The sequence below is a fragment of the Microtus pennsylvanicus genome, chromosome 12 (assembly GCF_037038515.1).
Source record: "Microtus pennsylvanicus isolate mMicPen1 chromosome 12, mMicPen1.hap1, whole genome shotgun sequence".
Lineage (NCBI taxonomy): Eukaryota > Metazoa > Chordata > Mammalia > Rodentia > Cricetidae > Microtus > Microtus pennsylvanicus.
In genome coordinates, this window is record NC_134590.1 from 98,668,821 (window position 1) to 98,812,999 (window position 144,179).

Consider the following 144,179-nt stretch of genomic DNA (forward strand, 5'->3'; position numbering starts at 1 on the left):
CAGAGACGAGATGATGTGAAACCTCCCCCACACAAATCTTGAGGACATCTGGACTTTAATAACCGCTGCAGTACCAAGAGTGGACTCAGTTGGCTTTGGACTACCCTGGGTTAGAGACAGGGCTATGGACTAGACAGTGAACACACAAGCTTCCTCAAGGCCCTTTTCACGCAGACCCTCAAATTCTCTGATGACTCCAACTACTGCAGCCCTCTTCATCTCTACCCTCATGGCACTTAGTTCCGTTCCCTTAAACTCATATTTGTGGACATCGAAAGGATGACGACCTGTCTGTGACACTGCAAGACCATGAGGAAATTGTCATCTCTCAAGACTTTTCAGAGCATGTTTTGTTTAACGAGTGGCAAGGTGGGCAGGAGAAGACTCTTAACATGATAAGAGAATTTACAACCACAGGGAAATGCTGAGGGAAGTAACAAGGTAGGTGTGTATGCTCCAAGCACATGACCAAACCAAATCCGTTATCTTTTACAGCTAAGTTAAGAAAACTTAACATAAAGAAATAAACCAATGTACAAAATGTTAAAGATGAATTGTAGAGAATAATAGAAAATGATTGATAATAAAATAAACTGCAGGACAGGCACTAACTAAATCTAAACCACATTGTAGTAATAGGGAGCGGCGGGGCTGCGTTCCCAACACCCCAGCCCGGCCTGCCCGGCTCGGCTTCGGCTAGCTTATGCCCCAAATAATTACACAGACACTGTATTCTTTTAAACACTGCTCTGGCCCATTTCTAATCATCTGTGTAGCGCCCCTAGGTGCGCTTACCGGGAAGATTCTAGCCTAAGTCCATCCTGGGTTGGAGCTTCATAGCGTGCGTCTTCCCTGGAGCAGGTAGCATGGCGTGTCTCTCTGAGGTGTCTGCTCCCGAGAGAAGAGAAGCAGAGTCTGACCTCACTTCCTCTTCCTCCCAGCCTTCCCTTCTGTTTACTCCACCCACCTAAGGGTGGGCCTATCAAATGGGCCTAGCAGTTTCTTTATTGCTTAAACAATGAAATCAACAGATTGATATATGACACTCCCACATCACTTCCCCTTTTTCTGTTTAAACAAAAAAAAAGGAAGGCTTTAACCTTAACATAGCAAAATTACATATAACAAAACAGTTATCAAGTAAAAGTTACATCAGAAACATTTATACATATAACAAAATTGACCGTAAATCTCTATCAATAAAGCAAAATCTATACTAATGCAAATTATTCATGTCTATATCATATCCCCCTTTAAATGTAAAAGAACATTTATAAACCATATTTGGGAACATGGGCGCAGTTTTTTCTCTCCAAACTGCTTCCTGCTGAATGGGGGCGTCGTTAATCAGATTATTTAGGGTGTAACCTGTGTGCCAGGTTTATCTCAGTTGGCAGTTGAGCAAAGCAATTTTCTGAAGATGTTCACAGCAACTCTTCAGGAGGACGTGGTCCATCATACCAAATTGGAATAGAAGAAATGAACAGGGTCTCATCCTCTGTGAAAACAAAAGAAGACTCTCTCCAAAGCATCATATCCTTAGACCCAAATTCTGAAGTCATACCCTCATGATATCCGTTCTGGTTCCACTTGGCAGCCCATATAATGAAATGTCTCTCTGTACTTAGCTCCTTCACAGTCAAAAATTTTAAAGAAAACACAATGTACATAATCCAGACTCTCTGTGAATTTTCCATCTTTACGCGGCTTATTTTTATTTATATCTATAACTATCTGTACTCTGTCTCTTTAAAGACTTTACTTTTACTTTTTTCTTTTTAAACCATTAACTTTATTCTCTATATTCTTTTTCTTCTCTCTCCCAAGCCAACGTACATTCATCCAAAAGTGTGACTCATTTAGTGGTCTGAATCTGTCCTATTGTGAATCTGCAATTTTTTACTATCCAGGAGCACTTTTGATTTGTGCCTTTAAATCACTAGGCGCTTAAGAATCTAAGATGTGACATTCCTAGGTTAACTTTTGCTTTTTGAGCGTACATCTGTAGACCAGGCTGTCTTTGAACTCTCAGAGATCCGCCTGTCTCTGCCTCCCAGGCATTGGGATTAAAGGCGTACACTACTACACCTTGAACTCACAGAGATCTGTTCGTCTCTGCCTTCTAGGCACTGGGATTAAAGGCGTGTGCTACCACACCTTGAAGTCACAGAGGTCTATCTCCCTCTGCCTCTCAAGTGTTGGGATTAAAGGTGTGTACACACAACAACTCTTCCTTTTTTTGTTTTTTGCTTTAAGAACTTCAACTTTCAGCTTGCATATATTTTTAACACACTTTAAACCATTCAGAAGTTTTCTCTGTCTTTGAATCTCTCTTTACTGTATATCTCTCTTTTTCTGACCACGTGAGTCTTTAATTTACCAAGCAATATCAGTAGGACTAAAGGCGTGGCTTTGCCAGCTAGATCCAGTCCATTCCTTAGCTTTTCAGCCTCATGGCGGAAATACAGGCTGCAGCCATGTTTATAGCATTTCAAGGTCCCTGCCAGCCAGCGAACTACAACAGACAACACTCAAGTCCTCTCTCTGTAGCCGGCCCTCCTGCCTCAAACAGTCAGAGTTTGCCCTGGCAGGATGGCCCAGAAAGCCGGCATTTTTAAACGGCACAGCTTTTTTCCTGCTACGGCTGAAAACCGAAAAGCATGTGTTCAGCTTTTCATCAACACTGTTTAAGTGTTTTGTGGCAGGACCTCTTAATGAGCCGCAGAGTTTTGCAGCTAAAGCTGAGTCAGGAAGCCTCTTGAGGCTACCAGGTAGGAGCGGCACTCAGCACTTTAATTCTGAGACTGAGCGTGCAGCACAGAAATTCTTTTCATCCAAGTAACATCCAAATCTGACAGGCAGAGCACTGCGCAGTCTGAAAACACGTCCCTGTATGGCGGCAGGAATCCGCCATGCTCTTCCGCCTGCCTAAGCCTGATTCTGCCTTCTGCCCAGGAGCAGGCGGGGAGCTCTGAGTCATCGTCAAGGTCTCAGAGCACTCTCCTTCCGATCCCAAGCGGGAACACAAACATAAAGCCAGAGTTTGCACTGGCGGCAAAGCCCCAGGAATCCACACTTTAAAATAACGCAGCTTTTTTTTCTGCTGCTGTTGCTGAATCAGGAAATCTCTCTACAGCACGCCACCAACAAACAGCAAAAATCTGTGTTAAACTCTCTCTCCCTTATTTTTAAGCCTTCTCAGGTTTTTTAAGTGGGTTTAGTTAGCCACACGTCTGGGCGTCATTTGTAGTAATAGGGAGCGGCGGGGCTGCGTTCCCAACACCCCAGCCCGGCCTGCCCGGCTCGGCTTCGGCTAGCTTATGCCCCAAATAATTACACGGACACTGTATTCTTTTAAACACTGCTCTGGCCCATTTCTAATCATCTGTGTAGCGCCCCTAGGTGCGCTTACCGGGAAGATTCTAGCCTAAGTCCATCCTGGGTTGGAGCTTCATAGCGTGCGTCTTCCCTGGAGCAGGTAGCATGGCGTGTCTCTCTGAGGTGTCTGCTCCCGAGAGAAGAGAAGCAGAGTCTGACCTCACTTCCTCTTCCTCCCAGCCTTCCCTTCTGTTTACTCCACCCACCTAAGGGTGGGCCTATCAAATGGGCCTAGCAGTTTCTTTATTGCTTAAACAATGAAATCAACAGATTGATATATGACACTCCCACATCACCACATCAGTCAAAATTCAGGTACAAACCAGACCCCACTGGGAAGCACACTCACAATGTCCAGGTCAGCGGTGATCACAGATATTTAGTTCCAAAAACAGACATAAATATCAAAGTCTCTCAAGACCTAAGTCTTTAGTCAAGTCCTCTGCAGCCAACCAACAGCTTCACTGTATTCTAAGGACAAGATCTAGGCCTAGCTGGTGACTAATATGGGTGGACCTCTCTCATTTATCACAATGGTTCCTTGTGAGGTCACAGAGCCATGGACCAATCACAGTTGACCAGAAGCCATCTCTTTGGAGTTCTTCTCCCATGGCTCCTCCCACATTGATGCCAAGACTCAGTGTAAGAGAGGTAGAGGTTAATTTTGGCTCAGGCTTTCTGAGGATCAGAACAGCATGGTGGTGGCTCAGCTGGTGGCACTAGCAGCAAGGCCTCAGGCAACTGCTCTCACTGATAGGTATCTCCTCACACTCAAGCCTGTTTAAAAATCCTTGCTATCATGGCCACTTCTGAAATTCTTTTCAGTTTCAAAACCAAAAATCACAATTTGTCCTGGGTCAAAATTCCTAAAAGCTTATGGTACTCCTTAGACTGCTGAGGGTAACAGTGTAAAACTAGGTCTTGTCCATCAGAGGAATCTAAAATGGCTGAAAGACGCTTAAGGAAACGTTCAACACCCTTAGTCATCAGAGAAATGAAAACCAAAACAACTCTGAGATTCCATCTTACACCTTTAAGAATGGACAAGATCAAAATCACCGATGACAACTTATGCTGGAGAGGTTGTGGGGAAAAGGAAACCCTCCTGCATTGCTGGTGAGAATACAAGCTGGTACAGCCCCTTTGGATGTCAGTGTGGCAACTTCTCAGAAAATTAGGAAACAACCTTCTTCAAGACACAGTAATACCACTTTGAGGTATATATACAAAGGATGCTCAATCGTGCCACAAGGACATGTGCTCAACTATGTTCATAGCAGCTCTGTTTGTCATAGCCAGAACCTGGAAACAACCTAAATGCCCCTCGACTGAAGAATGAATGAGGAAAATGTGGTACATTTACACAATGGAGTACTACATAGCAGAAAAAAATAAGGACAGCTTGAATTTTGCAGGAAAATGCATGGAGCTAAGAAACATTATTTTGAGTGAGGTAACCCAGACACAGAAAGACAATTATCACATGTACTCACTCATAAGTGGTTTATAAATATAAAGCAAAGAAAGCCAGCTTACAAACCACAATCTCAGAGAACTTAGATAACAATGCGGACACTAAGAGAGACTTACATAGATATAATCTACATGGGAAGTAGAAAGTATAAAAAGACAAGATCTCCTGAGTAAATTGGGAAAGAGGAGACCTTGGGGAGAGTTGAAGGGGGAAGGGAGAGGCAGGGAGGGGAACAGAGAAAAATGTAAAGCTCAGTAAATATCAATAAAAATGTATGTAAAAAACTAGGTCTTGTCACCTCAATGGCTGACCTTTCTGGGGGCTTATGCCAAGATCCATCTCTAACCATTGGTGCTGAGTTGCCCTGACTGTCATGGACTGATATATCATGTGAGTGTGGGCTACAGAACAAGTTCCAGGACAGCCAGGACTATTCTACAGAGAAACCCTCTCTTGAAAAACAAAACAAAAAACAAAGAAAGGAAGGAAGGAAGGAAGATTAACTGCCTGACAAGAGAATAGAATGTCTGTGTAGTGTCCAAATATCCCAGGTGGACAGTGTCAGCATGGCCACGGGGTCACCCTAGAAAGAAGTGTTCCCTTAAGCCATGCTAGAGGTCAAATGATTTTACCTTTAATAAATGCTGCACTGTCCCATCTCAGAACCCCACTGTCTAGCACAGCATCTTACCATGTGCAGCCATGCTGGTTCATATGCCTGCCGACTTTCCTGAAATACTCAGAACTTGTCACTTTTCTTTTCTTTCTCTTTCTGATCTAAACACTTCCCCATCACCTGCTTACTCCTTTAAGTTCTCCTTTCTGCAATGCAGATGTCTGTCTGTCCTGTGTCTGACCTCCATGGAGAATAGGAATGTGCTCCCCACCCCCAGTCTCCATTTCCTTCCATGAGGTGCTTTTCCATTAAGTTGGAACAAAATTTTCCTTGAATAATAAAAAAGACTACACTCTCGTCCACGTTGCATTTGGGGATCAGATGGAACAAAAATGAATTTTTCAAGGGGCATCATCATAATAGCCGATCCCTCAGATACACGGTGCATGACCCAGGAATCTAGACTGTTAATTGTTTTTTCATTTTCTTACAAAACCTGTGCCCACTTAAAATTTTCATTCATTTTTAGTACAATGAAATATTTTTAATATTTATTACATATTGGTATGACAAAATCAAATGCATGTGTGCATATTTAAATGTGATTAATGCTACTTAAGAGGCCTGGGGACTGCTGATGAGAGGGCTTATACAGTGGTTCTCAACCTTCCTGATGTTGTGACCCTTTAATACAGTTTGTCATGTTGTGGGGACCCCAACCATACAATTATTCTTATTGTTACCTCATAGCTGTAATTTTGCTACTGTTATGAATCATAAACACCTGACTGCTCTGAAGGTCTTGGCTGACCCCTGTGGAAACGTTTCTCTTCCCAGGGTCCATGATGCACAAGGCTAAAATCCCTGGCTTGCTGGGTAGAGAGGCTTGATGCTGAGCTGCTAAACAATGTCTTGTAGCCTGAGTTTGGCCTTTGGTGCAGGAGGGCTGAGGAGCCGGGCCTATGCCTTGCGCACGTCCCTGGGCAGCTCACCCTGCTTTGCCAGTTTCTTTTGCCTGAGCTTCGTAGCATTGGGGACCTGGTGTGTGAGGATGTCTTTGGGAGCAGAGATCTTAGACTGAAAGAAGGAGCTATGGGAGAAACTGAACTTGGGTCTCTGCAAGAGCGGCACCTGTTCCTAACTCCTGAACCATCTGTCTATCTTTTCTCTTTTGACTTATAAATACATGTTTTGTTTTGTCTTGTCTTTTTGACAGCTCTGTCAGATCCACACAGGCACTTCAAATATATTTCTGCCTGAGAGGCTCAGTCTACCCCTGTGCAAGTTTGAATGAAGAATCTTTGCCACAGGCTCACCTGTTTGTACTCTTGCTCATATTGGGGAGGTTATGGAGGATTTAGGAGGGGCAGTCTTCTGGAAGAGGTGCATGTCACTGGGGGTGTGTTTTGACAATGTGTTTCCCACCTCACTTCCGTTTTCTCTCTGTGTTTTCTGCATGTGGTTGAGATGCAACTGCTCAGTGTTCTGTTTCAGCTGCCCCACCATTATTAACCTTCCTTTGGAGACGCAAGCCAGAATGAACTCTTCCTTCCACAAGGTACTTTTGATCATGATGTTTTATCCCAACAGTGGAAAAGTAACTGCCATTGCACACGCTCAGACAGACTTCCTCCTTCAGTCCCCATATGGCATGGTGGTTTCATCAAAGTGTTTTCCAACAAATGAGACTTGTTCCTGTTCTCTGGCACCAGTACCAGTCTAATCACTCATCTTTGTTTGTTTGAGATCTTCTGCACCCAAGGATGACTTTGAATGTTGATCTTCCTGCCTGCACCTTCCACACACTGACTTACAGACATGCACTACCACACAGGGCTAATCACAGAGTCTGAAAGCTTTTGCCTCAAAATGTTCCTGGTCCTGGCCATTTGTCTCCATGTGCAGCCCCAGTGGTAAACTGATGCAGCCAGGCCCACGTCCAGTCTGTCCTCTACACCCTACGACTGCAAGGTTAGAGTCCAGCAGCTGCTCAGGCTGCAGCACTACCCTTCAGGTCTCAGATACACTACTGAGACACTGTGACTCTCCAGCTGACATACTTCCATCCAGGCCTAGGGTTTCTCAGCTGGGGAGTGACTTATGTCAGAGGGCATTAGTGGCCACACATCCTGCTCCCTTTCCTCCCTCCTTCCTGGTTTAGGCTTGTGCAGTAAAACCACCACTATTCTCAGAAGGATGCTATGTTGGCGGGGCCTGAAATCTTATAGCCCCAGTGCCATGCTGACATGCCACTACCTTTCTGACTGTCTGTGGCATTGGTAACTCTTAGTAAACACCTTTCTCCCCAGTAACCAGTCTCAGTGACACTCTTAAACCCTATCTGAGAACTTTCACACATGCTGATGTCATCATAGCAGGGTGCTGAGGTGGCCACTTCATTTGCCAGTGGTATCAGAGGCTTGGGGACTTGACTTACAAGGTTCCCTCTTGTCATCTCCTGTCGCCTTCGCCAGCACCATACTACTCAAGAGTTCCTGACATGGATTCCCTTTCCTGGAAGGCCAGAGAGAGTCCTACATGACTTCCAGCACTTTCTTGGCTATTCTGTGGAAGGGAGAGAGTTTGAGATAAATTCTCATGTAGTCAAGATTCTCCTGCCTCCACTTCCCAGGTGTACAGACTGAGGTGTGGATCACAGTGGCTGTCATTGTTTTAATTTTTAATTGTATTATATTTATTTATTCACCATATGTGTGAGTGTGCACAGGCCATGGTGTGTGTGTGTCAGAGAACAACATACAAGAGTCAGTTCTTTCCTTTGGTCCTGTGTGTTCTAGCATTTCCAGTGTCTTGACCTCCTGAGCCATCTCACTGCATTTCGCTGTCATTATTTATTCTTTGACATTGTACGCAATTTTTCTTTCTCTGAGAGCTCCCCTACCCACTTGTCTCTGCTCTGACTGTGTCTGTCAACACCACAGCTCTCTCTGAAATGAACAGTCAATCTTTGGGATGCCTCCCCCATCACCCACAGTTACTGTGAAGCTGGAAATTCATCTACTTGGAATTCTCCAGTTTCAAGTCAAACTTTGGGAAGTAGAGCAATACTTCTGAGCTGAGGGTACTTCCGGTCCCTTCTGTTTTTCCCTCCCCTGGCTTTCTCCTAGGCAGGCCCCTTCTCCTCTATAAAAGGGGTGGACTGATGATGAAATGACTGAGTCAACAGAGAAGAACTGAGCTGTGACTGGACTGTGTGCTTCACAGACTGAACCCTCAGAGGTCTCACTTGGGGAACCGGCTTAGAGCAAATTTCCAGTGGGGTTAGCAGTGCACTACTCCAGCAAAACTAAACTGAAACATCAGCAACAAAAGACCCCAGCTACTCTAAGCGGAAGCCTCAGAACCTGACTCTGGACTCTAGAGGAGGCCATCAGGGATCTGCCTTGGGGAGGCCGAATGCCACCCTTAGCTATTACTACTCAAAAGCTGTCCACCTTGTTGTTTTTAAAGGCAGAATCTCTTACTAGGACCTGGGGCTCAACAATTAGGCTAGTATGAGTAGCCATCAGCCTCGGGGGTGATCTTGTCTCCTCCTGCTCAGCACTGGGATTACAAGGATTGTGGTGATAGATAAGCAAGCTTGCATGGCAAGCACTTTACTGACTGAGCCATTACCGGAGTCCTAGGATCTGTGCTGTCAGCAATCCCCTTCGATGACTCTGATGTAGATTTTCCTGTGAAAACACATGAGGAAGTGTGCTGGGATGCAGTCTTGGACCACTTACTGTTCCTCCTCTTCCACCTGAGGAACACCAGCAATCCCAAAACCCCATCCAGGAGTACAGCAGCAGCCACTGCCAACCCAACTCTGGTTCCCAGATTCAGGATGTAATTGTCTTCACTCATCTGACCTTCTGTGGCCATGAGAGCATTTTTGCTGCATACAGAAGTTGTAGGATGGGGCTTGGAGAGGTGGACCTGGGGTCTAGGAAGAGATAAAGGAAGTCAGCATAGAACTTTCCCAGTAGGAATGAAGATATTCTAAAGATGCTTCTCAGAATCTTTGCCATCAGATACTGAAGCAATGGATTCCAAGGAACTGGCATCACCAAAGAATTCTGAAGAAGCTGGGAGAAGGAAAAGGCAAAGCTTGGAGCCAGTCAGTGAAAGAACTGATCTCCCAGAGAGTTCACACAGTTCTGATAACCCCTCAGATCAACTTGCAGGAGAGACTGGAGACAGAGGATGATGGCTCGCAGTGGGTGGAGCTACACCAGACCTGAGATTGCTTAGCTATGCATATGTCTTGCCTTCTATTTAAGCCTAAACCTCATGTCAGATGTGTCAAATCCCAAATATGGTTTTGGGGGGTTGTCACTGGACCTCCTTGTTCCTCTTCCCAATCTGGCCAAGCTGAGTGCTGCAAGCTGCTACATTACATAGAACTGCCCAGTCATCTTTTCATGAGCGACTTATCAGAACCAAGGGATCCATTAAAGGCTAAGCCCAAAGGCAAGGCTTTTGGTGTTCTTGTTTTGTGAATAAAGTGGCTGTCCTTTGCTGTAGATTTTTCGCTATAGCTGGCTTCCCTTCTGTTACATATTTGGGAGTTAATTCCCTAGTTCAGAACAGTTTCCCACAGCCAGGATTTTTTCCTCTCTCCAAGGTAAGCAGAGAGCTCTACTTTCCTGCAATTATCTTTATCAGCAGGCATTTGGTCAGTGCTTAGGGTCCAGGCATAGAGCATTACCTGCCCACGCTGCTGCTCTGCTTTTATCCCACTTCAAAGATTCTTAACTCCTTTTGCTCACCTCCACCTCAGTTCACTGATGACTTTAGTTCAGGACCCTCAAGGACAGCAGAAGAAATAATTTTCTGCAATCCAGAGAAAGACCCACAACACCCACAATCACAACAACTGATAACAGCATAGCCCAGAAGCGTTAATTTAGAGGCCTGGCTGTCTTCTTGGTTTAGAGCACTAAGTCTAACTCCTGACCTAGACTATAAAGACTGCAATGTCTGGTGTGTGTGCTATCTGATCAAGGGTCATCAGCTTCTCCCTGACTGTTTATGTAGGTTACCTGGTAGCCTCTATGCATGCTGGGAAGTGGTAGTCTGATTTAAACAATATGTGCCCTGTTCATAATTTTACTGAAAATAAACCTTTTAGCTCTTTCTACCACCTAAAAATGTAGTGTAGTACACTAACCTTCCCGATAGAATTCTCTGATTTAATTCTCTTAACCAACTTTCCCCATTAAGGAGTTCATATACAGACTCTCTCTCTCTCTTTCTCTCTCTCTCTCTCTCTCTCTCTCTCTCTCTCTCTCTCTCTCTCTCTCTGTGTGTGTGTGTGTGTGTGTGTGAAAACCTTTATCTGACTTTCTATGGGGCAAAAGAATCTGGCCCTGGAACCTGCCAGGGCTGAGGAATTGCTGGTTTTAAGGATATATATGTTTGGGAACATTTGTAACAGGTAGAACTGAGAACAACATAGAACAAGGAACAAGGGAGAACAAGAGGAACCATGAGAAATAATGGATTGAAGAATAAAAAATTATGGATAAACAGAACCTGTTAGGAGTAGACTTCTTTCCCCTAGATCTTTACCCTCGGATTTTTAGGCCCCCTTTAGCTCATCCTGGCATCTTTAATTGAAGCCTGAATGGAGAAATCTTAAAGGCAAGAACTTTAAGGCTCCTGTAAGCTGAGAAAGCCTCTTTCCTCTGTTTTTCACTGTGATCTGCCTCTCTAATTGTCCTGTTGAGGACAAGTGGCCAAGACTGGATTGTTAGAGCTGCCATGGCTCAGGCTGGGATCCTACACTCAAGTAACAAGTGGGTTCTTGTCGGATTGGGGGAATGGACAGAAGGGCATGGGTATCTTTTCTCTTTTGGGGGATGCAGGATGAGGAATAGCTCTTTGAACCTCACACAGAAAGAAGGGAACAGATGCTGATGCTGAGAACTGGGTGAACAATGACAACTTTACTTCCTGGTAGGAATGTCCTCAGACGCTCATGTCATCCCTTACAAAGAGCAATCTCTAAGTCACACAGATCTAAACAGTCATTTTCTAGTAACAGTCCTTGTTAGAACAGAAGTAGCCTGCCAGGGTGGACAAAGATGCTCCTTGGATGTGAGTTATTGAATCAAAATCTCAGTGCCAGAAATGGCTTGCCTCCCTATGCCTTATTGGTGAGCGTGGCTCAGAGCCCCCAATACCACACAAACTATTGCCATTGCTCTTGGTTCCCTACATAACTAGATGTTAAGAACCTATTGCTGAAGATGCTGCTCGCTTTTGGTGTAGATACAATGAAAATACATTGTAAAATGTGTGAAATAATCAAATACTACTAAAAATCTTTTAGCCATTTCTTTTATGTATGTCTGTAGTATGTGTCTGCTGAGTGTACATACACGCAAACAAGCAATGAGCATACACACACACACACACACACACACACACACACACACACACACAGAGGATAGAGTTGAGCACCTGAATATGATTTTGGGGACAGAAGAGGCTTGTGAGTCCTCTTGTAACATTCTCTATCTTTTCCTCAGGAGCAGCATCTCTCTGTGATATGGGGGCTCAAGTATCAGCTAGACTGAAAGCCAACAAACTCTGCAATCCTCCTGCCTCCACCTCCTTAGTGTCACAGCATATGCAGGGACACCTAGCTTCCTCCATGGGTGATGGGATTTGAACTTTGGTCCTCACAATCACAAAGCCAGTGCTCTTAACATTTATTTAAAGTTGAAGTCCATGCAGCCCAGACTGGTGTTGAACTTGCTGTGTAGCTAATGACCATAGACTCCTGATCTCTTTGCCTCTACCTTCCACTGGGATCACAGGTTTGCACCACCCAACTTAAAAATCACTTTAAAATTGACTGTGGTGGAGCACACCTGTAACCCCAGCATTCGAGAGGCAGAGACAGGCAGATCTCTGTGAGTTCAAGGTTCATCTAGTCTACATAGCAGGTTCTGAGCCAGCTAGGGCTACATAGTAAGACCCTGTCTCAGGTATAAATGGATGTAACATACGATATATCATTTGAACTCTGCAATATGTGGTCCAGTGGCTTACAGCACATTCATTTTGCCAAGCAGGCACCATTACTATTCATTTCCAGACATTTCTTATATAACGAATTTCTTTGTTGTCCCAATCTTAACAGGGAGTGTAGCCAAACATATATATGTATGTGTGTGTGCGAATGTAGGTGCATATATCTATACGTATATTTCACCTTCTTTCCCAGAATGTCTCAAAAGAACAAAACAAAAAAATAAAGTTGTTGGAAGCATAGTGGTTGAGTAATGACTGAGAAGGAAAGAGTCACTTCAGCCACTGTCATGGATAGGGTTAGAGTCACTAAGAAAGTGTAGTCCTGAGAGGAGAAAAGGCAGGTCAGCTACTGAGGGGATGGCGCAGTCCAGAAAGCACTTGCCTTGTTAGTTATTTTGTCAATTTGACAAAGCTGTAGGTATCTGAGAAGGGGAACCTCAACTGAGAAAATGCATCCATCAGATTGCTCATAGGCAAGTCTGTAGAACATTTTCTTAATTTGATTGATGTGGGAGAACACAGCTCACTGTGGGTGCTACCATGTCTGGGCTGGTGGTCCTGGATGCTATGATCAAAGCAGGCTGAGAAAGCCACAAAAAGCAAGCCAGTAAGTAGCCCTTCTCTATGGCTTCTGCTTCAGTTCCTCTTCCAGGTTCCTGCCTAGAATTGCTGCCCTGAGCTCCATTGATGATGGATTGTGATTGGGATGTGTAAGTGAAATAAGCCTTTTCCTCCCTGAGTGCTTTGGTCATAGTGTTTATCATAGCAATAGGAACTCCATCCAGGACACCTTTTAAGCACAAAGGCCTGAGTCACATCTGGAGGGACTGGTGCCTGTCGCCATGCACTTGTAATTCCAGCACTGCAGAGGGAACATGGGCAAATCCCTGGGCTCACTGCCAGCTGGTTTGGCCTACTTGGTGAGTTCCAGGACAGAGAAAGACCACAGAAAAAAAGAAAGAAAGAAAGAGAGAGAGAGAGAGAGAGAGAGAGAGAGAGAGAGAGAGAGAGAGAGAGAAAGAAAGAAGAAAAGGCATAAAGGGTCCAGGGAAAGGTTTCTAAGGTTGTTACCTGGCCTCCGCATGTATGTCCACACAGACACTTGCTTCTAAATATGTAACCAGACTGACAATAACATACACATAAATTAAAAATTAATAAAAAAATTAACCAGAGTTACTTGATAAAACATCTTCTGTGAGGTTTGATCCCTCAGAACCAACATAAAAAGCCAGATGTCATGAGCATCTGCAACTGCAGCACTGCTTTGGGGAGACAGGAGGCAGAGGTGGGAGAATCACAGGGAGGCTGTCTCAGCAGCCATCTTGCACTCTGTGGTGAGGAGGCACAACAGGGGGAGACCCTGCTTCAAAGCAAGTTGGAAGGAAAGAATTCAACTCCAAAAGTCCTCTGGGCATCCCATTGAGACACCCATGCCCACATGCCTGTGCACACATAAACAGTAAGTATAACTAAAAATGAAGACAGTGGAGCAGGATGGGATAGACAGGCCAGAAATGCATGCTGTTCTACAAGAGTATCTAAAACCAGATCTGGATTTGCACCTAAGTATACGTTATGGCTGCTAGTTTGGTGTTTATGGGGGACTCCTACAGTAGGAGTGGTGTGTCTCTGGCTCTTTAACTTGCTTATGGGACTCTTCCTCCTACTGGGTTGTCTTGTCTAGCCTATCACAATAGAAGGGCTTTTGCCTTGTCTTATTGCGTCTCACTTTGTTCTGTTTGGCTGTGGTTTCTTGGAGGTCTGCTCTTTTCAGAAAACCAAATGGGAGTGGAGTGGGGTGGATCTGATGGAAAGGAAAGATGGACAATGTCGGGGGGGGGGAGAAGAATCTATTTTCATTGAGAGAAAGAGAAAGGGGCGTGTCATCAGGGGTCTTTTTGCTTAGACATAAAAGAGAAAAATTTGCAAAGGAACGTATTATTGAATTTGACTACAAAAATAAAATTATGTGAAAAATAATAAACCAACTGAAGGATTCTTTCTCAATACTTGTTGCAAATATTTTTCTGGTTGTGACTTCTTTACACTAAATGTGGGAATTTTGATCAGATAAACACATTTCTTTTGGGGGTCTTTGGCTGTAGCTCAGTTGGTAGAGTGCTTGCCTATCATGCATGAGGCTCTGAGTCCCATCTTAAGCACTGCACACAGGAGTGGAGACACACCCTTGTGATCTCAGCACTTGCGAAGTGGAGGCTGGAGAATTAGGAGTTCAAGATCATCCTCAGCTACAGAGCAAGTTTGAGGCCAGCCTGGGCTATATGAGACTCATCTTTAAAAATGGAAAAAAAAATGTCTTTTTATCATTGATTTTAACATTTTAAAAACAATGGGCGGGAATATTCAGGTAATGAATTGATTTTAAAAATATAATGGAAAGAAAATGTCTTTTTATCATTTATTTTAACACTTTAAAAACAATGGGCAGGAATATTCAGTTAATGAATTAATTTAAAAAATACTGATGGAAGAACCCATGGTGACCATGAGGTATAACTCAATGACAGAGCCCTGGTCTCACATGCATGTGGCCTTGGGGACCATCTGAAGTCCTTCTAAAGAAGAACAACATGGTGTGTCTGACTGAAGCACAGACAGGCACGACTGCTTTAAATTGGTCGTTCTGTCAAGCACCTAACAGGTTATCTCAAGGTCCAGGAGAAATTAGGAAAGAAGGAAGAGGGAGAAGGCTGAGAAGAACAGAAATCTCAGAAAAGTTCACTTAGGGAAATGTGTTGGGGCACAGGAAACACAGATGTAAGGTGGCCTGGCCAGTTCTGGCTGTGGACTTTATCCTGAACCAGCACAGGGGTTAAGATGAGGAGTGGTGGCCAGGGAGAGGCAGGTGGGCCCAACTTGGAGGGCATAAACCCGTTTATCGCTGGCACCCTGAGAATTGACAATGCAATTAATGATAATTGATTATTATTTGGTTCTTAATTTTATATTTTATTTTCTAAATGTTTATTTTTATTAAATTTTTGCAAACACATAGTGGTATGTGCATGTGTATCTGTGTGTGTCACAGATTAACCTTAGTTGTTCCTTCCTCAGATATCATACACCTCACTTGTAAGACAGCATGCACCAGATGCTCAGGTACCCATATTGGATTGTCAGCATCCTGTGGGAAAACACAAACAGCCCCTCTTCCCCACACCAGTACAGGATCTGGACCATACCAGGTGCTGTCTGCTAGATTCTTCCATTTGACATGAGGCATCCTGGAAGAGTCTGGCCACCAATGCCAGTCAGCAGCTGTATGAGATTGAGCATCAACAGTCCAAAAATTTAAAATGTATAAAATAAAAGACAAATGGTCCTGGGATTGGAACCATATTCCTCCTTTTTGTTTTATGCAAATAAGCTTTGAGCGTACAATGCACTCGCTCCACTATAGCTTGTCCTTGAAGATTATAGGGTATTTTTGCCTTATGATAAATGGAGAACTCAGAGCAAAATTTAGCAAAGCCTGTTTTGGTGTAGGCTGGCCCATTATTAGTTTTTACAGTTTTTGGAACTCCTGTGTATGCAAAAGCCTGGAGACAGTGACTTCTAACATCCCGTAATTTTTTTCTGTATGAGCTGAGGCAAAAATAAGATGAGAATATGTATCCACAGTTACGTGAACATATTGTATGTGCCCAAAAGAAGGAACATGGGTAACATCCATTTGTCATAAATGATTAGGAGCAAGCCCATGAGGATTAACTCCCAAATGGGGAACAGTTAAAAGTTCTGTATACAGAGAGCATTTTTTAAACAATATCAGTGGCCTTCTCTCAAGATATCTTAAAATGAAGTCTTAAACACCCAGCATTGAGATGAAAATGATAATGAGTTTTTTCTGCAGCTTCATAAGATTCTTGACTAACTGCACAAATTTGGTGAGTAAACTGATTAGACAATGCATTCCCCTTGCTCAAGGGACCAGGGAGGTCAGTATGAGCCTGCAAATGTCCTATGTAAATGGGAACAGATTGGGCCCAAAGCAAAGTTTGAATAGTCAATAACTGCATTTGGACTCAAGATACAGAGGCAATGTAAGCTGCAGTTTCCAAAGGTGCAAGAATTTTGCTTATATACTGACTGTTAGTAAAAAGGTTAAATGGAATATCAGGATATTTCTCTAGGGCCATCTGGACAGCAACCAATTCAGCCACCTGAGCCGATTTAACATTAACAGGCTGAATATCAAAATCAGGAGGGGATGATTTTTGAAAAAGGTGACCAACTTATAAACACAAGGTCCAGTTTTTAGCAAAATTCTGTAGCCAAGTTATTTCTGCCTGGGTATATGGTATAATAACCTTATCAGGTAACATTTTAAAGTTGGTAAACTAAGTTTATACCCTTTCTGAATAACACGTAGCACAGCTCATGGATATGAGATAACAATTTTTACAGGTGACACATGTTCATGTACCCATAGGATGGGATCTTTCTGCCAAAAAACTCCAGTAGGACTATGCTGAGAGGGAAAAATTATCAACAGCAGCGGCTGACTAAAGTCAATATAATGAATATGAGCAGAGGCAAGCTTTTCTTCAATTAAAGTAATGCATTGGATTGCCTGAGGCATCAACTCTTAAAAGGAGGTTGGGTCTGGATTCCCCTGCAGAATGTCCATACAACCATTTACTGCTCTAAGATCTCACAGCAACTTCCATTTATGAGACTTTTTTAAATAACAAAGATAGGAGTATTCCAAGGAGAAGTGGATGCCACTATGCATCCTGTTTTTAGCTGTTCTAGGAGCTCACTCTGTAGACCAGGCTGGCCTTGAACTCAGTTTTGCCAGTCTCTGTCTCCAGAGCTGGGATAAAGGTGTGCACCATCACATCTGGCTTTTTTTCTGGGCTGATTAACCTGCAGGGCAGTTTTTTATGCATCCTGACCTTTGCATTGAAAACAATTTCTTGATCTAGCTCCACCTTGACCCCCCCAAGGGCAGAAACAATTACCTGACACATCACATGTGTAACTGGATAAAGTCATTTAAATTTCCATTTCTATGGGGGTGTAAAACCTCTTGCCAAAATCTGTTAGTATTTTTAATAGGCCAATTGCTTTATGATTGGCATAGCTGAGTCCACATCCCCAAAAATGTGACTTCCCATCGGGTCAACAAACTCAGAATAAGGTTCTTGAAGGCCCTTGAAGGTTCTTAGAAAGCTGTTCTCCTGCCCCTTGGTTACATAAAGCTTTCCAGGGTTTACTGCAGCTGAGTGTAAACAGCAGGATCATAAGTGATCTGTGCTGCTAAACCAGCATACTGTCCTGCACCAGTTAACATGTCAAGGCATTACAATCCTCCTGCATTTTACCTTCCATGACAATCTCCTCCCAAAAGACAGGCTCTGTAAAGCTGCCTTTCTTCTTTTACTAAATTTTTTAACAGTGCAATCTTTTTTTAAAAAGGTTTTTCTTTCTCTTTTATATTTCTCAGTACTCTTAAACTTCCTGCTCCTCAAAACTCTTAATAGAACTCACAGATTCTGCATCCTGAATCTCCTCAAAGGTTTTGTTCAAATTCTCTAACTGCTCTTTTACTTTATATCATCACTGAGAAGAGCATCTCTGACTAAATGCCACAGTGAAAATATCACTATGGAAAATCCTTCTGGCACTCACACTTTTAATACTTTTACCGTTACCTGCTCCCAGTTAGTAATATTAAAGCCCCCTGCGTGTAGAAACCAGGGACTAAACTCTCTCAAAAAATTGGCAACAAACTACCTTACACAAAAGAAAATTGTCTTAAGGAACTCTTGTGCTATCTTATTTTAATACCGGTGCCTTCCTTGCCTTGCTTCTCTAAAAGCACTATCAATTGGCCCTTTAGTCAGCCATCAATACCAAAACAGAATTACTTGCACCCATTACCAATACACCCTCACCACTCAATTTCTTACCTGCTGGCCAGCCTTCTGAGGGCGACCTCTCAGGGATCCCTACTTCCCGATCTCACAGATGGGTCTCCGACTGCAGTTGCTGATGATCCCAGAGGGACCTCCAATTGTAACACCCAATTCTGTGTTACCCCCTCTTTACAGTTCTCGCACCACTGTACCGTATGCGAGTTGGGCAAGGGCCTGGAGATTGAAAGAACACACATGGAGACCTGGGTCATTTGAAAGGAGATCAGCCGAATGCCATTTATTTAACCTTGGGGAAATCCTTATATACCTCGCTGCTGCACAAGGATTTCCACCCAGGCAGGTGGGAAATTACCACACCAAAGATGGAGTCAGCAATGCCCTACAGCCAATCACCAGGCAGGGCAGAGGGAGCACAGAAACAAATAGAATGTTTTAGCTGGGTGACCAGAGACTGTCCTCAAGATGAATCCCAAGAACAAGGGTAGATCCGGGCCCTACACCCCTCAGAAAACCACTGCCCTGTGGACACTTTAGCCCTGAATGCTTGCTGCTGCTGAGTCTGTAACCTCTCTGGGCTTCTTGGGTGATCGTTTCCCTCACCTCAACAGTGACTTCATAGCTACTCCAGTTTCTGAAGGACCCTTTCTGACTCCCACCAACCTTAACAGACACTCTGAAGAGGAAACCAAGTATCAGAGATGCCCTGGCACATGTCACGTGACTGGCACATGGCAGGTAACTGCATTTCAGTAATATCGAGTTTTTTTATTCCTCCACTCCACACTGACTTCTGGCTGCCTGCTTGGTGCAGCCTCTGAACTCTCCTCAAAGGCTATGGATCTGCTGCTGGCCCCCTGGGAAGCTGTTCCCACAAAACACTTGAGTGGTTTCTTCTAGCTGTGCCTGTTTTAGAGCCTTCTTGGGATGAAGTGGGCAAAAAAGGCTCACAACAGCAATGTGTCTCTCATGACATATTGCCTGGGACATCTCTGAGAGTGGACACAACTGAGTAGGTTCATGAGAGATGGAGCGGTGGCTGTGGTGGCCTAAGGGCTGGTTCTGTAGGAGGGTCATCCCTACCCTTTTCCTTGACAAGGTGCCATCAGTTCCCTGAAAGGCAGGAAAATGTGATTGTACCGGAGGAAGTGGCATCATTCTCTCTGAGTGACAAGGGCAGAGGTGGCTTCCCATTCCCTTAGATTTCCTGGCATTGATTGTCTTCTCCATGCTTCTCTGCAAGTGGCTATTCAGACTGCCCTCTGTCATATCTGCTTTCTCTGGCTTTCTCACAATTTCCATGGTCCTCATATCCCATGACCTGAGCTCTCTTGGTCATGGACTCATTCTCATGGCCTCACTGCCAACTGCACATGGACACACTTCTATGTCCATCCACCCTGTCCTGGATGCAGAGCATAGAAACTCTGGGATGATTTAGGCCCAAATATTCCATCAGTCAGGAGAGGGGACAGGGCCTATTGTACCTTTCAGAAAGTCCCACTTTATTGGATGTGGTCTCATGTAGCCCAGGCTGGGCCTTGAAATTGTTATGTAGCAAAGGATGACTTTGAATTCCTACAGATCCTCCTCTTCCCTCCCATGTGCTAGGTGACAGGTGCACCCCATCCTGCCCCTTTGTCCCCTGCTGGAAATAGAACCTAGGGTTCTGTGCGTGTCAGGCTGGTAAGCATGCCACCAGATGAGCCTTGTCTTTAGTCTTAGTGGAACTGAGAGGGGGCCCTCTTGGTCATGAGTATTCACCTCTGGGTTTCACCTGGCCTTGCTTTACAGTCTAGGATCTGTAGGAAAGGTTACTTGTTGGCTAAGTTTCTCAAGAAGGGGCTGCCCCCCCATGACCTGTATTATGTCAGTTGTTGGTCTCCAGCATTTTTATACAGCAGGCTCTGGTTGGTTCTTCAGGAACCCAGCTTTGCCTTGTGTTCAGCCTCACTGCTGCCACCTGCTGGCCCCTCAGTCCCAAGTCATGGGCTCTGTTCAGTTTCAAGACCTGGACTCAACTGGATGCTCATAGGGACACTGCTATGGGATGTGATTTCTGTCCAGGATGCTATAATCAGACTCTTGCAGTTAGAACCCAGTCTCCTCTAGTAGCAATGAACAGGCCATGCAGCCATGATGCTTTCACAGGGGAGGGGTACTTTTTTTGGAAGAGCATCCTGGGGCTGTAGTGTGCACAGATGGGGCTTTTACATACATGTAAAAATGGGAAGTATCAGACTGCAGTGTTAGAACCTGGATGTTGCTCAGGCTATACCAAAAGTGTGCCCTGAACCCACAGAATAAATAAGCATAATTTTAAAAGTTAAAACAAAGTGAGCTAGGCATGGTTGTGCATGCCTTTCATTCCTTTGGGGAGGCAGAGGCAGAGTCAGAGGCAAACATGAGTAGATCTTAGTGAGTTAAAGGCTAGCCTAGTCTATATATCCAGCTCCAGGCCGGCAATGGCTATACAGATCTTGTCTCAAAAAAATAAACCAACCAAACAAACAAATCCAAGTGAAATGTGTCCTGAGTAGTAACACCTAAGGTTGTCCACTGACCTCCACATTGGTGTGCACATGCTTGCACACATATGCTCCTGAATACAGACACAGACATATGCAAGGAGACATCCATAGCTGATGTGCCACCACATGTTTACCCAGTCCTCATCCTGAGTAAGCATGGCCTCCCGAGGCCAGTCTCTGTGACTCTTCAGACTTCAGTTCCTGATGGTATCCCCAACATCCAGACTCTGATTTTATACCCAGCTGTGTTTTCCCATGACAATGGTGGCAGAGAACAGGCACAACCCTTCCTATTTCTCTCTGACCCATCCAACTCCAAAAACTTCCCTCAAATAACACACAGTGAAGGGCAGATGGGCCCTAACCCAGCAGATAACTCATAGATGCAAACTGCCCATCTGTCCACTAATCTGTCCCACCACCTACTCTCCCACTCCTTCAATTCTTTTCCCCAGTGACAACTAAGACAGCCCAGAAGGAATCCAGAGTAGCTGCCCAGAGTGGGTCCTGAAGAGAGGTGAGGAGATGCTAGGGTGGGAGAAAGGATGGAGGCTGGTGGTGTAGACTGGATACTTAGGCTGCAATTAGAACTTCACAATAGTATAGTTGCCCTGGACCCATCTGAACCCTTCTCTCTCCCTTAGGATGACACAATCATCTTCATCTCTGTCATCTGCTGCTCAATCTCAGCAGGAGCACCTTTCTCCATCCCTGTAGAGGAAAGCCACCAGAAGAGACTCTCTACTATGTCCTAAAGTCCAGTGAGTGGCAGGGTAACGAGGGCTGTCACCTACTCCTGTGATATGAAATCCCCCAGATTCTGCAGGTAGCCAAGGTAGAGGAAGGAAATCATATGTCATTGAGTTTGAGGTCACAGAAACTGAGAAACTCTCAATCTCCTCTTCAACTTTATATACTGCTTAAATGAAACTATTAGTAGTCACAAAATTTGTTTCAGTGATCTAAAGAAAAACTGGTTACATCTTCAAGTTCTCTAAGTGAACTAGTGGATGACCTGCCTCCATGACCTCTCTACTGTTTGGAGTTTTGGTTAGCTTTGGTTTGTTGGTCTCAAGACAGAGTCTCATGGAGCCCAGGTTGGCTTCATACTCTACAGGTACCAATGATAGCTTCCAATTCATAATCTTGCTATCTCTACCTGTCAGTCCTTAGGATTACAGGCTTGTGGCACCATGCCCGGAATCCTGGCTGGGGAACACAAATCCTAGAGAGTGGCAGCCCGGCTAGACCCCATGTCTGCTCCCATTCAAACAGCCATGTTCCCTTCATCCTGAGGGAATTTGACCTAAATGTTGTTGAGAATGTTGGTTTTGTTCAATGCTTTGTTATAGGCCCCTTTGTTGTTCCTCCCTTTTGAATAATGGAAACTTGTATGACAAGTCACATGACTGTTGGAGTACCATCCATGAGGCCTCTTCTCTGTTCCCAGCTACCTAGATGGAGGAAATGGTGAATGGACCTTTCTTCAGATGACTGGACAGACAGTCATCATGGTAGTCTGCTTGTATGAACACTTCATGGGTGCTCAGAGGAGTCACTACCCCAGCTACCAAGGTTACTGTGACCACAGCTGATGCTAAGTTCAGCCTCAGAGGGTTGGATCTAGTTACACCACAGCAGACATCTTGCAGCTGCCCCAGAAGACTCTACTTTAGTCAGGAGAAGCCTTGGTGACTTCTCCATCTCTTCTATCTTCAGCTAGTCTGATCAGGAGGGGACAATTTTCCACTGACTCAGCAAAGAACCCAAATTGATATAAATTAGAGGCTTGTCATTGAGGGAATAAAAGCTCCAACTATGCAGGGCTGTGATTGTTGAATCTGAATCCTGCATGTCTGTCTTAGGGTTTCTATTGCTGCCAAGAGACACCATGAGCATGGCAACTCTTAAAAAGGAAATAATTAATTTGGGGTTGCTTACAGTTTCATAGATTTAGTCCATGGTGGAACATGGTTGCATTGAGGCAGACATGGAGCCAGAGCAGGAGCTGAGTGTCATCCATCTGGATCCACAGGCATCAGGAAGTGAACTTCATCTACCATAAGTGTAGCCTGAGCATAAGAGACCTAAAAACAACCCCCATGATGACTCACTTCCTCCAACAAGGCCACACCTATTCCAACAAAGCTATGCCTCCTAAGAGTGCCACTCCCTACGGGCACATGGGGGCCAACTACAGCCACACTGCCACATACCCATGCACCACCTCTGGCTGTCCTTATTGGTCAGTATGGATGCTGTCCTTATGTCCCAGTGGGCCCTTTGGTAGAAACTGACTATTAAATGTTAAGGCAGACTGGACTTGGGAAGGAAGTCTTGTCCTAGAGGAGACCCCAGATATCAGAATATCATCATGGCAGGAAATAAGGAAAGAGAGTGTTTGTAGATGGGCCTGTGAGGAAAGAAAGCTGAATATGAACTCAAGCAAGCCATGGTCTGTCACCTGATAAGGAGCATGGAGGACTTGGGGCCTGTAGCTGAGATGACGCTGTCTGTGGAGTAAGGGAGGAACCAGAATTTTCAGTCAGTGGTTCTCACTGTGGTCCATGGTCCCTGCTACTCTCAGTGTTCCTGCTTCTGGACACAGTCTGATATTCTCTAAGATTTCATGTGGGGTACTAAGAGAGACATGAGATGCATTGTTGGGAGGAAGACATTTGTTAAAAAGTGTTATTAACTCCATGGACAGAGAGGAAACAGCAGAGTTGGGATCTCAGGACCAGACACAGACAGATTGACCTGGGTTCTGAGGAGAGGAAATCAGAGTTCACATGGCTGATGTGGGGGCTTTCCCCTTGTACCTGTCCAAGGATGTGTGTCTCACAGCGCAGGCCTACAGCCCAGCTCTCTGATCCTGAGGCAGGAAACAAGGAAGCTGGTGAGATGCCTGATGTGTAGCAAGCCCCATTTTGATCTCTCACTCACTACCCTGGTGAGAGATCCTGGCTCCTGGAGTTCTGTTAGCTGGGGACTCACAGACAGTGCTGTGCTTAAGAAGGAGAGGACTGTTTTCCATAGTCTGTTTTCTACTTCCACAATTTGGGTCCCCAAAATGAACTCACATCATTGGGCTTGGCTGCAGACACCTTTTCCCACGGAGCTATCCCTCTGCTCCCCACTCTTCTTTTATCCCTTAATATGTTATTTTCAAATGCTTTATTCAAAATGAACTTGGAAAATACCATATCCATGATTTATGCCCTTGAAGAATCTACATTATTTTTTAAGACATGGTCTCTTATTGGCCTGGAACTCAGCAATAATGCTATTCTAGCTGGACAGACATCACCATGACTCTGAATGTCACTTATTTGTCCAGAACTGGGACTACAAATTTATAATGTGTGTGCTCCCAATTAAACTCAAGTCCTCCTGCCCATGTACAAGGGCTTTCTAACTCAACTGTCTCTTTAGCTCCTTTGCATGCCTCTTATAACAAACTTCTCCTTGCCTGCTCCATGGGATGACAGTCGCTGACCTAGCTGGGGTTTGGGCTTCATTCTGTTGGCTTGTAGGAGAAGAAACACTGTCAGTGCAGCAGTCATGCTGATCTTCTATCTGCCTCTCAGCTGTTCTCTGTGCTCAGAAACATTAGGGGCCCAGGGCAGCTCTGCAGCAGACATTCAGGCACAGGTCTGCGAGTCACCAGGATCTGAGGCTAGTTCTCAGCTGTCCTTCTCCAAAACACAACCCATCAGAGGAACACTCCCCAGCTCCATGGTCCCTCATCCATGCCCTTCTTCCTTTACTTCCTTCTGCTGCATTGAACTCATGTCCCTCCCCTGCTCTCCATGCTTTGCACTCACAATGCCTCTATTGTCCCCCTGGAAACGGGCTCTCTGACTTTCCCTGTGAGTACAAGCTGTTGAACCCTGCAGATTCAATCTAAGGTTTAGAATTCCAGTCAGACTTCTGCTGCCTCCCAGTCTGTTGCTCTCCAGCCCTCAGCTGTTCTTACCTATTGAAGGGCTGAGCCCTTCTGAAAACCAGGGCCTGCAGGATCAAGTCTGTGTTTCTGTGCTTTCCACTGCACTCCACTATCTGCTCATCTATGCTCCTATGCTGTACTCTTCTGCTTACTATGGATTTAAGTCTGTTCCTAATCCAGTCCACACTTTGCTTTTGTTTTATGTGTGTCCAAGGTCTTGTGGAAGCCAGGGTGATCTTCAATTTTCCATGTAACTTCAGTTGACCTTGTACTCTTAGTTCCCCCTGAGCACTTCCCAATGTTGGTATTAGGGTGTCACCTACTGTGTCCCCATATTTGTTTCTTATAATCCTTTTGATTTTAGAAGTCAAACCATTTATCTTTACAAAAAAGCATTTGGGATTTGTATAGGATTGCATTGAACTTTGAGACTGTTTTGCATTGTAAGGAGTCATTGTATAACATTTACCATTATACAAATATCCTTACATATTTCAGTATTTTTCTACTTTTCAAAAATTTATTTTCATGCAGCATGTATATGTATGTGACTCTAGAGAACCCTGACTAATACATTTACCCATCTCCATGTCCCACAACTGTGAAAACTCAGAGGGATAGCTTAGGTGAGGCCCTCTCCTGGGCCATTTACCTTTGTTTCCACCAGAGGAAGATTATCAGCACAGAGACTGGTGTTATGAACACAGCTGCGGCCACTGTGGTTCTCGGGTTCACATGTGAAGGATTCCTCTGGTCCTCTAGTCCAGCTGTGGTGACTGCGGAGGTGACAATGGAGGGGCTATGCATGGTGGCTGACTGCTGGAAAGAGATGAGGAGTGAGTATATCCTCTCTGGAGGAGGAGGAATGGGGAACGAAGTTTACACAGAGAAGGGAACAAATGCTGAAGGCTGAGACCCTAGGAGAGCAAGCTCAATGTATGCTTTCCACCTGTCCTGGCTGAGTGTCCTTAGATTTACATTGTTCACAGATAATTAAACCATTGAAATAGAGTTGTTTTAGTCATAAGTGTATGGAACAAGCATGTCTCGGTCCATATTGTGTTTGCTATTGGGTACTTGTATTCTGAGCTTGATCCCTAGTATCCATATGGAGAGCCTGGTGAACTGGGCATGGCCTTTAATATTAGCCTTAGAGGCAGATGCAGCCAGATCAAACAGAGCTGAGTGAATTGTGTCCCAGTAAAAGGAGGCTGAGACAGTTATGTCCCTGCGGCTCAGAGTGGTTAGCCAGCCCAGTTTACTTAGCAAACCTGTCTCAAAAAATAAGGGAATGGCTCCTCAATTTGTACTCTAGCCTCTGCATGCATATGAAGAAATGTCAGCATTTGCACACATACATATACACAGAGAGACACATATACACACACCTGAATTAACAGACCTTCGTGACCACACACACACAAAATACATAACAGAAAATATATAACTTTGATCATAAGTGTCCAGCCCAGTACAGGGAAACACACATTCATCTGGTCTTCAAACATCACCAAGGTCACTTTCCACATTTACCTATTTGGAGACACTAGACCAACAGGTTTCAACCTGGGGTTTGCTACCCCCACGGGGGTAGATTATAAGATAACATGCAGTCAGATATTTACAGTACAATTCATAACAGTAGCAAAATTACAGTTATGAAACATCAATGAAAATAATTTTATGGTGGGAGGAATCACCACAACATGAGAAACTGTATTGAAGAGTCTCTGCATTAGGAAGGTTGAGAATCACTGCTCTAGATCCAAGAAACAGCTCCTTTCTCTCCTTTCCCTGAGCACTGGCAGCTGCAGTTAGACATTACATCAGGTCAATATGGCAGCTGTAGAGAACTGTGCTGTGGGCGTCCTCCCAGAGGTTGGCTTTAATCCAGTCAAAAGTCACTGTTGGATGTGGTGGCACTTGGGAGACAGAGCTAGGCAGATTTCTCTGAGTTCTAGAAGAACCAGCACTAAAAGGTGAGATCCTGTCTTATAAAAGCCAATATAGCACATGCCACAGAACAAGGTTTTCGTCACCAATGAAGCCTACAGAGATCACAGCTTCTGCTGGATCATTTATGTTTTCCTTTTTTAATTTTTATTGAGTCCTACATTTTTCTCTGCTCCCCACCCTGTCTCTCTGCTCCCCTTCAACCATCCCACATTGTCCCCATGCTCCCAATTTACTCAGGAGGTCTTGTCTTTTTCTACTTCCTATGTAAATTAGATCTATGTATGTCTCTCTTAGGGTCCTCATTATTGTCTGGCTTCTATGGCACTATGATTTGTGTGCTGGCTTTCTTTGCTTTATGTCTAAAAACTACTTATGAGTGAGTACATGCGATAATTGTCTTTCTGTATCTGAGTTACCTCACTCAAAATAATGTTTTCTAGCTCCAACCATTTGCCTGCAAGATCAAGATGTCATTATCTTTTTCTTCTGTGTAGTACTCCATTGTGTAAATGTACCACATCTTCCTTATCCATTCTTCGGTCGAGGGGCATTTAGGTTGTTTCCAGGTTCTGGCTATGACAAACAATGCTGCTCTGAACACAGTTGAGCACATGTCTTTGTGGCATGATTGAGCATCCTTTGGATATATACCCAAAAGTGGTATTACTGGGTCTTGAGGAATGGTGTTTCCTAATTTTCTGAGAAATCACCACACTGACATCCAAAGGGGCTGTGCCAGCTTGCATTCCCACAGTCAATGCAGGAGTGCTCTCTTTACCCCAAAACCTCTCCAGCATTAGTTGTCATCCATGTTTTTGACCTTGGCCATTCTTACAGGTGAAAATGGAATCTCAGAGTTGTTTTGATTTGCATTTCTCTGATGACTAAGGGTGTTGAACATTTCCTTAAGTGTCTTTCAGCCATTTTAGATTCCTCTGTTGAGAGTTCTCTATTTAGGTATCTACTCCATTTTTTATTGGATTAATTGATTAGCAATTTCTTGAGTGCTTTGTATATTTTGGAGATAAGACCTCTGTCTGATGTGGGGTTAGTGAAGATCTTTTCCCATTCTGTAACCTGTTGTTTTGTCTTGTTGACCGTGTCCTTTGCTTTATAGAAACTTTTCAGTTTCAGGAGGTCCCATTTATTAATTGTTTCTCTCAGTGTCTGTGCTGCAGGGGTTCTATTTAGAAAGTGGCCTCTTGTGCCAATGCGTTCAAGTTCACCTCCCACTTTCTTTTCTATAAGGTTCAGTGTGGCTGGATTTATGTTGAGATCTTTCATCCATTTGGACCAGAGTGTTGTGCACGGTGATAGATAAAGGTCTATTTTCATTCTTCTACATGTTGATATCCAGTTATGCCAGCATCCTTTGTTAAATATGCTTTCTATTTCCCCATTTGATATCTTTTGCTTCTTTGTCAAAAATCAGGTGTTCAAAGGTGTGTGGATTAATATCCGGGTCTTTGATTTGGTTCCATTGATCCTCCTGTCTATTTTTGTATCAGTACCAGACTGTTTTCAGTACTGTAGCTCTGTAGTAGAGTTTGAAGTCAGGGATTATGATGCCTCCAGAAGCTCTTTTATCATACAAGATTGTTTTGGCTATCCTGGGTTTTTTGCTTTTCCTTGTGAAGATAAGTACTATTCTTTCAAGGTCTGTGAAGAATTTGCTGAGATTTTGATAGGCATTGCATTGAATCTGTAGATTGCTTTTGGTAAGATTGCCATTTTACTATGTTAATTCTACTGACCAAAGAGCAAGGGAGATTGTTGTATCTTCTGATGTCTTATTCAATTTCTTTCTTCAAAGATTTAAAGTTCTTGCCATACAAGTCTTCCACTTGTTTGGTTAGAGTTATTCTGAGCTATTTTATGCTATTTGTGGCTCTTGTGAAGGGTAATTTTTCTCTCCCTTTTTTAAACCCCATTTATCATCTCTGTACAGGAAGGCTGTAGTAAGAGCTGCGGGCCTCTTTTCATAGCCTGACTCCTGGCTGCCTGGCTAGCTTATGCCCCGAAACAACAACACACAAATCATATTCTTTTAAACACTGCCTGGCCCATTATCTCTAGCCCCCACCGGCCAATTCTCACACCTGGACCAGTCCATTTCTAATAATGTGTGTAGCACCCCAAGATGGGCTTACCAGGAAGATTCTAGCCTATGTCCATCCTAGGTTGGAGTTTCATCACATCTGCCCTGGAGAGGGGAGCATGGTGTTTGAGCTCACTTCCTCTTCCTCCCAGCATTTTGTTCTGTTTACTCTGCCTATCTAAATTTTAACCTATCAGGGCCAAGGCAGTTTATTTAACCAATGACCTTTCTCCATCAGAGGGCTACTAATGTTTTTGAGTTTATCTTGTATCCTGCTACATTACTGAAAATGTTTATGATTTGTAGAAGTTCCATGGTAGAATTTTTTGGGTTGCTTATGTAAACTGTCATATCATCAGCCAATAATGAGAGTTTGACTTCTTTTCCGATTTGTATCCCCTTGATCTCCTTTTGGTGTCTTATTGCTCTAGCTAAGACCTCAAGAACTATATATCATAGATATGGAGAAGGTTATGGACAACCTTGTCTTGTTCTTAGTTTCAGTGGGTTAGCTGTGAGTTTCACTTCATTTAGTTTGAGTTTGCCTGTTGGCTTGCTGTATATTGCTTTTATTATGGTTAGGTATGCTCCTTGTATCTCTGTTCTCTCCAAGACATTTATTATGAAGGGATGTTGTTTTTTGTTGAAAGCTTTTTTGGTAACCAAAATTCAAATTCAGACCATGGATGAGTATATACTATACTATTAAGCACTGTATAACACCTTCTTTACTAGTCCAAGTAGCATTTTGAATTGTTCCAAAATAATGATGTCCAGTATCCTATGACTAAACCATCTCTGTAGCACCAAGAAATGAAGCCCGAGGAAGGAAAGAGATGTTTTAACTCACATCTGATGAAGATGGGATTGAGACCAGATCTTCTCATTCCAAATATTATGGTTTTAATTTAGCATTAGGATAATAGGAACATTTCTCTTTCAAAGACAAAGAAAATCCTTCTGTCTACATGGAGATTTCCTTAATTCTTTTTTTATTCAGAAATTGTGTTAGCTGAGTCAGCCACCCGTGTCTCATTTCCAGCCTCCTATTATATGAGACCATGCGGTGTCAAAGTCTTGTTACTACTCATAATTCCTCACTGAGGATCCTCATCATATGAACAGGTGTCCAAAGCTCAGACCTGTCAATAACTTTCTATGATTACATAGCAAGTAAGTGTGAGGACCCAAATGATTACTGAAGGGATCTTAGAGAAGACGGGCTTACAGTGATCTTTACTACTTTAAAGGAGATCTTTATTTACTCAAAGAGATTTTCTTGAAAAGACTTGCATTGACAAGTGTCACAAATATGGATATGCGAAATCAAATCTGTGTCACCGTCTTTTCCTTTCAAAGACACCTCTTATATCTGCTCTAATGGATATATCAGAGATGCCAAACAAATGGAAAATTTCCTTCTGTGAGCTCTGGGTATTCTCCACCTAAAATACACCAGCCAGACAAGATGACATCATTCAGATTGCACACGTCCTCAGGGAATGATTAACATGCTCACTGTGAGTGAATCACCTTCCTTTGGATGTCAGAATCAGGCAGGATCAAATCTAATAAACATTGATAGGCCGGAAAGGATGCTAATGTGTTCAAGGAGGTCAAACAAGTCCACTGCCTGAAGCAGAGGCAGTAGAAACTCAGTTTTGTTTCTCCTCTGAATAACCTTGAAACTTCACCTTTTACTTTTAATGTATTTTGAGATATTCAGGAAATAGAAAAAATAAATAATAACACAGAGAAGTAAATATATCTCTGGATGAAACTGAAATGATTTCATCGTTTCTTCCTCTACTCAGTCTTAAGAATTGTAAAGAACCACCACTGTGTACCAGATACATGCCACTGGGGAGCGTGGTGCCAAACATGAAATCATTTCGAGAGTCACACCAGTTCTAGGAACTTGATTTGTGGCTTAAATGGTGGCTCTGTGGTTGCAATGCTCCCTTACAAAAGGTAGCATTTCTGAAGAAAAACTGTTTCCTTTGTTTACTGTGTTTGTTTTGCTCATAAGAATATAGAACATTTATAGTTACCAGGTCTATAAATCTTCATGGAGTCTAAAATATCTGGTTTGGTCTATCTTTCCCCTTCTAGCTAGAAGTATCAGCATCTGCATTCTACTGTTCAGTCCTAGGAATGCATCCCTTTTTCCTTTTGAAACTTTTGTTTTCTTTTTCTTTATTTTCCCATTATATATTACATCCTGATTGTAGTTTCACCTCCCTTCTCTCCTCACCGTTTCTCATTGCCACCTCCTTTCTTCCTCAAACCCATGCCTCCTTTCCCTTCAGAAAGGGCAGGCCTCCCAGGAATATCAACCAAACATGGCATATCAAGTTACAAGACTAGGTATTATCCCCTCATATTAAGGCTGGGTGAGGCAATCCAATAGGAGGAAAAGGGTCCAAAAAAAGCAGGCAAAGGAGTCAGAGGCACCTGCTCCCACTGTGAGCAGTTCCACAAGAACATCAAGCTACACAACCCTAACATATATGCAGAAGACCTAGCTCAAACTTTTCCAGGCTCCTTGATTGTCACTTCAGTCTCTGTGAGCCCCTATGAGCCCTGCTAAGTTGGTTCTGTGAACCATTTTCTTGTGATATCCTTGAACCCTCTGGTGCTCTGATTTTTCTCCCTCATCTGTAAAATTCCTAGAGCTCCACCTAGTGTTTGGCTGTAGTCTCTGCATTTGCTCCCATAAATTGCTGGGTGAAGCCTCTCTGATGACAATTATGAGGGACTCTAAGGCTCCAATCTACGAGATAGCAGGGTGTCATTAGGGATTATTTCATTGATCTCTCTCTCTCTCTCTCTCTCTCTCTCTCTTTTTCCCCCTCCCCTTTGTCCCTCCCCCCTCCCCCTCTCCCTCTCTCTCTCTTGTTTGGTTCTATCCTAGGTCTTTGGGATACCCAGACTCTGTTTCCTGGCTATCCAGGCAGTGCATGGGCTCCCTCTCGTGGCATGGGTCTCAAGTCGCACCACTCATTGGCTGGCTACTCCCACAAATTCTGTACCACCTTTATCACAGCATAACTTGCAGGCAGGACAAAATGTAGCTCAAAGGTTTTGTGGCTGGGTTGGTGTCCTAATCCTTCCACTGGAATCTTTGCCTGGTTACAGAAGACGTCTTGTTCGGGCTCTGTATCCCCCATCACTAGGAGACTTTGCTAGGGTCACCCATATGGAGAGGTAGGTTTCTACTCTCCCCTAAATGCCCCTCAATCTCAGTAATCTCTTCCAGTATTCTGTCCTCCCACCCCCATACCCGATCCCTTCTGTTGGGGATATCAGCAGTACAAGGCACCTATCCAAACATAATAAAGGCAATTTACAGCAAGCTTATAGGTAACATGAAATTAAGTGTAGAGAAACTCAAAGTAATTCCACAAATCAGAAACAAAACAAGTCTGTCTACTCTTTTCATATCCGTTCAATGCAGTACTTGATGTTCTAGCTAGAGCAATAAGACAATTAGAGAAGATCAAGGATATACAAATTTGAAAGGAAGAAGTTAAAGTATTGCTATTTGTAGATGATATGATAGTATACATAAGCAACCCCAAAATTTCTACCAGGGAACTCTGCAGTTGATAATACAAGGAGAGTCCATCAACCAGTAATAACTGGGCTACTTTAATCTTATTCCCTGACCTTAAAGAGTTCTGCATTCAGCTATGTGCCTTTCTAAAACTTTAGATTGTCTTCTGGGGTTTTTCAACTCAAAGTTATTTAAGAAAACCATCTTAGTCTAACTTTCTTATTTTTAAAGCTTGGTTTCAGCCGTGATGCACTACAAGACCTGTGAACACATCTCCCAACAATAAGGTTAAAAGAATTTAAACCAGCTGGGCTACGGAGACTCAACTGTTAGTCATTACCTTGAGCTACAACCCATGCTGCTCCTTAGGTGAAACTCAGACCCTGGCTGTGAAACACATCCTTTTATTTATTTTTATTTATCAAAACTCTATGTAAGATATGATTATTATTATTCTTATTATAAAATTAGTACAACATGGAGGGTCATCTTCTTGAAAATCCAAAGGTAAACATGCCCAGTAGAACAGGATGCTTTCAAGAAATAGACAAACTATATTGTAGGCAGTGGAGATATCCCTACGTCTACTCACACCATGCTAGAGACCAGAGAAAGATAGCCACAGCAAACATGTAAAGGCACAGCAGAAACAAGAGACATTCTGGGACCTGCAGTCCCGTGGCCTTGCCTTAATGAGATGGGCCCATCAGAGCATTCCCTTCTGCTGGGCTGATACCTGCAACTTGAATTGCATCTCGCTGCTTCTTTGGCCAACCACAGTTTGCAGACTTTAATAACACTGACTGATTTCCACCCAGCTCCTCATCCATCCTCCTTATTCTCCTCCTCAGTCACCCTTCAGCTCTTCCATAACTATGGCTCCTGTAACTCCCTTGATCTCTTTCCTCAATATTCCCACAGCTGATTTCACTTCCTTCCTTGATTTCCCACATTTTAAACTCACAATCTTCTCATGCCCTTATTTGGGATAAAACTTGCCCCTAGAGCTCCCTGCCTTTCCTTGCCATCCCTGAACACATGGCCCTCTACTCTCCATTATCCTCATGAACTTATCAAGGATTTTTCTTTTTTCTTTCTTCATTTCCTTTTGGATTTTAATCTTAACAATTTTCCCCTCCCTCCTCCTCCCAGTCTCTCCCCCATCTCCTCTCTTATCCAACTCATGCACTGCTCCTTGCCAAGCCAAGATGGACAGGCCATCAAAATCCCTGCATCTCAAAAATGTCTGTCAGATATTCGAGGCCTGTAGGTCAAAATTGGATGCTCCAAAATAATGAAGTTTGGGTAACTGTCCAGGCATCCAGATGTACCTGTCATTAGATAACATTTCCCCCTTCTGGGGTCCTTGATGGAGTTAAGGTCTAAATAATTAGACTTAAAGTTCTCCTTAGAGGAAAGGACACAGCTAACCTGAGTTTTCTGGTATAACTAAATTTTATGACAATGTCTTGGATGTTATAGAAACTTCTGAGAGAAAAAATAGTTTATGAAGTGATTTTTTAAAATGATGTTTAAATAAATAAATAAAATATTTAATAAAAACTGCAGTGAAAATTGTGATTCATCATTGGAAATCAAAGTCAAAATCATGAAGTCTTTCAGTATATTTAGTACATAAAAGTGTAAGTATAAAGAAGACTAAAATTATTTGTTTTCTTTAATTTAACTCTTTTACATCCATTAGGCAGTGTCCCTCCCTGTTCTGCTCCTACTCCCTCCCCATCATTCCCTCTGTACCCCCATTCATCTCTCCTCTGCTTCTGTTCAGAAAGGGGCAGGCCTCACGTGGATATAAAGAGAGCATGGTATATCAACTTGTGCCAACTAAATATTTTGAAATCATATCTATTATTTATTTATTGATAATTTCATGTGTAGAGTCTAACTTTATTACTTCATTCCTGATTCCTACACTGATTACTGAATTATTGCAGCACAATTCTTTCCTTTTAATTCTTAAGGGGGACCTCTCAGCTAAATTGGAAATGCCCATGTGCGATCGTGTGGTTCCATCCAGTGGACAAAGAGCAACATTGCAGCTATTGTCTAACCAGGAAGGAAAGGTATTAGCTTCAACAAAGAAAACTATATACATAGAGTAAGAACAATATTGAGAGATATTTGATTATGCTGTGCAGAGACATGTCACTGTGATTGGTTTAGTAAAAGGACAAGTGGCGAATAGCTAGGCAGGTGTATAGCAGGAACTTCTGGAAAAAGAGCTCTGATAAGAAGAAAGAGTCGTCAGTCAGAAGCAGAGGAAACAGGAAGGGAAATACAGAGTAAAGGTAACTGAGCCAAAGGAAAATCTGTCTACAGTAACCAGAATATTTTGTAGTAAGACATCTTTTGTCAAAAAGAGAAAAGGAATAGAACCTGTTAACTGACAGCGTATACAGCCCTATCAGAATGTGGTGTTCCATTCTGAACAGAAGTGGGGACGGAGAGGCAATTCTAAAGTGGCCCGAAGAATCCAAAACCAGAGAAGAGGCACAGCTCAAGTTTAAAACAAAACTGAACTGAACGCCTGCTCTCTGAGAGCTTCGTCTCTTCCCACGGAGTGAACATATATGAATAAACACGAAAAGGCTGTTTTCTGTTTGTCAATGTTAGCCTCAAGATCATTGTGATATCACAGATAAACAGCAGTTTCTTAAAGACACTGGCTTGAAGGTGGATTAGTTGTCTATAAAACTGTCCAGGCATCCAGATGTACCTGTCATTAGGTAACATTTCACCCTTCTGGGGTTTGATGGAGTTAAGGACTAAATAATCAGACTTGAAGTTCTCCTTAGAGAAAGGACCCAGCTAAACTGAGTTTTCTGGTATAACTAAATTTTATGATAATGTTGGATGTTATAGAAATTTCTGAGAGAGAAGTATTGTTTATGCATTGATTTTTTAAATGATGTTTATTAAATACATTTTAATACAGCAATGAAAATTATGATTCCTCATTAGAAAGCAAAGTCAAAATCATGAAGTCTTTTAGTGTATTTAGTACATAAAAGTGTAAGTATAAAGAAGACTAAAATTATTTGTTTTCTTTAATTTAATTATTTTACATCCATATGGCAGTGTCCCTCCCTCCTTTCCTCCTACTCCCTCCCCATCATCCTCTCTGTACCCCCATTCATCCCTCCTCTGTTTCTGTTCAGAAAGGGGCAGGCCTCACATGGGTATAAGGAAAGCGTGGCATATCAACTTGTGGCAAATATGAAATATTTTGTAACTCTATTTTTTTTATTTATTTATTCATTGAGAATTTCTTGTGTGCAGTCTAACTTTATTATTTCATTCCTGATTCCCCCACTGATTGCTGATTTATTGGGTACCACAGCACAATTCCCTCCCAACTGCATGTCCTTTTAATTCTTAAGGTGAACCTCTCAGCTCAATTGGAAATGCCCATGTGCGATCGTGTGGTGCCATCTAGTGGACGAAGAACAACATTGCAGCTATTGTCTAACTAGGAAGGAAAGGTATTAGCTTCAACAAAGGAAATTATATACAGTAGGAACAATATTGAGAGATATTTGATTATGCTGTGCAAAGACATGTCACTGTGATTGGTTTAGTAAAAGGATGAGTGGCGAATAGCTAGGCAGGAGTATAGCAAGAACTTCTGGAAAAAGAGCTCTGAGAAGAAGAAAGAGTCGTCAGTCAGAAGCAGAGGAAACAGGAAGGGAAATACAGAGTAAAGGTAACTGAGCCTTGTAAAAGACTGCAGATTTTAAAATACGGGTTAAGTTTCAAGAAAATGTTAGGAACAACCCTAAACCTAAAATGAGACCAAACTTTCACAATTAATAATAAGTCTCCATTTCATTATCTAAGGCTGGCAGTCCAAAGGAAAATCTGTCTACAGTAACCAGAATATTTTGTAGTAAGACATCTTTTGTCAAAAAGAGAAAAGGAATAGAACCTGTTAACTGACAGCGTATACAGCCCTATCAGAATGTGGTGTTCCATTCTGAACAGAAGTGGGGAGGGAGAGGCAATTCTAAAGTGGCCCGAAGAATCCAAAACTAGAGAAGAGGCACAGCTCAAGTTTAAAACACAAATGAACTGAACGCCTGCTTTCTGAGAGCTTCGTCTCTTCCCATGGAGTGAATCTTTATGAATAAACACGAAAAGGCTGTTTTCTGTTTGTCAATGTTAGCCCCAAGATCATTGTGATGTTCCAAACAAACACCAGTTTCTTAAAGACACTGACTTGACGGTGGATTTGTTGTCTATATAATCTCAGAAAGAGAGCCACCTCTTAAACATAAAATAATCACAAACTTCAATATCAAATAGTCTTTAAATTGCAGAAACACTCCTATACTCACAGGGTCTTTATATTTTAAAGGACTTAATTAGAGTCTGAAATGTATTTTCTAAAGAAAACTATACCTAGTTTATCTTGCCTGGTATTTTCCAATAATGTATTGACATGACAGTTCCTTTTTTTGTCACTTACCTGGCTTAAGATGCTGACATTGGACAAGAATGTGAAGCAGTGAGAAAGGAGGTTTGAGAAATTTAAGTGTGTGAATAAATAAATCTCTGTGTGTCTACAAATATATAAGGATGGAAATTGTGGATTGTGTCCATTAGAAGGGTGCATACATTAAGTACTATCAGGTGTGTAGAACCTTTTCAATGTTGAGATTGGCTGTATGAAGAGGTCATGTTTATTGTGGAGTAGATTATAAGGAGAGATCACTATACATACAGCTGCATCTGGAGCAAGAGAACAGAAAATAATAATAATTCAAGATGATCACAAAAACAGAAATATTTATAATGCTTATTATCATAAAATTCACAGTATAGAAGCCCAATAATATTTTAGTAAGAGAGTAAATGAGTATCACAAGATAATAAACATGATTAATTCACCCCAAGAATGGCCTAAGAAGTTCTGAGAAGAGGGTAGTGGGGCAGTGGGATGTATTTGAGATATCCCTTGTAAAAGACCTTGCAATATCATATCACAGAACTCAGAAACATAAGAGAGAATACTATTCAATCACCATCATGTCCCTGAGTACAGTGAGAGTAAACTGACATGAGTCATCCTTGAAGAAGATGTGGAGATCTCTGTAAGGCATACAGAAGTAGGGTCATTAAGTTTCTGAGGCTTCCATAATATTAACTGGACTTTTAAGCCAATGGTGATGTATGTAGTAGTTTTACGTAGCTGAAGTATGGGTAGTACTTAAAGAAGTTCAGGAGAATAACTTCTAGTGGCCTTTTATACAGTGAGGAGGTTTATCATGGGCCTAACACGTAAGTTTAATGTGATGGTGTAATCACCAGAGGGTAAGAACAGGTTTGGGGTTCTGAGTGTTTAGTCTGTGACAGCTTAGATCATTAGTCCTAGTTATAATACATCGAAACAGTGAATGAGCCTATTTCTCTAGCAGGGGTTGTTAAGAACAAGGTTGTACTCTAAAGGACTTCAATGAAACTGAGTTGACTTTGGGACATGGAAGTGATGCAAGATCAAAAAAAATGAAATAAGTAAAAAGGAAAATAAATTTTACAGATAATCTTTAATTATAATAGACAATAGAGTAAGGAAAAGTCATAATTATATGAACACATAGGTTCCAGCATGTCTGTCTCTGGTTGTGGCTCCATGGTGTCCCACTGACTCTTCCTTCTTTCTCCCAGCCTTCAGTTTAGTTTTCCCCATCTGCCTCTTTCTCTTCTGCTCTGCACAGGCCCAAGACCAGTTTCTTTATTAACCAACGGTAATCATGGCACACAGAGGGGAATCCCAAATCAGTGTTTCAGCTCCATCTTCTGAAAGTAGCCCATGTTCAATTTGATGGAAAATATCCCCAAATCAAAGTCTACAGGTGTACCTGAGACTAGTCTACTATTCAACTTGGGCTTTTAAATTACTCTTAAAAATAATTATTAATATTATTTTATGTAATTATAAGATTTAATGTCTAGCGAGTATGTTATTTCAGAAACTAAACATTTTTATGGGAGAATAATGTAAAGTAGAGGAATATCATGGGTAAACAGAATTCCATAGTGCTTTAGAGCTGGCTTTATAGTTTGGCACACATGATGTTCCTAGTATGCCAGTTAAGATTCGTATCTCACTACAATTTTTACATTGAATATATATTTATGTATGCATAAATAATGCATAAGGAACACTTGTAGTACAGTCTTTTATAATTAGCAGGACATCAAAGTGGACTAAGATCTATGCACAAAAGAATGATCCATTACCAGCAAAGTGAACTTCTGCTTTGGGACTCATCATGGAAAAAGATTCAAATAACAAATAATTGGTGTTTCTTGGGTGAATTTTATTGGTATTTGTGGCATTACTGGAAAATGCTTAACAGCATTCACATGTGTGGCAGTGGAGGTTTCATTTCAGGTGATTTATATATTGATATCTGTGTCCATGAAATGTTTAGAATCCTGAACTATGTTCACTGTCCTCTGAAACATTCATTTTATATTCTCCAGATGCACCCAGTGGGAGGAGTGATAATGGTACCTGCGCATTTCTTAAATGGCAGTTACCCTCGCATCCATGATGACCAGCATGTATAAAAAAAAGAGAGGAAGCAAATAGCTTCTATCCTGTATTATCTTATTAATCTACTATAATGAATATCTGATCTGATCCTGTGTTGACATTGTAACCCAGCTCTTTAGAATGCTATGGACCTAATGGGGGCATTGGTAGACTACAATATGGCCCACACTATGGTTACAGAGATAGAGGTTGGAATCAGATATCGTGGCTCATTAATGACTTGAACTTATTATTTGTTTTCATTTTATATTTTTTGAGACGAGTTTGACACTGTAGCTCAGGCTGGTATGGAAGTGACTCACCCAATTCATGAGCACATGCTTCTCGTGGTCCCTAATTGTGCCCTTAGTTATAGAACTGAAGCTTCTGGGAATCTCAAGGAAGTAGAAGTTCTCAACTCTGAAGAGCCTCCAAGGGATTAATTTGTTTCTTCACAAACTTTTATCAACTCTTCAGCTCCTTCAGGTATAATTAGTTGCTGAAGCCTGCTGCAGAGCCAAAAAGCCTGGCGCATATCAGAAGCAGAAGACTGGTGGCTGACCTCAGAGAATAGAGGACTAATTAGTCCCTTCTTTCCCTGGAGACGAATGTATCAGAGAACATTTTCTTCTGAGCTCAGAGGCTGTTGTCTGAGTTACGGATGGCTGGTGGGAACAACTAATCGTTTCTCCATTTATAGTAGTATCACATGTATAATTCTGCAACTTGCTTTTTTATTCATAACAATGCATTTTGGAACCTTTTCCAATGTGCACACATATTCATTATTTGTGTGTGTGTATTTTCAAGTAACCTCTATTTTACTTAATTATTTTTCTTTTATTATTATTTTATTATTATTAATTATTTTTCTTTTATTTTTGAGAGTATAATAACATCACATCATTTCCCCCTTCCCTGTTCTTCCCCTCAAAACCTCACATATAACCCCTTGTTCTACAAATTCCTGTCCTCTTTTTTTGTGAATTGTTATTATATAGATGTATACACATATATAGACCTCAGTCTGTACACTGTTACTTGTATTATGCTTTCAGGCCTGACCGTTTGGTGTGCTCCTTCCAGGAGAGGACTATTTCGCCCACTCTTAGGATTCCTTAGTTGCCTGTAGTTCTTTCTGTATGGTTGATAAGACAACACCTACTTTTTAATATTTACAAATATTTTATCTTATGCACATCATTAAGTATGTGTGTGCGTACATTTATATATTTATATATTTTGTGGTAGGGGATATACATTAGTTTAGTCAGTATGAATGTTAAAGGCATTTCCTTCAAAAAATCAAAGCAGAACTACCAGATTATCCAGCTGTGCAACTCTTGGGACTGTGCCCAAAGGAATCTAAATCCTTATAAAAGAGAGAGATTTGCATGCCTGTGTATTTGCTGTGTGGTTCACAATACCCACGGTGTAGAAACAGCTTAGGTTTTTGTCACAGATAAATGGGTGCAAGGGAGAAAGACAGAGATGAGGGGACAGGGAGATGAGTGGGACCAGAATGAATGATGTGAAATCCACAAATAATCAATAAAAAGTTAATAAACAAAACTCTGTCATGTGTGTATATCACATATATAAAGAGGAATCAAAATATATATAGTGAGAGGCAGGCGTAGATATCACATTTTTCTGCACCCATTTATCTGTGACAAAAACCTAAGCTGTTTCCCCTACCACAAAAGTATGATACAGAAGGAGGAGGACAGAGGGATGAATAACACCAAAATAACAACTGTGCTGCTGAAAAGTTCAAAATAAGCAGGCTCTTTTACCCTGCACTATAATGTCTTGAATAATTCTTCATTGTCTTAAGATTTACTGTTTTAATGATTATTTGTTTGTTTGTCTTTTCCAAAGACTTGAAAGTCTCAGAAGAAGAGAAAATAGATGGTACAATTAGTGTTGGATAAGCACAGTTAAACAAAAATTCAGAAGAATCTTTGGTGGTGGCATAGAACATCTTTGTAAAAATTCACAATTTTAAAAGTATTATTTTGGTATTTTTTATCTCTCCTTCCTCCTTCTCCTTCTATATCAGACCTCCTATCTTCTCAGTTCATATAAGAGCATGAACAAGGCAAGTGGATGGCCCTGGAACTGTGACAGGCTGTTTGCTCTAGCACTTGGGGCTTTTGAAGCTTCTCTGTACTTCAACAACACCTGCCTCTGAGAAGCAAGTATCTGCAAACACTAACAAATGCCCACAGAGCACAACATAAAACCACTTACTCAATGCTTCCTTAAGCACAAAGAACAACCAGAATTTCTTACATTCACTTACAAAGGTGTGCTTCATGAGTCATCAAATTGTGTTCTAACTTTTAAAAGGAGTGATGTACTTAAAGGCAAGACATTCATTTCCATTAAGATGCGAAAGTATATTCTAGTACAAATGTAAAACTACATTCAGTAGACTCTACTTTGTCTACACTTTCAGGTGTCACAGTCCCAGTTATCCGTGGCTAACCTCAGCCTCCAAACAATCAGTGGGAAATTTCAGAAGTAAGAATTGTAGGTTATAGTCCTCACGTTGTTTGACTGCATCCTCCTAAGGACACGAATGCCCACTTTTCCAGTCTTGTCGCTCTGTACGCCTCTCAACTCGCAGTCTGATACTGTGCCAAGCCCACAGCCTGGCACCCAGCTCTTCCATTGCAGGAACTCTTATTTGCCCCATTGTGTTCCTAAAGAACAATAGTCATGCTGCAAAGGAGTTGCCAGGATAAAGAACCTGGAGTGTAGAGCAACTCTGTGCTGTGTGACAGATCCATGGAGCAAACAAAGAAAATCAAATCAAATAAAATACCTCACAATCACCTGTTTTATCTACCTTCTACTCACTGGGGTATATTAAACACTGTGAAAACATGAGCTAGTTTAAGCAAACATAAACATAACATGTATTTTTGAGAAAGGAAAAATTAGTTTGAAATAATAAAAACACATCTGAAATTCAGTGACCTGTCTTCACGTTAGTAGATTAGTTTAAGAACTAAGATTTAAGGAAAACTGAAGTACAGGGCAAGTTACCTCGTAAAGTGCCGTGATTAAATTTCTACTACAATTCTTACTAGATTTTTTCTTAGAAAGAAAGAAAAAGAAAAGAAAACCTTACTAAAAACAAAAGCCATTTCAATAAGCACCAAAACCAAGACATATTTGTAATTTGTTTGTGGTCTCTCAGTTCTCTGGTTGTCTCCAAAACTTCCTTATGGCATTTTTCATCTCTGCATTCCTTAATGTGTAGACAATGGGGTTCAGCATGGGGGTGATGACTGTGTAGAACACGGCCACAAGCTTGTCCAAAGTGTAGGTAGAGGAAGGTCTCATGTAAATAAAAGTGCCAGGCCCAAAGAACAAGAGGACCACCGTAAAGTGGGAGGCACAGGTGGAGAGGGCCTTGCGCCTCCCCTCTGCAGAATGGTTCCTCAAGTTCACAAGGATGGTGATATAGGAAGTCACCAAAATAAGGAGAGAGATAATAGAGATTAAACCACTGTTGGCCATCACAATAACCCCTTCCATAAAGGTGTCAGTGCAGGCAAGTTTAAATAATGGCTGGAGGTCACAGAAGTAGTGGTCAATTACATTGGGACCACAGAAGGGCAATGGAATGGTGATGAGGATCTGGATGGTGGAGTGAATGAGGCCCCCCAGCCAGGAGCCAGCTACCAGCATGTGACACACTTGACGACTCATGATGTTCATGTAATGGAGAGGTTTGCAGATGGCCACATAGCGATCATAGGCCATCACCACAAGCAGAATGACTTCAACAACTCCAAATAAATGGGAGAAAAATATCTGAGCCAGGCAGCCCTTCAGAGAGATGGTTTTAATCTTTACAAGTAAGTCAGTGATGAATTTAGGGACAATGGTAGAGGAGTAACAAATCTCCACCAGGGACAAGGAGCTGAGGAAAAAGTACATAGGAGAACGCAGACTCTTACTGATGTTGACTGTCATAACAATGAGGCCATTGCCCAGCACTGTGGCCAGGTACACAGGAAGGAAAAGTACAAAGCACACCTTCTGTACTTTTTGATCTTGGAAAAGGCCAGTGAAAATTAACTCAGTGACATTATTTTCATTGGCCATGGAGTCAGCTCAAGTGTGTTGGACATCAAATAGAATGAAGGCTAGAAAAAAAGCCAAAAATTTTTAGCACAAATTAATTATACTAAAAGCATTCTAGAAAGAACAAACTGTTTTACTATACGTTAAAATGTAACTCAAAATAAGTCCTTCTAACTTTCAGCCAGGTATTTTTCTAATTTATCACAAGGAATTCTGAAGTTAAGATTTCAAGATATATTATAAGCAGATAGATGATAGATGCATATACAGAAACACAGATCATGTGTTTGTATTATATTCATTGCATTTAATAAGTCTTCCTTTTGAGTCATCTCTTGGATACTGTGCTGGTTGGAATTCTTTATATCCTTTTTTTCTTCAGAGAAGTACTACATCTGTAGTATAGACTTTGTAATTAATAAAGAGTACACATTTGCTAGCTCATGATTCTACAAGTTGGGAAGTACAAAGCAAACTCAGACTCAATGTGTAGTGACATGGCAGACATTATATGATGAGACAGACAAACATGACAAGGAAAGCTCCCTTTGACATGCAGTCTTCAAGTCTGCAGAGTGATACACGTGCAGAATAAGCTGTGGTGATTCAGTTACAACCAGAGATCCAACTTCCAAAACCATAAACTCACCAGGAAACAAAGCTACACTTTCGCAAGAAATAATTTTCCTGTTGTTTCTGTCATTTCTCAATGTCTTCCATGATGTTTTCTCTCTCAGTTGTCCCAGTCCTCACTGTACCAAAGCAAAATCCTCTACATCTTGCCACAAGAAATATGTTTCTACAACAAATGTTCACATCTCTGAGAGTGTGGAACTAACTATATTTTCCACCCTGTTCCACAATCGTTTCCCACCATCAACCACCAAATCTACTGAGAGACGTTCATTCCAAAGAAACAGAGAAATTTCAAAATAGCTAAGTGGAATTAGGTGAGTGAAGCAATAGAGAGTGGATTCCATAGAGAAAAGAGATGCTGAAAAGGGAAAGGTTATGTTCCCAGACACAATAGTGATGGGGTATATATGAACTCACAGAAACTGACAGCATGTGCAAGACCTGCACAAAATCAAGATAGACAAAATCCCGGCATGGAAAAGGACCAGTGGATGAAAAAAATCCCACCACAGACAAAAGACCTATTTGTAACTGATACCCACTGAGAGAGAGAAAAATCAGTTTTCTCCCATAGAGTGACACTCTATGTATATCAACCATACTCCAAGTTCACCCAATGCCCAGAATTAATGAGGCAACACAAAACAGACTCTATATTAGGAATGGGGTCTTGTGGAATTTATGGTAGTTTGGGGTTAGGTGGGTTTATTACTGTTGTTGTTTGGTTGTTTAGTTAATTTTTGTTTTGGTTAGCTAATTTATTTTGGAAGAAAAAGAACAAAGTTGGATGGGTATGGAGATGGAGAATGTGGGAGTAGGGTACTGGAAAAGAATATGTTTAAAATATGCTATAGAGATGACTACTTTGCATTGGTATGGATCTTGATTTATTGATAGAAATTTAAGGTCAATTTTGTTATATGTATATTTCTTCTCTTGTTTAAGGTACGATGTGTTTGTGAAGCTCATTTAAAAATGCAATGCATAATTAAAAATTATGAAACAATAGTCATTTATAATAATGAAACTTTTAGTCCTATTAGTTAGGTTTTCTAGATATATAGAGATATATTTCTGATGAATAGGTATTTTTCAAATCTTTCAAAGACCTAGGAATATTGCATTTAAAATGTTTTAAAAATTTAGGATGGTTTATGACAGTGAGACATGTCTGTTTCTGGCAGCACCAATTAATTCAGAGGTTGATTGCACTGTATGAAATGTATTAAATAAGTAAATAAATAAATTCAAAAGCAATAAGAACAGATTATAGGACCAAAAATGCTATTTTGAAAAGATTATTTATTCCTTCCAGTTGGGATGAAGCCTAGAAACATTAAACCCTACACAGTTCTCCTCCTGTCCCTGACTAATGTGTGAGTTTGAAACACTTATTCTAAATTCATGTGCAAGAAGATATTTTTAAATCGGGTTTAAACAGAATGAAAATGGCTAGTTAATGGGGGGGTGTGTTTCCTTAATTCAGGGATTAATCCTTGTCAGGGTTATTTGTAATATACATAATCTTCCATCTCTCTTATCATCTTTGTCAGCAATAAAGGTGTTTTCCGCTGTCTCAAAAGTTTTAGTTCTTATCACTTCATCTTTCATAAAGAGAGCTACCAGGAAAATTATAAATTCTTCTAACTTAATACTAATTATTGTCATAATCTAAGGTCCCTCAGCAATTTACAACCTGTGACCCGCGAGCTTCTTCTTAGCCTTGCTCAAGTCAGAGTTCTCTCCCCAGCACACAGGCTCACACTGCTCATTCCCAAAAAAGATCCTCACTTAGCCAAAATTCCCTCACTTGTCCCCTCCATCCCTAGCCATCTTGTAAGCCTATTCAAATACTCTTTATTCAATGAGATTTTTCTGAAAACGACACCACTAAAAATGTAACTTCGCTTCTCTGAGCACTAAATACATACTAAAATACGCAAAGATTTCTTTGTTCCCACAAAACAAATGCTCATGCTTTCTGGAGTTCAAGGTTATTCCAGGATTGCTCTTAGTCAGTTTGTTCCCTTATCGTCAGTTCCCAAATAGACATAACATAGCAGTTGCCTAACACCAGGCATTTTCTCTTCCCTCTCTGCTCTGTAATCTTTCACTCTACATTGCAATGAGTTTTCACTACTTTCTCATGCCTTCCTGTCCTTATGACATGTTACCATTCTTAACAACTAGCATGCTATTTTGTCATTGCAGTGTCCATGTTACAGCTTCCAATAAAAGCATACTATTGGATCTAAGCATAGGGAGACTGTGGAGAAGGCGCAGAATGGGTGCTGCTGGCTTTTGCAGCCTTCCAAGTCTGAGATTGGAGCACAGGACAGTCTGGCCTCGACAAGTTTCGCAGCCCTACAAAGTTCATCAAGGTTTATTCTTTGAACAAGGCTATGAACATGAAACATTCCATGTTTCTTAAGTTGGTGCATACTCCAAGCTGAAGCTATGGGTTGGCTGTCCTAGGTCTCCTGGAATCTCTTGAGAGAGCTGTGAGTCCCCTCTCTGCCTAGGCCCGTCCGCAGAGCTACAGTATTGAAAACAGCTTGGTATTGGCATAAAAACAGAGTAGTCGACCAATGGAACCGAATAGAAAACCTGGACTTTTATCCTCAATCCTATGAATGCCTGATTTTTGATAATGGAGCTAAAAGTATACAATGGAAAAAAGAAAGCATCTTCAGCAAATGGTGCTGGCATAACTGGATGTCAACCTGTAGAAGAATGAAATTAGATCCAATCTAGCACCATACACAAAACTCAAGTCCAAATGGATCAAAGACCTCAATATCAATCTGAACACACTGAACCTGATAGAAGAGAAAGTGGGAAGTACTCTACAACTTATGGGCACTGGAGTTTGCTTCCTACATATAATTCCAGCAGCACAGACATTAAATGCAACATTGAATAAATGGACCTCCTGAAACTGAGAAGCTTCTGTAAAGTAAAGGACACTCTCACTAGGAAAATATGCAACCTACTGACTGGGAGAAGATCTTCACCAATCCCGCAAGAGACAAAGGTCTGATCTCCAAAATATATAAAGAACTCAAGAAACTAGACATTAAAATGGTAATTAACCCAATTAAAAAATGGGGCACTGAACTGAACAGAGAATTCTCAACAAAAGAGTTTCAAATGGCCAAAAAGACACTTAAGGTCATGCTCAACCTCCTTAGTGATCAGGGAAATGCAAATCAAAACAATTTTGAGATATCATGTTACACCTGCCAAAATGGCTAAAATAAAAATCACCAACGCCTTTGCTGGAGAGGTTGTGGAGTAAGGGGAACACTCATCTATTGCTGGTGGGAATGCAAGCTTGTGCAACCACTTTGGAAATCAGTGTGGCGATTTCTCAGGAAATTCAGGATCATCCTACCCCAGGACCCAGCAATACAACTCTTGGGAATATACCCAAGAGATGCCCGATCATATGACAAAAGCATTTGTTCAACTATGTTCATAGCAGCATTATTTGTAATAGCCAGAACCTTGAAACAACCTAGATGCCCCTCAATGGAAGAATGAAGAAAGTGTGGAATATATACATATTAGAGTACTACTCAGCGGTAAAAAAACAATGACATCTTGAATTTTGCATGCAAATGCATGGAAATAGAAAACACTATCCTGAGTGAGGTAACCCAGACCCAAAAAAGATGAACATGAGATGTACTCTCTCATAATTGGTTTTTAGCTTTAAATAAAGGACATTGAGCCTATAATTTGTGATCCTAGGGAAGCTAATTAAGAAGGTGAACCCAAAGAAAATATATAGTTATCTTCCTGGACACTGGAAGTAGATAAGATTGCCAGGCAAAAATTGGGAACCTGAGAGTGGGGTGGGATGGGGGTAAGGGGAAATTGGGAGAGAAAAGTGAGAAGGGGAGGATGGGGGGGATCTTGGGGGAATGGGATAGTTGGGAAAAAGGAAGGGAGGATATGGGAACAGGGAAGTATATATCTTATTTAAGGGAGTCATCTTAGGGTTGGCAAGAGACTTGACTCTAGAGGGGTTCCCAGGTGTCCAGGGAGATGTCTTCAGTTAGTTCCTTGGGCAGCAGAGGAGAGGTAACTTGAAATGGCCCTATCCCATAGCCATACTGATCAATATTTTGCATATCACCATAGAACCTTTATCTGGTGATGGATGGAGATAAAGACAGAGACCCTCATTGGAGCACTGGACTGAGCTCCCAAGGTCCCAATGAGGAGCAGAAGGAGGGAGAGCATGAGCAAGGAATTCAGAACCGCGAGGGGTGCACCCACCTTTTGAGGCAGTTGGGCTGATCTATTGTGAGCTCACCAATGCCAGCTGGACTGCATCTGAAAAAGCATGGGATAAAACCGGACTCTCTGAACACGGTAGACAATGAGGGCTGATGAGAAGCCAAGGACAATGGCACTGGGTTTTGATCCTACTGCATAAACTGGCTTTGTGGGAGCCTAGCCAGTTTGGATGTTCACCTTCCTGGACCTGGATGGAGGGGGGAGGACCTTGGACTTTCCACAGGGCAGGGAACCCTGACTGCTCTTTGGACTGTAGAGGGAGGGGAAAAGGAGTGGGGGTGGGCGAGAGGAGTGGGGGGAGGGGGAGGGAAATGGTAGGTAGGAAGGAGGCAGAAATTTTTTTCAATAATAATAAAACAATTTAAAAATAAAAAAAGCAAGTATCCTGCCCACCCTAAAGTGGGTCCCTTAACTAAGAATTGTGGTTCCGTGCTCCCCTATCCAACCTTCCTTTATCCCGATCCTCCTGTTTCCCCAAGTCCCCCCTCCTTCCCTTCTACCTTTTCTCTCCCTATCTCCCCTAACCCCCATCCCACCCCACCCCCAAGATCCCACTTTTCTCCCCGGCAATTTTGTCTACTTCCCTTATCCAAGAGGATAACTATATGTTTTTCCTTGGGTTCACCTTCTTACTTAGCTTCTTTAGATTCGCCTATTGTAGACTCCGTGAACCCTATTTATGGCTAGAAACCAATTATGAGTGAGTACATCCCATGTTCATCTTTTTGGGTCTGGGATACCTCACTCAGATAGTGTTTTCTATTTCCATCCATTTGCATGCAAAATTCGAGAAGTCATTGTTTTTTACCGCAGCGTAGTACTCTAGTGTGTATATATTCCATACTTTCTTCATCCATTCTTCCATTGAAGGGCATCTAGGTTGTTTCCAGGTTCTGGCTATTACAAATAATACTGCTATGAACATAGTTGAACAAATGCTTTTGACATGTGATAGAGCATCTCTTGGGTAAATTCCCAAGAGTGGTATTGCTGGGTCCAGGGGTAGGTTGATTCCAAATTTCCTGAGAAACCGAAACACCGACTTCCACAGTGGTTGCACAAGATTGCATTCCCACCAGCAATGGATGAGGGTACCCCTTCCTCCACAGCCTCTCCAGCAAAGGCTATCATTGGTGTTTTTGACTTTAGCCAATCTGACAGGTGTAAGATGATATCTCAAAGTTGTTTTGATTTGCATTTCCCTGATCGCTAAGGAGGTTGAGCATGACCTTAAGTGTCTTTTGGCCATTTGAACTTCTTCTGTTGAGAATTCTCTGTTCAGTTCAGCGCCCCATTTTTTAATTGGGTTAATTAAGAGGGGCTCCCAGGTGCCCAAGCTGAGGTCCCCAGTTAGTTCCCTGGGCAGCTGAGGATAGGGAACCTGAAATGACCATACCCTAGAGCAATACTGACGAATATATTGCATATCATCCTAGAACTTGCATCTGGCGATGGATGGAGATAGAGACAAAGACCCACACTGGAGCACTGGACTGAGCTTCCAAGGTCCCAATGAGGAGCAGAAGGAGTGAGAACATGAGCAAAGATGTCGGGACCACGAGGAGTGCACCCACCCACTGAGACAGTGGAGATGATCTACTGGGAGCTCACCAAGGCCAGCTGGACTGTTACCAAAAAAAGCATGGGATAAAACTGGACTCTCAGAACATGGCGAACAATGAGGGCTGATGAGACGCCAAGGACAATGGCACGCGGTTTTGATCCTACGCAATGTGCTGGCTTGGTGGGAGCCTAGCCAGTCTGGATGTTCATCTTCCTAGATATGGATGGAGGGGGGAGGACCTAGGACTTACCACAGGGCAGGGAACCCTGACAGCTCTTTGGACTGGAAAGGGAGGGGGAGAGGAGTGGGGGGAAGGGGAGAGGGGTGGGAGGAGGGGGAGAAGAGTGGGAGGAGGGGGAGAAGAGTGGGAGGAGGGGGAGGAAAATGGGAGGCTGGGAGGAGGTGGAAATTTGTTTTTTTTTCTTTTCTTTATTCTCCTTTTATCAATAAAAAAATTAAAAAAAAACTAAAATAAAAAAAATTAAAAATAAAAGAAATAGAGTAAGAAAAAAGTCATGTAAAGATGGTAAATACACAAAGTATGGATACTGTGTGTTATTGTGTTGTTTTTGAATTGTTTGATTGCTGAGAAAGGAGCGATAGTTGCCAAAGATGTTTGATTATAAATGCTGCTGGATTAATTCAACTTAGCTATTTTGAAAATTCCTTGACTTCAAAATGTAAGTCAAATGACATGTTACTTTGGAGAAGTGTTTTGTACATACACACACAGCCTGGAAAGTCCATATTGTGCTGGTTTGTTTCTGTCAACTTGACACAGACTAGAGTCATCTTAGAGAAGGGAATCGCATTTTAGGAATTGCCTCCATTCAATTGACATATGAGCATATCTGTGGGCCATTTTCTTGGTTAATGATTGATATAGGAGGGCCCAGCCCACTCTGGAAGGTGCCATACTTGGCAGGTGGTATCTAAGAAAGCAATATGAGCAAGTCAGTGAATAACATTCCTCCATGGTCTCTGTTTCAGTCTTTGCTTCAAGTTCCTGACCCGACTTCCCTTAAGATTGTGACCTGGGAAATGTGAGATGAAATAAAGCCTTTTCTTCTTTCCCCCCCAAAAAATAAAAAAAGCATACTATTATATTACTCAAAATTAATTTTGCTATTTTTATTAAATATTTATTTATTTGTATCTTAGTGAATATGACTAGCTAGTATCTCCTTTTTAATTCTGTATGTTTGTGTGTGTGTGTTTCTAAAAGTATGTATGCATATGGAAAGCATTCGAGGGCCCTGCAAAGGTAAGAACAGAGCGTCAGATCCCCTGCAACTGGAGTTATAAGAAGTTGTAAGCCCCTATAAGGATTTTTTTTATATTTTACATTACATTTCTTGATTTATTGACATGTGTTGTACTCAAAGGACAACTTACAGAAGAGTGGCTGTGGTGCTCAGGCGACAACTTACAGAAGTCAGTTCTCTCCTTTCTTTCACCCTCCAGGATCTATGTGGGGAAAATAGAACCAAGGTCATAACACTTGGAAGCAAGTGTTTTTAGCCACTGAGCCATCTTGTAGCTCTTACATAGCGTACATTAAAAGTATATGTGTTGACTCATCCCATTTGTGATAAGAAACTTGTGAGCTGCCTCTGATTGTTATCATCTTTTGCATATGAAGAAATACGAACACAGAAAAACGAATTAATTTGTATTTATTGCTTCTGAATAATTGCACCGCACCAGAGTCAGGAATTTTAAAAAGCCAGTAACCACAGCACCTGTGCATTTTACCCAGAATCAACATCATTAGTAGCTACAGAGGACAAACATAATACAAACAGATGAGTTCAGTTTCAGTGAGAAGTCTGTAAGAAGTTATGAGAGTCACAAGAATATTTATTGGCCTATAAAAGCAATGCCTTTTCTCTAAGGTTTGAAAATTATTTCTGATCCACCAAAGAAATACAAATGTCTATACATACCATTTTAATTTAATACACCAATTTGAGGCATCACTCAGAGGCAGGAAGAAAGTTGCATAGCGTCCTGCGTTTCCAGGCTCAATTCCCCCAACAGGAAGACATCTGATAACCTATCATTTTTAACACGACCTGCTCCTATTCAGTGCTGTCTTTTATATATTTACTCCCCCCCTCTCAATCTCCGTCTTCAACCCCCATTCATAAGGCATTGAGAAATTCCTCCTCTTTCCCCACAACGAATGACTCACCAAGGAAAATGGAAAATAGGAGGACAAGTCTAGAAAGTCACACACCAGCAGATGGACATGTAGTTTATACAGACAGGGGTATAAAAAAATGTGAGTCACCTGATACCTATTGCAGCATATAGACTCAGTGTCATACTTCAAGTCACTTTACCTACCTTCAGGTCAAAAGACCTGGTGTTTCTTGTTCCTAGGAAGAGCAGTATTTAGACCACACAGACTTCAAATAAATTGTTTCTAATTCATCATAAAAATCTCCTCTCCCATAGAACATGCTATGCCTCAAGGAGAGGTTTGCTCTGGGGAAAAAATCTATATAGAGAAGGAGCATCAGATTCCTCCTTACAGATTCTGTTTTCTTTCATAAGTGAAGTCCCTTGACTAATATCATCACTGAGCAGATTTCCTACTGAAGACCCAAACCAAGTCACACTCAGCAAAACTACATTAGGAGTGTTTTCTTAAACACTTTAGAGAATAATTTATAATAATCTTATATTAACTTCTGAATGTATAAAAAAGGTAAAAGTCTGAGAAAGGTGAATTGATTTCCTAAAACCACACTCTGTTCTTTATTTGGTACTGTCACAGGAAACAATTCTCTCTCCAAATCATTAGGCTTTGGGGATATGAGGTGGAAATGTTACTGCCTTTCAAAAGTTGGATCTGTCCCCTATGGAGTATTTAGAAAATAAAGTGATGACGAAGACAAATCAGAAGGAAAAAATATTTAGACTTACAACTTTAGAATAAAAATAAAAATTCATGAGACTAGGAAATTCAGCGGTAATAAAATCCTGCTTTGATGCCCCAGTCATGTCTATCCACACAATGTCCAAAGGTTGTGATTAAATGCTCAGATTCTTGGACTATTTATGATGAATGAGGCCACACATATGATCAAGAGACCGACTTCCCCATGGAATTTCTTTTACCTGTAGGAAAACTTAGGCAAATAAAGAATGACTTAGGGAAATTTTCTAAATCTTTTGCAATCATTTTAATGTCATTTCAATATTGCTTTACACCCAACAAGGAGAAGGTACATCAAAAAGTAAAGGTAATAGAGCTTAAGGCCTATGGTTTCTGATTGATATAGCAGAGTTTTTAAAAAGGAAGAGAAAGTCCTTGGGCATTAGGTTTTGATCAGCTACTGAATAAGTAGACAACTGAGGACAGCCTATCCTTTTTACCACTTTTATATAAAACTATAGTGATGATTGACATTATTTTATTTTCATCTTTTCATTCTCACATTTGCATATTTGTGTATTACATACATTATAAAACTACTTGCCCCCTATCCTTCTGCCTCTGTATCTGTGAATGATAGTTGACTATACCCACTGAATATGTCAAGAATTGGACTCTGAAAGATAACATTCATCAACTTGTCCACCCAATAAATAATCCAGCAAAATCTCTAGCTTTATGTAGTCCTTCTGATTAGCAGGTGATCATGAGACAGGAAATCACACAGGCTATAAATACATTCTTAGTTTAACAGTGAGAGAGCAAGACAAGCTGACTAGACATGGCCTGTGGCTGCTGCAAATGCTCCTTCTCTCCAGCCACCCTGAGATTTGTGTGGGAATTTGGGAGTGATTAGAAAGGATATGTGAGAATGAGGTAAAGAGCTGGTTAATGAAACCTGAGGTTAGAGGCAGGTAGACACAGAACCATCAAGGTAGTAGGATAGAAGTCTTGCCTCTAACACTGAGAAACCTACAAGTCTTAGGAAAACACACTTATGCTACCAACTTTCATAGTCATATGGTGTGTACCTATGTAGATTTAAGTAAGTTAAAATTAAATTTTAAGAATTCCAGGTTTTAGTGACATTAATGATACATAAATTTAAATGTCCATTAGCCATGTGTCTTTGACTATCATGTATTATCACAGACACACATGTTTTCATCAACATATGAATTTGTCTATGCCTTGCCCTGCAGCCACAAATTCCTCTATTATATGATCTCGGAGCCCAAACGATACTTGGTGGAAACACAGCCTACTCTGGCATATCACAACTTGAGAAAATCTGGGTGAATGGATGCAAATCAGTGCAATTTTATACAACTCCTAAGCCAAGACAGAGCAATTGTAAGATACACTCAAAACTTTTCATAGTGGGGAGATACAATGGGGCATTGAAGAGATTATGAGAAATATAACCGTGCAGATTAACAAAGACTCTTTTAATCTCACCTCACTGAAAAAAAATCAGTGGATATTACAAGAAATAGCTGTGGCATGGTCACTCATAATAATGGGGAAGAGATATGAATTAAAAAGTTATGACCCTGTCCTTAATTCTTCCAGTGAAAATAGTAATCATTTCTCAACAAAAAGAAATGCTAATTTTTGAGATAATAATAGTCATAAAATGGTTTGTATACAATGTATGGAAGTACTAAAGTATACTTTACCCAATCTTTCAAAATACTACCATGTCTCAAGGAACATACAAGCATGTTTCTATATATTCTTTGAATTTGCACTTGCTTTTTAACTATGCAGCCAATCAAATTCAGTGAGAAAATCAGACCTCTGTCCTTGGAGTATTTGTTTCCTGAGAGGAGTACAGCAGTAAAAGAAATACGCTCTTCTAACTACTCTTTTATTTGAATATGCACCAAACAGCAAAATCTACATCAACAACAGACTAAGTTTTAAAATCCCTTTTCGTCATTTATTACTCCATTCACTCAGCCTCTGAGCTCTTTTTGTCCCACAACTTCTTTATGGCATTTTTCACCTCTGCATTTCTAAGGGTGTAGATGATGGGGTTCAGCATGGGGGTGATGACTGTGTAGAACACAGCCACAAGCTTGTCTTCAGTAAAAGTAGAGGAAGGTCTCAGATAAAGGAAGCTAGCAGGTCCAAAGAACAAGATGACCACTGTAATGTGGGCAGCACAGGTGGAGAGGGCCTTGCGCCTCCCCTCTGCAGAATGGTTCCTCAAGTTCACAAGGATGGTGATATAGGAGGACACCAAGATAAGGAGAGAGATAATAGAGATTAAACCACTGTTGGCCATCACAATAACCCCTTCCATAAAGGTGTCAGTGCAGGCAAGTTTAAATAATGGCTGGAGGTCACAGAAGTAGTGGTCAATTACATTGGGACCACAGAAGGGCAATGGAATGGTGATGAGGATCTGGATTGTGGAGTGAATGAGGCCCCCCAGCCAGGAGCCAGCTACCAGCATGTGACACACTTGACGACTCATGATGTTCATGTAATGGAGAGGTTTGCAGATGGCCACATAGCGATCATAGGCCATCACCACAAGCAGAATGATTTCAACAACTCCAAGGAAATGGGAGAAAAATATCTGAGCCAGGCAGCCCTTCAGAGAGATGGTTTTAATTTTTACAAGTAAGTCAGTGATGAATTTAGGGACAATGGTAGAGGAGTAACAAATCTCCACCAGGGACAAGGAGCTGAGGAAAAAGTACATAGGAGAACGCAGACTCTTACTGATGTTGACTGTCACAACAATGAGGCCATTGCCCAGCACTGTGGTCAGGTATACGGGAAGGAACAGTACAAAGCACACCTTCTGTACCTCTGGATCCTGGAAAAGGCCGGTGAAAATTAACTCAGTGACATTATTTTCATTGGCCATGGAGTGAGCTCAAGCGTGTTGGACATCAGATAGAATGACGGCTAGAAAAAAGCCAAAAATTTTAGCACAAATTAATTTTACTAAAAGCATTCTGGAAAGAACGGACTGTTTTACTATACACTTACTACTCAGTCTTTCATTTCACCAATATATTCTCATTCAGGATTAAATATTAGTAATTTAATGGTTTTATTTCTTTTATTTTGGTTTCATTTAATTATTAACAGAGAGTAAAATCCAGAATAATGTTGATATCACAAGAAAATGTAACTCAAAATAAGTCCTTCTAACTTTCATCCCAGGTATCTTTCTAATTTATCACAAGGAATTCTGAAGTTAAGATTTCAAGATATATTATAAGTAGATAGATGATAGATGCATATACAGAAACATAGATCATGTGTTTGTATTATCTTCATTGCATTTAATAAGTCTTCCTTTTGAGTCATCTCTTGGATACTGTGCTGGTTGGAATTCTTTATATCCTTTTTTCCTCAGAGAAGTACTACATCTGTAGTATAGACTTGGTAATTAATAAAGAGTGCATATTTGCTAGCTCATGATTCTACAAGTTGGGAAGTACAAAGCAAACTCAGACTCAATGTGTAGTGACATGGCAGACATTATATGATGAGACAGACAAACATGACAAGGAAAGCTCCCTTTGACATGCAGTCTTCAAGTCTGCAGAGTGATACACGCGCAGAATAAGCTGTGGTGATTCAGTTACAACCAGAGATCCAACTTCCAAAACCATAAACTCACCAGGAAACAAAGCTACACTTTCGCAAGAAATAATTTTCCTGTTGTTTCTGTCATTTCTCAATGTCTTCCATGATGTTTTCTCTCAGTTGTCCCAGTCCTCACTGTACCAAAGCAAAATCCTCTACATCTTGCCACAAGAAATATGTTTCTACAACAAATGTTCACATCTCTGAGAGTGTGGAACTAACTATATTTTCCACCCTGTTCCACAATTGTTTCCCACCATCTACCACCAAATCTACTGAGAGACGTTCATTCCAAAGAAACAGAGAAATTTCAAAATAGCTAAGTGGAATTAGGTGAGTGAAGCAATAGAGAGTGGATTCCATAGAGAAAAGAAATGCTGAAAAGGGAAAGGTTATGTTCCCAGACACAATAGTGATGAGGTATATATGAACTCACAGAAACTGACAACATGTGCAAGACCTGCACAAAATCAAGATAGACAAAATCCCGGCATGGAAAAGGACCAGTGGATGAAAAAAATCCCACCACAGACAAAAGACCTATTTGTAACTGATACCCACTGAGAGAGAGGAAAGTCAGTTTTCTCCCATAGAGTGACACTGTGTATATCAACCATACTCCAAGTTCACCCAATGCCCAGAATTAATGAGGCAACACAAAACAGATTCTATATTAGGAGGTGGGTCCTGTGGAATCTATGGTAGTTTGGGGTTAGGTGGGATTGTTACTGTTGTTGTTTGGTTTGTTAGCTGATTTTTGTTTAGGTTAGCTCATTTTTTGAAGAAAAAAAATACAAAGTTGGTTGGGTATAGAGAGGGAGAATCTGGGAGTAGTAATAGGGGACTGGAAAAGAATATGTTTAAAATATGCTCTAGAGATGAATACTTTGCATTGTAATGGATCTTGGTTTATTGATACAATTTAAGGTCAATTCTTTTATATGTATATATTTTCTCTTTTTTTAGGGTATGATGTGTTTGTGAATTCATAAAAATTATGAATTGAAAGGTAGTCATTTATAATAATGAAACTTTTAGTCATGTTAATTAGGTTTTCTAGATATATAGAGATATATTTCTTATGAATAGGTATTCTTCAAATCTTTCAAATCTAGGAATATTGCATTTAAAGTATTTTAAGAACTTAGGATGTTTTATGACAGTGAGATGTGTCTGCTTCTGGCAGCACCAATTACTTCGGAGAGGTGGTTGGCATTGTATAAAATGTATTAATTAAAATAAATAAGAACTAAAACTTTTGAGACGGCAGAAAACATCTTTATCACTGACAAAGATGAGAAGGGAGATGGAAGTTTATGTATATTACAAATAACCTTGACAAGGTTTAATCCCTGAATTAGGAAAACACACAAAGTTGCATAGCTTCTTATGTTTCATGGATCAGTTCCTCCAACAGGAAGACATCTGACATCTGATAACCTTTTTTTTAACACAACCTGGTCCTATTCAGCTCTGCCTTTTCTACATTTAATCTTCTCTCTCTCTCTCTCTCTCTCTCTCTCTCTCTCTCTCTCTCTTTCTCTCCTCTCTCTCTCCAACCCCCAAACATTTAGCAATTGAGAAATTCCTCCTCTTTCCCCACAATGACTGACGCACCAAGGAAAATGCAAACCAGGAGAAGAAGTTTATAAAGTCACACCAGCAGATAGACATGTACTTTATACAGACAGGGGTAGAGAAAATAATGAGTTACCTGATACCTATTGCAGCCTGTAGACTCTAATTCTTACTTCAAGTCGCTTCACCTACCTTCTGGTCAGAAGACCTGGTGTGCTCCTTGCTCCCAGGTAGAGCAGTATTTAGACCACATAGACTTCAAATAAATTGTTTCTAATTCATCATAAAAATTCTCCTCTCCCATAGAACATGCTATGCCTCAAGGAGAGGTTTGCTCTGGGGAAAAAAATCTATATAGAGAAGGAGCATCAGATTCCTCCTTACAGATTCTGTTTTCTTTCATAAGTGAAGTCCCTTGACTAATATCATCACTGAGCAGATTTCCTACTGAAGACCCAAACCAAGTCACACTCAGCAAAACTACATTAGGAGTGTTTTCTTAAACACTTTAGAGAATAATTTATAATAATCTTATATTAACTTCTGAATGTATAAAAAAGGTAAAAGTCTGAGAAAGGTGAATTGATTTCCTAAAACCACACTCTGTTCTTTATTTGGTACTGTCACAGGAAACAATTCTCTCTCCAAATCATTAGGCTTTGGGGATATGAGGTGGAAATGTTACTGCCTTTCAAAAGTTGGATCTGTCCCCTATGGAGTATTTAGAAAATAAAGTGATGACGAAGACAAATCAGAAGGAAAAAATATTTAGACTTACAACTTTAGAATAAAAATAAAAATTCATGAGACTAGGAAATTCAGCGGTAATAAAATCCTGCTTTGATGCCCCAGTCATGTCTATCCACACAATGTCCAAAGGTTGTGATTAAATGCTCAGATTCTTGGACTATTTATGATGAATGAGGCCACACATATGATCAAGAGACCGACTTCCCCATGGAATTTCTTTTACCTGTAGGAAAACTTAGGCAAATAAAGAATGACTTAGGGAAATTTTCTAAATCTTTTGCAATCATTTTAATGTCATTTCAATATTGCTTTACACCCAACAAGGAGAAGGTACATTAAAAAGTAAAGGTAATAGGCTTATTGCCTATGGTTTCTGATTGATATAGCAGAACTTTTTTTTAATTTTTTATTTTTTTTATTGAAATAAAATTTCCGCCTCCTCCCAGCCTCCCACTCCTCTATGTCTCCCCCCATTCCTCTTCCCCTCCCCCCACTCCTCTCCCCCTTCCCCCACTCCTCTCTCCCTCCTCCCACTCCTCTGCCCCTCCCTCTCCAGTCTGAAGAGCAGTCAGGGTTCCCTGACCTGTGGAAAGTCCAAAGTCCTCCCCCCTCCATCCTGGTCTAGGAAGGTGAACATCCAAACTGGCTAGGCTCCCACAAAGCCAGAACATGAAGTAGGATCAAAACCCAGTGCCATTGTCCTTGGCTTCTCAGCAGCCCTCATTGTCCGCCATATTCAGAGAGTCCGGTTTTATCTCATGCTTTTCCTGTTACAGTCCAGCTGGCCTTGGTGAGCTCCCAATAGATCAGCCCCACTGTCTCCGTGGGTAGGTGCACCCCTTGTGGTCCTGACTTCTTTGCTCATGTTCTCCCTCCTTCTGCTCCTCATTGGGACATTTGGAGCTCAGTCTGGTGCTCCAGGGTGGGTCTCTGTCTCTATCTCCATCCATCGCCAGATGAAGGTTCTATGGTGATATGCAAGATATTCATCAGTATGGCTATAGGATAGGGTCATTTCAGGATCCCTATCCTCAGCTGCCCCAAAAACTAACTGGGGACCTCGTCTTGGGCACCTGGGAGCCCCTCTAGGTCCAAGTCTCTTCCCAACCCTAAGATGGCTCCCTTAATTAAGATATGTGCTTCCCTGCTCCCCTATCCAACCTTCCTTTATCCCAATCATCCCGTTTCCCCAAGTTCCCCTCATCCTACCCTTCTCACTTTTCTCTCCCCACCACCCCTTACCCCCCTCCCAGCCCACCCCCAAGATCCCAATTTTTTTTTTTACATTTTGCTTTATTGATATGAGACTGAATCAAGATCCCAATTTTTTGCCCGGCAATCTTGTCTACTTCCCATAACCAGGAGGATAGCTATATGGTTTTCTTTGGGTTCACTTCTTATTTAACTTCTTAAGGATACCAAATTATAGACTCACTGACCTTTATTTATGGCTAGAACCCAATTATGAGTGAGTACATCCTATGTTCATCTTTTTGGGTCTGGGTTACCTCACTCAGGATAGTGTTTTCTATTTCCATGCATTTGCATGCAAAATTCGAGAAGTCATTGTTTTTTACCGCTGAGTAGTACTCTAATGTGTATATATTCCACACTTTCTTCATCCATTCTTCCATTGAAGGACATCTAGGTTGTTTCCAGGTTCTGGCTATTACAAATAATGCTGCTATGAACATAGTTGAACAAATGCCCCTGTCATGTGATCGGGCCTCTCTTGGGTATATTCCCAAGAGTGGCATTGCTGGGTCTAGTGGTAGGTTGATCCCGAATTTCCTGAGAAACCGCCACACTGCTTTCCAAAGTGGTTGCACAAGTTTGCATTCCCACCAGCAATGGATGAGGGTATCCCTTCCTCCACAACCTCTCCAGCAAAGGCTATCATTGGTGTTTTTGATTTTAGCCAATCTGACAGGTGTTAGATGATATCTCAAAGTTGTTTTGATTTGCATTTCCCTGATGGCTAAGGAGGTTGAGCATGACCTTAAGTGTCTTTTGGCCATTTGAACTTCTTCTGTTGAGAATTCTCTGTTCAGATCAGTGCCCCATTTTTTAATTGGGTTAATTTGCATTTTAAAGTCTAGTTTCTTGAGTTCTTTATATATTTTGGAGATCAGACCTTTGTCTGTTGCGGGGTTGGTCAAGATCTTCTCCCAGTCAGTGGGTTGACTTTTTGTCTTAGTGACAGTGTCCTTTGCTTTACAGAAGCTTCTCAGTTTCAGTAGGTCCCATTTATTCAATGTTGCCCTTAATGTCTGTGCTGCTGGGGTTATACCTAGGAAGCGATCGCCGATATAGCAGAATTTTTAAAAAGGAAGAGAAAGTCCTTGGGCATTAGGTTTTGATCAGCTACTGAATAAGTAGACAACTGAGGACAGCCTATCCTTTTTACCACTTTTATATAAAACTATAGTGATGATTGACATTATTTTATTTTCATCTTCTCATTCTCACATTTGCATATTTGTGTATTACATACATTATAAAACTACTTGCCCCCTATCCTTCTGTTTCTGTATCTGTGAATGATAGTTGACTATACCCACTGAATATGTCAAGAATTGGACTCTGAAAGATAACATTCATCAACTTGTCCACCCAATAAATAATCCAGCAAAATCTCTAGCTTTATGTAGTCCTTCTGATTAGCAGGTGATCATGAGACAGGAAATCACACAGGCTATAAATACATTCTTAGTTTAACAGTGAGAGAGCAAGACAAGCTGACTAGACATGGCCTGTGGCTGCTGCAAATGCTCCTTCTCTCCAGCCACCCTGAGATTTGTGTGGGAATTTGGGAGTGATTAGAAAGGATATGTGAGAATGAGGTAAAGAGCTGGTTAATGAAACCTGAGGTTAGAGGCAGGTAGACACAGAACCATCAAGGTAGTAGGATAGAAGTCTTGCCTCTAACACTGAGAAACCTACAAGTCTTAGGAAAACACACTTATGCTACCAACTTTCATAGTCAATTTTAAGAATTCCAGGTTTTAGTGACATTAATGATACATAAATTTAAATGTCCATTAGCCGTGTGTCTTTGACTATCATGTATTATCACAGACACACATGTTTTCATCAACATATGAATTTGTCTATGCCTTGCCCTGCAGCCACAAATTCCTCTATTATATGATCTCGGAGCCCAAACGATACTTGGTGGAAACACAGCCTACTCTGGCATATCACAACTTGAGAAAATCTGGGTGAATGGATGCAAATCAGTGCAATTTTATACAACTCCTAAGCCAAGACAGAGCAATTGTAAGATACACTCAAAACTTTTCATAGTGGGGAGATACAATGGGGCATTGAAGAGATTATGAGAAATATAACCGTGCAGATTAACAAAGACTCTTTTAATCTCACCTCACTGAAAAAAAATCAGTGGATATTACAAGAAATAGCTGTGGCATGGTCACTCATAATAATGGGAAAGAGATATGAATTAAAAAGTTATGACCCTGTCCTTAATTCTTCCAGTGAAAATAGTAATCATTTCTCAACAAAAAGAAATGCTAATTTTTGAGATAATAATAGTCATAAAATGGTTTGTATACAATGTATGGAAGTACTAAAGTATACTTTACCCAATCTTTCAAAATACTACCATGTCTCAAGGAACATACAAGCATGTTTCTATATATTCTTTGAATTTGCACTTGCTTTTTAACTATGCAGCCAATCAAATTCAGTGAGAAAATCAGACCTCTGTCCTTGGAGTATTTGTTTCCTGAGAGGAGTACAGCAGTAAAAGAAATACGCTCTTCTAACTACTCTTTTATTTGAATATGCACCAAACAGCAAAATCTACATCAACAACAGACTAAGTTTTAAAATCCCTTTTCGTCATTTATTACTCCATTCACTCAGCCTCTGAGCTCTTTTTGTCCCACAACTTCTTTATGGCATTTTTCACCTCTGCATTTCTAAGGGTGTAGATGATGGGGTTCAGCATGGGGGTGATGACTGTGTAGAACACAGCCACAAGCTTATCTTCAGTAAATGTAGAGGAAGGTCTCAGATAAAGGAAGCTAGCAGGTCCAAAGAACAAGATGGCCACTGTAATGTGGGCAGCACAGGTGGAGAGGGCCTTGCGCCTCCCCTCTGCAGAATGGTTCCTCAAGTTCACAAGGATGGTGATATAGGAGGACACCAAGATAAGGAGAGAGATAATAGAGATTAAACCACTGTTGGCCATCACGATAATCCCTTCCATAAAGGTGTCAGTGCAGGCAAGTTTAAATAATGGCTGGAGGTCACAGAAGTAGTGGTCAATTACATTGGGACCACAGAAGGGCAATGGAATGGTGATGAGGATCTGGATTGTGGAGTGAATGAGGCCCCCCAGCCAGGAGCCAGCTACCAGCATGTGACACACTTGACGACTCATGATGTTCATGTAATGGAGAGGTTTGCAGATGGCCACATAGCGATCATAGGCCATCACCACAAGCAGAAGAATCTCAGCAACCCCCAAAAGGTGGAAGAAGAATATCTGAGCCAGGCAGCCCTTCAGAGAGATGGTTTTAATTTTTACAAGTAAGTCAGTGATGAACTTAGGGACAACAGTAGAGGAGTAGCAGATCTCCACCAGGGACAAGGAGCTGAGGAAGATGTACATGGGAGAATGCAGACTCTTACTGATGTTGACTGTCACAACAATGAGGCCATTGCCCAGCACTGTGGCCAGGTACACGGGAAGGAACAGTACAAAGCACACTTTTTGTACCTTTGCATCCTGGAAAAGACCAGTGATGATCAGTTCAGTCACGTTATTTGTCTTAGCCATGGCTTCAGTTCAGTTGCGCTGGATGTTATAATATTCTGTTGAAAAAAAACAATTTGAACACAAATTCATGACATGTATAGTATGGCAGATAATGTAAAACAATTTACAATATGTATATCATTTATTTAGTCAATAAATACTAGTTACATGTATATTCAAGGTATAACATTTTATACTATTTTAATCGTTTACTTTGTAACTAGAAAATGAATATTCAGAAAAACTTATTTGACCATAGTAACAGAAGAAGTAGAGAATTCTAGGGCTCACAACCATTCTATCAGGCTTTCACTCTGGGATCCTCGTCATTTCCAGTGCAGTCGATATTTGGAGAGTCATTAGAATTAGGACCCTATTTAGTGGTCTAACCTTCGGGGACACTCCTGTGCTCCCAAGTAAGCTCCTCTTACCTGTGAAGAAATCAAATTCCCATTCAATTCTGGGATGATTCTCCTTGGTGACTCTAAAACAGTAACTCACAGAATCCAAAAACCTAAAAGAACTTTTAAAATAATTAATTTTATGCTGTATTTTTCATTGGATAAAAATTACTAGTTTTAGTAGGTCTGCCTACTAAAAATCATCAAATGCAGCCACTCAATAAAAGTGAGACTTTGTAGGTCTAAGAGGAAATTGAGGTTGTCCAACAAACAATGGCTAAGAAACTCTGTATCTTATTTCTAGTCACTTTACCTTGCTGTAGATCAGAAGGGATGCTGTGTTCTTTATCTTCAACAAGGAGTTAGATCACAGATTTTAAGTAAACTCAAATTGTCTCCAACCCAATATGAAGTATGTCTCTGCTTAAATACAACATGAGTCAAGTAGAAGTTTGGTTTTGGAAAAATTCGGCTGGGAAGGAACAAGGAATAGTTTATGAGTCCTGGTACTTGAGCAAACAAGGTCCCTTAAATATCACCACCCAACAGATTCCTCATTGAACACCCAGTGAGCCATGTACCAATCATCCTCATCTTAACTATGTTAGAATAATGTGAAGTAGATTTAAAAGAATATCTCCTAAATTTTTTTGCTCATGGATGAAATGACAAAGGCTGAGAGAGGAGAACTGGCTTCCCAAAATCACCTTCAAATGATTTTTCCATGCACTAAATCAAGGATAATAGTCTCAATAGCACTGAATTTTCTGACTTTACTGGGTGGAGGTTGTCATTGCAATTTAAGGGCTGCATTTTCTCTCCAAGAAAAAAAATCATCACTAGTCTTAGTACCTATTAGAAAGGAATGTAACTGGTACCTAAAGCTAATTATAAAATAAAGAGGAAACTCAGAAAGCTACATGAAGTTGAACATTTGAATGTAAAAATTAATTGCAGGCATAAGAAGCAGCAAAGAGAGAAATTTTACATTTTTTTCTTTTGACAAGAAAATCTACCCACTCATTCTTTATCCAAAGGTGTGACTACACACTGAGGTCCTTGCATTCTTTATAATAAACTAACTCACAGGCTATAATCATGGAACAAATGTCCCCCATGGAATTTCTTTTCTCCAGAGGGAAACTTTGTGACTAAACTGGAACAAAAAGAAAAGGTTTAAATTTAATCTCAAGTACTTCAGTGACTTTTACATGAAGCTCTTTAAAATTAGGAAGGCAAAGACAAAAGATGAGAATCAGGCATGTGGGACTCATTTTCCTCAGGTTTGTCTACTGAAAATAAATTTACATGATAGTAGATAAGAGAGACAGGACTGGAAGCCAGGACGTGAACACTAACACGTAAATTTACGTTTAGCAGTAAATTAACTATTTGCTTATAACTATCCCATTTACCTCCTACTTCTCATTTTTCCATTTCTACTCCTATATAAATTAACAGTTAGGCTATATGTGCTACACTGAATTTTCTAATTCTCATATTTATGTGCCATGTTTATATTTTAAAAATCACTTCAAAAAAATCACCTCAGTTGCCATAAACCTCATTGCTCCCTCATTGAGGACAGTGGTCGTGATCATGAAAGATGGGGACAACTTCCTCTGGAGAAAGTACCAATCACCCTTTCACTCTTTCATTCACTTACTCAACAAATACTGGTGAATACTACAAATCACCAAGAACTAATTTAAGGGCTGGGCTTAAGAGGCACAAAAATGAAACTCTCTGGACATGTGAGACTTAAATTTTCTCTATTTCTCTATTCTAAAATGAAGGTTGTACCTTCATTTTATAGAGGGGGACGGTGATCAAAAAAGAGCAATAAAAGCAAATATAAGTAATGATTTTTGTAACATGTAAGTCAAGGATTTACGAGAACCATAAAACATTTGTAAATTTGTCATGCTCTTCTGTCTTTTATTATTGTGTTCTTATATTTATGTATATATAATATATGTGTACTATTATATATAAGACATGTGTAATAAGTCTGAAGCTATAACATATTTAAGATTTTCCCCCAATATATCAGTCATGAGGTTGTGTTCAGAGTACCCACTGATATAATTTTAAGTTTTGTTTTGTGTTGTTTGGTTTTTGTTTCTGTTTCTATTTTTGGTTTTGGTTTTCAAGACAAAGTTTCTCTGTGTGGCTCTGGCTGGCCTGTAATTTGCTCTATAGACTACACTGGTCTTGAACTCAAAGATTCACCTGCTTCTGCCTCCCAGTACTGGGATGAAAGGTGTGCGGCACCATGCCCAACTTCACTGTTCTAATTTCTATCGTCTGGAGTTCCTATAAATGGAAGCTTGAACATGCACTCTTCTGTATTAGTCATTCTGCTATGAATTACAATAATTAGAGGTCACATATACAATGTATAGGTATGGTGTGTGTGTGTGTGTGTGTGTGTGTGTGTGTGTACCCATGTGTGAGGATGGCTGCACATGCATGTATATGTGCATGTGGAGAAGCCTGAAATCAAATTTAGGTATTTCTAAATCACTTAACCATTTGTTCTTTTTATTTCAACGAAGCCTCTCACTGAACCCAGAGCTCATCAGTTCAGCAAGGCTTTCTTGCTAGCAAGGCCCAAGGATTCTCTTATCTCTTGCCTTGCACTCCACCTCCAAGTACTGTGCTGGGATTCAGACATGCATATAGATTTTTATGGATTCTAAGGATCTAAACTCAGATCCTCGTGCATTCATGGAAAGCACTTTACCAACTGAGCCATCTCTCCAGCCCAATAATTCATTTTTTATATGGTAAGGGATATCCTATTGCATGAATTCATCATAATTATAAAAATATTCTTTTATCACTAGGTGTTGAATTGGCTTCATTTTGGCTATTAAAAGTAAAATCTTCTAGAAACATTTTAAAATATAGGCATAAACTGATAAAACCACTTATTCATTTCACATGCCAATATAAAGTTATGTTTCTAATTCTAAATGAGAAAGCACTAGTATGATTGAACTGCAGCTGGGTAAAGAAAGTCATATCCATGGATTAATCTTCACCACCAGTTTAGACACCACAATAACCTGTCATGATAAGCACATTTTACAAATTTTGGAGAAAAACACCATTTTTTTTTTTTACTGCAAATATTTAACAAAGACAGTTTCCTACAACAAGCACTCATGGTCACACATGTGTTTTAAATCCACCGTCCTGGTGCTAGGAAGGTGGGTCAGCGGTTAAAGGTACTTGGTGCTATTGCAGATGACCTGGGTTTGATTCTTTTTTTTTTTTAATTGAGAAAAGGAAAAGAAAAAGTATCCGCCTCTTCCCAGCCTCCCATTTCCCTCCCCCTCCTCCTACCCTTCTCCCCCTCCCCCAAACTCATCTCCCCCTCCCTCTCCAGTCCATAGAGCAGTCAGGGTTCCCTGCCCTGTGGAAAGTCTAAGGTCTTCCCCCCTCCGTCCATGTCTAGGAAGGTGAACATCCAAACTGGCTAGGCTCCCACAAAGCCAGAACATGAAATAGGGTCAAAACCCCGTGCCATTGTCCTTGGCTTCTCATCAGCCCTCATTGTTCGCCATGTTCAGAGAGTCCGGTTTTATCCCATGCTTTTTCAGTCACGGTCCAGCTGTGCTTGGTGCTGGGTTTGATTCTTAGCAGCCACATTGTGGCTCACAAACAACTGTAACTCCAGTTATGGGGATCTGATATCCTCTTCTGGCCTCCACGGGCACAGACATACATTCAGACAAATACCCATACATATAAATTTTAAAAATCAAAATTAAAAGAATTATACCTTCCTTAGACTTATTAAATTGAATGTTATAATATAGAAAATATTGGGTCTGACAGACCTTCACAGGAACTCAAATCCGTAGAAACACATTAGAGGATATGTACAGGTTTTCCTTAAGTAAAAAATGTTTTGATGCAATTATTCACTAATCTTTCCTGCATTCCTCCCTATATACAGTGCAATATTTGATTTGGTGTTTGCATATGTAAAAGTAATTATTTCAAAACATTTCTTCAATCTTGATATCTCATAGTCTTCTTATCAATTATTTATAAAACTTAAAATACTTCGTTTATTCTCACTTGATATTTTTACCCTTTCAGAGATTTTGTTAGCTCAGTTTTGGACTCAGAAAACTTAGGAAAATAAAGCCTTTTTCTATATGTTTCCTATCCCAGTACCTGTGTGTTCACATCCCCCACTAGTAAAATCTCTCACCAGACACATCATTGTCACCCAAAGTCTATAACGTATGTTAGTCTAGTCTAGCTGGTGCACAGTCTGTAGGCTTGTACATACATGAATGTATGATGACATACAACCATGATAATAGCATATTTTCACTACCTAAAAATCTTCTGTGTTCACTAAGCATCGTGGCATTCACCCTTAATCCCAGTACTCAGGAGACAGAGACAGATGGATCTCTGAGTTCAAGACCACCCCTATCTACATAGATTTCTAGGCTTGGCAGGGTTACATAGTGAGACAATTTTTGGGTTTTTTAAAATCTTATTACAGGAACCTTAAAGCACAAGCAGGTATGGTCAAAGCTGTGTAATTCATCACCCAACTTAAATGATTATCCATTCAGGGATTTTTTAAAAATAAATAGTAGGGCATTACAACAAGTCTGTGGAGCCCTTTAGTTATAATATACAGGAGCATCCTATGCATTGTAGGATACTTCATGAATCTCTGACTTTGTGTCTCCTTAATGTCAGTGGCACTCTCCTCCCTGGCCAGACTGGTCAAAAATCTTTAAACATTATCAAATGTCTTGCACAGGCATAATCACCCCTCAGTTGGAAGCTACTGATGTATACATCTAATTCAGCACAAGTAGTATCATCCCTTCTGTGATTCCGAAATCCCTGAACCACCTTTAATCATCTCTGATCAGTGGGTGGGTTTCATTGTTTCACATTTCTCACTGGTTTCTAAAGATTTTTTCCCACAGAGACTTTAGGGTCCTACTTCCAGTAAGACATTTTTTCCTAATTAGGAAGGGGTGAGTATGAAGATCTCCAAGGACTCCCCATTTCTCACTTAATCATAACTTCTCCCTTGGCTTTTCCTGGAGTGAACTTAAAGCTGAGCTTCCTGAGTTCTTAGTTCTCTGAGGAACATCTGAGAGGCAAATTTGTTTTACTTTTATTTTAAATTCATGAGAAGTTGAGGCTGAGGATCTCCACATTTCCAAGACTAAGGCTGCATGGGGACATATCCTCATCTCGTTACTCCATTGAGGCAGAAGACGGGGCCACACCTGGCCCATGCATCTCCATCAGGTAACTGGGAAATTATCATGAGCCAGCAATGTTGTCACAATTATTTGTGCTTATGTGTTAGAACATAAAATATCACTGTGCTCACAAGAGCAAAGTAACTGAAACACTGGTGTGAGCTTTGTGGCCATAGGTTTAATTTAGCTGTGATAGTTCATTTGAAAGCAAAGGGAATGGTGCCATGAGACACATGGCATTTCTGAGAGTATGCCTGCATGAATATTTGTGAAAAGTACTGTCTGGACCCTGGATATCATACCATAGAGGCTTTTCCTCGTTTGGTAGTTACTGAACACCTACAATGTGTGCAACACTAGACTAAGGAGACCAAGTTTAGATGTCAAATATTCATTTATTCTCCCGATGTTCACTGAATGTTATCTCTTGAGATCAACTTCAGTGAGCATTGAAGATGAAATGAAGAGCAGGGCATATTCTGCCCTCTGGGAACTTATACTGTAGTAGGCAATAAAATTCATTGTGATAAGTGCTATGGTTACAGAATGTCCTGAGAGAAGGCACAGTGGCTACAAGAACCCATGAATGGGAAGAGATGTCTCATCCCTGAAAGATGCCCAAAAAATCAAGGGCTGGAACTTAGCTTATGGGAGAATTGGGCAGGACTTAAGATTTGTGGTTTCTTCCTCTGAGGTATGCGCCATCTGCATGTTAATTTGAATCTTGAGTATCTGAAAACTTAAAGAACTCTGTAAATGTTATAGAAATTACTTCCTGAGAACAGCTGAATGGAAACCCAGCTCTTTTCTCCACAAGTAGCTTCCTGAGAGGATTGCCGGATGACCTGGGAATTTATGTCTGCTCTCCACCCTCTGTGTCTATAATTGTAAGGTGTATTTCCTGAGTTCCCTCTGGTCTGCAGAGGTCTTCCTCACAGGTCTGGATCAGTGAGGAGAGAGCTTTTGTGAGATGGGCAGAACCATCTAGCTCTAACCTCAGGAGCCCTGGAGTCTTGCTGGAGTAAATACACACAGTCTCAGCTATGTTGGAAAAAGCATAGTTTTCAAGTCAGACACTATGCAGTCTAAATAATGCTCGGACGTGTTACATAGCTGGGCCATGAGCAAGGCTGTTGGATCATTGCTGCCGTTAAGAGAAACAGAGGAAATCAAAATGCCAGGAGAAAGAAGAAAAGTTAATGGATTGAAGTGAAGGAAAAAGAAAAGATCAATAAGTAATCGAACAGAGAATAAGGACAAGAATTAGAAGACATACAGGCACAGCCATGTCTGTGGTGAGTTCTGATCCCCTTGAGGTATACTGAACATCAAGGGAGCTACAGCAGGGTTATGTATTCTGAAAATACTGGTACCATGTATTAAATGGTTGAGAACTTGGTTCTGCTAACCAAAGAAAGAAGTAACGAGCTAAGTCTTCAGGAGAAAAAAATACCAAAAGCCATTCAAAGACAATAGAAAGACATGCAGCACAGATGGAAACAGTGTCCTGGCAGCCTCTTTTTGATGAGGAAATACAACTTTTTAATGCCTTTCCTTTTTGGTGTTTCCACAACTCTACATTCTACATACAAAGTGACTTACTACTCATTGGATAATAGACATTCTTGCTGATGGACCTTGGCTTCAGGGTAAAGTCCGAAGTCCCTAGCAGCCTTTCTCAGACTGATGGCAACTCTCCTATAGCATCATATTTTGCTATTCCTCACTATTCCTGAAATAACAACACATGTGCATTTCTCTCAGTCCTCATGGTATGTTCTTCCTTCCCCACATTACTAACTCCTCATTTTTCATTTCAGATCATACCACCCAACTTGCTCCCTCATGGCTAACATACACAATGTAACTGAGTTCATTTTTCTGGGACTCTCTCCCAATCAAGAGGTACAGAGAGTTTGCTTTGTGATATTTCTGCTCTTGTACACAGCCATTGTTCTTGGGAATCTCCTCATGGTGGTCACTGTCGCAGCCAGCAGAAGTCTTGGGTCCCCCATGTACTTTTTCCTTAGCTCCCTCTCCTTTGTGGAGATCTGCTACTCCTCTACAACAGTGCCCAAACTCATCTTTGATCTCCTAGCTCAGAAGAAATCCATATCTGTATGGGGCTGCATTACACAGCTTTTCTTCATCCACTTCTTTGGTGGTATTGAGATGTTCCTGCTCACGGTGATGGCCTATGACCGCTATGTGGCCATCTGCAAGCCCCTGCACTACACCAATATCATGAACAGACAGGTGTGTGCCGTCCTTGTGGGAACAGCGTGGACGGGAGGCTTTGTGCATTCTATTGCCCAGATTCTTCTCATCTTTCACTTACCTTTCTGTGGTCCCAATATCATTGACCATTATTTCTGTGATGTGCTTCCTCTGCTCAAACTTGCCTGCTCAAATACCTTCCTCAATGGCCTGCTGATTGTTGCCAATGGGGGAACACTGTCTGTGATCAGTTTTGTGGTCCTCTTAGCATCCTACGTGATTATCTTGTTTCATCTGAGAACTCAGAGTTCTGAGGGACGACGCAAAGCTCTGTCCACCTGTGGATCCCATGTCACTGTAGTTGTCTTATTCTTTGCACCCTGCGTCTTTATCTATCTGAGACCGTCAGCCACTTTGCCTGTAGACAAGATGGTAGCTGTGTTCTACACAGTGATAACTCCCCTCCTTAACCCTATCATCTATTCCCTAAGAAATGCAGAAGTGAAGAAAGCCATGAAGATTCTATGGATCAGGACGGTGAAAGTAGATAAAAAATAGAGCCTGAGTCTTTGTATGGTCATGAGTTTGGAATAATGTTGAATTCCTAATTTGCAAAATGAGTAGAAAAAATTCATAGGGCTTGATAATTCTAGAGTTGTTCTTTATGGTCCATCCTAAATTTTTCTTTTTAAGCATCTGTAAAATATATCCTGCTAGGGCTATACTATAACACATATAGCCATTTTGGAATGTTTCAAATCTTTATCCCCATAAATAAACAGTGAACTTACTTTTTTGAAGAATATGAAGCCCTTTGTTTCTCTGTGAAATTGAACTGCATGCTGTGTGAAAGTGTTCCTCACAGAATCAAGATTTTGTAATTTGGTACAGTGGGTGACTGAGAAAATGCCTCCACAAGATCCAGCTGTAGGTAAGCCTATAGGGCATTTTCTTAATTATTGATTGGTGTGGGAGGGCAGAGTACACTGTGGGTGGTACCATCCTTGAACTTGTGGTACATGGTTTTCTAGGAAAGGAGGATGAGCAAGACATGAGGAACAAGCCAGTAAGCAGCACTCCTCCATGGCCTCTGAATTAGTTCCTGCCTCCAGATTCCTGTTCTGCTTGAGTTCTTAACCCTATTTCCTTCAATGGTGAATAATGATATGGAAGTATAAAGCAAATAAACCATTTTGTTCCCAAAATGCTCTGGTCATGGTGTTTTATCATAGCAATAGAAACCCTAACTAGGACACTAATTTAATGTAATTATGTGTGCAAGTGTGTATTTATTTGCTTGCACAAAGCACAGCAAATAAATAGGAGGTCAGAGCACAAGTTGTCAGAGTAAGGTCTTTCCTTCAATCAGGTGGGTCTTGAAGATCAAACTCAGGTGATCCTCCTTGAAAGCAAGCACTTTTACTTACCAAATCATCTTCATGGCCCTCATTTAACTTTATTAAACAACAACAGCAACAACAAATTAAACAAAATAAAAGGCAAAGCCACAGGATAAGCAATCAAGCTTTGATTAATCTTCCTTGCTTCCTTGACTTATTTTCTTTTACTCCATCAAAACTTGTGTAAATCTTGTGAACTCTACCTTCAGAATATATCTAGAGTCTTAACCTTTCCTAAATTCTTAATTGCTACTATTTTTATTCTAGTCATTACAACGTCTCAACTGGAGTTTTGTGATGGCCACTTACTGTTTTTTTGTTGTTTTGTTTTTCTTTAAATTTTCAGTTTCCCTTCGTTCTTGTAATGGCATCAGCCAAAGTTCCTGGCACGGGATTCTCTTTTCTACTACCTTTATAGTAGATAATATCTACCAATGTTTTATTAAAAATTAAAATGTGTATGTAGAATTATGTCAGGGTTTTCAATTCCAATCAATCAATTATCAATGTGCCTTTCTTTGCAATACCATGCAGTTTTCATTACTATAGCTTTGTAGTGTAACGTGAAATTGGGGATAGTAACAACTCCAGCAGTTCTTCTTTGTTTAGGATTGTTTTAGCTATTCTTGATTTTTTTTTTTGTTTCTGTTTCCAAATGAAGCTGAAAATTTTCCTTTTAAGATCTGTGAGGAATTGTGTTGAGTTTTTCATGGAGAATGCATTGATCTATAGCTTGATTTTGGTTAAGATGATGATTTTTACTATATTAATTCTATGATACATGAGTATGAAAGACCTTTCTATCTTCTGATATCGTCTTCAGTTTTATTATTCACTGCCAGCTTATGCTGGCAAGGATGTGTTGTAAGGGGAACATTCATCCATTGCTGCTAGGAGTGCAAACTCATGTAACTACTATGCAAATCATTGTGGTAGTTCCTCAGGAATATGGGATTCAATCTATCACATGGTTCACTCTTGGGCATTTACCTGAAAGATGCTTCATTCTACCAGAAAGACACTTGCTCACTGATGTTCAGTGGTATTTTCTCATATTTTAGGAATCCAACTTTGCCTGTTTTATTTGCGATGTAACTCAAAAAATTTAATTGAACCTAATTTGAATGTACTGAAGTATAAAAATTTTATTCTTGATGGTAAAGATATTATGAAACTCAGAATGTGAAATACATAATAATGTATAAAGAATTACAGGCTTAGATGATTAAATTTTTGGTGTGCTAACCTAAATGAATCATTTATTTTTTCTTAAAAATGTAAAAACATTATTATTTGAGAGTGTCACATATAAATACAAAATGTATTTTGGCCATACCTAATTTCCATCTCCCCATCTCCTCCTAGACTCATTCATAACATATTCTTTTTGTATCTTTATGTTCTCATCTTTCTGGGTTTTTTTTTTTGTTGTTGTTCTTTTTTTTTTTAATTTAAAGACAGGGTCTCTCTATGCAGTCCCAGAACTAACTTTGTAGACTAGGCTGACCTTGAATTCAGATAGATTTGCTTACCTCTGCCTCTCAAATACTGGGATTCAAGGTGTATACCTCTGACACTTCTCTATTAAAGAAATATTCTACAAAATCTAATTAATTTGTGTCATATGTACTTGAGAGTGGAGCCATCTGCTGGACATGGTCAACCTATCAACTGCAACATCCCCAAAGAAGGATTCACCCTCCCCTAGTAGTTATCAACTGCCAATAGCTCCTAAATTAGGAGGACCTCATTAGCTCCTCCTCCATTCATACTGGACCATTGACTGGCTTGATTTTTGGGAGATCTTGTGCTTGGAACCACAACTTCTGTGAGTTAAAGAGTGCAATATCCATGCCATAGCTAGATGGCAGAATTTCACAGGCCTCCTCCCCATCTTCTTCTACTTATCTTTCTGCCTCCTCCTCTGTGACGTTCCCTGGGTTTCAGGACGGGGGTTAAAAAGATCCCTTTAAGGGTTTAATATTCACAGTTCTCTATTCTCAGCACTTTGACTTGTTATGAATCTCTTCACTGTATGATACCCACTGCAAAAAGATTTTTATGACCATGGTTGAGAGTAGCCCAGGTCTGTGGGTGTATTAGTCAGGGTTCTCTAGAGTCACAGAACTTATAGAATGAATCTCTCCCCCCCTCCATATATACACACACATACATACATACATATACAAACACATACACGGGAATTTATTGGAAAAGACTTATGAGCTTCAGTCCAACATGGCTAAGTGTTGTAAAAGGAAAGTTTACAAATCCAGTAGTTTCTCAGTCCCATGAGGCTGGATGTCTCAGCTGCTCTGTGTATGCTAGAACCCTGAAGAAGTAGGCTCCAGTGTCAGGGAAGTAATGGATGTGCTGACAAGGTGAGGACAAGCAGGCCAAGAATGAATGAACCCTTTCTTTTTACCCTGTTCTTATATAAGCTTCCTTACGTATAGGTTTCCTCATATATAACAGAAGGTGTAGCCCAAATTAAAGGTGTGCCTTCCTGCTTCAAGATTCTGATCAAAGGCACATTGTCTTCCTGCCTCAAGATTTGGATCACAAGTGTGCTGTCCACTTCTGAATTTTAGTTCAATCCAGATATAGTCAAGTTGACAACCAAGAATAGCCATCACAATGGGTATAAACACAAACATAATATTTAGAAGGTAGTTTGACTACATGACCATTTAGCAACAACAACAACGACCACAATAATTTTTACCTTAGGGTCTATGACCCTCCCAGCTATGGGCTTTTGATCAGGTGTGAATTCCCTACAGTGGAACAGGTCTCAAATCTATTCAGAGACCAGTTGGTTACTCCATAGCTATCACGTCACTATTGCACAAGCAGGCATATTGTTCCCGGTATGCCAGTATTGTAGCATGTATGTCCCAGCACCGGGTAAGATAACTGAGCCTGCATAGCACCTTCTGGAACTAGGAAAGCTATGCTCTAGGGAGGGCTTGAGATTCATTTATCTCTGTTGTTGTGCAAAACTGTGTGATGTCTTCCACAATAAGGTCTTACCATGTGCTTTTCTCCACTAGTATTTTTGTCATATTTATTTTTTTTCTGTCCTTGAAAGGATTGAGTTGACTGTCTGGAATCATTTTTTTTTCATTTCCTCTCTAACTCAGTTATATCCTAAAAGGAAAATTAAGGATGCTGCATTCATGAGGTTTAGTGACTTTATTTTTATACAGTGTATTGTTTAGTACCTATAGCAGAATTTAGAACATTATAGAATTCAGTATTGTATTAATGAATGGATAAATGGACTGATCAACAAACCACCTCTGTTTCAGAAGTTCGTGCTATATTTCATGACTGGACAACTGTTGTTGACAGAGGGAAAGAGCTACAAAGTGATTAAATGCTTTTATACACAGAATACACACAAAGGCATGGAGGTGGAGTTTGAGGGAAGGACTTAGCATTGATAGGCTTGGTAGACTCTTATGACGATGAGAAATTTAAATAAAAGAAAGTGAGAAGGGAAAGTGGAGTGGCATAGCTATAGGTGGATAGTGAGTCCAGTATTGATCACACCAGTGTCCAGTGGGCTTCTTTTCTTTCCTTATTCATCTGGAATTTATTTTCAGTTGGTAAGTTCAAATGGCCCCTGCATGCCTTGCTTTCAACACTTTCTCTCTAGTGTGTTCTTTCTCTCTAGTGTGTGCAAAACAACATGGAAGAGACAGAAAAAATAATTGGAATAGATTGAAACTTTTTTTCAAGTTTATTTGGCAAGTTTTACTCTAGGGAAAAGAAATTCCATGGAGAAGTTGGTCTCTTGGTTATAACATGAGGGCTGATTTACTAAAAACAGTTCTAGTATGTGGGAATTCAATTGCAATGCTTGCACTTGGTGTGAGTGGGTAGTTATTTATTAAAACAGGATCCAGAGACTCTCAGTTTACTATTCTTAAGGATTTTTTTCCTTCAAAATTGCAAATCTAAGTGCAGATGCTGTGAATTTTCCCCTTTTGTGATTTAAATTAGACTCTGCCTACTGTCTTTTCTTTTGAAAAGCTGCCAGGATCCTTTTGATGATATGTTCTAGGAGACAAAGCCAACTCCTTAACAATAATCACCACATATCACCAATGATAGCCTAGTACTTTTTGACAGAATGATGATTTCTTACATAGTACCCAGAAATTATTAGAGTGTGTGGGAAAGACAACTGTCTCCTCTTAGCCCATGCCACCCCATATACAAAAAGAAGGAGTTGGAACAATCTGTCTTTAAATTCTTTTAAGCACTATTCCCAGAGTGGCTTAGTTGAGTATGAGTGGATGGTCTTCAATCAGCTGGGTGGTAACAGCCCACAGATCTTGCTTGCTCCAGGACCAGCATTTCCAGGCAAGAAATCGAGTTATTTTTCCACTCCAGTTTTCCTAAGTCCAAACAAACCGTGTGTTCCAGCAGGGTTCCTAACATCATGCTGACTTGGAAGCACATTGAGTTTATTTGAATTCATGCTATTCATTTTTTTTCCATGTTTTTTTTTCTTTTTTTTCTTTTTTTTAATTGATAAAAGGAGGATAAAGAAAAGAAAAAAAAAAACAAATTTCCACCTCCTCCCACCAGCCTCCCATTTCCCTCCCCCTCCTCCCACTCTTCTCCCCCTCCTCCCACTCTTCTCCCCCTCCTCCCACCCCTCTCCCCTTCCCCCCACTCCTCTCCCCCTCCCTTTCCAGTCCAAAGAGCTGTCAGGGTTCCCTGCCCTGTGGTAAGTCCTAGGTCCTCCCCCCTCCATCCATATCTAGGAAGGTGAACATCCAGACTGGCTAGGCTCCCACCAAGCCAGCACATTGCGTAGGATCAAAACCGCGTGCCAATGTCCTTGGCGTCTCATCAGCCCTCATTGTTCGCCATGTTCCGAGAGTCCAGTTTTATCCCATGCTTTTTCTGGTAACAGTCCAGCTGGCCTTGGTGAGCTCCCAGTAGATCATCTCCACTGTCTCAGTGGGTGGGTGCACTCCTCGTGGTCCCGACATCTTTGCTCATGTTCTCACTCTTTCTGCTCCTCATTGGGACCTTGGAAGCTCAGTCCAGTGCTCCAGTGTGGGTCTCTGTCTCTATCTCCATCCATCGCCAGATGCGAGTTCTAGGATGATATGCAATATATTCGTCAGTATTGCTCTAGGGTAGGGTCATTTCAGGTTCCCTATCCTCAGCTGCCCAGGGAACTAACTGGGGACCTCAGCTTGGGCACCTGGGAGCCCCTCTAGAGTCAAGTCTCTTGCCCACACTAAAGTGGGTCCCTTAACTAAGAATTGTGGTTCCGTGCTCCCCTATCCAACCTTCCTTTATCCCGATCCTCCATGCTATTCATTTTTATTTGTTGTTCAAAGAATGCATAAGAGCACAGCAGCTGTTCTGATATAAAGGTAGGTGGTGTGACTAGTGGCAAGGTGCAGAGTTTCTCAGCTGACATAGGATTTGGGACTAGTTAATTTTGTTTTATTAGAGCCATAAGAATTCACTTTCGAGATGAAGAGGTGGTTGAGTAGAGAATAATGATATAAAATCCATAGCATGGGGGCTGGAGAGATGGCTCAGTGGTTTAGAGCACCGTCTGCTCTTCCAGAGGTCCTGAGTTCAATTCCCAGCAACCACATGGTGGCTTACAACCCTTTGTAATGAGATCTGGCACCCTCCTCTGGCATGTGGGCATACATGGAGGCAGAATGTTGTATACATAATAAATAAATAAATCTTTAAAAAAATCCATAGCATGAAATGTGATGTTACTGAAATTCCTTTACAGTTATGCATACTATAATTTACTATTTGGGGATTGCCAGGTTGGCACCTATATTGGTAGAGGTTCTTTACTTCATTCCAAGGTCAGTCACATTAGTACATCAAGAGATCTCATATTTTTGATTAGTCATGGTCTATATTCTATCATTTGTTCTAGTATGAAGCAAAGCAAGAGGTATTTCTTACCATCTCAGTGGCAGAGGGAGTTTGAATGGGTGAGTGGGGACAGGGAGAGGAAGAAGAACAGGCAGGAGAGGAAGAGAGAGACAGAGAGAGAGACAGAGAGAAAGAGAGGGAGGGAGAGAGAGAGAGAGAGAGAGAGAGAGAGAGAGAGAGAGAGAGAGAGAGAGAGAGAAATTTTCAGAGGCAAGGGTCATTCCCAAAGGAGTTAGAAATGAAGCATGGAACACTGTGGAGCTCCACAATTATTCTATCTCCAAGTGATGTCTTATATTTGTTCTAGTAAATTTATCTTAATTTCTGTAATAGATCAAGATTAAATTGTGTTTAAGCTCACAGAAAAGTTATGTGTTTATTTAAGTAAATACACCTAAAATTTCTAACAGTGGTCATATTTAATTTGAACTCTTCTCTTATACCTTTGTCTATGGATTCTGTTAATGAATGACTAGTTCATTTCTTCTTTTGGTAACATAACAATTGCTTGCTTGCTCAGTAAAGTTAAGAGAGTATGCTTCCTATTTGGGTAGATATATAGTTCCACCATAGGTTTGGTATGTACTTAGATGATTTAGTTTATCGTGTTGTAAAGTGGCATCAGTTCATACATTCTATGTTTGTGGGAAACTTAGTATACCTGCTCCTGCCCCCATGAAAGCTGAAGTAATTCAGAAGGGATGCACTTGAGTGAGCAGAAAGTATTGCCTTGTTGATGAAGATGATAAGGGAGATGGTGGTTTACATCTGTCCAAAGAGCTGTTGTGTAGTTTACTCATGAGTGTGAACAACATATGCACACAGGCATGGCAGCATTGGATATACACAAACACAGAGATAAATGCTCCAAGGAAAAAGCATGCTATCTAAAATACTCGTGAGGAGGAGGAGTGAGTAAGGACCTACTGTGTATGCCTAGTCTCTTCTTCTAAGTCCACTCAGATCTCCTATAGCGTGTGGCTGAAGTGTATTTTTACTGTAACAGGGAAGAAAAATCTCTCTTTGATAGTCTCTACCAAGTTGTGTGATTGAAAATGAGTCTTCTTAATAAAAATAAAATGATTTGTTGTGTTTGGTGATTTACAATATGTAAATACTGTGGCTTTGACTGACAAACAGATATCAAGGTAGTGCTCTCGAATACAGAGCTTGGGAAAGATTTATTAAATGGTTGTGACACACTGCCCCCAATACTTGTGTTGGCTTAAACTTCTTTGCAACTCACTTGTGGAAGTGCCTGTGCATCCATTTGACAGAAGTTTGTTCTCTGGTCTTCAAGTCAATAACTAAACATGAGGCCAACAATAACTTCAACATTAGTACTTACTATCTCTCATTTGTTAATCATCTTTCCAAGTAAAAAGAAATGTTGATCGATTTTTACAGTGTGTATTTCTTTTTATATATTATGGGAATTTACTTGATAACTGGTGAGATATTTTCACATGCATTAATACAACAGGAAATGGATAGTTCTTGAGAAAGAGAAGAAAGAAACAAAGAATAGAGGGGAAGAAATATGCCAATTCCCCAGAAGAAGAAGAGGTATCAAAATACAGTAAAGGAGTACAAATGCAGGTTCTTAGCATGAACGACTGCCCAAATTCAGAATACGTTGTCATAAGTATGTACCAGAAGCTAGAAAGAATGGTCCTGGACTGAGAAGTGACCTTTGCCTGTGTGGTTATGAGCAAGCAATCATTCCTCTGAATTTCTGTTTTCCAGTGATAAAACTAAGTAAAATATAAAATGTTAGAGTGCCATGTTGAATTCCGAATTATTATCTATTGGGTAAAGAATGATTAGTAAGTGGTTTGCTGGTTTGCTTCCTCTGAGATCCTGTAAATTGTATAAACTGGTGCTACATTTTTTTTGAATTTCAGGCTGGTCCCTGCCTGATGTCCACTCCTGAACTGAAAACATGGGCAAGGCAAATAACGTGACTGAACTGATCATCACTGGCCTTTTTCAGGATCCAGAGGTGCAGAAAGTGTGCTTTTTGCTGTTCCTTCCCGTGTATCTGGCCACAGTGCTGGGCAATGGCCTCATTGTCACAGTAGTCAGTGTCAGTAAGAGTCTGCGTTCCCCCATGTACATCTTCCTCAGCTCCTTGTCCCTGGTGGAGATCTGTTACTCCTCTACTGTTGTCCCTAAGTTCATCATTGACTTACTTGCCAAAGTTAAAACCATCTCCCTGAAGGGCTGTCTGACTCAGATATTCTTTTTCCATTTTTGGGGAGTTGCTGAGATATTTTTGCTTGTGGTGATGGCCTATGATCGCTATGTGGCCATCTGCAAACCTCTTCACTATATGAATATCATGAATCATCAAGTGTGTCACATGCTGGTGGGTGTTTCGTGGCTGGGGGGCTTTTTGCATTCTCTAATTCAGGTTCTTATCACTATTCAGTTGCCCTTCTGTGGTCCCAATGTGATTGATCACTACTTTTGTGATCTCCAGCCGCTATTCAAGCTGGCTTGCACTGATACCTTTGTGGAGAGTGTCACCGTAATGGCTAATAGTGGCTTAATTGCTCTGTGTTCCTTCCTAGTCTTGGTGTCTTCCTATGTCATTATCCTTGTCAACTTGAGGAATCATTCTGCAGAGGGGAGGCGCAAGGCCCTTTCCACCTGTGCCTCTCACATCACTGTGGTCATCTTGTTCTTTGGACCTGCCATATTCCTCTACATGAGACCTTCCTCTACTTTTACTGAAGACAAACTTGTGGCTGTGTTCTACACAGTCATCACCCCCATGCTGTACCCCATCATCTACACACTCAGAAATTCAGAGGTGAAAAATGCCATGAGAAAGTTGTGGGTCAGAAAAACGTAAGGATGCTAGTCATGGGGAAGGGGAAGGGCCTTAGCCCTGCCTCAATGAGGGAAGAGGACAGTCCTAGTTGACTTCCCAGGGGAGGCCTTAAGTTCTCTGAGGAGCGTATTGGAGGTCAGATGGGGGGAAAAGAGGGGAATGGGAGAAGAGGGAGGGGGAACTGGGATTGGTATATAACAAATAAACAACTAAAAAAACCCCTAGGGATGGAGTGAAAGACAGCTAAAAGAAGGAGTTTATTTTAAAATATGTAAATTATCACTGGCATGAATCTATTTTCTGTGAGATATTATAAAATGGTGGTCATAGACATAAGGATATCACATTGCTGCTTCTGTGATTCTTATTAATAGGTCAAAACTCCATGGTAGCCTAGTGTTGCCTACAAACACAATGCTGATCTGCCCCTCTGGAAGTTTATGGAACTTGATTATCTTCCTGGTAACTGCTTTTATCATGCCTTGAGTGATTTGAATATTCAAGCCAAGTGAAAATGTAAAGCCCATTAAAAAATTCGTAGTTTTAGGTAAGCCCTGAAAGCATACATACAAATAACATTTTACAGACTGAATGGGATTATATTTAGGAATATTTATGTATATAAACACATATGCATGCAATAATGATTAGTGAAAAAAAGAGGCTGTGAATTTGAAGGAGAGAGGGGAAAATTAAATTGGAAGGTTTGGTGGGAGGAAAGCGAAAGGGAAATGTTGTAATTAAAAGAAGAAAAAATGAACCTTTTCTCCCAAAGAAAAACATGTGTTTTAAAAAGAAACAGTAACAAATTTATGGGGTAGAATATAATAATCTCAATATATGTATGAAATGTAAAGTAATCTATCTGATTGGGGAAATTGTCACGTGTATCACCTTGACCACTTAGCATTTCTCATGTTGGAAAAATTCCTCATCATCTCTACTAGCAATTTTGAATATTTAATTATTGTTTACACCTGTAATTATTATGAAGCAATGCAAATCATTAGAAGAAATTTCTTTACCCAGATGCACCCAGCATAAGGTGAATATTTTTATAAATACCCTATGAGTAAATTTACTCTTTGCTTTATTTATTTAAATACCTCAGGATAACAACTTAAAAAAAGAAAGTTCTTTACATTTAACTTAGAAAGGGAATGAGCCAGAGGAATTAATCAGGAGATATTGGGGGATAAGGCTAACAATCTGATTATCCCTTCTATGTGGAAAATGTATCATTTAAATTGCATCCAAGGATTTTTCTGTTATTCTGATTGCTTCTTAGGATCTTGTATGATATACCAATTATGATCACTAGACAAGTCCTGTGAACAATTTCAGTTCTTGTGACATTTTGGCATTTAAGAAATTACTTTAGTGCCTCTTACAATGTTCAAAATTTATAAATGAAGATGATACTAAAAATAACATACACATTCCAATTTGATCAGCATCATTTATTGGAGATGATGTCTTTTTTTCCAGTGTCAATTTCTGTCTTTGTTATAAAAAATTAGGTATCTATAGGTATGTGGATTTATGTCCGTATGTAGAAGATTTCAAATAGACCATACTCAGCACCCTGGACAAAAGTCAACCCTAAGTGGACCAAAGACCTCAACATAAAACCAGACACACTGAACCTGATAGGAGAGAAAATGGGGAACAGCCTGAACACATTAGCACAGAAGAGATGGCTTTCTGAACAGGAACACTGTCAATACAGGCACTAAGATCAGTAATTAATAAGCAGGTCCTCACAATAATAAAAAGTTTTTGCAAGACAAAGAACATATCATGAGGACTAAGAGGCATCCTCAGAATGGAAAAAGATTTTTATTAACTCCGCGTCTGAGAGAGGGCTGATATCCAAAATATATAACTCAAGAAGCTAAGATATCCAAAACCCAAATAATTCAGTTGAAAATGGGGTACAAACCTAATCAGAGAATTTTCAATAGGAGAAATGCAAGCAGTTGAGAAACATTTAAGAAATGTTTAGCATCCTTAGCCATGAGGGAAATGTAAATCAAAAGTACATTGAGATTTTATCTTATACCTGTCAAAACGGATAAGATCAATAACACAATGCTGGAAAGCATGTGAATTAAGGGGAGCACTCATCTATTGCGGATAGGGGTATAAACTTGTACAGCCACCATGGAAATCAGTATGACAGTTACTCAGAAAGATAGGAATCAATTCACCTCAAGATCTAACTATACCATTCTTGGGCATATACCCAAAAGACACTCCATTGTACCACAAGGAAACTTGCTCAGACATGCTCATCACTGTTCTACTCATAATACCTAGAAACTAGAAAGAACCTAGATGTCCCTTAACAGAAGAAGGGAGCAAGAAAAGGTGGCATGTTTACAATGAAATATCACTTGACTGTTAAAAAATAAAATCATGAAATTTGAAGGTAAATGGATGGATGGTACTAAAAAACATCCTTTCTTAGTAGAGAGATGGAGCATCTTTGGTGCCACTAAATCTTATGAATTTTCCTGTTTTTCTTTTTTGTATGTGTTGTTTGAAGCTTTAGGCGAATAGTGTGTTTAATGGCAGCACAGAGTCTTCATTTTCTTGTTGCTTCTGCTGTTTCTTGTTCATGCATGAATGTTCACAAGTGACCATCAATTTCCCAAGAAGTTGCTCTACCTGGGATGACTTTATTTCCTTTCCTTTTTTTTTTTTTTTTTTTTTTTTGGATTTTCGAGACAGGGTTTCTCCGTAGCTTTTTGGTGCCTGTCCTGGAACTAGCTCTTGTAGACCAGGCTGGCCTCGAACGCACAGAGATCCGCCTGCCTCTGCCTCCCGAGTGCTGGGATTAAAGGCATGCGCCACCACTGCCCAGCTATTTCCTTTTCGTATACAGAAAACTTGTAGAGTCCTGATTTAAACCACCTGCTTTGTGAAGGATTGCTTTCCTTCTTGAGAAGAATTGTTTCCAAAATTTTTATTGCTCTATCAGTTTTTAGTATAATGATTATAAATGTGTTCCTCAAAATATAATTTATCAAGTAGAGGACTATTCATGGTCTCTTCCTAATAGATGTGAATATCATAGCTAATGCTTTGTAACTATTGATATGTAAACAACTCTTGTGGCTGATGTGCAATTCTTGATGCTCAAGCCTTACAGATGCTACTTGAACATTTTTGATGTGGGAGTGTCATATATCAATCTGTTGATTTCATTGGCGAAGCAATAAAGAAACTGCTAGGCCCATTTGATAGGCCCACCCTTAGGTGGGTGGAGTAAACAGAACAGAACGCTGGGAGGAAGAGGAAGTGAGGTCAGACTCGACAGCTCTCCGCTGGGGAGCAGACACCTCAGAGAGAGACGCCATGCTACCTGCTCCAGGGAAGACGCATGCTATGAAGCTCCGACCCAGGATGGACTTAGGCTAGAATCTTCCCGGTAAGCGCACCTAGGGGCGCTACACAGATGATTAGAAATGGGCTAAATTAATATGTAAGAATTAGCCTAGAAGAAGCTACATAGAAATGGGCCAAAGCAGTGTTTAAAAGAATACAGTGTCTATGTAATTATTTCGGGGCATAAGCTAGCCGGGCAGGTGGCTGGGGTTTTGGGGACATAGCCCCGCCGCCGCCCTTATTACTACACATTTTCACACTGAAGAGCACATTTTTTTTCATTATTAAATTTTAAAGGATCTCTGGCTCTGAAATTCTTAGGATGTTTTGATTGTCTTCCAGCTATAGCCAGAGAGTTAAGGTGCCCAGCTTCTGTGAACAACAGTTTTTACCTACATTTATCAATACAAACACTAGTAAGCATCAATATGATTATCTTGACTATTTAATCTGATAATATACATGTTGAATTTTTTGAGTGTCTGTGTGAATATGCATGTGTGTGTATGTATATCTGTGTTCACTAGCATCTGAAGGCCAGATCTCAACTTCAAATATTATTTCCCATGTGTTGATCACTTGGTTTTTTGTTTGTTTGTTTGTTTGTTTGAAAACAGAATCCCTTATTTGTCTAATGTATGCTGATTTGGCTAAGCTGGGTAACCAATGAACCTTAAAATCTTCCCTCTCTCTTCCTATCTGGAACTTTTAAGCGTTCCACTCTATTTGTGTTCTGGTTGTTATACTCAGCTCCTCATACTTACACTAAGTACATTACTGAACTAGCTTGTCAAATCACATATAACACCTTTGGGAGTTGTGTGGCCTAAATTTGGACCAGCATATGAGCCCTTGTCCAATAGGTTCCTGCAACGTAAGACCCGTGGAGTCAGTCAGTCACTCAGCAAAACCAGTGGACGTTGCCACGGAGCAGAATATTGCTGGGACCGTGAGGCCTGAAAGCTCTCTTGAATATTGTTGTTTTTGAGAATATGTGCATATGTTTTTCACCTTTTACCTTTGTAATTACAAGATGTTTTGATGAACACAGATGAACACTTCCAATATGTATGTATGTGTTTTCCTATTTAGTTTTGATTCATAATAATAAACTTAACTCCACAATCGAACTAGACTCGGAGAGTGATGAGGATAATATGGATTCTAAATAAAATTAGTGAGAGTGGTTGTTCTGGTATGGTGAGTAGAGGGGGCAGAGATGCTTTCCTGAACTACAGAAGGAATGGTCTTGTGGGTAATATGTCTGAAAGTCAAAAGAATTAGAGTTGTTCATAGTCAGCAATGGAGATATTCTTTCTGGTCTTACCATTCTTGGACCCTAAACTCTCTGTAGCTTCCACAATGCTCATGTCTTCTTTCACTTTCGCTAACATCACCTGTTTGCCATCTAGCCACTCAGTCTTGGAATGCAGTTGAAAAACTAGGAACAGCTGGTGATTGGTCCAGCATTTTCCATGGGCAAGATGCCAGTGTCTGTTTGCTTCAGGCTGAAGTTCTCTTCCTCAAATTTCTTCCTATAGATGGACATGCTACATTACAACATGTGAAGTTGTCATCCTGGAATAAGAATTTTGGAATAATTCTGTGAAAGGAGTGATCCTTTCTTTCTAGTTTTTAAAGCATAAAATTTTCCTGTTGTCTTTGGAGAGTTTTCTCCAAACAGCTCAATGAAGATGTGGCCCAAGGGCTTGCTGTCAGCCACAATGTCAACGATCATGGTGAAGTTGACCATGGCTACAGCAAACATCAACAGGGGTGAGTGGCGCTTGCAAAGCCAACATTTTCATTTCAGAAGAAACAGGTATGATGGTATGAGTAGAGTGGCATAGTTCATCAACTGCTTACCCTGACTTAGTGCCTTTGGGCTATTTTATTTATGATCTGGTATTTATTTTCAGTGGAAATGTATGGGGGAAATACATTGAATTTGTTTCATTCATTACCTTTCCATTGCATCACTAAAATTGTATGGCTATGTATGTAATTAATTGAAGCCGTCTGATTTTGTCCTTGCATCATATTTCATTTGGTAAATTTTTACTCTAGAGAACAGGAATTCTATGGGGAAGTTGGTCTCTTGACTACAGTGTGTAGCTTCGTTTATTTTAAATAGTATAAATTCTATGCACTTAATCACAACTCTTGGAGTCTGAGTTAGGAGGTAGGATTCCTGCAATGCAACTGGATCTTAACTTTTCAGGTGCTTTTTGTGGCTTTTATTTCTTAGATTCAAATATCATCATCTATTCTAACCCCTTGAATTTTCTTTGGGATTTGTCTTAGGTGTTATATTTGTTACTTTATAAAGCTCCTAAGACCACTGGTGATTTATCCTTGAGGATAGGTCAGATCTTTGAGTCATAGTTGTACCCACCACATAGTTCCTTTAAGGATCCAGATGTTATGAAGAAGCACTGTTTTTTGAGCTGGTAATTGGAAATAACTAGGATGTGGACATGACCTCTCTCCATTTATGTCATTCCATCTTTGAATAGGAAGTAAAATATCTCCCTGAATTCTTTCAGTATCACCCTTAGAAGGTTTATCTGATATTGATCTGGATTTGGTGCATCATGCAGTTGGTGAGATATCTGTTGGGTGGTGCTCTTAGTTACATGACTTTATTTGCTAAGAACATGATTTAAAGGGAAGTATACAGAGGTCATCCTCATCTCACTGCATTATAAATTTCATGTTGGGTGCATCTTGGGAGTCTTTGAATTCCCTACTGTTCTACGATTTTTTTTTTAAGGCAGAGCAAGCACACAGCAGCTCTTCTGACTTAAAGGTAGGTGATCTGCCAGGAAGCAAAGTGCAAAGTTTCCTAGCAACCACATGATGCTGGACATGAATTTTGCTCCCAGAGTCAGAGCTTATTTGTTAAATGAGGTAGTTTCTTTTGGATATAAAATTTTGGAGACTGTTGTTATTTAAATTGATAATTTTACACAGCATTACAGAGTCTATTTTTAAAGTCCTTTGTAACTTGGGGGTTCTTGTGAGGTACCATTTGAATTTAAGGAAGTTGGAGCTAATAATTAAAATAACAGTCCCATTGCTTCACATCGTGATCAGGCATAATTGACACACAAAGTTCTGCTTTCTGTTTTTTCTCAGGCATGGTACCATTTGGTGTAATGCAAATTCAAAGAGATTATTTGATATATAGTTTCCATACTCACCTACTGATTTGTGCTTCCATATCTTGATCACTTTGTCTTCTCTATTTCTAGGTGAGGCACCATAGTGGACTGAAATGATGTATTTATTGTCTGCTATGGGAAGGAGTAGGAACAGAGAATTGGGCATTATAGAGAGAAGAAATAAGAAAAGTCTCAGATGGTAGATAGGTAAATAAGAGTTACTTTTCATTGAGGAAAGCTACAAATGTATTCTTCCTCTTGTTGACAAAGCTTGAAAACATCGGTCCTTACATGAATTTTCTTCTCTCTGAGTGTCTCAGAATGGTTCTAATAAATTTACCTTTGTTTTTTGTAATGAATCAGAAATATTTCAATAGAACATCAGGTAAGAGTTGTGTTTGACTTGTCAAATGAATACATGCCCTGCTTCTAATAGTTGGCCATTTTTATTTCTCTTTACTTACATGCCGCACACATGGCATGTCCTTACTATGTACAGTGTTGTAGTTAAAGAGCACAGGTGTGGTACTCTGGTTGCCAGCTTTCAAATCCTGGCTATGCTGCTGTGTAAACCTAGACAGTCTAATTTACTTCTATGTGTTTATGTTTTCTCATTTGTAAAAAGGGAGAGACAATAATCACACCAATTTTACAGGTCTGTTGTACATGCTAAATATATTAATTCATATAGAATACTTATAAAGGTGCGATATGTTAGGAAGTTTTCTATTAACACCAAGATGCAAACAATTGCAAAAAAAATTGTAATTTCAACATTAGATGATTTATTTCTTAGTAAGGGATAAAAATACAGAAGCGGAAATAATAAAAGATCATATTAATTTCTTTGAAACAAATATGGGGTACTAATGAGACAGAATTCTACCGAGCTTTATTCTCATAGCAGTGATGTTCATTGTACAAGTTAGAAGGAATACCAAAGAAAGAGGTAAGAGCATTTTAAGTTAGAATAAAGACTCATAATGTTCAGATAGCAGATGACAATAAGGGTGCAAGGAGTTTATAGTCAGCTTAAGAAGGGCCTTACATTTCCTCTAAAGATATCAAAACTCATGCTAAAGGCAGTAGGGAATAGTTGGTAAGATTTAGTAGAGAAGAAATGCGGTTAGATTTGTATGTAAGGAAAATGGTTGAAGTATTTCCCCAGTGTTTAGAGAGGAGAAGATATAATATGAGATCGTGTAATCAATACAAACTCACTGAACCAACAGGACTGCAGTTGCTCCGAGAAGATGCATAGGACCAGAAGGGACAAGGAGTGGGTGTTTCTGGTGCAATGAACAGTGTAGGTTTATAGAGGCAGAGAGGAGTCTGACTCCAAAATAGATAAGTTGAAGTTTGTTGATCAATAAAAAGAATTGTTGAGGTGGCTCATATTTGAAAGCCATTAAAAGTCAGTTAGAGGGACCAGGTTTGCCCTGGTTATTTCCAGGTGACATGTTATTAAACACTAGTGAGAGGAACTCAGGCTTGTCCTGGTTATTTCCAGGTGACATGTTATTAAACACTAGTTAGAGGGACTCAGGCTTGCCCTGGTTATTTCCAGGTGACATGTTATTAAACACTAGTTAGAGGGAGTCAGGCTTGTCCTGGTTATTTCCAGGTGACAAGTCATTAAATACTAGTTAGAAGGAGTCAGGCTTGTCCTGGTTATTTCCAGGTGAAAAGTCATTAAGCAATAGTTAGAGGGACTCAGGCTTGCAGCAGAGTGATCTGAGGAAGGAAGGGTGTAGTAAAGCAATTTTCTGATTTCCATTACAGGAAGAATGGGGCAGGGCAGCTGGAAAGTGAAGGACTTTGGTAATTTAGTTATCAGCTTTCTTGGTGTGAGGAGATGACCCCAAGATGGGGGAGGAAAGAACACACTTGGGATCTGGTATGCATACAGGTGAAATTAATGTGGTGTGCTGGTTGGATATGGGAAATGAGCTAGGCATACGAATGACAGGTTGACATCAAAGCTCTAAAATCAGGCAGCTTAGAGGGTAATGGGATCACCAGAACACGTTCTAGGTCTTACTTGCTCTTAGGTCTTCTGTGAAAACACAGTGTAGCCCCAACATTTGTACGCCTAACCCGTCCATATCTTTTTGCTTCTGAATGAAGATGTGGTAAAGTGATTCTGCATTGTCTCCCTATTTAGCAACTTGATTTCTCAGGTGACCGGACATTCTTGGTGTTTCAAAAGCCTTGCACTAAATTATTGTTCTTATTTCATAGCACATGCCATGATGAATTTGAGCATATTCCTTGTTGTGTCCTTGAATTTAAATGTAATTTTGAAGTTGAATAAGGTTTCTTTAAAAGCATTAGCTCTTTGAGTCAGTTTGTTTTTGTTTCTATGAATTTCTGACTTCTCTTTCTCTTCTGAAGTCTTGCCTTTTATTTCTGCCACACAGAGATATTCTTCCTAAAATATTATTGTGACTCTTGTTTGAGTAGAGAGAATATTTTCACGTATATTTAATGCTTTGCATTTTTTCCTGCTTTAGAAAGTATGAGAAACATTGTTTTGGTGTCTGATAAATTTGGTTTGTCATTTTGTTTATATGGGTTTTAGCCTAACTTAACAAAAATAGCATTTGAGTTTGAGGAAGATTGCCTTTCTTTCTTACAAAGATGGCAACAAATATGGTCTTATATTAGTTATCAGTGATCTTCACACAAGGAGACATACAGCTATCAGCAGCAGCTTTGGATACATCCAACCAGCTGTGGCAACTTCAGATCCCATCAAAGGGAACACTGTCTCTATAGTACTCAGACAGAAGTTGTCCTTGAAGTAGATTTGGAAGTTCGTCCTGGAACATTTCACACAAAAGAGGAAAAGAGCCCAGTTGGGTATACCCAATTTTTCCTTTCAAATTCAGTACACACCTCTATGTCAGGATATGGAATATATACCCTATGTTATAGATATGTTTCTACAGCATCCTCTCCTTGGAAGGAGACATCAGGGGTAGAGAGGAAATGCTCTTCCACACACCTTTAGCAATGTTTTAACAACTCTTTCTCCTTAACAAAAACTTAGCTCTGAAGTGTTGCTGGTTTCCAATGTGCAAATACTGTCCCCACAACCTCATCCCATTTCAATCAACCAAGGTGACATCACTGAAAATGCACTTGGGATAAGATGCATCCAAAGCCAGAATGTCCTGGTATCTAGACACCATACCCTCAAAACTTGTATACAGGGGCCATATCTGTTTACATTATTGGAGGGGGAAAGAGTGTGTGTAGCCAAGGAAAGAAGACAGTGCAGGGGACTTTGGTGGAAAATAATCTGTGAGAAAATAAGTTCCTGAGGTGCAAAAAAGAAAGATGGGGAACACGGGTCAGTCATAGATGTACCCAGGGGATTTCCTAGTGGGAGGGCATCTATTTAAATGCTATGCAAATGACACAAACAGGCTTTCCACGTGAGTGTTTCACTGCTTTTTGAATATCTTATGTGCATTAGAGAGAATCCCACAGTCAGAAGCACTTGTCTGAGTCTTAAGTTTTACCACATTATGTGATCTTTGGCAAATAAATATTGATTTCTCTAACTATTCATTTTCTACTGATTTTCATTTTCTAATAATTAAAAGAAAGGTAATTAAAATAAATTGTTAAATAGACAATGTTTAATATTCAGTAAGCTTACCTCAACATATTGTAAGCAGTTTTTCACTCTTTGATGTGATACAAACATTGTGGATAATGTCACAGCTATTGCTTGTTTTATTGTAGGTCCCTCAGCTACTGGTTTCTGGCACACTTGATCTGACGCCATGGTCAGCATTAATAACGTGACTGAACTGATCATCACTGGCCTTTTCCAGGATCCAGAGGTGCAGAAAGTGTGCTTTGCGCTGTTCCTTCCTGTGTACCTGGCCACAGTGCTGGGCAATGGCCTCATTGTTGTGACAGTCAACATCAGTAAGAGTCTGCGTTCTCCCATGTACATCTTCCTCAGCTCCTTGTCCCTGGTGGAGATCTGCTACTCCTCTACTGTTGTCCCTAAGTTCATCACTGACTTACTCGCCAGAGTTAAAACCATCTCCATGAAGGGCTGTCTGGCTCAGATTTTCTTCTTCCATTTCTTTGGGGTCACTGAGATCCTCTTGCTTACAGTGATGGCCTATGGTTGTTATGTGGCCATCTTCAAACCTCTTTACTACACAGCTATCATGAGTAGGAGCATGTGTCACCATCTGGTGACTGGTTCCTGGGTGGGGGGCTTTTTTCATTCCATAATTCAGATTTTTATCACTATCCCCTTGCCATTTTGTGGTCCCAATGTGATTGACCATTAATTCTGTGACCTCCATCCCTTATTTAAGCTGGCCTGCACTGACACCTTTGTGGTTGGGGTTATTATGTTTGTTAACAGTGGATTATTCTCTGTGTTTTCCTTCCTTTTCTTGGTGTCCTCTTACGTTGTCATCCTGTTCAACTTGAGAAATCATTCTGCTGAGGGGAGGCGGAAGGCCCTATCTACCTGTGCCTCTCATATCATGGTGGTTGTTTTGTTCTTTGGACCCGCCATTTTCCTCTACTTAAGACCTGCCTCTACCTACACTGAAGACAAACTTGTGGCTGTGTTCTACACTGTCATCACCCCCATGCTGAACCCCATCATCTACACACTCAGGAATGCAGAGGTGAAAAATGCTGTGAAGAAGTTATGGGGCAAGAAGGTGAACTCCAGTGTGGAACAAAATTAGAAACATGAAATTATAAACAGCATGCCTAATATGTCAAGAACTTGAATCTGACTTTCATAATCAGTGAAGGCACAAGTCAAAATCTATATGCTCATGTTTTGTGTTTATTTGACTTCCATCATGTCATAGGTATCAGTATTTTGGAGTATTGGGCTATTTTACAACTCTTCTCTAGTGATCTGTAGTGTGTACGATTGATGAATAGAACTTCTGTAACATGTGTATGCAAAATGTAGCTCTCACATCAAAAGGAACAAAACAATATGAATTAAGTGAGAACGTAGACTCAGGTTACATGAAACACTAGGTTTCACTGTGGTGACAGGTTAATAGAACCAAAAGTCATACATCAAGACACTTTTCAAATACATTGGTGAGAACTTCAGGTTGATTGGTTATGGAACACTGTGTGCATGAAATCTCTACTATAGGCTTCAGATAGTGTGTGCTGGTATTTTTGAGTTGGTGAAGTCGGTGGTCTTTTAAGTAATTAAATACCTCAAAGATTCATGTGATAGTCACAAGGACATTAGGTTAGCCACAGAGGTAGACAATGGATGGCTATTAATGACACTAAAGCTAGCTCATGATAATTTGGCATGAGTCTAACACCCCAGCAACCCATAATTATAAAATTCGAATTGATCAGTCAGTTTTTTAGAATCTTTTTTTTTTTTTTTTGGTTTTTCGAGACAGGGTTTCTCTGTGGTTTTGGAGCCTGTCCTGGAACTAACTCTTATAGACCAGGCTGGTCTCGAACTCACAAAGATCTGCCTGCTTCTGCCTCCCAAAGTTTTTTTAGAATCTTAAACACGTGTGTGGCTTTCCTCTGGGAATCTTAATTTACAAATGAAATCCTACCCTGCCAGTTTTGTGACATTTCTCCCTAATGTTAGCATACTCTGGGATGTGAAAGGAACTTGGCATCTAATGACAAAAGTTCATATTTCACCTTGTTTCACACTTGCAATTTTGGAGGTACTCTTAGGGTACCTTTCCTGATTTTCCACATATATTTCCTAGGCTGACAGTACTGAATCATCAACCTTTTCCTCACCCTCTACATCTGTGTTCTTTCCAGGTAACCTTACATGGCAAGTCATATATAACAGGAACTAAGCTATATGATGAATAAAGACATCAAGGTGATGCTAATAGTATTTACCATTTGGAAGAGGATTGGGGCAGATATGAAAATACCAAGAATCAGGGAAGAATTTTCTTAGCAGTTGCCTTAATTGAACCATAGATATTAAAATGGCATTAATATATTATCTTGTTTAAAAGATAATCAGCTTTATGAACTCCATGGGAATGTCCCAAATCTCTACTTGAAAATTTTATCGGAGTGATTGATATGAATTCTATGTGAGTAAATAGCTTTTGCATATTTCAAGGCCTTTCACATTCATATTACTTCTTAAAATCTTCAAAGCAACTCTATGATGTTAATGGAATAGTAGTTAATCATTCAGAAAGTATAGCTTCAGATATTTAAATGTCATTTAGATTCAGTTTGGGTTGCAAGAAAGAGAATCTAAAATAAGAGAGTTGTGAAGAAGTAAACAATTCAGCGTAGAAACATTCTCTCTCATGTTTGTCCGTCATCAAGCCTTTCTTTTCCAAGTTTAGTTCCTGTCCCGAGATGAGTGCTGAAGTTTCATTCACAACGGTAGTATTCAATTGATACAGAATTTATATCCAGTGAAATTTAAAGATCTTAAGAATGCAATCCATTGATTATTGACAAATTTACACACTGTTTTCCTGAAATCTAAGAGAAGACATGTGCGTTATCTTGTGTACTTTCATGTATACCACCTCCTCCTCACCCAACAGCGGTGGCTGCTCTAATTTCTATCATTAGGTGTTAGTTTAGCATCTTGTTGTATACACAGAAATACTTGGATGATGGTTTCTCTCTTTATATTGGAACTCTTTCACTGATTTTAATGTCTTTGAAACTCATTTGTACTATGGATTACAATAATTTGTTATTTTCTTTATTGAGTGGTGTGCCACTGCATGAATACATTACAGTAAATAAAAGGTATTATGTTGCTGGACATTGGTCATATTTCTAATATATAAGACAAAGAAGGGTTGGTGAAGATGTGTGGTATAAAGTAGTCCCACACTAGCTCAGAACTGAGTATAATGAATGACACTTTATTGAGGAGTAACCTTGCAGATCATAGTTCTCTGTATGGGTGGGGAACAGGAACTGAATAGAGGAGCAGAGCAGCCTAGAGAGAAAGAGCGAGGGCACACAAACTTCACAACTGCATTTATACTGTAAGAGACCATGCCCAAGTGGGCTTGTATCTTAAAGGCTATGTTGGCTGAAAGAGTTCCAACAGCATCTTCCCCTTTTGTTTAAATAAGAGAGTTACAAGCCTAATATAAAATTATATACAATAAGAACAAATTTCAAGTATAAAAATTAGAATTACAACCAGCACAAACAATATCAAGCAAGAAACATATGCTAAATGTTTCAATAATTATCCTATCCTAAGGAGTCTAAGTCTTGTGTGAGAAATGGCTTGGCCAAGTCATGAGAGGAAAGTAACTACAACTATCTAGTCTTCAACCCCATCAAAGACCTGAGAAGGGAAATGATATTACTTGAGTAAACAGGAAATACAATCAAGCAACTTCCAAAATGTGCAATAAATGAAAAAGACAACTGGCTACCTGGGCAATCATCCAAAGTCTCATTTGCAGTGTTGGAGCAACCAACTTTGGCTAAGGCCTAGAGTAACTGACAGACCATTTTCAGAGGCAGGAAATATTTCAGAATTGTCTTACGCTGTCTTGGCAAGGTTTGGCAGTCTTTTCTCTTATATCCTGCTTGTCCTGCTTAGACACCATGCATTTTGTCAGTGGTCAGTGGCAGTTCTTTGCCCAAAGGCCAGTTTTGCCAAGAAGAAAACAAGCTTCAAGTGGAGTGTCTTCCGTGCCCAACATTCTCTCAGGAATAGATTGGTGACAACACTAGTAATCGTGTCTCACGTCAACAGAAACCTAAGTTATTTAAGTGCCATATTCTACAGATCTTTGAAGTGACTGAAGATTGCCTATCTATGTGGAATACAATCTCTATATATCTAAAGAATCTGATTAGTCCAAGTGTGACAAACTTGGACAGAATTATAAGGGCTTTGTTCCACCTTACTTAAGTCTTTGGATTTGTAACTTTTTTTTATTTATTTGCATCAGTACAAAATGTATAGGCTCCAGTTAATGGTGTGTCATGTACAATGTGGGGAAGAATCCAGTAGTTCTTTTTATAAGGTTAATTCTGTCACCTTTGGGATAATTGCTATTAACCTTTCCTAAAAAATTGTGCAAGCTCTTTGCCAGCGTTTATTGCCTTCCCATAAATTTTAATTTCATCAGTAGTAAAAGGGACTTTATAATCTTTTCTGGGTCTATTCCTGCTAGTTGATAAAGTGTGAATTTTACTTTTATTAATTATATAATTCAGAGGCCTTTACCACATAAGTTTTTAATTTTCTCTTGATTTATGTGGTAAAAATATCCATTCTAAGATAATACCTTCGCTCTGCATTAAAATTACTGTAGGGGAAATTCTGGAAGGTAATATGACTAGAATGCAATTAAGATTTGGATCCACCTTGACCACATGTGCCTTCTATAATTTCTCTTCAACCCAAGTCAACTCTTTCTCAGTATAAAATATCAATTTCCTGGGACTATTTAAGTCTTTGTCACCATCTAAGGTTTTGTTTAAATGAATTATTATATCAGGTGTTATGCCAACAGTGGGTAATAGATTGAAAATGTTTCCAAACAATCTTTGAAAGTCATTAAGAGTCTGCAATAGGTCTCTCCTAATTTGAACATTTTGTGTTATAATTTTCTATAAACTTTTATAAGGTAGGTAATTGGTAGAATCTCCTCTTTGCATTTTTTTCAGGAGCAATTTGTAATCCCATTTAGGCAAAACTTTCTCTACTTCTTCAAACATTCTTTCTAAGGTATCTGCATTTGAATCAGAAAGCAAAATGTCATTTGTTGTTGGAGACTGTTCATTTGTTCCAGGCCACTCAGACCCAAAATAATCATGCAGAAACTATATTATTTGCAATACTGTTTGGACAATACCTTAGGTGTATTTTCTAGCTAGCCCTTATATACTAAAATAACACATTTCCATTAATCTCTGCATCACCACAAGGTTGTGGCCTACTGGAAAAGTTTTGGTGGGCTCCAGCAGAGGCATCTGTCTCCTGCTTCTACTACAAGGCTTCTCACCTGACTCTGGCTTCTTTCCTCCTCTATCTGCTTGGCATTCCCACCTTGCTCTATTCTGCTAAGCCACAGGCTTATTCATTAACCTATAACTAAACAGATAATGAATAAAGAGATTTATTCATTAACCAATAAAAGCAACAAATAGACAGAAGAACTTCTGACATCAGTCATCCATGTAATGGTAAATTATAGATTAAAGAAATTGTTTACACCCATAAATTCTCCTTTTCCATAACTTACTTGTATAAGACAACAAAAAACAAACCTAAGACCTAACAAAGGTAGTCCATATGCCTGATCACATTGCAAGATTTCCAGTTATGTAAAAGTTCAAGCCACTGTCTTCTCTCCAAATGTTCCTAGTTCTGTGGAAATGTTTGTCTTTTTTAAATTTGCTGGTATGTATATTTCCTAATCATTAGTGTCATTTTATTCGAAGCCACCAGATTAAACTTATGATGGGTATGTGAATTATCACCTATTAACAGACCCTCATGGGTCAGTGTTCTGTGAACACTGGATAAATTCAACTGCTTTGTATTTCCCTCTATCTAATGTTTTCTATAGAGGTTTTTGAGGTTCTGCTTCCCATGAGGCATTCTGTCTTATTTGGAAGGGAAGAGACTACAGATCTCTGGGGAACTCCTTCCTCTCACCTGATCATGCCTTCTCCCTCGGTGTCATTTAGGCAACATGAACTTAATGCTGGGCTGTCTGACTGATCAGTTTTCTATGGAACATCTGGGAGGTAAGTCTACTTTTCTTTTACTTTAAAATCAGGTAGAGTTGAGTCTTTATACATATTTTCTGTATCTCCAAGTCTAAAACTGAAAGAGGAGCAGATGTATTCTGCTATTTCAGGGAAGTAGGGGTAGGTTATAATTGGCTTAGTGTTTATCTATTGGCTCACCAAGAAACAGTGTGAATTCAGACTTTTGCATATGTATAGTCAGAGCAGCAAACTCAGAAGAACTCTGGTGTGACTTTAGTTTTTTGTTCATGGGTTTCTTTCACGTGTGGTTACTTAGTGTACTTTGAAAGAAAAGGGAGTGGTGCCATGCGATACATAACATACTAGCAATGAAGTAGTGAGAAAGAAATAGTCTCTACCTTAAGGAAGCTCACACTATAGCTAGACAGATGACTACATAAATAATTATGATTCAGTGTGATTGTGATAAGTGCTGTCATTTCAAAATGTCATGAGATAAGAAAGACCATTGTCTGTAAGAACCTATGGATGTGGCACAAGAAGTCATATGATGATAGCTTAACTTGTACCAGGGGATTGGGAGTGGCACTTATCTAGGGCCTCAATCCATGAAGCATGTGTTATCTGCATGGTATTGTTTGGCAACTTAGCGTCTAAGAAGTTAAAGAACTTTCTAGATATCACACAGTTGACACCTGAGAAAACCTGAATGTGTGAGCCCATCTTGTGAGCAGTGCCTTCTACCATGAATGGACTTTTTGGTGTTTACCCTCTTTTACTTCTGTGTTTCTACTAGGGTGTCCCTTTGGGCCTGTAGTGAACTAAGGAGGCGAATCTTTGTGATATGATTGGAAGTTATCTGGCTCCTATTGTCAGGTACCCTGGATCTTGCTGTAGGAGAGACTCTATGGATGCATAAAGTCCTCAACTACTTTGGACAAAGTTTAGCAAGTACCAGGATAGTTTCAAGTCAGTTAGTGGCAGTCTGGGTGATTTCCTGAGGAGATAGATAGCTGTTTCTAGGAAATGCTGCCCCAGAGCATCAGTGGACACTAGGAAAACGATGTCAGGCTACTCACATGGGGGCACAGATTTAGAGGAAATGAGCATGCCCTCAAAGAAGAAAATTGTGCATGGGTGAAACTATGGTGATGTCATCAAGTAAACAACTATATAAAGTGAGAATTCGAAGGAGAAGCAGAATGAAGATCACAGACTATGACTGTGTACAGGATTGTGGTCTCTCTAAGGGGTGTGGCGTGTCAAGGACCACACCATCGACATGTCTTCTGAAGACACTAATGAGTATTTAAGAGGTTGAATACCAGCCCCGCTGCACACCAATAAATGAAAATGAGCTCGGAGAAAGGCAAAGAAGAAAATCTGTATAAGAAAACACAGTAAAGATGTTCAAAAGTACTAGAAAAGCATCTACCTTGGATGTGACGATTATCCTATTCTGGATGCCCCATGTTGAAAAGTAAGTGGATTTATTGAGTTTTTAGTTGGTTTTCCCTCTTTGACTCCACTCTCTGCAAATAAGTCTATGCTCCTCAGCTGACACATCCTTGATTATTGCTCATTGACTATAGGTGAAGTCTGAAGTTACTACACCCCTTCTTATGTCAGGGGTACTCTTTTCCCACAGCTTTACATTTAGCTATTCTCTCCAGAATTCCAGTCATACACAATGCGTTAACACTTTATCTCTTTGGTACACTCTTCTTTCTATTATTAACTCCTACTCAATTTTAAATGCTTAGTTCACAGGTTTCCTGCAAAGGATTTTATTAAAAATTTAATTATTTTATGTTGTCTTTTGTATCATTTTAGATCATACCACCCAACTTGCTCCCTCATGGCTAACATACACAATGTAACTGAGTTCATTTTTCTGGGACTCTCTCCCAATCAAGAGGTACAGAGAGTTTGCTTTGTGATATTTCTGCTCTTGTACACAGCCATTGTTCTTGGGAATCTCCTTATGGTGGTCACTGTCGCAGCCAGCAGAAGTCTTGGATCCCCCATGTACTTCTTTCTTGGCTGCCTCTCCTTTGTGGAGATCTGCTACTCCTCTACAACAGTGCCCAAACTCATCTTTGATCTCCTAGCTCAGAAGAAATCCATATCTGTATGGGGCTGCATGACACAGCTTTTCTTCATGCATTTTTTTGGTGGCGCTGAGATTTTCCTGCTCACGGTGATGGCCTATGACCGCTATGTGGCCATCTGCAAGCCCCTGCACTACACCAGTATCATGAACAGACAGGTGTGTGCCGTCCTTGTGGGAACAGCGTGGATGGGAGGCTTTGTGCATTCCTTTGCCCAGATCCTTCTTATCTTCCACTTACCTTACTGTGGCCCCAATGTCATTGACCATTATTTCTGTGACTTGCTTCCTGTGCTTAAACTTGCCTGCTCAGACACTTTCCTCATCGGTCTGCTAATTGTTGCCAATGGGGGAACACTGTCTGTGATCAGTTTTGTGGTCCTCTTAGCATCCTATGTGGTTATCTTGTTTCATCTGAGGACTCAAAGCTCTGAGGGGCGGTGCAAAGCCCTTTCCACCTGTGGGTCCCATGTCACTGTAGTTATATTGTTCTTTGGTCCCTGTGTTTTCATCTACATGAGACCTTCTGCTACACTGCCTATAGACAAGATGGTAGCTGTGTTCTACACAGTGATAACTCCCCTCCTCAACCCTGTCATCTACTCCCTGAGAAATGCGGAAGTGAAGAAAGCCATGAAGACTCTATGGATCAGGATAATCAAAGTAGATGAGAAATAGTCTGGATATTGGCTATCAGTATTGGAATGGTGCTGAGTCCAAATTGATGGGGCCCTGTGAGTGGAAGGAAAAGCATTATTTTAACTGAAGAACATCTTATAAAATACTTGTAAATTAGTTCCTTTTATAAAAATACCTTTACATGACTACTTTAGATTGTTACATTCTTACCACTCCCCATAATACTGTAGCAAATATTTGCAGCAGAATACTAGATTATACTTATTTTAGTTTAGATTCACTTCCTATGGTAATTTTACTGTGACATAGGACAGAAAGATCTTTGCTTCACAAGGTCAGTTACTTTGAGCAAATTGTCTTACAAATGCAAGTGTGATAGAAAAAAAGCACTTCACTTGATAGAATAGTATCCTTTTTGGCTAAAAAATGAATGAATGGATAAACTATCTCACTGTATCTTTACAGATGCTTGTTAATTGCAAAAGGAAACATGTAACTTCTTAACTGTCTCTTACATAATTTCCCAAAGTGAACATCACTCCAGTAACAAGATAAACTGATGGAGCATAGCTCATTATATGGTGTGCTCTAGAGACACATAACATTATTACTGTGCTATTATTTCCAAAATATGCAACCTAAGTATAATTTTGTTATAGGTTAAGAGAAAATCAAGCTGAATTGTGTTTTGCAATATTGCTGGCATTTACTATTAAAAAAAAAACACAGAGAAAGAAAGACTGAAAAATTGTTTCCCCTTCTTAACTACTCTTAAGGGTAGGCTGTATGCCCAGAAATAGATGGCCAACAGAAAGCAAACTCAGTGAGATCTTTGGATGTTTCTTGTTTCATAATGTGCCAGGGCTTTCTTTTTTCTTTTTAAAAATTTTATCTCTGGGTGGTGGTGGCTCAAGGCTTTAATTCCAGCACTTGGGAGACAGAGGCAGGCAGATCTCAATGAGTTTGAAGCTAGCCTGGTCTACAAAGTGAGTTCTAGAACAGCCAGGACTGTTGCACATAAAAGCCCTGTCTACACACACACACACACACACACACACACACACACACACACACACACACACATTCTTTTTAATATATATCCTTGTCATTTGTCTTTCTTTTTTCTTTGGTTCTTTTCCTTTGTTTTGTCCTATTCCTACGCGTTAGTTTTTGTTTTGTTTTATTGTATTGTTATTCCTTCAAAACATGTTTGTTTTCTAATGAGAGATTGAAGAAGGGCTTATCTGTATGGGAGGGAAGTTTTTCTTTATTTTTTTTTGTAAAAGGAAAATATAACATAATTTATTTAAATGATTGATAGATAGTTGTCATTATAGTATGTATATGTAGGATCACATCCCTAAAACTACCTGCTCCCATTAAAGATGTAACAGGTACCATATAAATCCTGGATAACATTTTATAGCCTGTTATTCAAATGCTCTGCAATCAATAGAAGAATGGATAAAGAAGGTGTGGCACATATACACTTTAGAGTTCTACTTAGCAGTAAAAAACAATGACAGCTTGAATTTTGCATGCAAATGGATGTAAATAGAAAACACTATACTGAGTGAGATAACCCAGACCCCAAAAGAGGAATATGGTATGTACTCACTCATAAGTGGATTCTAGCCATAAACAAAGGACATTGAGTCTATAGTTCCTGATCCTAGAGAAGCTAAATAAGAGGGTGAACCCAAAGAAAAACACATAGTTATCCTCGCCGGGCAAAAGTTGGGAGCAGGGGGGGTGGGTTGGGGGGAGAGAGAAGGGAGAAGGGGAGGATGGGGGAGAGCTTGAGGGTAAGGGATGGTTGGGATGGAGGAAGGGTGGCTATGGGAGCAGGGAAGAAGATATCTTAACTAAGGGAGCCATTTTAGGGTTGGCAAGAGTCTTGGCTCTGGACGGGTTCTCAGGAGTCCAAGGGGATTTCCCCAACTAGGTCCATGGGCAGCAGAGGAGAGAGTGCCTGAACTGGCCTTCTCCCATAGCCATACTGATGAATATCTTGCATATCACCATAGAACCTTCATCTGGCGAGGGATGGAGATAGAGACAGAGACCCACACTGGAGAATTGGACTGAGCTCCCAAAGCCCAGATGAGTAGCAGAAGGAGGGAGAACATGAGCAAGGAAGTCAGGAAGGCAAGGGGTGCATCCACCCATGGAGATGGTGGGACTGATCTAATGGGAGCTCACCAAGGCCTGCAGGACTGGGTGGGTCTGAACAAGCATGTGATCAAACCCGACTCTCTGAATGTGGCTGACAATGAGGGTGGACTGAGAAGCCAATGATAATGACACTGGATTTTGATTCTACTGCATGTACTGGCTTTTTGGGAGCCTAGTCTGTTTGGATGCATACCTTCCTAGACCTGGATGGGGGGGGGCTTGGACTTCCCATAAGGCAGGGCACCCTGACTTCTCTTAGGACTAGAGAGTGAGGGAAAGGGGGTGGGGGGAGTGAGAGGGAAATGGGAGGATGGGAGGAGGTGGAAATTTTAAGTTAATTAATTAATTAAAAAAAGACTCTCCTAAGTACCTCTGGAGGTATTTCCAAAGAGAGGGTGGTGTCCACACATAGTTGTTTCTTTCATGCACTGCAGGTAATTAAACTCCCTCCAGAGGTGCTTAGGAGAATCTTTTGATTGCAGAGCATTTGAATAACAGGCTATGAAATGTTATCCAGGATTTATATGGTACCTGTTACATCTTTAATGGGAGTGGGTAGTTTTAGGGATGTGATCTTACATACACATTCTATAATGATAACTATCTATTAAAGATGCCTTTTACTGCTTGGCAGACCACAATAAAATCCAGCTGTTAGTAATGGCTGTCTGTGGAAATCCTGTCTAGGACTCTCCAGGAAATCACATGTGGGAGCCTAGGGTTCCTCTGAACACCCTTCAATAAATGCCTACAGCTGAAGTTTCTTCTTAAACTGTTTATTCAGGAAGAAGTTAATTGAGTAGCAAGACTCAACTATGTCCCGAAAGATGCTTAAGTGAACGTGTCACTATGATGCTACATGTTACATTTTATCACATGTAGATCTGTGTGTAAACCCAATTGTTGACAGAGGTTTTTTTCCAGCCCATTGTTTCATAGCACTTTCCCTTTTTATCAAAAAAAAAAAAACCAAACCAAAACTGAATCTAATCTCCTTTGTTTAGCTTTCTTCCTGACGATTATCCATAACAACTTCTAATCAACTCTCTAAAGAAAGAAAAACATCAATAATCCACTTTTTGGGAATGTGAACATTGTTTTCCAGGCTACTTCCTGCTGATTGGGGGCACTGATAAGCTTATGCAGCTTCCTAGCATTCTGTCTTCTCTGTTTCCCTCAGCTTCTCTTTGGGCTGTCGACAGTGTTCCCATTAGTTCACTCCGGCTTCCCACTTAGGGATGCAAGCCTCAAAATGAATGTATTTACATTCTCCACTTTTGAAAAAAAAATTCCTAATGATGATTCCTGAGTTGAACCTTGTGAGTCTTTCCCATCTATTTTTAATTAAAGGGGAAAAAAAAAGAAAAACAAATGGCTAAGAAATGGCGTGTTATCACACAAAAGAGCTTTTTTTCCCCTTTATGAATTGATGACAGCTGAATATGATATATGCTCTGGATCAAATCTCTGTAGACGAAGTAGTGGGATTGTGTAAATATTAGTTTGCTAACTTTGAAAATGACACCATCTATCTTAGAGAGCATCTTTGGAGTTAGGAATTGCTCACTGAAGTACTAGGGATAAAAAGACATTGTGTGGAAGTTTTCAAAGATTTTAAAATATATACATTTGTCACAACAATTTATTAGTAACATAAAGTAGAGCAGACAAGGAGAGTAACTGTGATTGGCTTACATAACTATCTGGATAGATATTAATAAAAATTAAAGTTGTGGTTTATGTAGTATATATTGATAACAATAAACCACTACAGAAACATTGAAACATAAAAATTAGATTTAAAATAAATCCAATAAAATGTTTGGAGATGTGCTGTGATAATTGGATTCTTTATTTTAAGAACTATGAAACTATAAGATATACATTATATAATAGCATGATTTAATGAACTACTTTTCTTTATATTAGGCATAATTGACAATGATATTAAATGCTTGAATAATATAATATACATGCTGTATATATGATATCTTATTCATGACAGAAACATTAAATCTTTAGAACTGAACACAAATTATAATCTTGTGAGTAAGCATAACTGGGTGATTAAGCAAAATTAAAACAGATGAACTCTTCTGATTATATGTATTTATTGTATTTGCTTGAAGATTTGAAAATCAATATTTGAAATCTATACTAACAGTATTTTAAGCAATCTACTTTAAATATTGAATAATAAATACTTTTGTGGTGCTTCTGTTTATCACACGTGCCCTTTTGCCAGCACAATTACTAAACTCTTTAAAACCATATGTAGACTATAAAGTCCTAAAATATGGAACTTTCTAGTTAAACATAAAAAATATTCAAGGTATTTTGGGTATAAATATAGGTTATTAAATTTGTGTATGTCATGTGCTTAATTATTTTATTACTGGTGAGTTAGAGATAGGATCCTGGATTTTAACTCAGAGCCTTGTATATAGTAGGGACAGGTTTTATTTATTTTGAATACATTTTTTTTGTTGATGTGCCAATGCAGATGGGGAAAATTCCACATGGTTCCACTCCTAGGTGAAGAGCTACATGAAGTCATCATTTTCTAAGGGTCAATTGTCTTCAGATACAAATTTCCACATAGGTTGTCCAATTCAAAGTGGTCAGGGTTGGGCATATAACATGAGTAAAGCTAAATGAACTCAGTAGGTTATATATACAGGTGTGCACATATGTGTATATATATGTGTGTGTACGATGTGCATAAATATATATGTGTATATATATACACACACTTATGCATGTGTATATAACTGGGACAATTAAAAAGTGATTGTGATTTTGGGAGGGGTGTGGAGAACTTGGTGGAAAAGAAGGAGAAGGGTGATAACGATGCAATGTTCTCATGTATAAAATTTCCGGAAAATATAAAAAACTATTGAATAAAAAAGAAGCACCACTTCAATTATATTTGCGTAAGGTATACAACACCCTCTTTTAATGTATTTATATCCAATGAAAGTTTTAGTACAAGGAAGAAAATTAAGGCTATCTATAAACTTTATTTTTATTTTGCTGTGAATATTTTTATTTATCAAAAGCCAACAGAGTCCAGCGCTGCAGACTTTCTCCCAGCATTTGGTTAGGTTGCCTCAATGTAGTGGAAGAGACTTTGAAAAATTCTAGTCTAAGAGAAAATGGAATGAACTCACATGCTTGTAGTTCCAGTCATGTTTGTTCACTGTTTTGTTTTAATTATCATTTTCTTGTTTTAATTGTCTATAGATTTTTAGCTCTTATTCTGTCTCAGTTCCAATTCTCTGTTACAAATTTCTGTTCCAGTTCATTCTTGTTCTAATTATTCTACATTCCTTTCTTCTTCTCCCATTTCTTCTTCTTCTTCTTCTTCTTCTTCTTCTTCTTCTTCTTCTTCTTCTTCTTCTTCTTCTTCTTCTTCTTCTTCTCCTTCTCCTTCTCCTTCTCCTTCTCCTTCTCCTTCTCCTTCTCCTTCTCTCTCCCTCTCCCTCCCCTCCCCCTCTCTTTGCTTAGTCTATCAAATGGGAATGCCAGTTCTTGCAGGAGAATGTCACTTTCCCTATATGGGACATTAGAAAAGTAGAAAGATACAGAAATGCAAATTCAGTGTGCTGTTGCTTTGGAAATTACACCTTGTAGTAAAGGAACTCTACTCTTTCTGATGCCCCTTCACCATGTTCTGGGAATTTGTTGGGAATGCTTATCATTGTAAGAATGAACAATTAGAAGACTCTTATAGCAGATTTTAAGGGACAACTGGGGTAGCTGTGCTACTATTTCCACATTACTCTCTCATCTTTACAATGATTGAGTAGATGATCTCAGAGATCATTCTATGTCCCGGTGTTGTTTAAAGTATGTGTGTGAGGTAACCTGGATTTCCTTGACTGAAGTTTTCCTGGCACTTGTTGATATTGTGGGTACAATGAGGTGTGACAGGGTAGCAGAGGCCACCTGGAGACCCCCTAAGGATGTCCTGGTAGTCTGAGATGGTAGATCCTTCTCTGTCACTAACCAGAGGATAGAGAAAGGAGGACCATTGGGGCCAGATCAGCTGAGACCAATCATGAGGGGCAAGTATAAATCTTGGATTTCTAATTGGATTAATTAGAGAGAGCTTTCTTAACTCTGAATGAAGTAAATAAGAACTTGACTTTCGCTGTTGTTAGGGACTCCCTGGGCATGATACGCTCAGGGGATTCAGCTCTCTGATTTAAATTCTTCATTCCTCATACCTTAAATGGTTCAAGACCCTTCACCCAGCAAACATTTCCAACTTCCTTTTCACAGGCTTTAGGGTAGAATTATCCCATTATATTTCCCTATCACTTTCTGAATGAGAAGGTTATTAAGTGTGAAGTTGACACACAGGGGTATCAGCATCAATGACAACTGGTGAGTCCCTTTGTGTGGAGCAGATTCCAAGTCTTGTATTCACTGAGATCTTCCATGGATGGACAGACACTAGGAGGTGGGGGGCTTTCAAACACTGACACATTTCTTCTACTCTTTCTTCTTTCCCTATCTCCTTAATTCTTCAACAAGATCTCACGTATCCCAGGTTGGCCTTTGTAATTTCTAGGTAGCTGAGGATCATCTTGAACTTCTGATCTTCCTGACATCACCTCCAAGTGCTGAGATTATAGGAATGAACCACCACATCCAGTTTTATGTGATGCTGGAGCTTTTTGCATGCTAGGTAAGCACTCTACCAGCTGTGCAGCATACCTAATCCCTTCATTGACTCATTTCATTGTTGATATCCCTGCTTCACAAGCCTTCATAAACAGAAAGCCTCTCTCAGAATTGCTCTCTATTAGCTGATGAGATCGCCTTATATATCATTTTGTTACAGTCTTGCCCTTCTGACTAAAAAGCTTGCAGCTTGACTTAGAGCAGATGATAGAGTTAGTTTTTTTCCCCATCTTCTGGTTGAATAATTTGCAATGATAGTTTTATAAGTAATTGCTGCTATGTTTTTTTAAAAATATATTCTTTTGAGAAATTTAAGTGCCTTGGCCAAGGCCTGACATTTTCTGGAGGACATAATGGTATTAACATCCATCATCTGAGCCTGAATGGAGATCAGCCTATGCAGAAACCTGAATTTGGAGTCTGGAGATGGGATGCAGTGAATGAGTGCTTATGTAGCACGAATGAGGTATTGGTGGTTATTGACAGTGCTACAAAAAGAAAAAAGAAATAGAGCCAAATTTTGCTGAGGAATAATTTGAAAGATTCTCAAGGAAATTGTTTATTGGGTGAGTTTAATTTAAGCTTCTTTTTTTTATTTATTTATTTTTATTTATTTATTAAGGATTTCTGCCTCCCCCCCTCATCCGCCTCCCATTTCCCTCCCCCTCCCCCGATCAAGTCACCCTCCCTCATCTGCTCGAAGAGCAATCTGGGTTCCCTGACCTGTGGGAAGCCCAAGGACCGCCCACCTCTATCCAGATCTCCAAAGGTGAGCATCCAAACTGCCTAGGCTCCCCCAAAGCCAGTACGTGCAGTAGGATCAAAAACCCACTGCGATTGTTCCTGAGTTCTCAGTATTCCTCATTGTCCTCTATGTTCAGCTAGTCCGGATTTATCCCATGCTTTTTCAGACCCAGGCCAGCTGGCCTTGGTGAGTTCCCGATAGAACATCCCCATTGTCTCAGTGTGTGGGTGCACCCCTCGCGGTCCTGAGGTCCTTGTTCGTGCTCCGTCTCCTTCTGCTCCTGATTTGGACCTTGAGATTTCTGTCCCATGCTCCTCTGTCTCTGTCTCCTTTCATCACCTGATGAAGGTTAATATTCATGAGGATGACTATGTGTTTGTCTTTGGGTTCACCTTCTTATTTAGCTTCTCTAGGAACATGCATTATAAGCTCATTGTCCTTTATTTATGGCTAGAAACCAAATATGAGTGAGTACATCCCATGTTCCTCTTTTTGGGTCTGGCTTACCTCACTCAGGATAGTGTTTTCTATTTCCATCCATTTCCATGCAAAATTCAAGAAGTCCTTGTTTTTTACTGCTGAGTAATACTCTAATATGTATATATTCCATACTTTCTTCATCCATTCTTCCGTTGTAGGGCATCTAGGTTGTTTCCAGGTTCTGGCTATTACAAACAATGCTGCCATGAACATAGTTGAACATATACTTTTGTTGTATGATAGGGCCTCTCTTGGGTATATTCCCAAGAGTGGTATTGCTGGATCCAGGGGTAGGTTGATTCCGAATTTCCTGAGAAACCGAAACACTGCTTTCCAGAGTGGTTGCACAAGTTTGCATTCCCACCAGCAATGGGTGAGTGTCCCCCTTTCTCCACAACCTCTCCAGCAAAGGCTATCATTGGTGTTTTTTATTTTAGCCATTCTGACAGGTGTAAGATGGTATCTTAGAGTTGTCTTGATTTGCATTTCCCTGATCGCTAGGGAAGTTGAGCATGACCTTAAGTGTCTTTTGGCCATTTGAACTTCTTCTGTTGAGAATTCTCTGTTCAGCTCAGTGCCCCATTTTATAATTGGATTGATTAGCCTTTTACGGTCTAGTTTCTTGATTTCTTTATATATTTTGGAGATCAGACCTTTGTCAGTTGCGGGGTTGGTGAAAATCTTCTCCCAGTAAGTGGGTTGCCTTTTTGTCTTAGTGACAGTGTCCTTTGCTTTACAGAAGCTTCTCAGCCTCAGGAGGTCATGTTCCTGATTTTAGTGGGATGGCTTTGAGTTTTTCTCCGTTCAGTTTAATGTTAGCTGTTGGCTTGCTGTAAATAGCTTTTATCATATTTAGGTAGGATCCTTGTATCCCTATTCTCTCCAAGACCTTTATCATAAAGGGATGTTGAATTTTGTCGAGTGCTTTTTCAGCATCTAATGAAATGATCATATGATTTTTTTCTTTCAGTTTATTTATATGGTGGATTACATTGATAGATTTTCGTATGTTGAACCAGCCCTGCATCTCTGGGATGAAGCCTACTTGATCATAATGGATAATTTTTCTAATGTGTTCTTGGATTCTGTTTGCCAGTATTTTGTTGAGGATTTTTGCGTCGATGTTCATGAGTGAGATTGGCCTGTAATTCTCTTTCTTGGTTGAGTCTTTGTGTGGTTTTGGTATCAAAGTAACTGTAGCTTCATAGAAGGAGTTTGGTAATGACCCTTCTGTTTCTATATTGTGGAATACATTAAGGAGTATAGGTATTAGCTCTTCTTGGAAGTTCTGGTAGAATTCCGCATTGAAACCATCTGGTCCTGGGCTTTTTTTGGTAGGGAGGTTTTTGATAACCTCTTCTAATTCTTCGTGACTAACAGGTCTGTTTAGATTGTTCACCTGGTCCTGGTTCAACTTTGGTATATGGTATTTATCTAAAAAAGTGTCCATTTCTTTTATATTTTCCAATTTTGTGTTATACAGGCTTTTGTAGTAAGATCTAATGATTCTCTGAATTTCCTCTGTGTCTGTGGTTATGTCCCCCTTTTCATTTCTGATCTTATTTATTTGTGTGTTCTCTCTCTGTCGTTTAATTAGTTTGGATAGGGGTTTGTTGATCTTGTTGACTTTCTCCAAGAACCAGCTTTTTGTTTCATTGATTCTTTGGACTGTTTTCTGTGTTTCTATTTTGTTGATTTCGGCCCTCAGTTTTATTATTTCCAGTCTTCTACTTCTCCTGGGCGTGTCTGCTTCTTTTTTTTCTAGAGCTTTCAGGTGTGTTGTTAAGTCCCCAATGTATGCATTCTCCGTTTTCTTTAAGTGGGCACTTAGTGCTATGAACTTTCCTCTTAGCACTGCTTTCATTGTGTCCTATAGGTTTGAGTATGTTGTCTCTTTATTTTCATTAAATTCAAGGAAGACTTTAATTTCTTTCTTAATTTCTTCCTTGACCCAGGTGTGGTTCAGTAGTTGACTGTTCAGTTTCCATGAGTTTGTCGGCTTTCTGTGGGTAGCATTGTTGTTGCCTTCTAACTTTAATCTGTGGTGATCAGATAGGACACAGGTGGACACTGATATTTTTTTGTATCTGTGGAGGTTTCCTTTGTTTCCAAGTATGTGGTCAATTTTTGAGAAGGTTCCATGAGCTGCAGAGAAGAAGGTATATTCTTTCCTATTTGGGTGGAATGTTCTATAGATGTCTGTTAAGTCCATTTGCTTCATTACCTCCAATAATTCTCTTAATTCTCTATTAGGTTTCTGTCTGATTGACCTGTCCCTTGGAGAGAGAGGTGTGTTGAAGTCTCCTACTACTAGTGTGTTTGGTTTGATGTCTGCTTTGAGTTCTAGTAATATTTCTTTTACATAAGTAGGTGCTTTTATATTGGGGGCGTAGATATTCAGAATAGAGACGTCATCCTGATGAATTGTTCCTGTTATGAGTATAAAGTGACCATCTCGGTCTCTTCTGATTGATTTTAATTTGAAGTCAGTTTTGTTAGAAATTAATATGGCCACACCTGCTTTTTTCTTAGGACCATTTGCTTGAAACACCTTTTCCCAACCCTTTACTCTGAGTAGGTGCCTGTCTTTGTGGTTGAGATGTGTTTCTTGCAAACAGCAGAATGTTGGATCCTGTTTTCGTATCCAATCTTTTAGCCTGTGCCTTTTTATAGGTGAATTGAGCCCATTAATATTAAATGATATTAATGACCAGTGGTTGTTTACTCCGGTTATTCTTATTGCTTTTGGTAGTAGAGATTGTGTGTCTCCCTTCTTTGAGATGTGCTGGTGAAGGGTCACTAGATGCCTGGGTTATTGTAGGCAGTGTTGGATTCCTTGGGTTGTGATTTTCCTTCTATTACTTTCTGTAGGGCTGGATTTGTGGCTACGTATTGTTTAAATTTATTCTTATCCTGGAATGTCTTGTTTTCTCCATTGATAATGAACGATAGCTTGGCTGGGTATAGTAGTCTGGGCTTGCATCCATGGTCTCTTAGCTTCTGCAGTACATCTATCCAGGACCTTCTGGCTTTCATAGTTTCCATAGAGAAGTCAGGTGTAAGTCTGATCGGTTTACCTTTATAAGTTACTTGCCCTTTTTCCTTTGCAGCTCTTAATATTCTTTCTTTAACCTGTATATTTTGTGTTTTGATTATTATATGGCGAGGAGATGTTTTTCTTTGATCCAGTCTGTTTGGTGTTCTGTATGCTTCTTGAATATTTAAATGAATATCTTTAAGTTGGGAAAGTTTTCTTCCATAATTTTGTTGAATATATTTTCTGGGCCTTTGAGCTGTGACTCTTCTCCTTCTTCTATTCCTATTATTCTTAAGTTTGGTTTTTTTATTGTGTCCCATATTTTCTGAATGTTTTGTGTTGCGAATTTGTTGGCTTTGCTGTTTTCTTTGATCTGTTCGTTTATTTTCTCTATGGTGTCCTCAGCATCTGAGATTCTTTCTTCTATCTCTTGTATTCTATTGATTATGCTTGTTTCTGTAGACTCTGCTCGTTGACCTAGGTTTTCCATATCCGGCTGGTCCTCAGTTTGTATTTTCTTCTTGCCTTCATTTCAGTTTTCAATTCTTGAACTGTTTCCATTACCTGTTTGATCGTTTTATCTTGGTTTCCCAGGGTATCATGTACATATTTACTCATTTCTTCAAACTTTTTGTTATACTTCTCATCCATTTCTATAAGGGCATTTTTTACATGTTGTTTAAGGGACTCTATTGCGTTCATAAAGTCAATTTTTTCCACTTCTTCTATGTTAGGTTGTTCAAATACTTCTGTTGTAAGATCCTTGGGTTCTGGTGTTTTCATGTTGTTTTTCAGATTATTGGGTGAGTTCTTGCCTTGGCGTCTGCCCATCTCCTCCTATTAATCCTATCTAATGGGTCTTATAAAAACCGGATCAGGTTTCCCTGCTGGCCCAGGGCTCCGCTTACAAAATGCCCTCGCTCTGTTTCCTGGTTCCTGCCGCCGGCCAAGAACCCTCTCACCCCTCCGAAGGGTCTTCAGGACAGGACCAGGCTCCCCGTTTGCCAGTGACCTGGCCAACCAAAGGCCTACCTCTTTGATTTGATTGCAGTAGGGCGATCTGCTCTCCTTATTGCATGCCTGACCCTGCCGCTTGCGTCTGCTGCCGCGCTGGTCTCCCAAAGCCTCTTCCTGAATGCAGTGTCGCTGCCGTGTCTGGCGCCGCCGCTCCGCCACGTCTGGCCTAATTTAAGCTTCTATATTCATTTCTGTTGAAAGCTTTATTAACTACAAATCCTAGAAATATCCAGTTAGCTTTCTGCTTGATAAGAATCTTCACTTTTAAACTTTTAAACTTTTACTTTGCCTCCAACAACTAAGAAAATATAATTAAAATTATTTATACCCCATAGGTGAAATGTCATCATTGTTGTCCATGTTTAACTTGCCTGATGACCCTTTATGAAATTACTTCAAACACTTTTTTTATTTCCATTTAGATGTTGGTTCCTTTATTGTTGTTCCACCCAAATACATTTAATTTTTAGCTTTTTAAGATCATTATATTATAAAGATTCATTAAATATCAATAATCTTACATTGAACCCAATCTAAGCCAAACCAATCCAGTCCAGCCCAACCCAAATCAAACCAGGGATGGGAGATAGGTCAGTTGGAAAAGTGCTTGCCATGAAAGAATGAGAACCTGAATTTGATCCCCAACAACCAGGTGAAAAACAAGATGTAGTGGTGCTTATTTATAATCTTGGTGCTGAGGAGGCAGAGACAGGTGGATATTTCAGGTTTACTGGGCAGCTAATCTAGTAGAATTGACAAGCCCCATGATCCAGTGACAGACACTATCTCAAAAAAAATGTGAATGGAACTTCTGAGGAATTTCACCTGAGAGTTACCTCTGGCCTTCATACTCACCATTTCTGTGTATGGGTTGGGTGGAAGATTCTTGTATCAGAATCCTGGAACGCTGAATAGTTCTAAAAGTAGTGCTATGCATGCCTGCAATGCAAGAGTACTTTAAGGAACTCCCCCACACCGATGCCAGGAATGGTGTGATAATGTAGACAGAAGAGTACTCAATTATGCTCTGATACAATATAATTTGATTTTAGCATGTATAAACTCTGGAGCCTGGTAAGTTTTACCAACTGCAGAATAATTAGAGTTGAGAAATCACTCCTTGTAGAATGTTGATCCTGTTCTGTTGTAGGGCAGGACTATGTCATCAGTTAAGTCACTATGAGTCAGAGATTCAAGATTTGGGCTGTATCATGCATATCTTCACTCCAGTTTTGAGGATAGTCAGGTAATTCCTACATATGTAGATTATTACAAAGTCAAATTGCAGCCTGAGACTAACATCCAGCAGTAGGCAATTGCTATTTTAATCACTGTGTCATGGAATCTTTGCTTTGGGGAAACCCAAATCAAACATGGAGGGAGGGAGGGAGGGAGGGAGGGACAGAAGAAAGGAAAAGGGAGGGAAGAAGAGAAAGAGATGGGGGGAAGGAGAGAGGGAGGGAGGGAGAGTGGGGAGAAGACCAGACCATAAAGTCAAGAGAATGCCTCTCATTTCTAATGGATTCTAATTCTGATTTCTGTGATTCTAGGTTCTCAGAAACTGTGCTTTAAAACATGGCAGTTACAAGTAACATAACAGAAATAATTTTTCTGGGATTTTCACAGAGTCAGCATGTACAGAAGGTTATTTTTGTGATGTTTCTCCTGATGTATATAGCCATTGTGCTGGGCAACGGCCTCATTGTGGTGACTGTTATGGCCAGCAAAAGGCTCTCTTCCCCTATGTATTTCTTCCTCAGCTACTTGTCATTGGTAGAGCTCTGTTACTGTTCTGTCACAGCCCCCAAGCTCATCTTTGACTCTTTGCTCAAGAGGAAAGTCATTTCCCTTCAGGGCTGCATCACACAGATATTTTTCCTCCATTTCTTTGGTGGCACTGAAATCTTTCTTTTGACAGTGATGGCCTATGACCGCTACGTGGCCATCTGCAAGCCTTTGCACTATGTCACCATCATGAATCGAAGAGTGTGTGGTCTCCTGGTAGGGGCAGCATGGAGTGGGGGCTTGTTGCATTCTGCGGGACAAGCGTTCCTCATTTTCCAACTGCCCTTTTGTGGTCCCAACATCATTGACCACTACTTCTGTGACGTCCACCCAGTGTTGAAGTTGGCTTGCTCAGACACCTTCCTCATTAGCCTGCTAGTCATCATCAATGGTGGCTCCATCTCAGTGATCAGCTTTGCAGTGCTTCTGGCTTCTTATGTGGTCATCCTGCATTCCCTGAGGAGCCACACGGCAGAAGGACGGCGTAGGGCACTGTCTACCTGTGCCTCTCACCTTGCTGTGGTGGGTCTGTTCTTCATACCCTGTTCTTTTGTCTATATGAGACCCTGCATCACCTTCCCTGTGGACAAGATCGTGGCTGTGTTTTATACAGTTGTCACACCTCTCTTGAACCCCATTATTTACTCTTTCAGGAACTCTGAGGTAAAAAATGCCATGAAGAGACTTGCATGGAGGAAGATGACTTGAGAAGAAAAGTAGAAAATTTGGGCAAAACAGAGACAGTAGATGGGAAGTTGGGGATAGCTCAGGTCTCCCTAGATCTTTGCCTTGTTTGACAATGGCCTTATTGAAATTTCCATTTCCTCATATTTATGTCAATAGAAAAACAGTGAAGATATCTAGAGTGGAGTAAGAGGGATATTCTAGTGCCAGAATGGCCTTGAGGTAGATTGGCAAGTCTGGATAAGGGAACTTCTTCAGTATCCCAAGTAAGTCTGGGAAGGTTGAGGAAGGAGACAAAGAAAGAGGAAAATGAAGAGCCAGTGTTCATAGTTTTGTTCTCTGATGTGTCTCAAGTATCTAGAACATTTCTTGGCACTTTGTTGGTATTCCATTAATATTAACTGTTCAAATGAGTGAATGAATATATACTAGTTATGGAAAATGAAAACAATGAAAGCAACTAAAATATGTTACAGAAATATATTTTCTTATCTTGGAACTTAGAAGTTGTGTAGTAACACAATACAAACAGAATTCAAAACTCTGAGAAAATAACAAAGCTATTGTAAATGCATGAATATATGAAAGAATAAACAAATGTCATAGATTCAAAGTAACTGTAAATAAATATAATATAATTATATTATATTATATTCACCAAAACTATTCAGAATCATATCAAATGCTTCCATGCACCTTGACTATTGTAGTGATAAAATGTGTGTGTATGTGTCTGTGTGTGTGTGTGTGAGAGAGAGAGAGACAGAGACAAAGATAGAGAAAAAGAGAGACAGAGAGAGAGAGAGACAGAAAACATGAATCCTTAACCCAAAGGCTGAGTTTCTTCTGGGTATATGAATCAATAACTGAAAATCAGGAAAAAAATTTTTTTTCTTTTTTTTTATTGAGAAAATGAGAAAAAAAGTTTCCACCTCCTCCCAGCCTCCCATTTCCCTCCCCCTCCTCCCACCCTTCTCCCCCTCCCCCCACTCCTTTCCCCCTCCCTCTCCAGTCCAAAGAGCAGTCAGGGTTCCCTGTCCTGTGGTAAGTCCTAGGTCCTCCCCCTCCGTCCATATCTAGGAAGGTGAACATCCAAACTGGGTAGGCTCCCACAAAGCCAGCACATTACGTAGGATCTAAACCCCTTGCCATTGTCCTTGGCGTCTCATCAGCTCTCATTGTTCGCCATGTTCAGAGAGTCCAGTTTTATCCCATGCTTTTTCAGTCACAGTCCAGCTGGCCTTGGTGAGCTCCCAATAGATCAGCTCCACTGTCTCAGTGGGTGGGTGCACCCCTCGTGGTCCCGACTTCTTTGCTCTTGTTCTCCCTCCTTCTGCTCCTCATTGGGACCTTGGGAGCTCAGTCCAGTGCTCCAGTGTGGGTCTCTGTCTCTATATCCATCCATCACCAGATGAAGGTTCTATGATGATATGCAAGATATTCGTCAGTATTGCTATGGGATAGGGTCATTTCAGGTTCCCTATCCTCAGCTGCCCAAGGAATTAACTGGGGACCTCGGCTTGGGCACCTGGGAGCCACTCTAGGTTCAAATCTCGTGCCAACCCTAAGGTGGCTCCCTTAACTAAGAGTTGTGCTTCCGTGCTCCCCTATCCAACCTTCCTTTATCCCAATCCTCCTTTTTCTCCAAGTTCCCCCTTCCTCCCCTTCTCCCTTTTCTCTCCCCATCTCCCCTTACCCCCATCCCACCCCACCCCCAAGATCTCAATTTTCTCCCCGGCAACTTTGTCTACTTTCCATAGCCAAGAGGATAGCTATATGTTTTTCCTTTGGTTCACCTTCTTACTTAGCTTCTTTAGGATCACCAATTGTAGGCTCCGTGTCCCTTATTTATGGCTAGAAACCAATTATGAGTGAGTACATCCCAGATGAATATAGGAAAAAAATTTAAGAGTGCATCAGTACCTGGGGTAGTAGAATTATTGTAGGTCCAATGTCAAGGGCAGGTTGGTAGAAGGTTGAGACAAAGCAACTGAAATCCTACATTAACAGCACCTAAGTACTGCTTTTGAAAATTATTTCCCCTTTCATCTCCTCTCTTCCAACCATTCCATGTAGCATCCTACCCCACTCCCTGTAAAATTTATGTCCTCTTTTTCTTTAATATATATGTATATATATATATACATATATATGTGTGTATTTTAAAATAAATAAATACAGCCCATTCCGCCTATATAAATGTTAATTGTATTTATATGTTTTCAGGGCTGACCATTTGGTTTTGGATAACAAGTTGGTGTGCTCTTCCTGAGCAAAGACTATTTCTCCCACTCTCAGCATTCCTTAGTTGCCTGCAGTTCTTTGTCTAGGGTTGAAGCCTAGTAAGCTTTCCCTCTTCCATGCTGGCATGTCCATTGGTGTCATTTTTGTTCAGCTTTGTTTAGGCAGCCATGAAGGGTAAGACTTGATGGTTGTAATTTTTGACATTTCTAGGAGACAACCTCATAACAAACTCCCTGCTTCTCTGACTCTTATAGGTTCCCTCTTCTACAATGATCTCTGAGCCTTAGGTACAGGAGTTGTGTTGCAGTTGTGCCTATGATCTACCTAGCAATGTGTTCTTTGCTATTTTGGTCATAACATAAATGAGTTGTGTCTCACGAAGTAGGTCTGAATGGTTTAAGAGATCCTTTTGCTATATACCTTTGCCAGCATGTGTATCACCATGACATCTTTTGGTAGTTTCAGGCATTCATGCAATGTACATTCTTAGTTTACCTGAGAGGCTACAATAAGAATACTGGTTTGAAATAAACCACAAATATTTGTTTCTTATTGTTTTGCCAGCTCAAAGTGAAGGCAGCAGAAAAGTAGGTGTCTCTTCAGGACTTGTTTCAAGACACAAGGATACAAGTTGAATTATTTGCCCAAAGAGAAAAGCTAGGAATAGAGATCTGGGTGAGAATGAACCCACAGGCATCTAAGACTGGGCACTGAACTTTTTTTGGATGGTAAAGTGTGACTTTGCAAAGCTGGAAAATCTGGGGTCACAAGTTCTTTCAGACTTTGTCCACTTCTCTATATTATCACACCTGGGCTATGGCCAAGACAGGGCCTCAAAGGACTATCGTGCTTAAATTGCTGGTTTAGTGCCAACTTTTTCCAGCTTGGGAGGTGGAAGAGACTGTTTTCTTTTAAGAGTTGGGTCTTCATTTCAGACACCTAGGAAAGACATCTTCAACTTACTCTGGTTTTCAGAACAGGAATGAAAACAGAGTGACATTGCTCCTCTTCTGGTTGATCATCTATTAGTGACTTAATCCAAGAAGTAAAACATTGGGCTTCAGGGCAGGATCTTTACGGAGGAAGAACAGCCATATATTCCCCCAATTCTCTTCTTACTTCTGGCTTCAGAGAGCCAGAAAAGCACAGTCCAGGGTGGAGGGCATCTGTAGCCAAGATGAGACTATGTTGTAACATGAAGCATGTTGGGAACTACTTTTATAGTCAGAGCCCAAAATTACAACTGAAACTTCAGAAAATTTCAAGCCTTCAGCACAAGGATAAAATTATTAGTTAAGACTTTCAATATTCACCACAAGTAAGTTTTTCTCTATTGCTGATAACTTTTTGCTTAGTTCTATTTTATGTTTGTTCTTATATTATAATGCAACAACATAATTGAAAATTGTGTGGTATATATGTGTTGAATTGTGTGTGTGTGTGTATGTGTGCATGTGCACACACATGAGTACATGTTCTTGTGAAAGGCAGAGGTTCATGTTAGAATTATTCCCAGTGTTGGAGTTGCAGATGTGTGCTGTTTATCTTTTAACATGGATGGCAGAGAGCTGGACTTAGGTCCTCATGCTTGCACTACAAGCGTTTTACTGATTGAGTTCACTCCCCAGCTCCCCTCTTTGGCTATTAAAATAACTCTAGGTTTACTTTTCTCTCTAAATTTTTACTGAAGTTTCTGAAATTGTCTTTTATACTTGATATAAAGTTTAAATTTAGAAATGAGACAGACGAGTTAATAACAAGTAACAACTTAATTTTGTTTGGAAGGTTTTTGGTGGCCACAGTGTGCTCCTATATTTTCTTATGTGACCCTTCAAAACTGTCTGGGACAAGTGACTTGAAATGGCTACTTCATCATTCTGATTCAAATTTTTGACCTTTAAGAATCAAAACGGTTATGTAAGATTACCATTGTCTTGATCAGTGATCTCTAGAACAGTGGTTCTCAGTCTGTGTGTTGTAACTCCTTTGGGAGTTGCATATCAGATATCCTGCACACCGATGTTTGCATTATGATTCATAACAGTAGCAAAATCACAGTTATGAAATGGTAACAAAAATAATTTTATGGCTGGTTGTCATCACAACATGAGAAACTTAAACTTAGTAAAGGTTTGCAGCATTAGGAAGACTAAAAACCACTGCTCTACAGTAATAAAAATTACAGAATGAATGAATCTCTCTCTCTGTGTATACACACACACACACACACATATATACATAACTATACATACGTGCATATGTATCCAATTCTAATATCCCCATATATACATGGGATATTAGAATGGTTTACACACTGTGGTCCAGGTCGTCAACAATGACTGTGTGTTGATGGAAAGCCCAAGAATCCAGCAACTGTTCAGTCCACAAGGTTGGATATTTCAGTTGGTTTTAGTGTATGCTGGAATTCTGAAGAAGCTGGCTCTAAAATGCCAAGGAAGAAATAGACTTGCCAGTGAGAGCGAGAGTAAGCAGGCAAAGAGAGAGCAAGATTACCTCTTCTGTGTGGATCTTCCTGCCTCAAAAGATTTGGTTTAATCTTCTCACCTCAAAGATCCTGAGTAGAAGTAAGTTTACCCATTTTAAATGATTTAATTAAGAAATATAATCCCTTACAGCTGTGCACAGACATTTGGCTTCTAGCTAATTCCAGCTGTAGACAAGTTGACAAATAAAAAAAAAAGCCATCCCAATCCTAAAAACCCTTTCCTTTATGGACTTTTAAGGGAAAAACTGGGACGTGATAACCTAAGTGGTTTCCTGAAGCTCAAACATGGATGAAATCCTTTTTCTTTTCTTTTTCTTTTTTTCGGTTTGTGAACAGGGTTGCTTAGACTATGATAGATTTCCAAGCCAGAAAAGAAAATAGTAAACTGTAACTTCTCACTGGATCTCTCTCCTTGTGGGAACTTTCTTTAATCCCAGATAGGCATTTAATGACTGCAACAGTCAATACAGGAGAAGGAAGACCAGACGATGTGGAAGGAATGCATTTGATTTTGTCACTTGCTATGTCAGGATGAAAAAGAATTTTGCTAAGAAGGTCTAAATTGCTTAATTTCTGCTTTTATTAAGTTTCCTAAATCTTTTGGTTTTTGTTTTCAGTCATTCAGCATCTATTTCATTACGAACCATTGGAGATCTGGCAATATAGATATTTTAATGCAAATAATTCCTTGTGTTTTAATGATCCACAGAATACAAAGAGCGAGAATGGAGATACACCTGACTACTAAAGGAGCATTGTGGCTTTATAATATAAGAGATTAAATTTCTTACAGAGATGAATGGTATTGGCACCCAGTTTTAAAGAAATCTGCTAGAATAGAAAGGTTATATAAGGCCAGGGTCATTTCTCAAATACTGTATTTGGAAAATTATGACTGAGGATAACTTAGGGAGTTAGAGCAGTATGGGGTGACTGTAACACATGGCAGTGTTCAAGAATGGATGCTGAAGAATAATATGGGCACACCACCAACAAAAACAACAGCCTAGTGAGGGGGCCAGAATGCTGGAATTTTATTTCAATGGTAAAGAGAGCTTTAGGAAATTAAAATGGGTAATGATATGATTGGATGATTGACTAATGTCACTATGACTACCATGTTTACGGCTGAGCCAGAATTTGTCTGAGTGATAAGGTAGAAGAGAGTGCCTATGATATTACTGGAGCTTTAGCTCATTTCAAGAATTGACCTTCATCAAAAACTGAGGATGGTTGGTCCTTGGTAATGGTTTGTGGAATATTTTAGAATTAATACAAGAATAAATGACTGCATAATGAAGGTATTCTCTCTCTGTGTGCATGCACATGTGTGCTTGTTTGCATATGTATTAGTATGGTATATACATACATGTATGTGTAGGTGTGTAGAGGCAAGAGGAGGATGCCAGGTGTGATATTCTACCAATCTCCACTTTATTCCCTTGAGGAAGATTTCTCACTGGTATCTTACCCTTCTCTGTCTTTCAAAACTATTCTAAGAAGAAATTTGCTTTATTTAAAATGAAAAAGTACCTGGTTGTATAAAGGTCTAAATATTCTATGGTTTCATTGACTTTCACCTAAACAGTGTGTACCAGAATATTTTATACTTATTATACCAAGTCTATACAGAGTAACCCTGTCTATAAAAAAAATAAAAACAGACCAACCAACCAAACAACCAACCAATCAAACAAACAAAACCCCATTAAAATAAAAAAATGAGAACTGAGGTGATGACCCAGCAGGAAAAGTGCTTCCTATGTGAGTGTGAGGACCAGAACTCAGATTCCTATCACTTTAGTAAAAACTAGCAGATGTTGCCACAGCATGCCATATCATGCCACAGCATGCAGGAGGAAGAGAGTTCAGTATCATCAGGGCAAGTTGTCTAACTGGATTAGTTGACTCTGAAAGCTCTGGGTCCAAATGAGAGAGACTTTGTCTCAACATAAGATGAGGAGTGACTGAGAAAGACACCGACGTCAACCTCTGCACAGACAGGTGAACAACCATACATGCATGCATGCATCTCTCTCTCTCTCTCTCTCTCTCTCTCTCTCTCTCTCTCTCTCTCTCACACACACACACACACACACACACACACACACTAAAAAGAACTGTTTCTTACATGCCCCAAGCAAAAATTGCAGTAGTTGACAGGTATATATTTTACTTTACACTTATTTAAAATAACTATCTGGAAATAACTCAATTTACATTACTAACTGGTTTTAATAAGGGATCTAGAATTTAGATTAATTATCTTCCATAAAAACTGTTTTCCTCCAGCCCCCAATCTCTTGAAATGTTTCAAAGAGACAGTAGCTGAACTTCCCAGGTAAGTCTCTGGATGCAGCTGGGACTTCATGGATAATCCACGCAATATCACAGAATTTTTCATTCTGGGACTCTCCCAGAACCCCCGGGTGCAGGGGATGTTGTTTGTGATTTTTCTGTTTGTCTATTTGGTCTCTATTGGAGGCAACCTACTTATAATTATCACAATCATTTTCAGTCCCACCCTGGGCTCCCCTATGTATTTTTTCCTTTCATATTTGTCCTTTATTGATACTTGTTATTCCTCTTGTATGACACCCAAACTCATTGCTGACTCCCTGCATGAGGGAAGAGCCATCTCTTTTGAGGGCTGCTTGGCCCAGTTCTTTGTGGCTCATTTATTGGGAGGAACTGAAATCATTCTGCTCACAGTGATGGCCTTTGACCGCTATGTAGCCATCTGCAAGCCCCTGCACTATACCACCACCATGACCAAGCACCTCTGTGGTGTGCTGGTGGCAGTGGCTTGGCTGGGTGGTTTCCTGCATTCATTGGTTCAGCTCTTTCTGGTTCTTCAGTTGCCCTTCTGTGGACCCAATGTAATCAATCACTTTGTGTGTGATTTGTACCCTTTACTGGAACTGGCCTGCACCAATACACATGTCATTGGCCTGCTGGTGGTGGCCAACAGTGGTGTGATCTGCCTGCTGAACTTCCTCATGCTGGCAGCCTCGTACATTGTCATCTTGCGCTCCTTGAGGTCCCACAGTGCAGAGGGTAGACGGAAAGCTCTGTCTACCTGTGGGGCCCACTTCACCGTTGTTGCTTTGTTCTTTGTGCCCTGTATATTTATTTACATGAGGCCATCATCTACTCTGTCCATAGACAAAATTGTAGCTGTTTTTTATTGTATTTTGACACCCATGTTTAACCCCCTCATTTACACTCTGAGAAATGCAGAAGTGAAAAATGCCATGAAGAATCTCTGGAGAAAATGAGAAATTTTAAGTGGAGAACACAAGTTATAGTGGGGAAATAAATCATTGACATAAGAATTCATATTTTGTATGGGATCTAAGAGCAACTGTCAAAATTTCAGGATAAAACTGCAAGAATGCACGCAGGTGCTAGCTACTTATCCCAAAATTCTGACAATTACTCAGGTCCTATAAAAAATATGAATTCTGTATTCCTACCCACAGCTAGGGTCTGTGTTCAAGTTCATGGCCCATGTTTCCACTAGGGCCCATGTAGAAGTCCAGAGTCTGGGTTCCAACCTGTGGTGCTGTTGGAGTCTGGGAATCATGCTACAGTCAGGGCCACACAGATTTGTGTGGCCTATAATTCCCTGTGGTCATCTGGCTGCTGCCGAGGGTCATGTCTGGGTCCATGGCCCAATAGCAGCCAATGTCTAAGTTGATGCCCTTGGCTTCTGTTTTCCCCAAGGGTCATGTGGGATTCCTGAGGTCAGGTTAGTCACCTGAATCCATGTTGCTGTCCAAGGACCATGCTACATCCGGGGCCATATAGATCTGAGTGGCACATACCCAATGTCATGGTGACTCCATGCCAGAGTTGTGGCTGGTGGGGGATGTCTAGGTTTGTGGTTCTCTCTAGCCAGGATCTGGGTTGATATCCAAGGCTCCTGTGACCATTGAAGGCCATGAAGATGCTTGACGTCTGGGGCCATGCTAGCGTCTGAGGGCCATACTGCTGCTGGGGCCATGTCAAACTGCCACAGGGGCCATGGTGAGATTCAGATCTAGCCACTGCCAAGGACCATGTCTGGGTCCACGGTCCCAATGTAGTTGCTACACTGCTGAGGTCTTTGTGAAATCCAAGGTCCACGTTGCCACCAAAGATCATATGGAAGCTCAGGGTTGGGGCTGCAACCTGTGGCCTTGTTGGTAGCTGGGGATCACACTGCTGCCAAAGACATCCTGATCTTAGTGGCCTGTCCTTCCACCTGGAGCCAAGATATTGTCCAGGCCCAGGTTGCAGCCCAGAGGGCCATGTTTTGGTCCATGGTTCAGCAGCAACTGGGATCTGTGTTTGTGTCTGTGGCCTGTGTCACCTCAGGTGGGGTCATAGGAACCATGCATCATGGAATCAGAGGACCATGTTAAGCCATCCCCACCCTTTGCTGGATCTGGGAAAGCTGAGCCTGCCTCTTGATGGACACTGTAGCAAGAAAGCTGGTGTTGACCCTCATAGGAGATCTGGTCCCTGCACTCAGGAGAGATGACTCCACCCCTCACCACAGGCAAGGGAGAACTGACCCTAATGATATGGGTGTAGGAGAGCTGTCTCCAACTCTGGCCTGACTTGGGAGGCCCTGAGGGCCTGGACTGACCAGCTCAGTTATAGATTAGGCCCACAGCTGGACCTGGGGCTGGCCCACTCTAACATCTACCCAATTTGGGACCTGCTGGAGCTTGTGAAAGGACTGGTCCTGTGGAAAAATACCTGAAGAATCTCTATGACTCGGAGCAGCTGTGGGATAACCCGGAGTTCCAGTGAGAACCCAGTGACGACGGTGTGCCAGACACCAGAGGCCTTGAACCAGATCAGTGATTCATTGCAATGAAGATTTGCAAGTAAAGCTGATTGGACAAAAGTGTACACTGTGTGACTCACCATGGCTCCCAAAGCTACCACCGCCAATGAAGAGGTGTTAGAGAGATGAGAAAGATGAAGTACTGAAGAGGGTTCTTTTTGTCTGTGTGTTTGGTTTGGTTCGACTTTTAAAGATTTGGGGAGATTGCTGTAGGGGTGAGGGGAGGATATGGGGGTAGTGGGAGGTGAGTGGAATTAGGGTACATGATATGAAATTCCCAAAGAATCAATAAAGAAATTATTTTAAATTAAAAATCAAAAAAATTGCATGAATATGTAAATGTATGCCTATATCCATACTCACGATTATCAGATTAAATGATTATACCACAGCTCAGTTCCTTTTTAAGAGTTCACCCTAAACTGAAGAATATGGAGGGGCAATCTTTGTCTTCCTCACCTGTGTTTAAGAGGGATCTCCCACAGCCTGAGATACTTAGTGTCTGTGATGAGCAGAGTGGTTTTTGTTGAGGATTAGTAACCTGTTTCTCCACGCTGGATGATGCACTTGCATCCTTTAGTCTCTGATACTTCAACCTGCATGCTGCGCATCTCTAACATCTTGGGGTCTCCAAAGCGATCCAGGCTTCAATTTCACAGCTTCATGAAACGACCTCTCTAGGCCTCTGTTCAAGGACACCCTGCCACATTCCTGGCTTCAGCAGCTTTCCTTAGGCATAGAGGCAAATTTCATGACTTGTTTCTTTTATCTTTGACTCTAAAGCCAGAACCACATGGACAAATATGCCAAGTTTTGCTGCTTGCTGGGGCTGGAATATAATCTCCTCATTCAATTACATCTTCACCAGTTTTCTGTCCTTCATTGCCTAAGCTTGCCTGTGCTGAAACTAGCTCTGTAGACTAGGCTGACCTTCAGTTTCTGAAATATCCAAACTTTGATTCCTTTATGGCACTTTGTGAACTCACTCTCTAGATACTAGAAAGATGCTGGGCATCTTAAGAAGCAGGAGAGAAGTTTCTTCCTTAAGAGACCAAACTGTATTCACAGGGATTAATTAAAAGATGGTCTCCACATTGTCCCAACTTGTGACCTGAAGTTGTTTCTAATGCTGCTACAGCAGTTGATCCTGTGAGGGTGGGGTCATCACTCTCAGAGAGGCTGAGAGCATGTGGGGCTAAAAATCCCCCTGTCATAGTTCCATCTTAAAAATAACCCCTTTCAGTCAAAGGGGAAGAGTGTTCTCTGAGACTGTGTAGATGAAAACTCTTTGTATAAAGCAGGGTGACCAAGCCACTTAACCCTTCAGTGATGCCTGACTCCCTGGCCTTAAGCAGCACTGCCATTCTGACTTGACAAAGCTAGATGAAGCAGAAAGTTCAAGGTTATATGGACAGGGCACAACAGCAGAAAGACCTACTATCCAGTCATGCTTCTAATTCAAAACTCCTAAGCGACTTTGAAACAACTGCTCTCCTGAGTCTCAAAGCCACCAAGAGGATAAGATTTTGAAAGTTTTGTTCTTCATCAAATAAAAGGGAAGTGGTGATGAATGATTTCTTGGCTATTTGTAAATGAATGGCTGACCCATTTTTTATTTTACATTTACTTCAATAGTAGCAGGAAGTTTTCAGCTAAGACAAATTTCTTTAGTTAATAACATCTGCTTTGTTGTTTTTTCTTTACTCATAACAATTGCTTTGTGTCATTATAAAAATAATTTAACTCTCATCTAAGATTAGAAGAAATATGAAATTATCAATTTGAGATCATATGTCTGGGCTATCCTGGAAGATCCTTTATGAACTTTTCCAGGTTCACTAGTCTATGATGTTGGGATATGAGAAAGTTGTGGAGCTCCTGTGGTGTGCACAGATCAAGTCAATGTAAGTTTTATATATTCTATTTTCATTATAATTTAAATTTTACTTACTTAGACACAGGTTCTTGCTATGTAGTCCTTGCTTGCCTGGATCTCATTGGGTAGCTCAGGCAGCCCTTGAACTCACAGCAATCTCCTGTCTCAGTATCTTGACTATGATAGTTATAGGCATGCATCACTAAGCCTGGCTTGATAATCTATTTTTAAAACAAAAAAAATCCAGAAAAAACCACAGGGGTAATTTTAGTAGAGGTTTTATTGTGTTACATGGAATAGGTAATCCAAACAGGAGAATTTATTTATTTTTCGTTTTTGTTTTTTTAACTAGTTTTAAATGAATACTTTTCTCTACAGTCACAAAGATGAATCACAGAGATAAATGAACATGCTATTTTTATTTTGCTGCATATTAATTTACTATTCAGCAATATTTTATAAAATTCAGAGTGATTTTTTTACCCCTTTTTCTGTTTGAGAATAAAGATTAGGTACTTTTCACATTTCATGTATATAACTTTGAAATGCCAGAACTCTGTCTTTCTTGATTCCTTTAGTCACACTAAGAATTGTTCATGATATTGGATCATAGTAACAGTCACAGATATTATTTATTGAACATTGATCACATCCAGCTTCTTATAATCACACAGTATGCACTGCTTTCATGTCCTTTCTGAACATTTGGCTGTTCCAGATCTCTTTCATTTTAAAATGTTAGCCCTGCTTTGAATATTGATACACAATAATTGCAAGCAAGCTTGCTTTTATTTTATAGGTAAAAACACTGAGGCTTTGAAAAATTGTCCATTATCCATTAAGAACAATTGACAATGGCAGGATTCAAATATAGAGATATCAACCAACCAGTCCACAGTCCAGCCCACAGACACTGTGACAGGACTGCCTGGGTGCAAGTCTTACATCTGCCACAAATTTTCTATTTGTATTACTCAAAACAAAACAAAACAAAATGAATCTCTAAAAGCTAGGGGAGATAGAGTGTAGTGAATGGGCTCAAGACAACCCACAGTTGTTGAATGCAGTGTCTTGTTTTCTTCCTGTACAAGGTGAGAACTTACTCTGTGGGCATGTTGTGAGGGTTAAATAATCTGATGTATGTAGTGCAGTTTGGAAAGATCTTGGGGAGGGCTAAGCTCATGCAGGTGTTTGCTCTGCCATTGCTGTCTGGGCTTCTGTCTAGAAAATTTGCCTTAAAGGGCAAGACAAGGCAAAAAAAAAAAAGATTGTTTTTTAAATTTGCAGAAAAAAATGTGCTAATCAGAAAGGTCTCTTTTCACTGTTTATACTTTATTGCAAGGAGGTGAAAATTGTTTCTACAAATTTCAGGTCTGCCTTGTAGTCATTGTAGGGAATAGCAGACTTAACTAGGTGGATTTTAGTAAGGCGAGACAAGCAAAACCCAGAAGAATATAAAACATGGAAGCAGGGATAGTAAATTAGATTGGCTTCTTATATACCATCCACAGCCTGGGATGGGTAAGCACAATAGTAAAAGAACAGAAGAGAAGAGTGGGGCATGCAAATCTCCACATTGGGTTTCTTGCCTGCTCCTCCTCCTCCTTCAGTATCAGCCAGCTTTACCATCAGACAGACTGACACAGAGGAAAGCAAGCATCCTTGAATAATCTTAGTGGAATGCTTTCGTTTGAAAGGAGTGGACTACCAGAGGTTGTCAGAGAGCTTAAATATTTTCTCAAATGCCATCAAATTGACCATGAAAACGGTCAGAGGTGCATCTCACTTGGAGCTAGAAAATTACTGGCTAAAAAGTTCATTCAAAGCTGTAACTAAAGAAACTGGGATAATGAGACATTATTTACAGCTAATAACTCGTGCCCAGTTAAGAAAAGGGCATATGCTAACATTTAATGAATAACAGAATAAATGTGTCTAAGGTTTTTAGAAAGACACATGTTAAGAGAAGAGTGGAGTATTCAAAACAAACATTGCAACATTCCCAACCCCTGGAGTTAATTCTCTCACATATGTTTATTTTTACTTCATAGGAGACACTGCAATTACACACTCAGTACCCGTGGAGTCAATGGAAATACCACACAATATTACAGAGTTTTTTATGCTGGGACTCTCCCAGAGGCCAGAGGTCCAAAGAACTCTCTTTGTGGTATTCTTGATTATCTACACAGTCACAGTTTGTGGCAACATGCTTATTGTGGTCACTATCACGTTCAGCTCTAACCTTGCTTCCCCCATGTATTTTTTCCTTTCCAATCTATCTTTTATCAACACCTGCTATTCCTCTTCTTTGGCCGCTAAACTCATTGCTGGTTCCTTGTATGAAGGGACAACTCTTTCTTATGAGGGCTGCTTGGCCCAGCTCTTTGGAGCTCATTTCCTTGGAGGTGTTGAGATCATTCTGCTCACAGTGATGGCCTTTGACCGCTATGTAGCCATCTGCAAGCCCCTGCACTACACCACCACCATGACCAAGCACCTCTGTGGTGTGCTGGTGGCAGTGGCTTGGCTGGGTGGTTTCCTGCATTCATTGGTTCAGCTCTTTCTGGTTCTTCAATTGCCCTTCTGTGGACCCAATGTAATCAATCACTTTGTGTGTGATTTGTACCCTTTACTGGAACTGGCCTGCACCAATACACATGTCATTGGCCTGCTGGTGGTGGCCAACAGTGGTGTGATCTGCCTGCTGAACTTCCTCATGCTGGCAGCCTCGTACATTGTCATCTTGCGCTCCTTGAGGTCCCACAGTGCAGAGGGTAGACGGAAAGCTCTGTCTACCTGTGGGGCCCACTTCACCGTTGTTGCTTTGTTCTTTGTGCCCTGTATATTTAGTTATATGCGTCCATCAACTACTTTACCTATAGACAAAAACATGGCAGTATTTTATGGTATTCTGACACCTATGTTGAATCCACTCATTTATACTCTGAGAAATGAAGAGGTGAAAGATGCCATGAGAAAGCTCTTCACACACTCAGAAATTTTAAGTACCTGAGTGCTAAGGAAGGTAATAGCAGGGACTCTATTTCTCTAAATGAAACAACTAAAGTTTGCTGTTTTCACTCCCAAATATCACCTTGTTACAGTTATCCATCCTATCATCATCATAGGCTTTAGGGCTTACAATCTTTTTGGCTGAAATTGCACAGTTTTATTATGGACTTGCTGTTTAAGATATATGACCTGGATTTTCATTATTGGTTTAGAAATAAAAAAAACTATGTCACCTGTTGTGGTCAATTGAATTTTCAAAGTTATCTAGTTTCAAAACTCAATCAGTTATTTTTGGGAAATTATAACCCATTATGACAGGGTTTTCTACTTTTTAAAGGTATTAAGTGTATATCTCAATAAACTTGGAAAATATGTGAAGACAATTTATGTTTCCCAGTGTTATTTCAACAAATGATCTAGACAAAACTTTTAACGCAGTTTCCAGACATACGAAAGCAGTATCATTGTCATTAAATGGCATGACAAGTTGGGTCTGTGTGATAATTGAGCTACAGAAAAGGAAGAAAAAGCACATATGAAAATCCTTGAGGCTTAGTCACATATAAAGAGTCTTGTGGGCATACCAGATCATATCCATCATCGTCCTTTGTGACATTGGCAATATTGCTTTCACACTAGTTCAGACAGGCCAAGAGCTAGGCTCTGGAGACAAGCCAGATTCTCCATCTTAGTTCCTATGCTTATTGCTGTAGTGATCATGAATAATCGACAAAAGTCCAAGTGAGATCGTGTCTTACTTACCTTGATATGTATGGTTTCTTCCACTTAGCATTATCTTTTTTCTGTCTACTCAAGCTGCAGTGAATGATAGTATTTTCTACTTTTTAAAAGTATTAATATATTTTATAGTTTATATATATTGTCAAAGATGCACAACTTCAGCATAAGACTAAAATATATGACAATGTCAGTGCTGCCAAGAACGAGGACTAGCAGCTATCTGACACTCTGTTAGTGACATAGTTGTATAGAAAGCCATTTGATGATATTTATCAAATACAGAAGTCAAGCTGTTTGATTTGCCTATAGGTATTTTTTTTAACAAAAATCTCATGCATATACATGCAGAATTACAAACAACCGTATTCACCACAGAACTGTCTTTTTTTTCTTTTGGTAATAAATAATAGATTTTGGGACAGGGGTGCTAGAGAGATGGCCCAAAGTTTAAAAGCACTGTTTTCTCATCCAGAGTTCCTGAGTTCAATTCCCAGAAACCACATGGTGACTCCTAACCATTATAATGAGATCTGGTGCCCTCTTCTGTCAAATAAGCATATATGCTGGCAGAACACTGTATTCATAATAAACAAATCTCAAAAAATAGACAAGACAACAATAACAAAATAACAACACATAAACAATCAAGTAGGGAATGTTTTAATAATATACACTAGATATGATGAGTTACTTTATAGTCATTCAAAGAAAATTAAATCAGGTCTATGTGCACCAACAGAGATGGTCTGGAAAGCAATATCGACTGAAAAAATAGGTTGAACACAGATATAATTAGTTATATTGGTATATGACTGTAATACCAGCACTTAGGAGTAGGGATAGGAGGATCTTAAGTTTGAGAGCATCCTGGTTACATAGCCAGACCTTGGTGAAATAAAAAACAGAAATAAGCTGGGTTGTGGTAGTACACAACTTTAGTCTCAGTACTCAGGAATCAGAGGTAGACAGATTCCTCAGTTCAAGGCCAGGCTGGTCTACAAAGAAAGTTTTAGGACAGCTAGTGCTACACAAAGACACCTTGTATTGAAAAACCAAAAAAAAAAAAAACCCAGAAATAAAATGACAAACAAATGAACAAAGAAACAGTGTGTGTGTATGTGTGTGTATGTATATGTTATATACATGAATATATATGTGTATATGTGAACATGTATGCAGGTGTATATATGTATATTTATACATATATGTGTGTAGGTGTATTGTATGCATTATATGTTTATATGTATATAGATGTGTGTATGAATATGTATGTGCATCATACATGTATGTGTATATATATGTGTATGCTATAATATTAATATGAAAAATTATTGAGTATTGTGGTTTATGTTTGTGTATATCAAACATGATTGAAGAAATGCTATCAAATTCATCATATTTTCTTTATTCAAGACACAGAAAATACGAGAGTTTTCCACATGCGAACGCATTTATATATGATTAATACAAATGCAAAAATAAAATTAAAGAGACCTGGTACTCGTGAGAATGTTGCCTTTCAACGCTCAGAAAATGATAATTGTCTTTTCTCTCAAAACAAGGCATTTTAATGCTTGACAAATTACTTGGAAGTTAAAAGCACTTACTTCTCTCACAACAGGACCTAGATTCAGTTACCAGCACCCAAATGGCAACTCATAGCTGCCTGTAACTCTGGTTCCCGGAGAATCTAAAGCCTTCTTCTGACCACTTTAGGCAACAGGCGTATATGTGGTACACATGCACACATTCAGACACTAACACATACACATAAAATAAAAAATAAATATTCAAAAAATCCAAGATACTCTGTTGCAAGTCTGCTCCCATTGCTAAGAATTTCCCGTGTCTCCACACATTGAAGCACGTCTGCACTCATGACACATCCTGTCTGAAGTTAGCCTTCCTGCGGATCTCTCTACATCTTACCACCATGACTTCTTTACTCTTCAACCATTTTTATTTTTTCTCTCTACTCTTCAATTACTGCTTCTTTGATATATAACACTAGATACAGCTAAAAAGTTTGTAAAGCCTCTGCTGGCCTAAAAGGTGGTGACTACACCCTGGGTGTAAAGTGTTCATTCTTCAGCTTAACAAAGCAGCCTAGGCATCTACACCTTCCTGATGCTGTTTCCTTGCCCCCAGATGAGCACTTGTGCTTAGGCTACGCCCAGTATAAGGAGAGACAATATGCAAGGAACAATAACTGATGTTAATTGGAGCTTGGTTCATGTTAGACAAGGAAATGAAAGACTACAGACTTGAAATAAAGTAAAAGTTCAGTTTTAAATTTTGTGGAAAACATGCCAAGAAATGGAAAGAGAATAGCAATGCTTGAAACTTTTATGTACAACAGTCTTGTGGGCTGGAAAAGTACTTAAAACAGTGTTTTCTTTATTTCCCCAAAATAGAATTTGGAATTTGAATGGAAATGAGAGTGAATACCTGTGTGTGTGTGTGTGTGTGTGTGTGTGTGTGTGTGTGTGTGTGTATGGGCAATAAGACACACACATTTACAAACACTGTTTCACAAACACAAGAAGACAAACAATGCATATTCTCACTAATATATCAAAGTCAAAGCACTTGATCTCACTGAGGTTGAGAGTAAAATAGTCACAGACACTGGGCTGGTTGGAAAAGAGGAAGAATAAGATGAAATTAGATAACAGGAACAAGACTACACTTATTTAGCAACAGTCGGTTCTAAATACAGTGGGTGACTATGCTCACAACAATTTGTCATGTATTTTATGAAGAACAACAGAGGAGTTAAAGAGTCTCAATGCAAGTGGATGACAAATAATTTTAACGGGGTTGATAAACTTGCTATTCTGATTTGAATACTGACTTTGTTTATTATATTGAAACCACATCATAAATATACATATTAATTATGCCAATTAAACTTTGAAGCAGAAGAAAATTAACTATCTTAAGTTTTATTAATTTAAGGAGAACAAATATCCAAGAAACAGCACTAGACATTGTTTTTAAAAACACAAATCACCAGGCTTATGGATCACCAGCTTTGCACATTTAACCCCAGAGCTTCTTCATAACCTTTTTGACCTCTTCATTTCTGAGGGTATAGATTAAAGGGTTCAACATAGGTGTCACCAGAGTACAAAATACAGTCACGGCTTTGTCAGTGGGGAAGGACGTCATAGGTCTTAGGTACAGGTATGAACAAGGTACAAAGAATAAGACAACGACAGTTACATGAGAAGCACAGGTAGACAGGGCCTTGCGACGACCTTCTGAACTGTGATTCCTCAGGGAGTGAAGGATGACTATATAGGAAGCAACCAGCATAGAGAAAGTAAGGAAACACAGTGACCCACTGTTGGCAGCAATCAGGGGCCCAAGAGTGTGAGTATCAGTGCAAGCCAACTCGAGGAGTGGTATTAAATCACACATAAAGTGGTTGATGGTGTTGGGGCCACAGAATGGTAACTTGGCAATAAATAAAATCTGTATTCCTCCATGGATGAATCCCAAAGTTATAGCAGCTCCCACCAAGGAAACACACACAGAACGGTTCATGATGGTCATATAGTGCAAGGGCTTGCAGATGGCTACATAGCGATCATAAGCCATGGCAATCAGCAAGATGATTTCAGCTCCTGCAAAAAAATGCTCAGCAAAAAGCTGGGTCATGCAGCCATTGAATGATACAGTGCTCTTCTCAGAAATTAAGTCATAGATCATTTTGGGTGCTATGGAAGAAGAGTAGAAACCATCTATGATGGACAAGTAGGACAGAAAAAAGTACATGGGAGTAGAAAGGGGTGGACTGATGAAGATGGTGACTGAGATGAGCGTGTTACCTGCCAGTGTAATCACATAGATTACTAAGCACACAATAAATAAGAGTTTCTTCAAATTTTGATCTTGAGTCAAGCCCAGGAGAATGAATTCTGTGACATTGCTCATGCTTTCCATCAGTTTACATAAGGCTCTGAGCATACGGTCACCTGAAAAGAAACCAGAGTGTGTCTCAGTGATGTTATTTTAAAAGAAACACTAAAATACTCCATCATCTCATTACCTCTGGTCCCTGAATCTGATGTAGCTGCACTTCTTCTTAACCCTGCCAATAGTATCACATCACATGCAGTAATAAAGAACAGAAGTAGTTTGCTTTATTTCTAATAAGTTTCCATGGAATAGTGACATAAATTACAAATACTGAAAGAATCCCTTTTCCTATTGGTTTGACTTGTCCAGCCTCAATATGAGTGCTTTTACCTTGTTTTATTGTATACTGTTTGTCCTGTTGACATTGTCTATTGGAGCTCTGCTCTTTTTCTGAAGAGGAAAATGAGGGGGAGTGGGTCTGGGAGTTGAGTGGGGAAGTGGTTCACGAGCTAGGAAGAGGGGGAGGAAGGAGAAAATGTCATTGGGATATATTGTATGAGATAATAATCTATTTTCAATAAGAAGAAACCCAAATAATTAATGACATAGGACACTTCTAAATTATAAAAGTCCCTCATATTTCATTGTGATTTTTGGAGGGTAAATATCAATATCAATTATTTTAAATTTATTTTTGTCTATTAAAATCAATTCAAAAATATCAATACTCTATGAAAGTCAACTGTGGACATCATACTAAAACACATCCGTCTAAATTGAAAGTACCTGCACTCTGTGTCCTATTGTTCCTCTCTATACCCCTAAAGACAGACATGGCTGCAGACTGAACTTTTTCCTTTCTTAATGTCCAGGACCTGTTTTTATTACAGTTCTTTTTAATGCCATTCATTTCATAGCCACTGGTTTCATGCCCAGTTCACACCTACTCTTGTGTTCTTTTCATATATATCTTTGAATGAATACATACATGTAAGTTGTACAAGCCTCCTTATGGGCCCTCAGGATTTATAAAGAAAATGTGTTTGAATTTAAACTTCTATCATATCTAGTCTAGTAATGTGATTCTATTATGTTGAACTGTCTTCTACACTCACATTTACAAATGACACATCATAGGCTAAGGTAATCATAAATTTATTATTGACAGAACACAAATGAGAGGATTAGTTAATGTAATAAGCTTTTAATTTTTGGAATAACTTGTGTAAAAAATATAAATTTGTAGTTTTCATTGTAAAGTGCTAGAAATTTTGAGGCTATACAGCAATGTGTTCTTTTAAATGAATTAAATTTGGCTTTTCAAGTGCTGTCAGTGTTCAAATTTTAATCTTTCCCTGTCTATTTCTTATTTCCTCATTATCTGTTAAAAATGTCATGAAATTTTTACAACGGTTTTGGCTACCAAGGTCAGAATCTTGACATTTCATTCACAATAAAAGTGAGAAAAATCACATTGGTTTTCTGAATGGCTAAGTCCCTAAGTGTCTCTATTCTTTTCATGGCTTTTGAAAATAGGAGTTTTGTTGCTAATAGTTCTAAATGGGTTTACTTCATTCACAAATCCTAACTTCAAAGTGACGGTGTGGAAATCATTATAAGAGATCTTCAAAAAAAATAAAAAAAGAGGGAAATCTTCATATGGTCACAAAGAGAACTATTGACAGTATACTTGTGAGATGTTATAGAAATGTCGTCACTCCAAATACTACCTGATTTAGATGAATTACAGAAAAGTACTTTCTATAATAAGTTGATATTATCATGTTACACTTATGAATTTTCATAGAAAATACTAAACTTTAAGTGATATAGAACTACAAGTTCTCTTCAGTGAGAATAATTCAATCCATTTAAAAATTTAGTGGAAAAGATGTATTTTACACTGACCTGTCTAGTTGGTTCTGGATTCCTGTTATAGATTGAATACATGATTGTTTCTTTTTTTCTGGGCACATACAGAATGGGATTCAGTAGACTCTATAAACTGACACTGGAATTACTATTGTTCTAGTCACTCTCCAATTTAGATATTATTGTCCATTTGATTCCCATTGTAAGCCAAGATTGCTCCAAATATGAGCTATGAAACAGCTCCTTGGGACATTTTGACAATTCTAGGACCTCGTTCTTATTACTTTTCATTGTTTTCTTATTATATTCATTCTTAAGGCAAACATGGTTGAGATCAGGAGATACCACTATATTAAACTACAAAATAAATAAATAAACAACTTGATTTTCCTTAAATATTTGGCATGAGCTTTGCTTCCTAAGTGTTTGTGAAGCCTGTGAACAGAGAATTCATTTAATTCTTAACTCAGATTCCCCTTTATCTCTGTCTTCATATACACTCACCAACATCAATAACAGCGTCTCCTAAACAAATCTTCATTTGTTGATATTTGCTTGCATCAGTCGCTTGCTCACTGACCACTCTTCATCTTTTTGATTCTTCCTTGATCTTAAAACTTTAAATCAGCAGTTCTCAACTATTGGTTTGAGACTTCCTTGGGAGGGGTTGGCTAAGACCATTGGAAAATAAAGATATTTACATTACAATTCATAACAGTAGAACAATTACTATTATGAGATAGCAATGAGAATAATTTAATTGTTGGGGAGCACCACAACATGAGGGTTGCTGCTGTATTAAAGGGCTGCTGCATTAAGAAGGTTGAGAAACACTGATTTAAATAGATTTCCACAGTCTGTAGAATCTGGTCATACTTTGTCCTCTCAAACACCCAGAGGATTGGTAAATAATTAAGGCTGAAGTCTTTGCCAAGGCAGCTGTCAAGATCGTTGGGTTATACTCATTTGGCACTCACCAAGACCATTAGTAAGGACTACTTTTAGAATTTCAGCTGGCATTAGGTAGAAATCAAGGTTGTAGTTTAGATTAAACTCAGTCGCAAGACTTTGGAAGCTTCCTTCTTGGTCTTGTTTGCTGATTGTGACATTGTGGATCCTGGACTAGGAATAAAATGTCAGTATTCAAGAGTATGTGTTTGATTACTACTATAGATTGTGATGTATTTTATTTATTTTACCAGTTACTGAAGAGATTAAATGGCAAAATTACCAGAGTCAAAGATTGTGCAGAAATTAAGAAAAACCATAGTACTGCCATATTCTCCTGATAAACCAAGGGGAATGTATCTTTTGGTCTCTACTGGCAGAGGATGCTGAATGGTGTACTATGCTCTGGATCAGCAGTCATAGACAAAGTCACACACACAAGGACTTGTGTAAAAATATATCAGAGCAATGGACTGAGATCTCAAGGTCCAGTTGAAAGGCAGAAGGAGGGAGAAGACGAGCAAGGAAGTCAGGACTGCGAGGGGTTGGTCCACCAACTGAGGCAGTGTGCCTGATCTAATGGGAGCTCACCAAAACCACCTGGACTGGGTCTGAATGAGCATGTGATCAAACTGGACTCTCTGATTGTGGCTGACAATAGGGGCTGACTGAGAAGCCATTGATAAAGGCACTGGGACTTGTTTTTATGGCATGTTCTGGCTTTTGGGGACCCTAGTCTATATGGATGCATAGCTCCCTAGGCCTGGGTGTAGGAGGGAGGACCTTGGACTTCCCACAGGGCAGGGTTCCCTGCCCTCTCTCAAACAGGGTGGGAGAGGGAGGAGCGGGGTGTGGGAGAGCGGGAGGGGATTGGGAGGAGGGAAGGAAGTGTAAATAATTGAATGAAAAATGTAAAAAAGTTTAAAAAAAGATTTAGAAGACCACAAAATATTTGGGGCAATACTTTATTTTAGTAAGTGTCTACAACCTAAAAGCCATCATTCCAGTCTCCTTTACCATTCTAAGACTAAAGCATTTTCAGCCACAGCCAATGTGAAAGCAAGCCTACCTACAAAATATGCTGAAAATTAAAGCTCAAGAGATTTACGAAATAAATTTTTGCCTGGAGAGATGGGTCAGTGGCTATCACTGGCTGCATTTCTAGGGGAATGGTGTTCAATTCTCTGCACCCACATGGTTGTTCAGAACCATGTAACCCTAGTTCCATGGTATCTGATGCCATCTCCTAGCCTCTGAAAGCATGTGTGACAACCAGACATACATGTGGAAAAAACATCTACACACATAAAAGTAAATAAACAGGAATGATAAATTAATAATCAGTTAAAAGCAATTTCAAAGACTGTTCAGACATTTAGGACAACTGTAAGACAATAGCTTGTGTCCATTCTGTGAAAATGTAGTCTCCACGTATTAAGGAAAAAAGTGGGTTTTTTGTTTTGTTTTTGTTTCAGAGGAGTATTTGAAAACCTCTTAAACTTAGGAAAATAGAAAGTTATTTGATAAACACTACTTTTCCTTTCTCATTCTAGCTGCAGTGCTGACCATAAAATATCAACAGAGTTAATGCTGGTCTATTTCCTAACAGTCAACAATCCAGCATATAGAAAGAAAGGTTCACAAGCCTGAACATCTAAGTGAGGTGCTATTTAGACTTGACTGCTTCAGGGGAAGGGAAAGACAGTCTTCTGTAAGGCTATGACCTCTGCAAAGTCACCATTCTTCAATAGATGTCCCACAACCATGACTACATACATGCATATATATTCATGTGTGAATAGGTATGTATGTATTCATGTATGTATGTAAGTATGTATAGGCAACAAAAATTTGACTCAGTGTGCTATTAATAAAAAGGACATGAAATTGGGGGTATCGGAGGTTGGGAAGGATCTGAATAGAGTGTATGTTGAATATGATAAAAATAGATTGCATGATATTTGATATTCTCATATTAAATATAATAATTGTTTGAACCCTTGAAACTTTATTGTCATAGAAAATAGTAAAAATTGCACTATATGGCTGTATTGGTAAGTGATGATTAGTTCAAGTTGAATTTAGATTGTATTTACTTATTTTTCTCATCTTAAAGAAATTGAGCATTGTGGAAATACCTAGATTTATGTGGCCTCTTTCCACTGTCCCTACTTGTCTTAATGTGCCAGACTGGTCAATTTATACATATTTCTAATATAAGATGACATATCCATCAACTGAACACTGGATTACGAAATATAGTTTATATCCTAAGAGGAAAGCTCATAGCACTAAGTGCCCACTTAAAGAAAACGGAGAAAGCACACATTGGAGACTTAACAGCCCACCTGAAAGCTCTAAAAAAAAAGAAGCAGACTCACCTAGGAGGAGTAGAAGACTGGAAATAATCAAACTGAGGGCTGAAATCAATAAAATAGAAACACAGAAAACAATCCAAAGAATCAATGGAACAAAAAGCTGGTTCCTGGAGAAAATCAACAAGATTGATAAACCCCTATCCAAACTAATCAAATGGCAGAGAGAGAATATGCAAATTAATAAGATCAGAAATGAAAAAGGGGACATAACCATAGACACAGAGGAAATTCAGAGAATCATTAGATGTTACTACAAAAGCCTGTATGCCACAAAACTGGAAAATGTAAAAGAAATGGACACTTTTTTAGATAAATACCATATACCAAAGTTAAACCAGGAACAGGTGAACAACCTAAATAGATCTGTTAATCGCGAAGAATTAGAAACTGTTATCAAAAACCTCCCTACCAAAAAAAGCCCAGGACCAGATGGTTTCAATGCAGAATTCTACCAGAACTTCCAAGAAGACCTAATACCTATACTCCTTAATGTATTTCACAATATAGAAACAGAAGAGGCATTGCCAAATTCCTTTTACGAAGCTACAGTTACTCTGATATCAAAACCACACAAAGACTCAACCAAGAAAGAGAATTACAGGCCAATCTCACTCATGAACATCGACGCAAAAATCCTGAACAAAATACTGGCAAACCGTATCCAAGAACACATTAGAAAAATTATCCATTATGATCAAGTAGGCTTCATCCCAGAGATGCAGGGCTGGTTCAACATACGAAAATCTATCAATGTAATCCATCATATAAATAAACTGAAAGAAAAAAACCATATGATCATTTCATTATATGCTGAAAAAGCATTCGACAAAATTCAACATCCCTTTATGATAAAAGTCTTGGAGATATTAGGGATACAAGGGTCATACCTAAATATAATAAAAGCTATTTACAGCAAGCCGACAGCTAACATCAAATTAAACGGAGAGAAACTCAAAGCCATCCCACTAAAATCAGGAACATGACAGGGCTGTCCACTCTCTCCATACCTCTTCAATATAGCGCTTGAAGTTTTAGCAATAGCAATAAGACAACATAAGGGGATCAAGGGGATTCGAATTGGAAATGAAGAAGTGAAACTTTTGTTATTTGCAGATGATATGATAGTGTACATAAGCGACCCCAAAAACTCCACCAAAGAACTTTTACAGCTGATAAACATCTTTAGTAATTTGGCAGGATACAAGATCAACTCCAAAAAATCAGTTGCCCTCCTATACACAAAGGATATGGAAGCAGAGATGGAAATCAGAGAAGCTTCACCTTTCATGATAGCCACAAACAGCATAATATTTTTGGGGTAACTCTAACCAAGGAAGTGAAAGATCTATTTGACAAGAACTTTAAGACATTGAAGAAAGAAATCGAAGAGGATACCAGAAAATGGAAGGATCTCCCTTGTTCTTGGATTGGGAGGATCAACATAGTAAAAATGGCAATTCTACCAAACACAATTTATAGATTCAATGCAATCCCCATCAAGGTCCCATCAAAATTCTTCACAGATCTTGAGAGGACAATAATAAACTTTATATGGAAAAACAAAAAACCAGGATAGCGAAAACAATCTTATACAATAAAGAAACTTCTGGACGCATTACCATCCCTGACTTCAAACTCTATTACAGAGCTACAGTAATGAAAACAGTGTGTTATTGGCATAAAAACAGAGAAGTTGACCAATGGAATCGTATAAAAGACCCGGATTTTAACCCACAAACCTATGAACACCTCATTTTTTATAAAGGAGCTAAAAGCATACAATGGAAGAAAGAATGCATCTTCAACAAATGGTGCTGGCACAACTGGATGTCAACCTGTAGAAGAATGAAAATAGACCCATATCTATCACCATGCGCAAAACTCAAGTCCAAATGGATCAAAGACCTCAATATCAATCTGAACACACTGAACCTGATAGAAGAGAAAGTGGGAAGTACACTCCAACAGATGGGCACAGGAGATCGCCTCCTATGTATAACCCCAGCAGCACAGACATTAAGGGAAACATTGAATAAATGGGACCCCCTGAAACTGAGAAGCTTCTGTAATGCAAAGGACACTGTCACCAAGACAAAAAGGCAACCTACTGACTGGGAGAAGATCGTCACCAACCCTGCAACAGACAAAGGTCTGATCTCCAAAATATACAAAGAACTCAAGAAACTAGACTTTAAAATGCTAATTAGCTCAATTAAAAAATGGGGCACGGAACTGAACAGAGAATTCTCAACAGAAGAAGTTCAATTGGCCAAAAGACACTTAAGGTCATGCTCTATCTCCTTAGCGATCAGGGAAATGCAAATCAAGACAACTTTAAGATACCATCTTACACCTGTCAGAATGGCTAAAATAAAAAAACACCAATGATAGCCTTTGCTGGAGAGGTTGTGGAGGAAGGGGTACCCTCATCTATTGCTGGTGGGAATGCAAACTTGTGCAACCACTTTGGAAATCAGTGTGGCGGTTTCTCAGGAAATTCGGGATCAACCTACCCCTGGACCCAGCAATACCACTCTTGGGAATATACCCAAGAGATACCCTATCATATGACAAAAGCATTTGTTCAACTATGTTCATAGCAGCATTATTTGTTATAGCCAGAACCTGGAAACAATCTAGATGTCCTTCAATAGAAGAATGGATGAAGAAAGTGTGGAATATATACACATTAGAGTACTACTCAGCGGTAAAAAACAATGACTTCTCTAATTTTGCATGCAAATGGATGGAAATAGAAAACACTATCCTGAGTGAGGTATCCCAGACCCAAAAAGAGGAACATGGGATGTACTCACTCATAATTGGTTTCTAGCCACAAATAATGGTCATTGAGTCTATAATCTGTAATCCTAAAGAAGCTAAATAAAAAGGTATACCCAAAGAAAAACATATAGTTGTTATCCTGGGTATGGGAAGTAGACAAGATTGCCGGTCAAAAAATTGGGAACTTGGGGATGGGGTGGGATGGGGGTAAGGAGAGATGGGGTGAGAAAAGTAAGAAGGGGAGAATGGGGGGGGAACTTGGGGAAACGGGATGATTGGGAGAAAGGAAGGTTGGATAGAGGAGCAGGGAATCACATAACTTAATTAAGGGAGCCATCTTAGGGATGGCAAGAGACTTGAACTTAGAGGGGCTCCCAGGTGCTCAGGGCGATGTCCCCAGTTAGCTCCTTGGGCAGCTGAGGATAGGGAACATGAAATGACCCTATCCTATAGCCATAGTGATGAATATCTTGCATATCACCATAGAACCTTCATCTGGCGATGGATGGAGATAGAGACAGAGACTCACACTGGATCATCGGACTGAGCTCCCAATGTCCCAATGAAGAGCAGAAGGAGGGAGAACATGAGCAAGGAAGTCAGGAACACGAGGGGTGCACCCACCCACTGAGACAGTGGGGCTGATCTATTGGGAGCTGACCAAGGCCAGCTGGACTGTGACTGAAAAAGCATGGGATAAAACCAGACTCTCTGAATATGGTGGACAATGAGGGCTTATGAGAAGCCAAAGAATATGGCACTGGGTTTTGATCCTACTTCATGTTCTGGCTTTGTGGGAGCCTAGCCAGTTTGGATGTTCACCTCCCTAGACCTGGATGGAGGGGGGAGGACCTTGGACTTTCCACAGGGCAGGGAACCCTGACTGCTCTTTGGACTGGAGAGGGAGGGGGAGAGGAGTGAAGGGAGGAGGAGAAGAGTGGAAGGAGGGGGAGGGTAATGGGAGGCTGGGAGGAGGCAGGAATTTCTTTTTTTTTTTTCTTTCAATAAAAAAAGAAATATAGTTTATTCACAGATTGGAATATTATTCAACCATGAAATGAATGAAATCCTAGCATTTGTGGGAATAAGGGTAGTCAGGGGGACAGGATGTAAAAGACTTAGGCAAACACAAGAAGCCAAACATTGCATATTCTTACTAATATGTCAAAGTCAAAGCATTTGATCTCACTGAGGTTGAGAGTACAATAGTCACAGAGGCTAGCATTGGAAAAGAGGAATAATTAGGTGAATAGATAATGGGAACCAAAATACACTTATTTAGGAACAGTGAGTTCTAAATACAGTGGGTGACTATGCTCACAACAATTTGTTATGTATTTTATGAAGAACAAAGGGGAGTTAAAGAGTCTCAATGCAAGTGGATGACAAATAATTTTAATGGGGTTGGAAAACTTGCTACCCTGATTTGAATACAGACTTTGTCTATTGTATTGAAACCACATCATCAATAAAGATAGTGATTATGCCAATTAAACTTTGAAGCAGAATAAAAATGACTATCTTAAGTTTTATTAATTTAAGGAGAACAAATATCCAAGAAACAGCATCAGACATTGTTTTTAAAAACACAAATCACCAGGCTTATGGATCACCAGCTTTGCACATTTGACCCCAGAGCTTCTTCATAACCTTTTTGACCTCTTCATTTCTGAGGGTATAGATTAAAGGGTTCAACATAGGTGTCACCAGAGTACAAAATACAGTCACGGCTTTGTCAGTGGGGAAGGAAGTCATAGGTCTTAGGTACAGGTATGAACAAGGTACAAAGAATAAGACAACGACAGTTACATGAGAAGCACAGGTAGACAGGGCCTTGCGACGACCTTCTGAACTGTGATTCCTCAGGGAGTGAAGGATGACTATATAGGAAGCAACCAACATAGAGAAAGTAAGGAAACACAGTGACCCACTGTTGGCAGCAATCAGGGGCCCAAGAATGTGAGTATCAGTGCAAGCCAACTCGAGAAGTGGTATTAAATCGCATACAAAGTGGTTGATGTTATTTGGGCCACAGAATGGTAACTTGGCAATAAATAAAATCTGTATTCCTCCATGGATGAATCCCAAAATTA

The 144,179-nt window shown here is 40.0% G+C and overlaps 10 protein-coding genes and 2 pseudogenes across 10 annotated transcripts; 7 read left to right on the top strand and 5 right to left on the bottom strand.

Annotated features, from left to right (window-relative positions):
* Window positions 1-42,268: 42,268 nt before the first annotated feature.
* LOC142832853 (olfactory receptor 4B13-like) lies at window positions 42,269-43,186 on the bottom strand. Its single transcript, XM_075943636.1, has one exon. The coding sequence runs from the start codon at window positions 43,184-43,186 to the stop codon at window positions 42,269-42,271; it is 918 nt and encodes a 305-aa protein (XP_075799751.1).
* Window positions 43,187-54,568: 11,382 nt separating this feature from the next.
* LOC142832854 (olfactory receptor 4B13) lies at window positions 54,569-55,495 on the bottom strand. The gene has a single exon (XM_075943637.1). The coding sequence runs from the start codon at window positions 55,493-55,495 to the stop codon at window positions 54,569-54,571; it is 927 nt and encodes a 308-aa protein (XP_075799752.1).
* Window positions 55,496-62,434: 6,939 nt separating this feature from the next.
* On the bottom strand, window positions 62,435-63,361 carry LOC142832855 (olfactory receptor 4B13-like). Its single transcript, XM_075943639.1, has one exon. It carries the CDS (start codon window positions 63,359-63,361, stop codon window positions 62,435-62,437), a length of 927 nt encoding a protein of 308 aa, XP_075799754.1.
* Window positions 63,362-70,841: 7,480 nt separating this feature from the next.
* Window positions 70,842-71,771, top strand: LOC142832856 (olfactory receptor 4X2-like). Its single transcript, XM_075943640.1, has one exon. The coding sequence runs from the start codon at window positions 70,842-70,844 to the stop codon at window positions 71,769-71,771; it is 930 nt and encodes a 309-aa protein (XP_075799755.1).
* Window positions 71,772-80,474: 8,703 nt separating this feature from the next.
* LOC142832425 (olfactory receptor 4B13-like) lies at window positions 80,475-88,031 on the top strand. Its single transcript, XM_075942822.1, has 5 exons — window positions 80,475-81,400; window positions 85,116-85,189; window positions 85,637-85,722; window positions 86,458-86,549; window positions 88,028-88,031. Exons 1-5 carry the CDS (start codon window positions 80,490-80,492, stop codon window positions 88,029-88,031), a joined length of 1,167 nt encoding a protein of 388 aa, XP_075798937.1. The 5' UTR covers window positions 80,475-80,489.
* Window positions 88,032-91,731: 3,700 nt separating this feature from the next.
* LOC142832427 (olfactory receptor 4B1-like) lies at window positions 91,732-92,667 on the top strand (annotated as a pseudogene).
* Window positions 92,668-99,518: 6,851 nt separating this feature from the next.
* Window positions 99,519-100,448, top strand: LOC142832857 (olfactory receptor 4X2-like). The gene has a single exon (XM_075943641.1). The coding sequence runs from the start codon at window positions 99,519-99,521 to the stop codon at window positions 100,446-100,448; it is 930 nt and encodes a 309-aa protein (XP_075799756.1).
* Window positions 100,449-114,127: 13,679 nt separating this feature from the next.
* On the top strand, window positions 114,128-115,045 carry LOC142832858 (olfactory receptor 4X1-like). The gene has a single exon (XM_075943642.1). It carries the CDS (start codon window positions 114,128-114,130, stop codon window positions 115,043-115,045), a length of 918 nt encoding a protein of 305 aa, XP_075799757.1.
* Window positions 115,046-122,140: 7,095 nt separating this feature from the next.
* LOC142832859 (olfactory receptor 4C3D) lies at window positions 122,141-123,049 on the top strand. Its single transcript, XM_075943643.1, has one exon. It carries the CDS (start codon window positions 122,141-122,143, stop codon window positions 123,047-123,049), a length of 909 nt encoding a protein of 302 aa, XP_075799758.1.
* Window positions 123,050-128,573: 5,524 nt separating this feature from the next.
* LOC142832860 (olfactory receptor 4C3-like) lies at window positions 128,574-129,500 on the top strand. Its single transcript, XM_075943644.1, has one exon. The coding sequence runs from the start codon at window positions 128,574-128,576 to the stop codon at window positions 129,498-129,500; it is 927 nt and encodes a 308-aa protein (XP_075799759.1).
* Window positions 129,501-133,282: 3,782 nt separating this feature from the next.
* LOC142832861 (olfactory receptor 4C45-like) lies at window positions 133,283-134,188 on the bottom strand. Its single transcript, XM_075943646.1, has one exon. The coding sequence runs from the start codon at window positions 134,186-134,188 to the stop codon at window positions 133,283-133,285; it is 906 nt and encodes a 301-aa protein (XP_075799761.1).
* Window positions 134,189-143,688: 9,500 nt separating this feature from the next.
* LOC142832946 (olfactory receptor 4C45-like) overlaps window positions 143,689-144,179 on the bottom strand; it is a 929-nt pseudogene continuing 438 nt past the window's right edge.

Excerpts from the sequence above, each read along its gene's own strand:
- LOC142832861 (XM_075943646.1), bottom strand. The coding sequence starts at position 134,188 with ATGGAAAGCATGAGCAATGTCACAGAATTCATTCTCCTGGGCTTGACT.
- LOC142832856 (XM_075943640.1), top strand. The coding sequence starts at position 70,842 with ATGGCTAACATACACAATGTAACTGAGTTCATTTTTCTGGGACTCTCT.
- LOC142832857 (XM_075943641.1), top strand. The coding sequence starts at position 99,519 with ATGGCTAACATACACAATGTAACTGAGTTCATTTTTCTGGGACTCTCT.
- LOC142832859 (XM_075943643.1), top strand. The coding sequence starts at position 122,141 with ATGGATAATCCACGCAATATCACAGAATTTTTCATTCTGGGACTCTCC.
- LOC142832855 (XM_075943639.1), bottom strand. The coding sequence starts at position 63,361 with ATGGCTAAGACAAATAACGTGACTGAACTGATCATCACTGGTCTTTTC.
- LOC142832425 (XM_075942822.1), top strand. The coding sequence starts at position 80,490 with ATGGGCAAGGCAAATAACGTGACTGAACTGATCATCACTGGCCTTTTT. Across the intron at positions 85,190-85,636 it reads ATTTATCAATACAAACACTA|GTTCCTGCAACGTAAGACCC; the intron begins GTAAGCATCAAT and ends CTTGTCCAATAG. Across the intron at positions 85,723-86,457 it reads AGCAGAATATTGCTGGGACC|CTCAATGAAGATGTGGCCCA; the intron begins GTGAGGCCTGAA and ends TTCTCCAAACAG.
- LOC142832860 (XM_075943644.1), top strand. The coding sequence starts at position 128,574 with ATGGAAATACCACACAATATTACAGAGTTTTTTATGCTGGGACTCTCC.
- LOC142832854 (XM_075943637.1), bottom strand. The coding sequence starts at position 55,495 with ATGGCCAATGAAAATAATGTCACTGAGTTAATTTTCACCGGCCTTTTC.
- LOC142832858 (XM_075943642.1), top strand. The coding sequence starts at position 114,128 with ATGGCAGTTACAAGTAACATAACAGAAATAATTTTTCTGGGATTTTCA.
- LOC142832853 (XM_075943636.1), bottom strand. The coding sequence starts at position 43,186 with ATGGCCAATGAAAATAATGTCACTGAGTTAATTTTCACTGGCCTTTTC.